Source organism: Lytechinus pictus, chromosome 11, assembly GCF_037042905.1.
Source record: "Lytechinus pictus isolate F3 Inbred chromosome 11, Lp3.0, whole genome shotgun sequence".
Taxonomy (NCBI): domain Eukaryota; kingdom Metazoa; phylum Echinodermata; class Echinoidea; order Temnopleuroida; family Toxopneustidae; genus Lytechinus; species Lytechinus pictus.
In genome coordinates this window covers 21,808,156-21,952,334 of record NC_087255.1, presented here as the reverse complement: position 1 = coordinate 21,952,334, position 144,179 = coordinate 21,808,156, and the positions used below count along the sequence as shown (strand labels likewise).

The window sequence follows — 144,179 nt, the reverse complement described above, 5'->3', positions numbered from 1 at the left end:
TTTTGAATAACGAAATGACGTTTGTCATTCTCGACTGAGTGTTGGAAACTGTACATATTAGGGAGCTTTCTACCAGTCATCTCGATGGGGACGGATTCTACAACATAGGAAATCTATTGTCAATAGCCCTTCATGACAAATCAGTCTTTGACGAAATTCGGTGAATCAAAACAGCAGTTTCATTTTCGCTGGACTTAAGAACACGGGAGGCGGACTTACGAAAAAACTCATCACATGTGATGATGATATTTTGAAGCTTTGAATTGTAATTGATGTCTATTGAAGAATATAATGTTGACCTATATGCCCACTTTGAAAGAAAAAGGTTATTTCCTTGCAAGCCAAATCCCATGATAACTCAAAGTTACTTATTTTTTTCCCATTCAACTTTCCTTTTTAATTTCCATTTGTGTTTTTTTCTTTCATTGTTATTTCTATTGCAATCTCTAATCATCTTTTTCTTTTTTTCATTTGCTTTTGTAATTATGTACATCTTATTTTATATACATTTTTGTATGTTTTTCTTTTATATATTATGTGTGCATCTTGACAATCTTCCTTTTCATGCTGACATGTTCTTTATGGCGCAAACAGTTAGATTTCACTTGAAATTGTATACTCAACATCCAAATGATTAGTATAGAAGAAGCCATTTGTAGCTCCTTAGAAAATAACTCAAGAATACTAGAGCTTAGTGATACTGATGATTTAGGACATGCTTCTGCAATTAACTGTCAATACTATTCAGAAAATCAGTTTATTAATAGTTTTCGAGACAATTTTGAAATTGCTACTGTCTTGCATTTAAATATGAGAAGTATGCCTAGCAGTGGCGTAACTACGGGGGGGGGGGGCATGGGGGGGGGGGCACGTGCCCCCCCCCCCCCCCAATCGGCTGGCCAAAAAAAAAACGGGGAAAAGGAGAAAAAGAGGGAGAAAGGGAAAGAAACGTAGTGGGGAAAGAATAAATTATTGTTAATTATAATGCTATATTATGTTATAATTATGTTATGTTATATTACATTATAAAACATTATAACTTTATGAAACATAATTTGCGCAGGGCCTATGTCTTCATTGTTCCTGGTGCTCGCATTGAATGTTTAACAAGATATATAATCCTGTTGTACTAAAACCTCCCGTTTTCAAGTCAATATACACCAAATATATTTCCTCGCACTTCGAATTATTATTGTTTATGTAGTGACATATGCTTCTATTTCATGACTACTTAAAGTGATTGCCCCATTTTAAGGTCTTAATATAAACCATTTCCTGTCCGTGCTTACGTTCGCATTCGTGGATTGGTGAGATATGTCTGTTCTTCATGAATTCCCAAAATCAGTCGTTAAAATGTCCCTTTTTCTGATCTGAATATCAAAAATTTTCAGCTTGGTTAGTGAGATGCGTATATGTTAATGACTACAAAAAGTGCTTCATGTGTCATTTACATGTAATTCTAACAAGATCAGCATGCGCTTGGCGCTCGCATATTTTTGTTAGTGAAATACGTATGATCTTCGTGAATTCCTACAAACAAGCCTTAAAATTTCCCTCTTCAGGTTTGAATTTCCTAAATTGTGAGCTCGCGCTTCGCGCTCGCAATATTTGATTAGTGAGATGCGTATGTTAACCATGATTACAATGATTACAAAAAGTGCTTCATGTGTTTAAATGTATATTATTCTAACAAAATCAGCAAGAGATTGGCACTCACAATAGATGACTATGGTGAGATATGTATACTCTTAATGGATTCCTAAAATATAGTCCTTAAAATGTCCCTGTTTGGGGTCAATATATACAAAAATTTCAGCTCGCGCTTCGCGCTCGCATGGTTTGTTTAGCGAGACAGGTATGTATTATGATTACAAAAATTTGCTTATAATGTCCTTTTTAGGTCTGAATTTCAAAAAATTTCAGCTCGCGCTTCGCGCTCGCATTATGTGATCAGTGAGATACATATCCGTTTATTGACACTGTCCTAAAAATGTCTCTATTATGTCAGTATACCTGGCAACTGAGCGCACTTCGCGCGCTCTTTAAGTGACTCAAACTTTTTGCTGGTGCCCCCCCCCCCCCATGCCGTGACCCAAGGTACGCCACTGATGCCTAGGAACTTTGATGCATTTAGTACACTAATTGAAAAATTTGAAGATAGTAAAACAGTGATTGGAGTCACTGAGACCTGGTTCTCGAGTGAGAATGACTTAAATCTTTATCATATTCCTGGTCATAATCTTGTGTCTAATCATAGATATGCTAAAAAAGGAGGTGGAGTTGCTTTATATATTCCAGATTCAGTGGACTTTCAATTAAGGGATGAGCTAAATATGATGGCTGAGCATATGGAATCAATATTCGCAGAGTGCTTCATTCCAGGAAAAAGAAATGTTTTATTTGGAGTTGTGTATAGACCCCCTCAGAGTAACTTAGAGAGTTTTGTGAACGAAATGCATAGTATTCTTTCAAACCCACTTTTCGTAACCAAAACAATTTTCATAATGGGTGATTATAACATAAACCTCCTTCGGTGTGATGAAAATTATCATTATGATGCGTTTCTTAATATGATGCTGTCTTTTTCCTTAATTTTCATTAATTATTAAACCAACAAGGGTAACTGAAGCTTCATCTACGCTCATAGATAACATTTTCTGTAATAGACAACCTTTTTCATCCTCAGGGATTATTGTATCAGATATTTCAGATCATTTCCCAATCTTCGCTCGTTTAAATTTGGATATAGTCTGTAAACAATAATCCAAATCAATTCGGAAAACACTTCCGCTAATATCGCAAAGCTGCGGACAGCCTTGATAGAAACTGACTGGAGTGAAGTTCTTAAAGAAAATGATGTGAACATATCGTTTAAAAGGTTCTTACAAAAATTCATGTCTCTGTATAATAAAAATGTACCAGTTGTAAAGCAAAGTAGAAGAAATCATAAAAATGTTCCTATTATGCCATGGGTTAGTGCTTCTTTGTTGAGATCCATTAACAAGAAAAACAAGCTGTATTATTCGTATAAAGTGCGTGGTACCGAATCTTCACGTAAACGTTATGTAAATTATAAAAATACGCTTACTTCAGTCCTTCGTACTGCAAAGAAATCATATTATCGCACCCAATTTCAAGCAACAAGAAACGATATCAAGGGAACTTGGAAAGTGATTAAGAAAGTATTCAAGTCAAAGGAAAAGATATCTCATGTTAAGAGTATTGAAATTAACGGTCATGTGGTGGAAGAGAGGAATATTATAGCAGACAACTTTCAACAATTACTTTTGCAGCATTGGTCCAAAACTTTCACGGGCAGTGCCACTTTCTCAGCAGACTTACAGAGATTTTATGAAAGAGCAAAATAGTAAAAGTTTATTTTTCTTACCAGTAGTTCGGGAAGAACTGCTTACCATTGTGAAATCTCTTAAAAACGGGAAAAGTCCTGGTTATGATGGGGTTACTAACAACTTAATTAAAGAAATTATCTTAGGAATTATTCAACCTCTACTTCATGTCTTCAATCTATCAATGTCATGTGGGAAAGTTCCTACTGACATGAAAATTGCGAAGGTCGTACCCATTTTTAAGAAAGGAGACCCTCAATGCCTGAATAATTACAGACCTATTTCTCTATTGACTGCATTCTCAAAGATTCTTGAGAAAGTGATCTATGTTAGAACTTTAAAATTTTTCAACAAGAGTAACATATTTTCTAAATTTCAGTTTGGCTTTCGCGAGAAACATACCACCACCCATGCCTTGCGTGTCTCAGGTCGCACAACCCTATTTACATAAGGAAGGCACAAGATATTCATTCGAGCCAACCCATTCCAAATTTTTGTTTTTATTTTATATAGCTGATTGACAAAAGTGTATGAATATGATTCGCCATCTAACACTGATTCCATGGAGGGCAACTACTGAACTTCCTTTGCCCAAATAGGGAAGACATAAGACTAAACTTTTGAACTATTTGACTGCCGGAAGAATTATTAAGGTCATTTTACTGTTTCTGGTGATGAATTTGATCCCATCAGGAGATGTCTTCATATGCTGATAAATTTTCAAAATAAGCTACCCCATGCGTCAGCGCAAGGGATTATTCTTGTGTTCATGGGGAGGGGACATCTATTGTTGCGCCCCCCCCCCCCAACACAAAAAAAACAATCCTTTGCGCTGACGCCCACGGGAATGTCAGATATATTATCTTATTTACTGGTAGTGTACAGTCGATCCTCTAATTTCATCCTTATTTTTTATGATTCATTGTAAAACACGAGTATATGGGAAATGTTTTACGCTAGAGGAAACCTCACCTGGCGCAGGTGGACAGTAGTGCGTACACTGCGTTGGCTAAAGTGGTGCGTAATCAGCTATGTCTATGAAGCACCACCAAGGATAGGAATTAAAGGGAAGTTCACCCTGACAAAAAGTTTATTGCAAAAAATAGAAAAAAATAATAATTAAACATATGGGTGAAGGTTTGATGGGAATCCATCAAAGAATAAAATAGTGATAAGAATGTTAAACTTTTATTTGTGTTGTCATCTGCGAGCAACTCTCCCACATTATCGAATGGTAAAAACTCAACGACGGGTGCCAAAATCACAGCAAAGAACTGAATGCTTTATTTCTTCATAGTTTCGGGACCCGGTTCGGGGCAGAAGGCCTCTGTACATATTATGAACAATATCTGATTGGCGACATGCATTGATAATTACATTCAATCAAGGTCATTTCAAGAAGAAAAGGCATTTCATGGATCATGGACATTCAAGTATTAATATTTTCTCTAGTGTCCCCGTCTCCCTCTGAAGATTTCCATTTGTGTTTAAACGAGGTGAATTGTGACACATCGATGATAAGGAACAATTAGAAATGGACCCCTATACTATGAAAAACAGCATTTGCTGATAGGGTGTTCCATCCCACGAGTGGTAAATAAATAAATTAAAAAAATAGAAAAAAAATGGATACTTTCAGTAAAACTCCCAAGTGCTGACGTCCTTACTGGAAAAGAAGCAGTCTACTAGGATTTGCTTTCATTATTTTCACCAGCAACATATATAGGTATAGTATACATGGTATGACATCTTCCCTTTCTCGTCATTATTGCAGTATGGCTAGTGACGGTCTTCCCAAAAATATGTTATGCATAATCATTAGAAGAAATCCGTTGTCCCTAGAATACCTTGAAAACAGTTCCCCTTAAGTACTAAGTATACATTTTTGAAAAAAGGATAATGTTCCTTGTAAAGCCAATAATGATCATGATATACAACAAATATTCTGGTTCCTCGAAGAGTATTTAGAAATTCTAAAAAGCACTTTCTTTATTAGAGTTTGAGGTTAAAAAGATTCTTTGAAATCTCCTGTTTGGGTTACATAACCATTCCAAAAAAAAAGGGGACAACACAGAGAAACTTGTCAACCGTTCTTGCACACAGTTAACACAGTCAAACGTATTTACGGGATTTTTTTATGACTAGCCAAACGTGTTTAGGGTATGTTTTTTCCCCAAGCTTTTTTCCGAGGACTTTTTCCTCCTCGTTTCTGAAAAGTGTATAGGTTTTTCCCCGATTGTACAAAACTTGTTTAGGGGTCATATTCTGACGACAACTTGTTTAGGGGCCAAATGTGTAAATGAAGCCCGCGAAAAACTTGTTTAGGGGGTTATTTTGCACACAGAGAAAAAAACTCGTTTAGGGGGGGGGGGGTGTTTGGAAATAATATGGTCACGCATGTGTACAGCAATACATTTGACTGCCCCCCCCCCCCCGGTGTACCCCCATCCCATAAACAAAGTATAATCCTCTAAGCTGATGCCCATGGTCAACGGTACAGCCAGGGAACTCCCTGGTACGGCTGAGGCGTGTAAGAACAGACTCGGTTCACTTAGTAACCTTGTATTTATGACGCCATAAGAAAACAACAGGTCCAACGAACTATTGATATGACTTGTGATTGTAATTTCCTTAGCCCCGTCCCATTATTACTCGAATGTTGAACGATTAGAGTTCTACATAATGTATATAATTCCATTGAGAGACACTCCTAAGTTTAAGTACATCCTCCGGAGTAACCAATTGAATATCTGTATCTACAGTGGCAGATCTAGTATCTTTAAATATAGGATCTCAGATTAACCTGGAAATTGCGATAGATGTATTAATCCATTTAGTACTCGGAATCCAAACGATTCTGTATAAGACTGGTACAAATTCACCACAACGTAAATTTTTCATGATGTGACCTTAAAACCCCAAAACAACCAATAAATCACACATTTTACTCTTACAATGAACTTTGTTAGAACGAATATAATAAGAGCTTTAAAAGCTCTATAACTTGCTTTGTGATTTCAGACCAGAAAGGCGAAAGAACGCACAGGTCTCTAAAGTGCTCCCAGCATTGATAGAGGTGCTAAGTTGAACATTTTTTATTCATTGAGTGTATCATATTTCAATATGACAACACCATTTTCACTGGGAAATGGTCAGTTAGGAAAGTTTTTTTTTAAAGCTAAGGTTGCATGAGTTCCTGCCTATAGGTTTAAGTCACCAGTCAATTCACTGCCGTTTATTTCGTCAGTGCTGGTGACTTCTTTCAACTCCTATTGACTTTGGACACAACGAGTGCACACACACCGACACACACGAGAACTGAGGTGACTAATTTCACTAATTTCACTAATTTCACGATAAGGCCAAATATCTTTAATACCATATTCGATCCTGATATTCAGATAAGGCTTTGTTACTATTCAGAAAAGGGTATACTAACAACTTTTTTTTTCAACTATGCTTCCCTGGTTTGTTCCTTTACACCAAACTCGCATTACGACTAATTGATTGTTTTTCTAATGGATGGTCATATGGATCTATTTATTTCCGCTCTTACCATATCCCTTGTGGAAGCTTGTTCAGTTCTTTCCTTTTTCCACACTAATATAATTGTAGTCTTTATACAATCTTAGATTGAATGCAATCCTATCTGAAATGATGACCAAAGAGTCTATTAATTTTGTTATTTCTTTCTTTATAGAATTTCTTTCTTTATAGAATTTACCGGGCATGATGGCTCAGTGGTAGAGCGTCCGCCTCATGAAAGGGAGGTCGTGGGTTCGATCCTCGGCAGAGTCATACCAGAGACTTATAAAAATGGGACCTTCTTGCTAGACACTCAGCAATTTAGATTGAAGAAGGGGTAGTAATATTTATATACTTATTTTATGCAGGGCCCGCTGGTAGAGTAGTTTCCTAGTTGAAGTGGCTACCCTGGATTAATAAAACTTTATTATTATTTAGATATAGCACCCATTCATTTTAATTGAAATCTATTAACACGATTAAGTGTTCTGATAAGGTATCAATGTGTAAATTATACTGTAGATCTTTTTAGAGAGTAGCAGGTATACGGAATTAGCGATGCTACATTAATTCGGTCATGGTAATATTTGCGCAGTTGTCGTTAATTCTGCTTGTTTTTCGCAATTACTAAACAGACGCATTCTATATCGCAGATAATCTTTTGTCACAAGTCCTTCATGACAAAACAGCCTTTGTCGAAAATCGATGAGTCCAAACAGCACCGTCATCATGGACAAACGACCAATTTGCAATTTTTCGCCCTGTCCGAATCTTCGGACGACCTGCTATCCTGGTCAACTATAACTTTCGACAAAAACCTCTCAGCTGTCCATTGTGATTTGACTTGCATTTTCAAAGGAATTACTGCGTTGTGATTGCGAATTTTGCCACAAACATTACGGGCTTCAGGCCTTATATACCCAAAAGAACCACAATTGGTTTGTGCACCTCTGCAACCATCACCCTTCTTCTTCTATATATAAAAGAATAATCCATTTCCTCATATTCCATTTTACACCGAAACTATATCTTCAGATTGATATCGAAACCTTGCGATAATTTTGTTCTATTTCTTGTTGATTTTAGGCTTGCATGTATTTCGACTCTTTTGAAAATTGTGTTTGTTCCAAAATCATATAGAACAGAAAATAATGACGATAATGATGAAAATAGTAATGATGAAGATGATAATGATATACTACTACTACTACTACTACTACTACTACTACTACTACTACTATACTACTACTAGTACTACTACTACGACTTCTACTATACGACTACTACTACTACTACTAGTAATGATAGTAATAATTAAAAAAAATCATTGGTTACTATAGATGGGTGTCCTAACAGTCCCTCAAGTTCTTAATAAACCTTTTTCAATTCGCATTCTTTTAAAATCATATACGTTGCAAAAAATAGCTTCTCCCTTACTTTATTTAGATCAGTGGTGAATCCAGGCGGGGACGCAAGGGATACATGCCAATCTCTATATTTTGAGAAGTGCCCATTGAACATACGTATTAATTATAGCTAAAACCAGAAAAAATGCCATTTGCGTCCCTTTCTATTTGCACATTTGCTATTTGTGCCCCCCTTTATACCTCTAGTCAGGACTCCGGAGTACATGTACATAATGAAACTAATTCTGAAAATTGTGATTGATTTTTAACCTTAGCCAATCAGTGCCCGGTTTTCGTCAGATTTTTTTTTAGTTTTCAATTGGCACGCAAAAATATTATCCAATGAGTGAGAGTTTATACTACCTCCTTACAAATTTGAGCACGTATACTTCTTTCGCAGGATGTTACCCTAACTTAACCCCGCAGAGAACTTCCTTACAATAGGATAAAATAATATAATCCCAACCCCCCCCCCCCCCCTCTCTCTCTTCCTCAGTCTCTCTGTCTCCTTTACTCTCTTTCTCTGTATCCCTCTTTTTTATTTTTTTTCTTACTTACCGACCTCGGGGGAACTACTGCTGTAAACGATAAGGAAATCTTTCACTGCTGAGTTAGAAAAGATTACGACAAGATGCATCTTCGAGAGAATTATGAAATATGCCCCCTTAGGAGATAATCGGAATAGAAAGGAAGGGGAGGCCGGGGTCAGAGGGGTACTTAATTAGATTTAGTTCTAAGGATGATATACCCCATTTCTAAGATATGTGGCGGCGGAGATAGAATTACATTTTTATTTGCACTTTAGAGACAGAATATCTAGCAGAAACTATATGATATTGACACATGTGACTTGTTTTCTTCTCTTAGTCCATACAATGAAATAAAACAGCTTATTCTCCCATTTTCTGTGTATTCTTGCAGAAGAGTCATATATATATGCAGTAGTACTAAATAGGTTCTTTATTGCGGACTGAAATAATCGCTAGAGGGTATTCATTTGTCTCGCAATCTACTATGGCCAACAAGGAAATTCGTGATCACTCTTCGTCACTTGATAAAGAGTTGCAGCGGCACTCGAAAGCTCGTGAACTTGTAAGCTAGTGAACACTTTTTGCGAGAGTGATCACGAATTTCCTAGAAAGCTAGTGAACACTTTTTGCAAGAGTGATCACGAATTTCCTAGAAAGCTAGTGAACATTTTTTGCGAGAGTGATCACGAATTTCCTTGTAGACCATAGTAGATTGCGAGACAAATAAATACCCTCTAGCGATTATATATGCAGTGATACGCACTTCCATATATTCCTCACTGGTACAATTTTAAGCACATACTGTTGGTCTTCTGACCCTATTGTTGAGAATATACCAAAGCGTGAAATTAAGCCATGCACGACTAGACCTAGATATATGAGTGTATCATTGATTATCAGAAATAACGAGTTAGACTTATAATATTCGTTGGAGAGCACCAGTATAATCTGTAATAGCTCTATGGTATAATGATACCTGCTTTAAGTGCACAAACACGCAAACTCATCCGTCCTGCCGGAGAGAACACATATAGTGCGTCAGTGTGTACACATAATGGGCAGTGCAGTGTTCACAGGGTGTTTACATAGTGGGCAATGTGTTCACATAGTGTGTTCACAGAGTGTTCACATAGTGGGCAGTGTGTTCACACAGTAGACAGTGTGAAGACATACATGTAATACACACTGATAAAGCAGGGAAGTGTGAGATTCTCACTTGCCATATAATTATTGTCCAATTAACACGACTAGCTTTTTTTGTGTGTAGGCTAGAAGTAATCTTTCTTTGTTGCTGCGAAATTTCAACAAAAAACTGCTGACAGAGGAAAGAAGGCGAGGAAAAATATGACCTTTGTAATTCAAAAAGTTATTTTGGGATATATTTTTACATAATATTTAAAAATATATATATATATTACCCTTTTCCTTTCCTTTTCTTCTTTTTGTCACTTTTTTCTTGGTCGTGAAAATTGTTTGGGGGTCCATGGCCCAAAATCAACCCCCACCTGTACGCTAGTGGTATCAATTATCTACAAAATAAAATAAGAGCGGAATAGAAATCATTTTAAGATGATTTTCAATCACACATATATAGCAATAGGTATATATAGCTAGCATCTATTTACATGTTGTTTTGTACAGATCGAGAGGGAAAGACATCACACAAAAACTACACAACGTAGACCTGAAATAAGTCACCTATATCATGTGTGTCAGTGTGTGCGCGCTCGTTGTGTACAAAGTCAATGGGAGATGAAAGAAGTCACCGCCGCTGACGAAATGAACGGCAGTGAATGGAGTGGTGACTTAAACCAGGATAATGCCCAATGAACATAGAAATACTGGACAGGAAATTAAAAAGAAAAAGCACATAATGGTATCAGAAACCATTACAAGAGAGGAAAGAAGATATTAGATTAAATTGAAACGAAATGGATAGGAGAAGGCGCAGATATATGTAAAGCACCAGCTATATACACTCCCGAACACATGCAGCTTTCCATAATTAAATGAAGTACGATATTTCAAGCAGACGATACTAATTCTTACCAGTGATAGCTTTGCTTTGGTTAAAGGCATCCAGGAAGGCAATGTACAATATTCCGAAAGCCCAGCTAGATCCTGTCGTGATGACAAAGACAAGAAAAAGACCGAGAGTTACCATCCAACCCCAGCCCCCATCTGGCTTACAATCTCGGACATAATGAGACCTCGATTTCGCAATCGAGCCCTCGTCGTTGACGTCGGGGCAGCGCGGGCCGACCACCTCGCAGGCATTCGCATTTCCCCCCGATGCCGCAATCATCTTCTCCGCGCCGTTACTGGTAACTGAATGCGAGATTGCGTGATGACAGTTCGCTACGCAAGCCCGCCCGCTTATTGTTTACTAATAATGTTATGTAATCTCTCACCTGATTTAGTCTGGGAACAAAAGCACCGTTGCATTGTTGAATGAACATGTACGTGGATTCATCTTGATATATTTCTTCGCTTTCGTACAAAGTTCACTTTTTTTGTTAAACACAAATTACTCATCAATATCCCCATGGCTTATTTGCTCAATGAGTTCAAACAAGTTTTACCGGTTAGAGTCAATTTTCTTTTTGAGTGATGTCACATTGACTTAGTCATGTCGACCTATTCACCTTTTCTTTAATTCTGTCACTTTGAGCAAGTTCTGCCAAAAAAAAATATTCTACACACATAAAAAACTACAACTGTATTTACACTAAATTCTGAAATTTGTAATTTCATTTAGCATCCTTTCTTTGACTTGCATCTAATGTCTACATCGTGATATTTATTATCTTGTTCGTATTCGAGTATTATGTAGAATTAATACCCCTCATCCTTCTATCACCCCCTTCTCTCTCTCTCTCTCTCTCTTCTACATTTTTCTACCTACCCCCCCCCTCCTCCCCCTCCCCTGCCCCAACCTCCTCATCTGTGCTATTTATCACTTTCTCTTCTTTTCCCCTTCTATTCGTCATCAGTCTCGGTTAAAAAGGTATCGTTTCAATTATTGTTTTAGGCTCTCCTATTCAAGGTGACTTTCCGACTGTCACCCTATAGGCCTTATATATGCCATTTGCTCGTGACCTTTGCGCTCCCATGTTGCATTTTTAATACAAGAATTATAAATATCAGGTCAATAAAAATGAATATAGAAGTGTCATCGTCCTGCAGATATTACCTATATAAATCCTGATGGTGATATGATATATAGGTCTTATCAAGATTTGAACTTGGTTGAATTTTCTTTTGCTATGATTACATAAATGACAACTCACAACTCAATGTGAAGGCAGTCTTTCAATTTATTGTTCTTCTCTGTATTCATGCATATTTTGCTTATTTCCCCTCTTTTGCTTTTTAATGTTTCCTTCTAAAATCTGGGCGTTGTGGCGTGCGCCTGTAATCCAAGCTGTGGGGAAGTTACAAATTGATGCAGAGGTTCGAGGTTCGAGCCCTGGTCACGTCTTTCGGATGGTGACGTTAAAGGTCGGTCCCAGACGTAAATAATCATATCTGATTGATACACGTCTGACAAAACTCAAATACACACACACACACAATCTAATGTAATCTACGACTTTTTACTCATATTGTGGCACTGTGAGCATACATGAATAAATAAATGAATATCTTATAAAACGCAGATCATAATTTGGTGAGTAATTATATTAGTTTGGCTGGATGAAAAAGACAGACCCATCCCCACACACACATTTTAACATCTAAAAAAAAAAAAATCAATTTTTCTATGAATATTGGGGGCATGATATATGGCTATTTCGGGAACATTTTCAAAATACAGTAGATATATATAGATTTGAATAAAACAGATAAATGGCCATTGGCCTATATACTGATTGTTTAGTGAAGGGCAATACGTAGAAGGAACTTGACTTCCATTGAAATATACTCTTTATACAAAAAAGTATTTGAATTGGTTTATGCATAAATTCCGTGTAGAGCATATAGTGTATCATCACATTTCTATAAAAATTATCGTATTTAAATTTGAATAGATGATTTATCAGACAGAGCCACTTTGAATTTAAATATTCTTATATTCTGTTTATGACAATAAACAATATTTTTGTCAAAAAACGTCAAGAATACTTTTATTTCTTTTTATTCATAATTCGTAATTTTGACAATATATAAATCCAGTATTTGTCCCTCTGATTCTATTCAAATTTTAGTAGATCGGGTTTCTTTTTTGTTTTGTTTTGGTAAAGTAGAGGTATATAGCAAGAACTCGAAAACAACTGCTTGTGATTAACAGCTTAAACTTTTATAAATATTGTCTTCAACAGCAGACTATCTGCTTTGATCAGCCCTTTCAACATGTGCAGGTAGGCGAAAAGGTTACAGCCCGATAGACCGCGGGTCCGATAGACCGCGGGTCCGATAGACCGCGGGTCCGATAGTCCGCGGGTCCGATAGACCGCGGGTCCGATAGACCGCGGGTCCGATAGTCCGCGGGTCCGATAGTCCGCGGGTCCGATAGTCCGCGGTGTGTGTAAAATTATGATCAGGATATAGTGAGATCCAATGTCATCAAGAGGTCAAAAGGCCAATGATACGAGTCCATGGGGTTCTATAACGATGACCCATTGGACGATCGCCCCCTGACATCTACTTCAAGGAAAATATTATCCCCATATTTGTATCGTCAGGGATTGTTACCCCCCCCCCCGGAAATTAACCCTCTAGACGCCATACGGAGCCTCTTAAATGCCATCGACTTGACGACATACTTTATCTTGCCTTGTCGACTAAATAAGCTTATTATGTCCGTATGGCGCGATACGTTATCCTGCCAAGTCAGTCCACTTATAAAAAGTTATATGTCAACATGGCGAGATATTTTATCTTGCCAAGTCGACTTAAATAAGTTACATGTCAACATGGCGATATATCGGGACTTGTATACTTCATATCTCGCCATGTGGACATATCGACTTGACAAGATAGAATATATCGCTATGTCGAAATAATAAGCGTATTAATTACTTAGGCGGTGGAAGCGGGGGGGGATCTTTCCCCCCTAAATTTGAGGTGGGGGACGGTCCCCCCTAGATTTTTAGTTGAGAACCTTTTTTTGGTTGTCAATTTGTTTTCTACGCCCCCCCCCCTAAATTGAGGTGGACCCCCACTAAAATCTTTTTGTCCCCCCCCCCCTAATTTTGGTTGATAACCTTTTTTTTCTTGTCAAAAAATTTTGGTGGTCCCTCCTATAAATTTTGGTTGATTTGCTTGTTAAATTTTTTACCTGTGTCCATCCCAAAATTTCAGGTGGACCCCCCTAAATTTTTTTTCTTCCGCCGATAATGATTAATTAAGACATGGCAAGATAAAGTACCACGCCATGTCTTCACGTTGATGGCATTTATAAGGCTCCGTACTAGGGGTAATTATCCGGGGTAATTGTCTGGAGGGTAAATTTCCGGGGGAGGGGGGTAACAGTCCCCGGCGGTAAAAATATGGGGATAATATTTTCCTTGAAGTAGTTGTCAGGGGGTGATTGCCCTAATTGGGTTATTGTTATAGAACCCAGGCGCGGATCCAGGATTTCGTGGGAGGGAGGGGGGGATTTGACCTGATTTTTGGCGCCCATGTGTACTTTTCGAAAAATGGCGCCCACTCCCTCCCGGCCAGGCTTACTTAAGTGCCTTAAATGGATTTTGAATTATCTTATAATCACATTAAAAAAAAAAAAAAGACCACTTTTTCATCTGTTCTTAAAAAAAAAAAAATCCATGAAATGTAATATAAATGGGAGCGCGAAGCACGAGCGATTTTTTTATTATTATTATTTTTTTTTTTTTTTGGGGGGGGTTCAATTTGGTTTAACTTCTAACCAGAGTAGGCCCTACTAGAATATTGTGTGAACGGGATCTGTTTCTGTACTGTTGTTTTAGAATACCCTTCAATAATATTAATGATAACCTCTTGGGAATAATGCAATCTCGAAGCAATCGACTAATTCTCCTAATCAGCGGCGTATTTATTCAGCATGGGTGCACGGGGGGGGGGGGGGGTGGCGACGGCACCAAGTTAAAAAAAAAATGAAGTGGGAGGGGGGTAGACGTTAAAGACAATCTGAGATTTCATTCTTAAAAACACATTGAGGTATCTCAAAAGGCCTAAATAAATAATGAGAACGCGAAGCGCGATCTGATTTTTTTTTAAATAGATTTTTCAAGTATTATATCCTGAAAGCCTAAGTCAGGGGCGGACCCAGCTTCCGCCAATAGGGGGAGGGGTCATTTTTTCACCCATATTTTCCCCGATCGGCCGCTCAAAGTTGATTTTTTGTTTGTTTCTTTGAAGGGGTTGTCCCAGTGCCGTAATGAGCCAACAATTTCGAGGGGGCTCGATATGGTGTATCGCATAAAATTGATAAGAAGTTGCCAGTGAGCGAAGCGAGCAAGCAAATATTATGACATTTTTATTACAAAAATACAAGGTTGTGATAGATTTTGACATAATATTTGGAAAATAATATTATATTTCATCCTAATCCCTTTCCTTTTCTCTCTATTTTTTCTTAGTCTTGATTCTCTCTTTTTTTTTTGGGGGGGGGGGCAAAACGCCCATGTCCTAACAGTCATTTCCTAGCTTTACTTTATAAGCAACATAAATGTGTAATAATCTCTTAAGCCCTATGTAATCTAAAAATGAAATTTCATGTATTTTGTCCTGAAAATTGAACATTTTGGGCAATGTTTGTGAACCTGAACAGGACGCGTATGTAACTAGATAATTACCACGAGCGCGAAGCGCGAGCAGAAATGTTAAATATTCGTTCTGACCTGGTCGAAAAGGGACCTGTTAAGGATGTTTTGCAGTTAGCCATTAAGATGATACATATTTCAACGATTAAATAATGCGAGCGCGAAGCGCGAGCTGAATATTTTTGATATTCCAACCTAAAAAGATGAGATTTCAAATCCCCCAATGGGACATTCGATTCATGTTTGTCAATCATGAAAAAGCATGGATAATTTTTGATATCTTCCTACAATAATAATGCGAGCGCAAAAAAAACATGCGTGCGCGTGTTTTAGAGTTAGACAGAATCCTGGCAATCTGAATACATTTCATTTTTCATCATAAAAATCAATAATGCGAGCGCAGAGCCCGAGCTGAAAATAATATTTGAAATTCCGATGTGAAAAGGGTCAATTTAAGCACTGTTTACAGCACTGTGTATATAGGGAAATTTGATAGCACTATATAAATAATGCGAGCGCGAAGCGCGAGCTGATATTTTATTATTATTTTGACCTAGGATCGAGACATTTTAGGCCTAAGGACATTTTGTCATCATATAAGAATGATGACTATCTTCTATTTCTTTTCCTAAAACTTGTAAATATTTATTTCTGAAAAAGGGACAATTTAGTTATTAGGAATTCATACAAATTTTATTTCATATTTATTAATCTGTTTAGCCTAATGAGTGTGTGAAATTTGTTGACAGTACATGAGGCCTGAAAACCTGATATTTTAAGTATTTTTGTAATCATGAATAGGATTCATTGGTTGATATATTTTTAGCAAATAATGCGAGCGCAAATCGCGATCCGGAATTTTTTAATGGGGGAATTTAAGAAGTTTAATTGTTAGAGAATTGATAAAAAGGTATACATAACTCACCAATCAAAATGCGAGCGCACAGCGCTAGCTCATAGGCCTTTATTATTTTTTTTACAATCGAGACACCTGAAAAAGTATATTTAGAGTATCTTATATGAAATAAAAAAAGACAATATGTAGGTCTACTTGGCAAATAGTGCGAGCGCACAAAATGTTGTAAATGTTGATTCAAACTTTAAAACGGACATTTTCCAGAGCACTTAAAAACATAAATTGGTAAATAAAACAATATAATGAAAGATCGATGTCCGAGCTGAATTATGTTTTGTATATTGATATCAAAACTTGATATTTTAAACTACATATCATCATATTGAGCAAGATATGTATCTCATCGAACAGGCAATGCGAGCGCGATGCGCGAGCGAAACTTCAATACAGTGACATTAAATATTTTCAAAAATTGTTTTCCAAGTCTTCTCCTGACCTTATTTTATTCACTCGTCTTCCTCCTTTTATGTTTCGTCTTCTTTTTTTCTCATTTCTTTCCCCCTTTTTTCTTTCCCCGTTTTTCCCAATTTATTTGCTCTGTCAATAGGGGGGAGGGGGGGGGTTGCCCTCGGGCCGCCTGGATCCGCATATGTTAGTAGTTGTTATGATGAACACGATGCATATCTATTAAGAAATGAATGCGACCGCGAAGCGCTAGCTGAAAACTTTTATAATGATGAAATGAAAAATACATTTTCAGTTGTCAGGTTAGAATATCAAATATTTTCAGCTTGTGCTTCTCGTTCGCATAAAAAAACTGTAAGGTCGGGATGCGTATATAACTTAACAATTTATTTTTGCCAGCGCGAAGCGCGAGCTCAATTTTTTTATATACTGACTTAAGAAGGACTAAGGTATAATTCCTATTCTAATTGCTTGTCCTTTTTCTCTTCTTTGTTTTCTGTTTCTTACCCCTTTTTTGCGCCACCATGGGGGGGGGGGGCAAAATCTTTGCCCCCTGGATCGGCCTATGTATGTTGACTTGAAAAACACTAACACTTACACTTACTAACACTGGGATTGATGCAGAGGATGTATACGTCATTAATCAAATATTGCGAGCGCGTAGCGCGAGCTGAATTTTATAATAACCCCTTTTTGTGACCCTCAACAGGGTATCTATCTCGCTAAACAGACTTAAAACTCGAAAACATTGTTTTTGTCTGTTATCGTAAAAACAGGATATATTTTAATTCAGTCGCATTTAATTTAAGTTTTTTGGGCAGGACATATATTTTACTATAAACAGGCAATACGAGCAATGTTGCGCCCCCGGTCGAAACTGAATTTGCATGAAGCCCCCTAAGTTCAAGGTCGATTTGGCGCCCTCGGTTGAACATAAACTTGGCGCCCCCATGTGAAATATAACTTTGCCCTCCCTCCCCCTCTCTGAAACATGTATTTGTCGCATTATGGTCAAAATTCAAATTAGCGCTCCCCTAGTTCGAACATCAATTTGGCGCCCCCCTCCCAGTTCAAACATCAGTTCGGCGCCCCATAGTTCGAACGTCATTTTGGCGCCATCAAATCGACGTCCAGGTCAACATCCCTCTTCCGTTTCCCATCTCCTTTTCTTTCTTTTTTTTCTTTCTCTTATCCGCATTCCCCTTCCTTCCTTTCTCTTTTTTTCTTTCTCTCTCTCTTTCTTTCCCCCTCTTCCTCTCCCCTTTTCTTCTTCTCTTTTTTTCCTGCTCTCTCTCTCTTTTTCTTCTCTTTATTTTCCCCTTTTCTTCTCTCATTTGTTGTCTTCCTTTCCCCCTTTTCTTCTCCTTTTCCCCCATCTTTTATTTCCCCCTTTTCTTCTCTTTTTTTGTCTTTTCTTCCCCTCTTTTCCTCTCTCTTTTTTCGTTTTTCTTCTCTTCCTCCCCCTTACTCTCTCCTTTTTTCTTCTCTTTTCCCATCTTCCTCTCTCTTTAAATATTATTCTCTTCCTTCCTCTTTTTTTCTTCTTCTTTTCCCCCTTTTCCTTACTCCGTTCTTTTCTTTTCTTTCTTTTCCCTCATCCACTTTTTTTTCTCTTCCCCCCTTTACTTCTCCCTTTTTCTTTTTCTTTCCTTTCCCCCTTTTTTTCTTTTAATCTTTTTTTCTTTTTCTCTCCCTCCCCCTTCCTCTCTCTCTCTCTTTCTTCTCTTCTTTTCCCCTCTTCCTCTCTCTCTCTTTTCTTATCTTTCTTCCCATCTTCCTCTATTTAAATATTCATCTCTTCCTTCCTCTTTTTTTTCTTCTTTTTCCTCCTTTTCCTTTCTCCTTTCTTTTCTTCTCTTCCTTTCTCCTTTCTTTTCTTCTCTTCCTTTTCCCTCCTCTCTTTTTTCTCTTCTTTCCCCTTTTCTTCTCCCATTTTCTTTGTCTTTCCTTTCCCCTTTTTCTTCTCTTTTTTTCTTCTCTTCCTTTCTCCTTCTTACTCTCTTTTCTATTCTCTTCTTTTCCCATCTTCCTCTTTCTTTTTTTATTATTTTCCTTTTCCCCTCTTCCCCCCTCTTTTTTTGAGCTGGGGGTTGGGGGTGAGGCAGTTCCCCCTCGCCCCCCCCCCCATGGATCCGCACCTGATATAACCCCATGGCCTTGTATCATTTGACCTTTGGACCTCTCGATGACATTTGATATATCTGATCATAATTTTACACACACTGCGGACTATCGGACCCGCGGTCTATCGGACCCGCGGACTATCGGACCCGCGGTCTATCGGACCCGCGGTCTAACGGACCCGCGGTCTATCGGACCCGCGGTCTATCGGGATGTCCCCGGCGAAAATAACCCACTAGATTACTTGCAACACTATCATACATCATAAAGTACACGGATTCAACTTTCCTCAGTGCCAATTTAAGAACATAAATAATATAAAAATTGCTATATAATTTTCTATTTTTCTGTATTTACTTTTGTATATTAACCCCAGTGAATCTATTCCTCTGATTTTGCTTTCTTTGATATTTTTGTCCACATGAAGGGGAGCCTCAATTTTCCAAACAAAGTGGATGTCATGTAGTGATTGTATAAATCGGTACATATATAATTTAGTCAAGACTTCATGATGTATATACCCCCCCCCCGATACCCCCTTCTCAGAACCATCCCTTTGAACCCCCTTCTAAGAACCCTTATTCATTAATTTAATCCAAAACCTTTATTGTTAATAGTTTCAAACAACCCCTTATCAGAGAACAAAGAACTGCCATCCCCTTCCCAATGATTAAACCACCCTTTTTGTCCTATACCCAAACCCTTTGATTATAATTTGTGTTGAAGCTTGATTATAATGGGTGAACGCCCAAGGGTGGAGAATAGAAAAGTGGAGATCATCACAGAATTAAGATCTACATCTACATTACAACGCTAGATGTGATACTGCTGGGGTTCGATTATTAATAAAGTTTCTTGATTAAATTGTACATGGAACATTCCTGCATGTGTCATTAATGCTCCCAATCTGAAATGAACGATCCCAACACAACATGTTGTTGTTATCTTGGGTTTAGAAGTGATCTTGTTATAATTTTATTATCTGCAATGATGATTTTTGTGCACCTTCTCCATGAGCCTTGTTAATGCACCACATAGAGACACATTGAGTGCTTATTTATTTCTTGTCAAAAATGTGAACTTATAAGGTCTATATTATTTGAATTTATTCTGGATGTGTATCATGCAAGCTTTGTTCACCGGCTTCACTCAGAGCTGTCGTGACAATTCTCTGTTTCGCATGAGTTTGCATTCTCGTGTTAAATCGAGCGATACAGAGAGAGAATTTTTTTTTTTCAATCTATTGTTAATACAATCAAGGTTATCTTTCACGACACGTGACGAGGAAGTATAATGACATCTTCTTTCTTCAATCAGTGCTTGAAAGATCAAGCTTTCTTTTCGAAAATAAAAACCGAGGCAAGCAAATCACGACGGTTTCAAACACTGTACGCATAATCAATACACGCTATAGCTGTATTATGTATATTCGAGTGCAGCGCAGTCCACATAAAATAAAAATCCATATGCAAAAACACAAATGGTATGGTTTTCATTTTCGAAATCATGTCATCTGCATGGCGCTGCTAACAGACCGTATAGGCCTATAGCATTTCGTCGTGACTGTTTGCTCAAGTCACTAACCTGTCAGCTTGTAATTATGTTTGAATTCTAAATGGCTTTTGCATATACAGCTGTTAGAAATAATAGGGGTTGTGGTGTGAGGGGGGGGGGGGGGCTTTGTGTATTGAATATGATGTGCAAGCATACTCTTCAATCAACTCAGTATAATACTTACAGTGGATTGGAATAAGTGGGCAAGATTGTGTTTTTTTTCTCTCTCTATAACAATGTGCTGGTTTTTCTTCTTGAAATGTTGTAGGCCTTAAACTGTATATTTCACTGGAAACGGTCCATCATTAATTGTGTGGATATAAGGGCATATTCAGGACATTTATACAGACACAAAATGCCACTGAATAACCGTTTGAGTTACAAAAAATGCATTTCGCTGCCATAGGCAAATTCATACCACAGCAGGTGCATAAGGAAACATATATAACTAAGACCGATTCAATACCAAAACACACAGGGATAAAATATTGAACGTGAGATGGAAATGTTTGCGAGAGAGACGGTGCACGTAAACGAACGAGCAACATTATACTGACTGTTCCATAACGATCCCTTATGATGTCGTGGGTAGAAGAATGCGTTCACCGACATCAAATGTCGATCATCGATTTATAATGCAGGGATCGCATCCACTGCATCTCGAGACGTGATCATGTAGATGTATTTTATAATCCTACCCCACCCCCATATCTTCTCTTCCACCCCCAACACTGAAATCTTATATTCACCCATCTTTTTATCACCCTTTTCCCCCTCTCTCTTGCTCTCTTATAAGTATAATTCTTGTAAAAACACATACAAAAGCAATCTCTTGCAAAGAGTATCTAGTGCAATATTGGATGCCATTGTCTCCGGGGAACAAGCATCTATCTCGTTCCGTTCGCGCTTTCCTCGTTGCTATGACAACTGGCTGACCGTTGCTACGGCAGCGCTCGTTTGGGTGTTAAATGCGCTTCACTGATGCATCTAGCATCTCTTATAAACCTCTAAGCATCTAGCATCTCTTATAAACCTCTATATCCCATATATAAACCTCTATAACTTACGAACGAACTTATGTAATAACAATTCTATATCTAAACATGTCTACTTGAAACTTTGAAATGAAATAATTATATCCATGTGTTTCCATGATTGCTAAACCACAAAGCACAATTTAAAATTGTACCTTTTACATATCAGTACTCTGTATTCTCATTTTGCAATATATTGTGTGATCTTTTACCTTCTTCTTCTTATTCTTCTTCTTCTTCTTTTGTTTTAATTACGGGTTTGTTTTACATTACTCTTTTATCGTAAAAACATGTATGGTTTAATACGCAGTAGTAGGTTATTTTTGTTTATTGCATTCAGTCTGTGATATATTATGTGTACTTTTTAATTATGTTAATAATTCCACTGTTTTGAGACTGTACATTTTTAAATATTGTATATCCAAGTGCAATTCAGTCTTTGTAACTGCGATGCATGATTTAATAAATACCATACCATCCCAAACGTCCTATTTCTTTCTATACAGTTATTATGCTTCCTTTATATATTATGTATCATGTATATTAATACGTGAAGTTTTTGTCATTCAATTCCCCTCCCCCTCTCTTTCGCTTTCTCTCTTCCCCCCTACTCTCTGACACACACGCGGTCGCTCCATTCTTTCCCGTTTTTCTTGCGAAATTCTTTCTTTCTTTTTTAAATTTAATTTCAAAGAAGAAATGCCTAAATAAGCCTTCAATGAATAATTTACACTTTTGAAAAACACTTTCAAAACGAAGTCCAAATCCAATTACCTTTACATCAAACTAATTGTATTATATTTAAAAGAAATTTGCTAAGAGTGGAAAAAAATTAAATATCATTCTAAAAAAAATCAATGGATATCTTGTTTTTACAATGCAATAAAATTCACGTGTTTAATCCATTATTCGGTATCAGAATCTATTATTCGATTAAAAAAAAGCGAGGACATGGATACAATTACAACTTGAGGCAAATGAGCTGATGTGGATGTTGATGAAAAAAAATATATATATAGAAACTGCCAGAAAAGGACTAAGAGGAGAGAGGGGGTGGGAGAGAGGAAAATAAAGAGGAGAAAATGTATGAGAAAAAGACGATCAAAATAGGTCAAATATTAGGGGCAGACAGATATAAAGAAGTATTATCTAAAATAAATCAATGTGTCTTTTTTTAACAAAAACCAAAATTGAACAAGCAAGACATTACAATCATTTCAAAATGGGATTACAAAAATAAACAAAGTCATGTAATTTTTGTGTTTTGCATTTATTTCAATAGACTAGTCATATACATGCATATCATTATGATACAATGAGTAAACCGAGAATACAACATCCCCAACTTCATGACCATTCTGTGTGTTTTGTTTCTGAAATCTTATTGAGTAGGCCTATTTTTTTTTTAACAAAACAAGTTTACAATTCTTGACAACCTTGTACATTTCATATGAGAAATATGTTTTGTTCTATATTATATTCTCAAAGCAGAAAATGTTGATACTTTGACACGATAATCTACAAAAGAAAAAGCGGTGATATTAAGAGTTTACTCAATCCATGTGTATGATAGGCATGTACAGCCGCTTCATCTAAATATGACAGAAATTAAAATGTCATAACTTCATTGTTTTCATCTGATTTCGATGACATTTTCTGTGTTGTGTTTGTTTGATTTTACTCTATTTCTTCATGTATATTCTTCATAATATTGTTCATATGTATTTCAACGATGTTTAACCTGTAAACATGTGAATATTGTTGGTAATTAAATCAAGTAATGCTTGTATGTCAGGCAGACACACCCTTATAAGGAGATACTTAAAAGGAAAAGAGGGGTAGAGATATATAGAACGGCCTTAGCATGATTAGTGGTGGAGTGAATAAAGTTCCCAATGCCATGTCCCCTGCACTGCAAAAACTCCGGTGTTTATTTAACATCAGCCCGGAATCTATATATGTCCACACCAGAGAAGTATTGAAACAACAACAACCATTTTGGAATCAAACCGATGCTGTTTTAAAACTAATTGGTGTTGTATGAACACCTATCTGGTGTTAGACTAATACCAACATCAGTGTTGTTTAACACTTCTCTGGTGTGGACATATATAGATTCCGGGCTGGTGTTAAATCAACACCGGAGATTTGCAGTGTGTTAATCGTTTCTGTTGTTTCCTATAATGTCCACAGTCCTCGAAGAGAAGCATTGAACCTGGCTGCAGTGATGTATTCCTAGTGATATTTATATTGTTATATATTTGATTATTATTGATATATATCTGTATTGTTATTTTACTCTGTCCCATTATTGATATTAACGTGATGCAAGACAGTGTAACATGACCGTTTGTACACTTAAAAATCATAAACTCTTGCACTTCAGTCTCCTATGCTCATGTTACAACTGGTGGCAGCGGTGGGATGTATTGTGGAGATGGAATGAAAGATGACATCATGACAATGTGGATTGTGAGGATGGAAAGAAGGATGAGATGAGTTGGAATGGAAATAAACAAGTTGAATGTAAACAATTAAGTATGGAAAGCCAAATGTAAGAGTACAGATTAAATAAATAAACCCAGCAAAATTTACTGTTACAACAGCATTGATATATAGTCCAGGATAGGCCCCATAGAAACTTGACCAAACCTTGTTTTTTTTTATATATACAATATTTTTTGATGGTTTCTTGTCAATTCGAGGGTGCTGATTACGAATCTGGATGATGCCACTCGTGTAACCTTGAGCATTTTCCGCAAATTGGCAAAATCCAATATGGCCGCCAAAATATGCAAATTACCCATGAAAATCATAAAATTGTCCGCACATTGGCTATGAAATGCATGAAATCGTGTGGCAGGAGTGAAATACTCTCTCAAAAAATGATTTTTGACAAAATATTTATTTTCCTGATATTCAAAATGGCCGCCATAGGCCATTGTATACTCTATTATGTACAATATGAATAGGAAAAACTAATTTTCACAAAAATGAGCACTAAACTGCAAAAAATCGCGATGTATGAACGAAGTAATATATGCAAATCATCATTACTAACGAGATATATCTTTTATTATGTCATATATGGGAACATTGCTGTATTTTGATATCTAAAATAGCCCACTGGCCCAAACAGTATTATGTACAATGGCAATGGCCGGGGCCAAAAAAATGACAATTAAGAGTGAGCACTAAAATGCATATTATTAAGATAAAGAGTGGAATACTGACTAAAAACATAATTGTTGATATGCCATTTATGTGATAAATGCTGCATTTTGAAATTCAAAATGGCCGCCATAGGCTCTTTATTTATCATGTACAATGCGAATGGAGAAACTAATTTTCACACGAGTAAGAAACATAAAATGCATGTAATTGTGATCTACGAGTAAAATATTGTCTGACAACATGTTTTATAGCAAGACATATCATTTCTTTTGTCATGCATGAGATAAATGCTGTATTATGAAATTCAAAATGGCCCCTATAGGCACTAACAGTATTATCTACAATGTGAATGGGGACATATAATTTTGTAAGAACTTGGATTTGCTTGACTATGACATCCATATAATCCTGTTTTATGAGTAAAATGTTATTTGAAAACATTTTTTAAAAATAAATTATAGCATTTCTTCTGCCATATAGGTGATAAATACTGTATTTTGACATTCAAAATAACCTCTACAAGCCCTAATTATATTATGTAACATGCGAATAGGGAAACTAATTTTCACAAGAGTGAGAATCATAAAATGCATATAACTGTGATGTACGAGTAAAAATATTGTCTTAAACATGGTTTCTAACTAAATACATCACATATTGGTCGTGGAGGTAATAAATGCTGTACTTTGACATCCAAAATGGCTGCCATAGGTCCTAAAAGTATTGTGTACATTGTAACATGGGACATAGACTTTTGACAGAATTTGGCTTTGCTTGACTCTAAATATTGCATATAATTGTGAATTGTGATCTAAGGGTGAAATATTGTCTAAAACCATGGTTTCTAACGAGATATATCATAATGTTGTGTAATTAAGGTGATAAATGCTGCATTTTTAAATTGAAAATGGCCACCATAGGCCCTTATCGTATAATATGCAATTTGAATGGAGACAAATAATGTTCACAAAAAGGGCATATGTCAGCCATTTTGAATGTTGAAATACAGTATTTATCACCTAAATTACATAAGATATGATACATTTTGTTATAAATCATGTTTTCAGACAATATTTCACTCATACATCACCATTTGGCCAAGCAAAGCCAAAATATGTTGAAATGATTTGTTCCCATTCACATTGTGCATAATACCTTAAGGGCCTGTAGCGGCCATTTTGACTTTCCAATAACAGTATTTATCACCTAACTGGCAGAATAAATGATATATCTTAATAGAAATTATGCTTTCAGACAATATTTTACTCATAGATCACTATTACGTGCATTTATGGTGCTCACTCCTGTGAATATTGGTTTCCCACTTTGCATTGTACATAATACAGTTAATGTCTATGGCGGCCATTTTGAAAGTCAAAATACAGTATTTAACACAAACTTGAAACCTGAATGATATATTTTGTTAGAAAATACGTTTTTAGACAGTATCCCATTAATTTATCACATATATATGCATTTTAGAGCTCACTTTTGTGATTTATTTGCTCCTCTTTCTCATTGTGCATAATACTTTTAGGGCCTTTGGCAGCCATTTTGAATATCAAAATACAACATTCATCACATACATGGCATATTAATAATATATTTCGTAAACAATTATCTTTTTAGTCAGTATTCCACTCATTTAATCTTAATAATATGCATTTTAGTGATCACTCTTGTGAATTGTTTGGCCCCCATTGCCATTATACGCAATACTGTTTGGGCCAGTGGCGGCTATTTTAGATATCAAAATACAGCAATGTTCCCATATATGACATAATAAATGATATATCTCGTTAGTAATGATGATTTGCATATATTACTTCGTTTATACATCGCGATTTTTTGCAGTTTAGTGCTCATTTTTGTGAAAATTAGTTTTCCCTATTCATATTGTACATAATAGAGTATACAGGGGCCTATGGCGGCCATTTTGAATATCAGGAAAATAAATATTTTGTCAAAAATCATTTTTTGACAGAGTATTTCACTCCTGCCACACAATTTTATGAATTTCATAGCCAATGTGCGGACAATTTTATGATTTTCATGGGTAATTTGCATATTTTGGCGGCCGTATTGGATTTTGCTAATTTGTGGAAAATGCTCAAGGTTACACGAGTGGCATCATTCAGATTCGTAATCAGCACCCTCGAATTGACAAGAAACCATCAAAAAATATTGTATATATAAAAAAAACAAGGTTATGCCTCTTCTATCCTGGACTAATACAGCTCAATGGCATTCTAGATTCTCCTCACCTGTCCCAAGCGACCGCAGATGGCGTTGCCCACGTTCGTCACATAGATCGTATTAAATCCAGAATTCTGGCGTGAATGATTTCGACGAGTGTAATTTCCGATCGATAATTTTATATCACTAAAACTTATGATCTGAGCTACTCAAGAAAATAATTCGTATCGGAGTTTTCTTTCTGTCTGTCTATTTAACAGTCATGGTACAATCAACACTGTCGTAGAGATGGGAAAGGGGGCTTTGGGATACGAGACCTCAACCCCCTCCCCCTTAAAAACAATTCAACGATCAAGAAGAGAAGGGAAGCGAAATAAATTAGTGAACTATTAATATGTTACTATATGTACTACTTACTGAATATTGGTGTCAAAAGCTATCACAAAATAAGATTTTCATTTTAGATTTAATTTTTAGACTTTTCAGGAATTATGCCCAATACGCCATTTCTGGCCCCTCATACATGTCATATGTTTTGGTCTCGCTGTACCGCTGGTAACCAACTCAGACCTGGGGAGCGTTTCATGAAAGACATTGTTGGACGTTTTATCCGACTGTCACCATGGTAACACTACTTCTCAGCCAATCGAAATGAAGGAAAGTTGTCAGATCTGACAACTTGTCAATGTTCATGAAACACTCCCCATAAAACCAAACTATAACTAAATGGCTCGATGTATGATGACTGAAATAGCGCCATCTTGTTTTAAGTTTATAATTCTCGATGTGACTCTTTCAGTTGTAGTTGTATTTATATTCTTTGAATCTTCTACGTTAATTGTTTTCCGAATAGATAGTAATAGAAAGTAATACATGAATAATACTGTTTTATGTAATGCGATGTCAACATCAATTTTCTTTTATTGAAGTAGTTAAACACTCATAATTCCATTGATAGAATTTCAATTTAAAGAATTAGAATATTTAGTTAAAATGCGTTGATTCTGGAATGAAATAAAAGTGTCTTCATAGCAAGAATTTTTCATTTTCTAAGAATATTCTTGATTTATTTAAATTGAGCTAAGGGTTTAAGGGTGTAGGCATAATGGAATAAACTGTATCGATAAGTTCTAAACAATATATCTCTCCCTTAAATTATTCATTTCTCTATTCGCGATTTAAATATCAATGTAGATTTTACCTTCAATCCATTATTCAAGATTGCAAAATGTCTGCTAGATTTAGTTAATCAAGCAAAGACACGTTAACTTAATGCTTTAATAAGATTGATTTCTATAATGATTTCTTGAGTGATAGACAGATTAACTAAAAACAAATGTTTTAAAAATACATAATAAAACGATAAGAACATAATAAAACTAAAAATAAATGGCGTTTTGAAGATAAATAATAAAGTTGCAATACTTTTTTACATTTTATTTGTCAGGATTCCTGTTGATATTGTTTAAGTGAATTGCCTGGCGTTCTTTGTCAACTTCTGAAGTCTATATATACCTTCAAATGATGAAGGCGTTATAAATCGAGATATCACATGTATTAATTGGATTTGTTATCAGTAAGGTGCGGTATAATATCTTCGTGCCCTTTGGTCCGAGGGTTAAGCTTTGAAGCTGAAATCTTGCTCATTACTAGCCCGAAACAGGCTAGTTTGCTATTAACTTTAGCGTGAATTGATATTACAATTCCCTATACACCGTGGCATTGCACGACAATGTCGTTATCTTAGTACTTGGACATAATTCATGTTGGTGTTTTAATGATTTGTTTTTGTTGGATCATGATTTACCATGGATGAATGTATTAAATTAATTTTCTTGGCTCTTTTCGGCACATTTGCTTTAACTCGTGGAGGTAAGTACGTAATTAATAGGGTTTGTATCAGTGTTGCGCTGCGGTATTTCGAATGTATGAGAACGATTTAATATTGTTGTTTTATTTACACGAGGTATTATCCATTTCTAAACATACAAAACACATAATAAGAATCATGTAAAACTTGTAAACAGATACATTGTTAAGTCGTGATTGAGTACGACTTTTGAAAGAAATATATTACAATGAAGTTAAGCTGATCAGGAATATGACATTCAAACAAATCAATTGAATTAAAAAAATTTTTTTCATTTTCACGCGGTGTCCATATTTGTTTTGACGATTTATTTTTCATTTCAAACGTTATGCGCTGCTATATAAAAAACAACTTTATGATGAACACATCTGGCTTAGAATCATGAGATATGGGAAAATACAATAAATTGTCTTTGTATCTTTTAGGTAGACCAAACAGGTTTACACAATTCTTCTAGTTTCTGCCTCATAATGATTGCGTATTACTTGACAGCAAACTTTGAATAATTCTGTTCAAAATACAACTCTCTTTCCTTTTACCTGTTTTTCTTCCAAACTTTTTTTTCTTTTCTTTAGCTGAAAATTATGAAATGACATAAATTCGTTATCAATCAATCAATCAAATATTTCTACGTACACGATGTAACAGTCACACAATAAAAAAAAACTATAAATGCTTATTTTCACATGTATTGTGTATACTTTTGACAGTAGGTTTTGCGGGGGGGGGTTACTAATTTGTTGTGAATTGTTATTGTGTTATTCAAATGAGAAATCTGAATCTTCACTTTTAATATGTTTTTTATTTCTTCTATTTTTTATTCCATTTTTATATTTTATATAATCTTAATTGTTGACTAATGACCATCCTAATCTCTTTTTTATTCAGATTGTCCTGATAATTACTTCGAAGGTCCAAACGGAAATTGTTATTCATACCAATACTCGCCATCGTCCTTCGGGTCTTACTGGGATAATGCTCGTTCGCTTTGTTCGCGCACAAATAATTCTGACCTTATCATTCTGGACGACGAGGCCGAGTACAATTGGTTTGTCAATCTAACATCCACCGTCGCTCCAAACTCATCATGGTGGTTAGGTACGTTTAAGAAATCTTAAGCAGAATCATGGACTTGTCGTAAGTGGTGATTCACAGGGGCGGATCCAGGATTTTCCAAAGGGGGAGGGGGCAAATTTTTCGGAGGAAAATTTTGACAACCCCCCCCCCAAAAAAAAAAAGGTTTTCAACCACAAATTAAGGATATTTCGTACCCGAAAAAATTTGACAAGTAAAAAAAAAAAAAAAAAAAAAAAAGAAGGTCTTCACCTCTGCTTTAATGGCATTTTTACATTACAAATTTTTAATTTTGCTTCTCAAAAGGGGGGGGGGCACGTGCCCCCCCCCCTGGATCCCCGCCTGGTTATTCACATTACTGACCCTTTTACCGTAACTTTATACATGCTTTATGAGTGTAATGACATACTATTAAACAGATCTGTAATTATTGTCATCGCCTCATGTCATGCATGTGTTACAGGCGTTTCCAATCACAAGTTGTGTTTTGATATGAACCGCTCCTACTGTAAACAGATCTGGGCACCGTTGCACAAAAAAAGTTACCATTATATTAACGTAGCCATCCTATGGTAACTGCCATGGTAACAGTGCTCAACATCCATTCAGAATCAAGGATTTTAGGGAAATTGCCATTGGATAGCAAAGTTACCATAACAGTAACTTTATGCAACGGGGCCCAAATATTTCTTTTTTTTTTATGACAAACTGATTTTTGTTTAATTCGTGTCGAAAAAAATGATAGTGCGTGGAGAATCAATGAATAAATGAATGATCATGGTCCTCATTTGTAACGATTGTTATCACATTTTATCACTACCATATATCATCATTGCATTTTTATTATGTGTTTCACTGTCCTATTATTGTCCTCATTGGAAGCGTCATCACCGTGCCATCGTCATCACAATTTTGTAAACATTTAATTGTAGTAGGTTTGTACTCTCTAAATTCCTTAGAGTGGAAAGTAAATATATAGATTGCGATCAGGGACCAATCCAAAGTTGGATTGGAGTTTTCAATCTAATCGATGTAGAATTCAGCCTTATTCGATTTGAAATTTCGATCCAATTTTTTATTCGTCCCTGACCACAGTCGATTAGATTATGCTTTCAATCTACGGAATTTGGAGAGTATCGATATTACCCACTGGCAACTGTAGACCATTGTTTTTTTGTTTTTGTTTTGTTTGTCATCGATTTGTTTTTTTCTGTAAAACTGAAATGTATGTTGAAATTGATAAAGAAATTAGTAAAATGAGACCAAACCAATATCATAATGATCGTCGTCATCGTCACCTTTGTCATTGTCGTCGCTCTTGTTCTCTTATCGTAAAATCGTATTTCCCACATTTTCTGACAGGATATCATGATAGCTCAGTCGAAGGGGATTGGAGATGGGTCGATTGTGGAGAAACTACTGACTGGCATCGCACCCTGTGGTCCCCTGGTTACCCTGGCAACGATAGAAACGATTGTGGAGTGCTCTTGCCTAGTGGAGAGATTGATGACGTCGTATGTGACGTCCCTGTCAACTATTTCTTATGCGAAATCAGCCCTAAAGGTCATAAATATTCAAATATTAATCGACTATGTTGTCATTAATCTATTGTGTTTTATTCATTAAAAAAAATCAAACATGGCTACTAGATTTTTGGGTGAATTATTACCTAGATTAGTTTAACATATTTAAGTTTACTTTCTTATAAAAATATACGAGGTACTCGAATTCTTTTCAAGTGAACATTAGCACAGGCGCGGCAAGACACGGGGGCAGTGGACTTCATCCCCCTTTTTAAGAAGACATAGGAAAACAAACAAGAGACGAGAAAAGGGGAAGAAAAGCAAGTAAAGGGGGGGGGGGAAGAAAAACGAAGAATAATTAATTTACATTCTCTTAAAATCAGTAAAAAAAATTACATGTCCAGTATAATATTATGTTATGGAGACAATTATTTTTCTACTTCCTTTCAAATTCAACCTACGGTATACTCAGAACAATTCAAATGATGCATGGCAGAATATTCTCCATCATCTATTTAGCTTGATTCAAAAGAAGTTTGTGTATGTTTAACCTTCCAGCTTAAATATCAAACCAAATATCTTCCTCCTTTAAATGTAGGTTAACATGGGCCTATATAAAACTTTCAATGGAATCAAAATCTCAGGAATAATCAAGCAGTCAACTTAAATATCAATACAAAAAGACGTCTCGTGGTCACACCATTGTCATCAAAGCCCAATAAAGTAATCTGTGCTTTTTCAAACAACATAGATAATAAGGCAATTCTAACTACATTCGCAAACATAATTCAATGTTCAAAGTATGATTACGGCTAGATTACAGTGGCTCAGTTTTTATTGCAAACCACTCATAATTTTGAAAATCGATGTGGTACCGGATTTAATGAGCTCAATCTTGTATCAATCATGGAGATGATGCTGACAATATAATGATGATAATAATAATAATAATAACAATAATTATAGTAATAATGATAATAGTAATAATAATACTGACAAAATTTGTAATAATGATAAAAGAATGATAGTAACAACAAAATAAGAAAAAAACATTATTCATGATCATCCTCATCATCACTACTATCAATTAATATCGAATTATATATTACGGTTTTACTGCACTTATCTATTTTGCTTCTTGTATAATATTGTATAAAGTTTTATAAACTAACACATGCAATAAATTCTTCTTTCAGGTTTTTCAGCAGACGAAGCTCGTCCAACCAATCTAACTGCCGAAACAACATCCACTCTCACTGTCTCCCTAAAATGGGATGTCTCCCCATTCAACTGTGATGTTTTTGGATATAGAGTAAAAATTACCGATGGACAGAGGGGGACTACTCAAGGTGAAAGTTGCTATATTTATGATATTTGTAGACTTTATTTCTTTTTACACAAGATAACTATTGTTGGTTAGTGCCATGGGCGGTTTTTTTTTCTGCGCGAGCTGGTAAATATATTATATTGTTATAAGTAGTATTGTTGTTGCTGCGTTTGTTTTTGCTTTTTTAATTATTATTATTATCGCCATTATTTTTTATTATTATTGTTATTATTATTATTACCATCATCCTTCTTCTTCTTCTTTTTTCTTCTTCTTCTTCTCCTTTTCCTCTTCCTCTTCCTCTTCCTTCTTCCAAACTGCATGCATCGCTGGTGTTGTTCTTGTTGCGGTTGGTGGTTGGTTCGGTTGCTACATGCTAGTGATAAAGATAATTCTCTTTAGTGGTGACAGTCATCATTACCGTAGCCATTTGACCACTACAACAGTGGACTTGAGTTGGCATCATAGCACTGGCGTAAATCCGTGTTGATGGGTGGGGGGATGACTGAAATATTTTGGCATTTTTTTGCAATCATGTTTTTAGATATGCAAGGAATTGTCATTGATATGTCCACAGTGGCGTACCGTGGGTCACGGCATTGGGGAGGGGGGCACCAGTAAAATATTTGAATCACTAAGTGAGTGCGCGAAGCGCGCTAAGTTGCCAGTTATACTGACCTAATAGAGAGATTTTAAGGACAATGTCATTAAACGGATATGTATCTCACTGATCAAATAATGCGAGCGCGAAGCGCGAGCTGAAATTTTTTATATTCACACCTAAAAAGGGACAATATAATCAAATTTGTGTAATCATGATAGGTACCTGTCTCGCTAAACAATGCGCGCGCGAAGCGCGAGCTGAAAACTTAGATAATTCAGACCTGAAGTGGGGCATTCTAAGGTTTCTTTGTAGGAATTAACTAGGACCATACGTATTTCATTAACCAAATGATGCGAGCGCGAAGCGCGAGCTGAAAATGTTTGATATTCAGATCAGAAGGGACATTTTAAGGACTGATTTTAGGAATTCATGAAAAGCAGACATATCTCACCAATCCACTAGTGCGAACGTAATTACGGACAGGAAATGTTTCATATATAAGAAGACCTTAACATGGGACAATCACTTTTGAGTCATGAAAAAGAAGCATATGTCACTACATAAAACAATGATAACTCAAGTGCTAGGAAATATATTTGGTTTATATTGACTTGAAAACGGGATGTTTTAGTACAACAGGATTATATATCTCGTTAAACAGACAATGCGAGCACCAGGAACAATAAAAAAAGACGTAGGCCCTGGGCAAATTATGTTTCATAAAGTTGTAATGTAACATAACATAATTATAATATAATATAACATTATAATGAATATTTTCTTCTTTCCCATTACGTTTCTCTTCCTTTCTCCCTTTTTTCTCCTTTCCCCCTTTCCCCGTTTTTTTTGTGTCAGCCGATGGGGGGGGGGGGAGGGGATGTGCCCCCCATGCCCCCCGTAGTTACGCCACTGTATGTCCATATGGCAAATACCCCTCCAATATTATTATCTTTTTTTAACCCATGATGGTTTAATGGTTTTATTAGAGATTACATTCAAAAATTTTTGACATTCCATCTTAATCCCTTCCCAAAGACCCCAACATTGATGAATTGGAAGAAACAGGGGTTTCTCTTCAATGTTATAATAAGGACATAAGTATTTCGTTTGGAAATGGTGAAATGGCTCTTTATTTGCATTTTATGATTCAATAATATTGTTTTATTTGTTAAGCGGTATTTTAGGAAGAATTTTCACCAATAAAACAATTATCTCTTTCGATTTTTTTTTCATTTCTTTCGTAAAAAAGTGGGGGGATGTTTGTACAGGCCATCCCCCCCTCCTCGAAAAGTGGGGGGGATATATCCCCCCCATCCCCCCGGGATTTACGCCAGTGCATCATAGAGTGGTTCTAATGGCTTGTAACGATTTGTGTGTGTGTTTGTGGAAGTAATGGTGTAGTGATGCAGTAGGCCTAATTAAAATAAGAATACGAATATCTGAAACAAGCCATTTCGAAAAGGACATGCACTTTTGATGGAAAATTAAATTATTTTTAACTACATGAATTCTGCACCTTTGCCTATGCCTGTATTGTCCAAGTTCTTTGGAGAGTTGTTATATCTAAATAGCAATTTTCCATCATATACGCCTTTGCAAAACCTTGCGGCGGATATATTATTCATGGTAATGAATGTGATGTTGTATGCATTTCGTCCTTTTAATGAAGACTGATTGAAAGTAAAATTAATTTTAAATCCATAGCTTAAATTAAACTTATTTGATGTTTTTTTAACATCGACCTTCGCGTTATTTACATTATGATTATGTTTTTGATTGATATTGGACTAAATCATAATGCATTATTTATTGGCACAGAGACGGTGTACGGAGGTAATACTGACGAGTTATTGATATCTTTGGACCGTGTCAAGACAGAGTATTCTTTTACTTTAACTACCTGGACTATTTTGAATGGTGAACTGGACATGATTGGCCCAGTAACTGCCTCAACAGGTAGGTAGCTGAGATAGGTAGTCACAGGGTGGCGCTACGGGGGCAGGAAGGTAACCGCCGGCCGCCGCCGGCCTTTCTTTCAAGTAGTGAGGGGGTGGAAGAAAAGGGAAGAAAGGGGGATCGAAGGGGAGATATAAGAAAAAAAATCAAAATAGAGGACTTAGAACTCCGTATTACCCCTGTAATTCCACTGAGAGAAAAATTAGATCGCCCTGCCCCCCCCCCTGCGGGCCCCCAATGCCGTTTGCCTTATTTCTATTATTCCATTTTATTGGAATAAAATTCGCTTTATTCGCTTTATTTTGATATTTTGTAGATGACTTGTTTCAAGCTCGTCTCCGTCCGTCTCCATTATTGTATATACATGTACTTTTGATCGGAAGCTAAATTTAGGGACTTGCCTTTATACAAGCTTTGTTAATTTATCTTCAATACTATTTTGTTAATAAACAATGTCATTGAACTGTCTGTATTATTTTGAATATACATGGTTACTTTGAATTATATTTTATTCTGTTGAACGAAAATAAATAAATCTAAATCTATTTTTTTTTTTATAAAATAGATTCAAATGTGATTTTATCCTTTATTACTTATCAATTTTTTTAAGATTGTATTTATTTATATAATTCCCTTTTCTTGGGGGTGATAAATCATTCATAACTGAATTTCGACAATTTTCAATTTTTGAAAATTAAAAATACGAAAAAAATTATGAAAACATGAAAATATATAGTATGCACGTGGCATTCCATAGACCGGCATGATTCACGAAATTCGGAAGTCGGACGATCGGCGTTGAAATGACCGGTGTGCCCTTTCTCGGTTTAAAGTCAACTCGGTTGATAATCCTTCATTATTTTATACAGTAGGCATACAGTATCTTAAATTCGATTCATTGTGTGCATGATACTAATATTTTCTTGTAAAATGCCGAGTATTGTATGATATTTAATTTAGATACTTTTAAAGGACGTAGAATTGAACGAGTGGGACCGAAATCAGTATTGTATGTATGGCAGGACAAGTTCACGACTGTGCATTGCGCATGTGCGTGAACTCGTTACCTGATTTGCTGAAAGTTTTTGGGAAGTACTAAAATTAAAGAGTCAAGGGCCTGGGCCGGGGGTCTGGGAACGATTTTTAAAGAGGAATGCTGGCTTGATATTTAAAAAGTTTCACAAGCCACCCCCCTCCAAAAAAAAATCACTTAGAAGAGTTAGTTGAATATCAAGACAAACAGAAAAATAGCCCCACTTCTTCCGCCAGTCAAAAATAGTTCCAAATCATTGATATATCTTCCCAATTTGGGCAAAGGAAGTTCAGTAGTTACCATTTCTAGAATCAGTGTTAGATTTTGAATCATATTCATACACTTTTTTTCAATCGGCAATATCAAATTGAAAAAATTCGAATGGGGTTGGGTCGAATGAATATCTTTAGCCCTCCTGGTGTAATTAGGCTCATGGCACCTCAATCAAGTTGAAACCAACGAACGTAGAGGGCAGCAACACACATCAGTGTTGCTATTAGGAAGGTCCACTCGGTACGCGCATACAATTGAAGTATGCGCACAATTTGGTAGGCATGCCAACGAAGCCACGAACTGACACAATACACTCGGGGATTACTAGCAAAATAAAGACAAACTAAACGATTCTGACAACACTAGATTCAATAATAGAAAAATAAAAATATTTCAACAGTTAAATAATGATATACCTTATTTAAAAAAAAAAATTTAAATTAAATTATTGTCTTAATCTTTTTTAATCTTCAGTAAATAGGATGAATTCTGTCATCAACTAAACCAATCTCCTAATTTCACCCCGATTTTGCCGAGCTCATTTTGTGACCGCTCTTAAGCTCTGCCCCTCACTCAGAGAACCATTATAGTAGATTGTAGAGTTGATTTTTTTTTTCATTTCCTCATTTTCAACATTTTTGTTATAAAAGTGTTTACATCAAATATCATGTATAAAAATATGAAACATTTATATCTGTATTTTTCCTAAAATATTAAGTGGTGATGACTATGATTTTATGACGTTGCATATCAAATATTAAAACAAAGATATGTGAGGTTGATACATTTTTCATCTAAATTTCGCTGCACCACATCAATGCACCTACACAATCCAGCGCCATGGTGGTTTGACCGAGCATGCATGCACGGCGCGGCTGGCGTCCCGGTAGGTTTGGCCGGTTTACCGGATGGTGGTATCTAAAATTCTGCATGCATGCTTTCATAAATTGGTGTAAAATTATAGCATGAAAATACTACCTGTGACGCAGACCTTCGCCCCTTGATAGTTCATAAGTCGATACCCTTCAGAATATAAATGGCTCGATACTAAACCGAATAGTTTCGGTCTAATGTTAGGTCTAACGATGGCCAGGTCTAGGGCTTGGTTTTGGCTTTGCTTGTGTAGTGGCCGTATTCGATCTCTGCCTGATGGATTGCAAAAAGCTGGGTCGGATTTGTGGATATTACATACTGTATACATATTTTTATGCTCTAATCTATACTATAAGTGAAAATTGAGATTCTAACCTTGAATATTTATCGTTGTTCAACTGCCTTAGTGCCACACCAGTGACAGACCAAGTCCATATCCTTCGAGTCCAAGTCAAGCTTGGTCGATTCGCGTCGAGTATGCGGCCAGCACTGTTGTTTGCGCAGTATACGCGCACATACCCATATGTGACTGGGAAAGTTTTGGCGCTGTCAGGACAGAAGATCAAGGTGTTGGCTCTGGTGTTGGCTGGTGTAGTTGTGGTAGGGGCAGCGAAATAAAGCAGAAGAACGGTAAATACAAGGTTATCAGACTATGCATTTTTATTGATATGCAAACTACAAAAATCATGATTACCTTTTGTCTTACTTTTTTAGAAAAAATACATTAAAATCATTAAAATAATATTTAACGTTCTTTATTGAAGTTCTCAAAATCCATGAAAAATATTAAAATTGAACAAACGAAAAAAAAATCAACTCTACAATCTGCCCCAATGGTTCTCTGAGTGAGGGGCGGAGCTTAGAGTGGTCACAAAATCTGAGCGGAGTGGACCTTCCTAAAAGCAATACTGCAAAGTGTTGCTGCCCTCTACGTTCGTTGGTTGAAACTAAGGCAGAACATGGCATGCTGCATGCAGAATGAAGGTGATTTATTTTTAGGTCAGAAAAAAAAACAAGCCAAGGCAGTTTTTTTTTAGGGGATCTAAAATGATATTCATTTCATTTGGTTGGAAATATCAAAGTTTACCAAACAAGTAGGTCTAATACTGCATTTGTCAATTCTTATATATCACACTTCACAGGTTCTTGCCCTGTTGATTTTGAGGAAAGCCCTGGTGGAAGATGTTATCAGTTCAGAGTTCTGACCTATGGAGAGTGGTGGATGGCAGGGAGGAGGTCATGTGATGACACAGAGGATGGTGACCTTGTCATCATCAATAACGAGGAAGAATGGAACTTCATCATGAACAGGACCTCTGAGATATATCCAGATGGAAAATGGTGGATTGGTAAAGTGCTTCGATATTCATGAAATGAAACAGAAGGTCACATTCAATATAATGGTATAGGTAACATTCCCAAGTAATATTAATATACATCTACTTCATTTAGATACATGAGCGGTCTATAGGCATACTTGTTGCCAATACCATAATATTGAATGTGAATTGACATAAATATAGTTGTTCTTGTTTTTTCTGCATTTGTTGATACATAAGGTTAGGCATTTTGTAGAATTACAACAGAAATACTCTCACTGCCCTTTTTTTTTGCAGAGTAACAAAACATTATAATTACATAAAAGCGTCACAATTCAAATTTTAATTAACTTCAAGATCTTTTATCAAAAGAAATTTTCAATTGTGAGTAGCTCAGAGCCTCATGCACTTCCTTACAACCAAAGGTTCCATTGAAACCTGTCACTTGCCAACTCCTCCACTTCACTGTTTGTTTTTTTACTTTTGTTTATTCAGGATTATCTGACCTAACCTCTGAAGGTGACTGGCGATGGGTGGATTGTACGGAGTCAAACAACTGGCAGGATAATCTATGGGCACCCGGCTATCCCTCTTCTGAAAATTTCCAAGATTGTGCCATCTTGCATCCGAATGGAACCATTCAAGATGGTGGTTGCGATCTACGCCTTAACACAATCTGTGAGATATCTCCAAAAGGTAATAGTGCGAAGTTCTTTGAATGTGTTACAGAATACTTCTAGTAAAGATTAGGGGCAGATCCATGATTTTCCAAAAAGGGGGAGGGGGGCATTTTATACAGGAAAAAAATTAACAAGCCCCCGAAACAAGGTCTTCACTCCCAATTAATGGTGATTTATGTCAGGAAAAAAAACCTTGCGAATGCATGACACATTCCCCTAAAAATAGTTTGTGTCTCTCAAGGGGGAGGGGCACGAGCCGAATGTGCCCCTACCTGGATCTGCCACTGGTTGAGGACATCCTTTACAACAGAACAATGTGGCTGCTAATGTTTGGTTGATGTTTAATTCTGAACTGTGCTAGGTCAAGTAAACGTAACACTTGGCATGTCATCAAAATGTCATTGGCTTTTCTACCCCGCCCTCATGCAAAGAAATCATGGTGACTTTGCCATATGATAAATACCATGGTAACAGGACATAGCAACTAATCGACATTTTGTTGTAATTACCATGATGGCAAAGTCACCATAATTGCAATTCTTTATGAAACAGGCCCCTGACTTATATTATCCTAATTGGTCAAGCCCCAGTTATATTTCTGAATTTTTACAAAGCAAAGTCCACACCCACACACCCACAATATCTGCTCAGTTCTAATGTACTTTTCCTCTTTAAACCCCACCATTGAACCAAAGAATACTTAGGAGATCAAGCAATGACCTGCGCAGCCCCCAAACCGTTAAATTACTTGTGAGTGAGAACTTCTCAATTGATAAGAAGATCACTAAAAATCAGACTAAAATACCAATCTTTTTAGTTAATTTCTTAAAAATCTATTTTTCCTTTCATTTTTATTTTGTTTTGCAAGCGTTTGCAGCACTTACAGTACAGAAGAAAACATGCACATAGTTTTGGGGCTATATAAATCAGTATATTATTATTGTTAATTATTATTATTATTAGAGTTTGATGAGGATACAGTGATGGTGGACGATCTGATGATCACTGGATCTTCGACTACCAGCCTCGAAGTCACATGGTCTCTTCCTCAGTATGGTTGCAGTGTAGTGGGATACCGTATCTATTATTCTATGGAAGACAGCATGGACGGAAGAAAATTTAGTGAGTCTTCTTTTAACCTTCAATATATGGAAATGAAATCTGCCAAACGATTTTTCAGGAAAATATAAAATTACAGAGTAATGAGCAATTGAAGATCAGAAAACTTACTAAGAATATGCCCATCCATATAATATAGTGTGGTCCCACATATTGTTTCCTTTGTAAGCTACACAGGAGAAGCATGTGGTAATGAAATGAATATAATTTCAAGCTAGCCTGAATTATTTTGATTAAACTTTGTTGTTTTAAATAAGCATTCAGGAATATGATAAACAGGGGTTGCTTAATTCCAACCATTTGCTATTGAAATTAGATTACTGTTTTGAACAGTGGACTCCTGAATGAAATAGTGAACTCAACCATGGCTACCGGCGTCAATTTGGCGCACTGTGACAAAAGCGTGCTTCAGCATTGGACATTTTTTGTTATACACAGCATTTAAGCATGTACAGGAAATCTGCATAAACCATGGGTTCAACCGATATTTTCAAAACCACCTTTGTGAATTCGGGCCTCCCTGTCTTTATCTCTGTATCCCTGCCTGTGTGTCTCTCTCCCATTCTTAATATTTTTCTTTCGTGGGCTATAGTGTATGTATCGGGAGGTGACATCACACATACCGTCATACAAGATCTACGAGCCAACACAACATACAACGTCACTGTAGCTGTCTACATCAATAAGGATTATGAACTTAGTGAATCTCCAGCTGTAGAGGGCTCAACAAGTAAGATTATTCTATTCCTTTTCTTATTCAAACCCATTTCTTTGAATATAAGCATGAAACTCATATTCACAGTAACCCTATTTTTATTAGGCTTTTCAGCCTTGAAATCCTTAAAATGCATGATCAGTGCAAAATTCTGAACTGATGTTACAACACATGTAAAAGGTTTCACTGAGTAGTGTGTTTTTCTTTTAGAAATTGTTTTGTATTGTATCATATTACATTATAGAAATGAGATGCATATATTTCTATTTGTATTACCTTTTTCATTTGAATTGGATATTCAGATGCCAAAACTTTTTTTAAAAACATGAAGGCTCTTATTTTCCAACCTTGTAATTTAAGAATAAAATATCAAAATTGAATTGTTTAATTTATGCTTATGTTTTAGAATTTTATTATGATCAATAGTTTCCATTATCTTTGTAAATGAATTCCTGGTTCTTTTCCTTTTAGATGACATTGTGCAATTACTAAATGAGTTGTGACTCAGTGACCCCTGGTCCAATTTTCATACACTTGGTATTGAAAATGCACATGACTTGAAGTAAACTAACTCGTCCTAAGTCATATTACAGCTTTAAAATCTTAGACCCGTACTATAAAGTCCAGTTTAACTTAGACCACAGTCTAACGTTTTGTTAAAATTTTGGGGAGCCAAGAAATCTAAAATTTTGTTTATTTATTATGTTTACTCTTTTGTTTCCTTTTGTTTTCATGATACAAAAAATATTTCAGTTAATATTCCCAGACAGTTATGAATGATTGAGTGTCAAATGAGCTAATAAATTGAACATGTAAGCATAAAGAGTTGTGCCACGATTGGCTATCCATAGTTAAATCACAACTTTAAACCTTAGTTCATATCAGAATACGAGCCTTACACATCTGTCTCTATGCATCCAGTGCCTTGCCCAGCAAACTACGAAGAGGGGCCCAATGGTCACTGCTACTGGTTTTCTGTGACCCCATATGGTTATATGTGGTATTGGGGTCGACAGGACTGTGCTGAAGAGACTGATTCGGACCTTGTCATTGTCAGCGACGAGGAGGAGCTCGACTTCCTTCGTAGTCGTGTAGCTGAGCTGTCTGGAGATGATAGGGACTGGTGGATTGGTGAGTGATAAATTTGAATTAATTATGTTTGATTTTATGTTATTTATGACATTTTTAGCCATAAAAAAACTTTTTACCTGGTTCCCATCTATTTTGCTAATAGGATAATGGATTGCATGGACTAAGGTGTTGAATTATTGTTTTAGTGGCCCAAACATAGAGTAGTGAAGGTGTGCCGTGTCAGATTGGTCTAAGGCGCCTGACTATGCGTGGAAAGTCCCAGCCGCGACACCTATGCCGTGAGCAAGGCATTATAATTGACAATGCTCTTTTATCCTGCATTCAAATAAATGGAAATGCTATACGCATTGTTGCTACCCGGGGGGGCCACTTGCATTGACGAGTGGATACCATGCGCGACCAAAAAAACACGTAAAAAGGATGTCTTTTTCAAGATAGGGCACGTTATGTACGTAACGTGATAAGGGTGTCAAAAACACAAAAATATTGAAAAAAGGGTATCTATTTTGCTCGGAAAAATATATGTGTTTAGGATCAAATATGCGGGGATGATAAAATAAATCAAAATGTTTTATTAAGGATGTCCTTTTTGCCCCAACACTACGTGTTTAGAGTCCGATTTGTGCGAGGTGTGGAAGGTGCGGGGCCGTACTAAACCATAATAGTGTGTAAAGGTAAACCGACGACCGACGGACCCGTGACAACAATGAAACATCGCTGTACTTGTTTAGGGGTTCATTTCAGGGAATACTTGCCAAGGGTATCATTTTGTTTCCAATACTTGTTAAGGGGTGCATTTTCAGAATATGGAAAATACATCGCTGTACTTGTTTAGTGGCTCAATTCTGGGAATACTTGCCAATAGTATTTGTTTCCAATACTTGTTAAGGGTATAGTTTCACACGCCAATACTTGTTAAGGGGTGCATTTTCAGAAAATGGAAAATACGTGTTTAGGGTGCTTTTCGAGACCCCATGGTCGCGCATGGTATCCACTCGTCAATGGAAGTGGCCCCCCCCCCCGGGTGTTGCTATTAACTCGGTGTGCACTTGTTTTTAAAAAAAAGGGGAAAAAAGTGTGTGTGTGTGTGTGCAGTGCTTTGTAACCAAAAGGAGAAGGCGATATACATCAAATGACTATTGGATTAGATTAATTGTATCTCCCTGAAACAAAGTAACTTCTTTTTACATAACATACAGGTCTGGAAAACATGCAATCAAGTCTAGCATCAAGTATACATATCATAGTATATACTGTGAACAAATTGAAATTAGATAACAACAAAACAACAGAAACCGGAGAAAAATAAAACAAAATTGAAGGCTAACAACAACACCTACAAACAGGTTACTTTGTTTTATCATCTGAAGTCTTATAAATTTCATTTTTTTTATATGCAAAGATGTTTCTGGTAGGTAAATTTGCTTTAATTCAGTGATAAGTAAGTCAATGGAAGGCAGAATGTTAGTATATATCAACATGGATATAAGGTTTCCTTTACTACAATAATGCAATCATTTAATAACACCTGTTGTTTTGTTTTGAATTTGGCTTTTTTGTTGTTGAAAACTTAGATTGATTTGATATGGTTCCGTGTTATTCATTACAATTGCTTTGATTTGATTCAGTTTAATGTTACTGATTTTATTTGATTTCTGACATGGAATCAATTATAGATTTGAATAATTTTGATTTTCATTTGATTTGATTTTGTTTTGATTCAAATTTTATCAGTTGATTCCATTAGTTTGTTTCCATTTTCTGAGTTGCTTTGTTTTTATTTGATTTAGGTTCATTTGATGTTTGTTTGGTAAAAGTGTATATTCATGATAAGTAATTGTCAAAGATTTGACCATGATGTGAATGGTTTTCTAAATCATAACCAAGTATTAAATTGCACAAAAGCCAACAAGTGGATGTGGTGAAATAGATGCCTTCGTGCCATTGCTTTGCCAATACAAAGGTATAAATGATTGTGAGTGGTTTTTCCATGATTGAGACATAAATAAAGGTGTATGTATTGTCAAAATACAGAAAGCTAAGTCTTTAAAGTATTTTTGTCACCTTTGGCCCACTTAAGAGTTACCACGGTGATGCAGACTTTTATTATTTTAAGGTAGCCAGAAGTTTATGATCACCGACTAAATAATGAATACTGCAGGTCAATGAGCTTATTATGATACATATACATGCACTAAACCAGCATGGGAAATAAGTTGTCCAGAGTCCAAAGATCGTCACCGATTTTCCATTTCATGTATTTGCACAATAGTAATTACTTGTCGAGTTACTTATTGAGTGGTTGATATATATGGATACCTGGCTTTGTCACTGACAGTCTATTGGTTTCAGATTAATTTTAATTCGATCCTAAGTAGCACTTCGTGATCATATTGTTCCTTCTAAAAAGGCAAGAAATCTTCACATCTCCAATATTGTTAAGTCTCCTAATTACAATTTCCGGAACATCCGTGCAATAAGAAATTACCTAACCCCCAAAACGACTGAAAAGCTAGTACATGCTTTGTAACCTCTTATCTAGATAATTGTAACTCCCTCCTTTTATGGCCTTCCAAATTATCAAATTAAAGTATCAGATCACAGAAAATTAAAGATATGGCTGCCCGACTTGTCACAAAATCTGTACGTTTGACCCGCTCTACCCAACTACTTAAAAACCTTCACTGGCTTCCCATAGAGCAATGCATTATATATAAGATCTTGCTTCTTAACTACCATTCACTTCATAACCTTGCCCCTTTTTTATTTCCTCTCTCATTCATCCCTCTTCTACTACATGTACTCGTACCGGTCTTCGCTCATCTAGTTCCATCAGACTAAAAGAACCCTGAACAAAGAGTACATGTGGTGATAGCGCATTCTTTGCTGCTGCACCTCGTCTCTGGAACTCACTTCCCCTCACAGCTCAAATCTCATCCCCACTTCAGTCATTCCAGACAAACTCGAAAACCTATCTTATGTCTTATGATGTCCATTAATACATGTACAATAATAAACCCCCTTTCCTTATGAATTAGAGTGCAATTTTTTTATTAATCAATGTATGTTTTAATATTTTTCTAATTTAATGTTTATTATGTTGAATTTATATTGAATTGTCATGCACCTTGAACATTCCTTGGAGTGGACACTATAAAATAGGTTATTATTATTATTATTATTATTATGACATATCTTGCATTAATGATACATCAGTGTCTTTTTCATTGTGCATTTCATTAATTTTGATTGTAGGCTATTGCTTATGTCAGGTAAAACAAGTTGATAAATTTGATAATAGATACTTGTAAAATATTGTACTGGTAATAACAGAAAATAATTATAAAAACTATGAATAAGTGATATCTGCCTAATGATTTTTTTCAGTGAAATGTATAATTATAGAGTAATATGCAAGTGAACATCAGAAAAATTACTGAAAATGCCTGTCCATTTATAATGTGGTCCCCCATGTTGTTTCCTGTGTTAGCTATACCAAGAAAAGCATATGAAATAAATTTAATTTCAAGCAAGACTGGATTATTTTAACTAAACTTTGTTGTTCAAAATAAGCATCCTGGCGTAAGATAAACACTTAAGGACCAACCATTTCCTATCAAAATTAGATGTCTATATCAGAACTCAAATGTGGCCCTAATCTTCATTATTAACACTTTGTCAGCACATGTTTATTTCAACAAATGTTTTAATTGGTCATAGGCAGTATTACCTCACCTTTGACAAGCATCTTTTGACCCTTACTACCTTGTAATAGGCCAACTTAAGACTTCCACCGATGATTCCTAATTGGTCTTGGACTTATAATTGTGAATTCAACCTGATATGAAACTCCTAACCTTCCTTCTGCTATTTACAGCTATAAATATTATAAGTATAACTCTGATTTACCCAGGATGTAGCCACTTTTGCTATAAGCTGGTCTTCCAGCTGCCATGCATAACAATATTTTGTCATCACCCTTCAGCATTCTAATACATTGAGGACCTGGCAAGAACAAAGAAATTTCCATTTGATATTGAAAAGTTTTGTATATGACTCGGTCATGGATTAAATCCTTACCCTCCCACTATTGTGGCAGATGCACTAAATATAGTCTACATACTCTGCAACCTTTACTCCAAATAATTGTTGTCTGAATACACAGCCGAAAATGTTGTTCTGGAAGCCCTTAAATTGGAACAGCAAGTTATGCTAGTCTTGTGAGAAGACCCAGTTGTTGATCAAAGTTTCACTCAAGGTCTGTGCCTGCATGCAGAGCAGTACCAATATGCCTTTTTCATGGTTAAGACAAATAGTATCCATCGTTTACCTAATTGAACAATATCTAAAGTTCTAAACTCCAAATATCTTATCCCCAAACTATCTTTCTTCAATATATAACAATAGGCAATTCCATTTTTTTACAAAATAAAAACAATTAAATCTTGGTTTCCTGCAGGCCTGTCTCAGTCACCCTTTTGGTCTTGGGTTGACTGTACAGAACCCAACCCTTGGCAGGATACCCTCTGGGCACCTGGTAATCCTCGACCTGACAGCTATGGCTGTGCCGTCCTCAACGCTTCTGGACAGATCATAGACACTGGTTGCGATATCAAGCATCATTTCATCTGTGAGATATATCCTAGAGGTAAAAATGCTTTATGTTCCTTATAGTTCTTGTGCATTTTAGCCTCAGTTATTGATTTCATAAAGCTTTGCTTTCTAAAAAAATACTTCCACTTAGATGTACAGTATATATCATTTTATGTTTCCTATGTTTAACCATTACTTTACAACCATATTTTGACGATATTGTATATTGTTTGGCAAAAGTTGTAAATAAACTGAACTGAACTGAACCTACATGTACTTGTGAAAATACCATTTATACCTCGGTCACATTTGGTCTACAGCGGCCATACGGCAAGTTGAAAACAGCAATTTTAACATTTTTGCACCAGCTACATATAGGCCGCCGTAGAGCAAATGTGACCGAGGTATAAGGTATACACTTTCAAACTGAATATTTCATATTTATAAGCAATTGGTCATGGGGTGAGATACATGTAGAAGACAGTAATGACTGTATCATGATACAGGTTTTTCAGGAGAGGATCAAAACATTCAGGATATCAAGGCCACTCCATTGATGTACGGCATGGAGGTTAGCTGGACTCTGGCTCCAATACACTGTGATGTTGAAGCTTACAAGGTCACTTACAGAGAAGATGTGGAAGGGTCGAGGGAATTCTTCGGTAAGGTTGTGTCCATTGGAGAGTCATATCAGTTTTCTTTCAGAAAGGAGGATGATTTAAGAGAGAAAAAATGTTGTTTGTGTTGTAAGGATTATTTTTATTGTAAGGATGGCTCCAATACACTGTGATGTTGAAGCTTACAAGGTCACTTACAGAGAAGATATGGAAGGGTCGAGGGAATTCTTTGGTAAGGTTGTGTCTATTGGAGAGGGATATCAGTTTTCTTTCAGAAAGGAGGATGATTATCAAAGAGGGAAAAAGTGTTGTTTGTGTTGTAAGGATTATTATTATTATTGGAAGGATTGATAAATGACTATTTAATACTATATTCATCCAAAATATAAAATACTCTAGATGTATAATATACAAAGCTAAAATATCCTTAAAAGATCTAGCAAATATGCTTTTTAATTCTATTCTATGATTGAATACTTCATTTGATTACCTATGTCTTTTTCAGGTTAAGATAACGAGGTTAAGCTATTCTGAGCAGGTTTAGGGAAAGAATATATGCTGCATTTTGATTTTTTTTTTACTTCAAAGATTCCTAAAAGCTGGGCAATATTAGTCTTCAAACAAAATGTATTCCTTAACACAGGACTGAGATTTAAATGTTGCTTTTGTTTACAACTTTACATTCCTTACATTATTAAAAAAAAAGACTTAATGTGACTCTAATCCCTTTGCAAATTGTGCACCCCTTTCTCTCTTTTATTTATTTCAATTAAAAGCTCTTCAGTATGGAGAAGACTCTACATCTACAACTGTTACTGGCTTGTACCCGAATAGAACATACAATGTCTCTGTAGCAGCTCTTCTCAACACAAATGTACTGTTGACTCCTGTAGGTCCAGAGCAAGTTACCACACGTAAGTTAAACACCTTGTCAAAAAGTCAGAGCTGCATCTTTCTAGGAATGTAGACAGTCAAACAAGGGAAATAACACCAACATCTTAGGTGGGAGGATTGTAAAAATCACATAAATGGCTTGTTGGAATCCTCACTTACATGTGAATAAAAAACTGGATTAAACTAAAAATACATTAAAGGGTAGATTTTGATTGCAATTTTCAAAATATCCAAATGCGTTAACTAAAGGATGGGAATAAAAAATACTCAAATTTTGATTAATTTTTGAAGGAGAGTAATACTCAGTGATGTTATTTTTTGTAAACAGCTCCTTGCCCTGATAACTACGAAGAGGGACCGAACGGTCACTGCTACCGTTTCAGGATCCTCGACAATGGAACACGATGGATGAGAGGCAGACAGACTTGTGACAATGTGGACGATTCTGACTACGTGATCATCAGCAATGAGGAGGAACTCAACTACCTTCTCAATCGAAGTGCTGAGGTGGACCCTGATATGACGTGGTGGATTGGTAATTATTCATGGGCATGGATGCCGATTTTAACCTGTTACATACTGAATCTTGTACTTCCCATAGGCTTTGTACAGGCACCCTTCCGCTTCAGTGTGCAATGGGTTAAGATGTGCACGTTTTACTTTTGTGTCCAGGACTTTGCAAGATTAATGGTACAAATCACATGATATATGTCTTGATATGGGTGATATACCCTGCATATGTCTGCTTTCCACAAGTTGTATAATTTCATTTTTCAGAGTGTTCAAAGCATCCATTATTTGCCTCTTTTAACTTGAATTTTGCCCGAGTAGAAGAGAGGTCTATCTGTGGTCTTAATAGAGATTCAAATTTGGCAGAATTACCAACTTTAGGGGCTTAGTACTGTTAAACTGACTAAAAGTTAATACATCCCTGAGTTATGACCTTAAACTTCTCAGACTAGAGAGTGAATCGATTGATTCGTGTTGGGGCTAGAATCATCAAAAGACTTTTGAAAGCAACGAGGCATGAGTACAAATGAATTGTGACTTCAGAGTGCTGTAACTTATGGCGGCTTTATGGGGGGGCTTATAAAGAATCACTTTCAATGGGTTATTTGGTTATGCAGTGAGCAAGCTGCATTATTATGCTAGTGCATGTATTATCTGTTGTTAGGCTTACTTGAAGCCTACTCCCCCTCCCCTCCCCTCCCCCCTTAGAATTTGCCCTAAAATCAGTACCCAAACCACATAGGTCTATTTCAATCTTCAGTTTAGGAACATTGGTGGGGGTTTTCCTGAATGTTGTCAGATAAGTCTATTTACGGTATATAATAATGATATATATATTTATGTATTATTGAAAATTATGTATTAATAATGTATATTTTTATTTTTCTTACCTTGTTCAAGGCCTGTCTGATCTATCATCACCTGGATCCTGGGAATGGGTAGATTGCAGCACCCCAACCTCTTGGCAGGCAGGACTTTGGGCACCTACCTACCCAACCGGTGCACAGTCCCGTTGTGCTGCCCTCCAGCCCGACGGCAGGGTGGTTGATTTCCCGTGTGAGACCAGGCTTAGCTACCTCTGTGAACTTCTTCCTAAGAGTAATAATCTCTCTTAATTTTCTATGAATTAACTTATGTAAAGTATGATGGAATGAAGCTGAACGGAACAGATAATTTTTAAAAAGGATTGTGCAACCTGTGTCCGTAATGCATGCAAACTGATAAAAATGAATGAAACAGCTTGTTAGTGAAAAAAGCTTGAATTATGGCCCAGTGATCTGTATTTTTGTTGTTGTCACAACATGACAAATATACATTATACATGTGTCAGTTTAAAGAATGATCGATATTGATATAACATCATAAGTCTCTTAACTCCTGTCTTTTATCTTAGACCGTCTTACATATACAGCAGTTAAATATAAATACCAGTTGTGTAAAGTGATACAGAATCCAATAAAATGACCAGTGACTGTTTGTATGAATAGAAATATGAGCGCCAAAGATTCTGTAAGAATTTATGTAATTACTGAGAAATTAGCAAAATAAGCATGGTATTCGAGCAAAATGTGTGGTCTTTTTTCAAACTATGATAAAACACTGTCCCACATGTGCTTATAATAAGCACATGTGGGATAGTGTTTTGTCATTGCTTATAACTTATTTTTGTAAGTGATTTAAAGTGTGGTGTCTTTTCAGCTTAGATTTCATTATTTCACAAAGTTCAGTTTATTTTAACTGTATCAGGTCTAGTTCCACGATGATATAGTGACAGCTGGACTTGGTCTTGACTTTCTTATGGAATCAGGGTTTACTGCAATGATGTTCATTAATCTATAACCATTTAATCAACATACTATTCAATGCAATTTAACTCACAGGTTTTGATGCTGATGCAACCATGGTTCAAAATGTAACAGCAGAAGAATACTCCAACTACATCAATGTCAGGTGGGTTCTTCCAGAGAACAATTGTGATGCTATCGGCTATGTGATCTACTCTCAATTATCTGATGGTACCGGTGAACGGAAATCAGGTAAATATATGTTTTTAAAGATATCAATATTTTACAAAAATTGCTTTGATTTGTTTGTATGACTTATAACTAGCCTAGAGCAGACATCCTTTAAAATAAGCCCATATCCATGATACATTCCTAAGCTAATTATAAGTTAATATATACATAGAGTAGGGCTTTATGCAATTTAAAATTGCATAAACACACTGCTCATAATAGAATTGAGTTGTAGTGAGAATATGGATATAATGTATACCAAATTTGATGTCTGAATAGGTTATACTCTTTGTCACAGCATTTTGAAAATGTTTACTGCTGAGATGTATTTTTGTTAAATGATCATTTTGACCATCCTGAAAAGGAAAACATAATTCATCATTGATTTGCTCTTTTTTCAATTAGATTGTGGAATAAATTATGATGTTCTATGAAATTGACATTTCTTGATCATACAAGATTATACAAAGTCGTGATCATGTCTTTGTTTCTGTAGTATATGTCAATGGTGGAGAATCTACCAGTGGTGCAGTTAAAGCTTTACCACTTGGCACCTCATACACCTTGACCGTGGCAGTGAGAACAAGTAAAGAGATGGAACTCCAGGAAACACCACCCATCAATGCTTCTACAGGTGAATCTAAATGCAACATGATGATGATGATGCTGATGATGATGATGGTGATGATGACAATAATGATGATGATGATGATTTTGATGATGATGATGATGATGGTGATGATGGTGATGATTGTGATAATGATGAGGATGATGATGATGATGATGGTAAATGATGATGGTAAATGATGGTAATGTTGATGGTAAATAATGATGATTATAATGCTGATGTTGATGATGATGATGATGATGATAATGATAATGATAATTATTATGTTGATTATTAGTGCCAATGACGACAACAGATAAGATGAAGGTGATTTTGATGATGATGGTGACATGGACAATAATTAGCATCCTACTTTTGTATTGCCTTTTCAATTGTTTTTTCACACAAGGCATCTCAGTTTCCAAATTGCAATACTTCATATCACTTTTCATACCTCAATTAGCTTCATCTTGCCCCACTAACTATGAAGAGGGCCCTAACAGGGGATGCTATCGATTCATCGTTGCTGACGTCGGTACCTGGTGGCATTACAGTAGACAGGATTGCATTTTTGATGTAGACTACTCTGATCTCCTGGTCATCAACGACCAGGAAGAGCTTGACTTTGTCATGAACAGGACGGCGGAGATGAGTGCTAATGCCAGCTGGTGGATCGGTGAGATATCAAAAGATTGTCTTTTCAACTCTTGGAATACATGTATGAAATAGTGAAGTTATTTATAACGTCAGGAATCATCCAATCATTGAGTTAACATACCGGCTACCTCACTTCAATCATTTCTTTCCATTGAAGTAAAATTCCCTTGAAATGCTACAAATTAATTGTCATTAAAACCGTCAAGTACTAGTCCTTCACATTTTTTAATGCTACAGACCTACTTTAGTTACCAACCTTAAAATAAGGTCATATTATATGTTTCTCTTTGATTTGATGCTTCTTTGGAGGATGTAAAAATAACCTGTTCAATATGACCACCAGTTTGTCATTGTTTCGTCCAGTCGGGTTGCTCTGTTTTTCGTACAAAGATACAGGGCATACATCCCTGGGGAGCGTTTCATGAAAGGACTTGTCGAACGTTATATCTGACAAGTCCTATTTTATCCGACAGATACCATAGTAACAGTTTCTCAGCCAAGATCATATTCAAGGAAAGTTGTCAGATCTGACATCTTGTCAGACGAAAATGTGGATAAAATGCTCCCCTGAATTAAGAATTATAACATTGATGGCTTTCCATAGATTGGATTGTAAGACAGAACCATAGAGATGTATACTAACTACGCTAGAGTGCGGAGTCGCCATAGGCGCGCGTACTTAACGTCTGTGATTATGTGGAGCGTGGCGGCCATTGCTCGATAGGTATAGATTCGCAAAAGTACCCGGATGTACCCATAGTTCGTGCGTGTGAAAAGGGGTGCCGTCTCCGGCCTTTATCTTGAAGAAAAGAACACAACCTCATAAAAATCGAAAATATGAATGACAAATTGCATCTCAATACACTATTAGAGTGATTACATGGGGATTATGCTATTAATTTGGCATTTTAAAAACCTGATTTCTCGGGATGAAATTCTAAATAATTTGCATTTACCTGTCCGTTTATAGGCCTGTAATAGATAATGTTGATATACTATCATATAAACAATCATATAAAAATAAAAACATACAGCGGACATTAATAGAAAGATTGACAATTAATTCAAAAGACTGCAGTGAATTAGCCCTTCTCTGGATTTCCCTACCTTTAACTGCATCGTCCTCCTTCCATCCTTCCCACATTTACGTCCTTTGATTGTATGTTTATGTTGGATATAATTTTGTAATTTCTATATAGGCCTACATGATATGTAACTTGCTTTAATTTGTATGAAATATAGGCCTATCATTTTTATATATTAAGTTGTACAATAATTTGTATAAGTTAGTGTTTTGATCTATATGCGCTATTAAAGGGCATCTCATTATTGTTCTTGGTGAGCCTCCCGTTACACCATCAATGTTGAAATTTGTGTTATTTGGTGAACGTGCTGATTTTGTTCTTATAGGAACATAATAAATTCCCCAAAATCTGCAGGCCTATATGGCCCGAAAATAAAATATTGATTTAAAATGTCGAGAATATAGCCTAATTTGTTCAAACTTTTAAAAAATGACAGTTTTAATTCCTTTCACTTTAAGTTAGATTTTTTTTAATTCGCTTTTTAGGGGCCGTGTGTGAAATTAAAATAACAAACACACCTAAGCAAATTCGCTTTAACATACTGATCAAAATAAAATACAGGGGGCGCGACCGGACCCCTCCCTGAAATGAAAATGAACATTACACATAATAAATGATTGTGATTTTATGCACCCCATCACTTTCAAAATCATTCCGCGACGCCGTAACATGATATAATAATTTTGTTCATCCATGGAAATCTTATTTAAAAAAAAACTGATCGAATAATCAAACTCAGGTCTATAGGCCAGCAAATGACATTAAAGGAAGAAAACTAGAAAATCAAATTCAGTTATACTTTTAAAATGAAAAACAAAACTGGATATTCAAAACGCGTGTTTATCTGTTTCAATATGTTAGGCCGGTGCAAGTGCTTACAAATATTTGCCATAAAGTTCATTTATTCAAGCGACACAGACACAGTTAATTAACACAATTTCAAGGCAGGTATCAAATTTGAGATTAAATTAGGATTTTTAATATCTTATTCCAAGTATTGTCACTTTTGCAATATTATTGTTTCATAATTATGTTTGGTTTTAGTACTCACTATTTTGCAACCGTTTTCATAATTATGATAAGTTTGCATTGATGTCTTTCATGATATTAGTTTTATACACTCTTGCAGTAGTAATAATATTCTTTATAGTATAATACAAATTATATATCCTAATCCCGCCCCTTTTCTTCTCTCCTTCTCCCCCTTCTTCCTCTCCTTATTATTCTATCCTTGATTTTTTCACATGATATTGGCCCAATCATTATAGGATCAGAAACAACGGCGATAAACAAAATATTTCAGCCAGTTTGCCGATCAGCATATTTTCAGCCGGGGAGAATCAAGTATACTTTCCAGAAAATCAAAGTAAAATTGTTTTGCGCATTGTGATTTGTTTACTCTCCGAAGTTTTAAAATGTTTGCAAGGCAATAACACTGTACATAAACATCCAACCCCCCCCCCCATTAGGCCTCCTGTACATTGCAAAATTGTACGACTGCATGCGCGCATTTGATATGCAAATTTTGCTGTCAACAAACTTTTCTATACATTGATCGCAAGTAAGAAAGTATACTTTTATATACATATTTATAAATATGATGGGATGGTTGCCAGCAAAGGAAATCTAAATCATCAATTTTTAACTAAATCAATGCGTAAATCATTTCCAAATATCAATAAAAAGTCATTTTATGATTCGCGAGTTTTTGTGATGTTGGTTTACATCAGCGTGTAAGACATGGGGAAAAGGGATCGAGTTATTATAGGCCCTATTGTGTAGATATAAATGGAAAATGAATTATAACAATTATCTAAAGTGAAGAAATAAATTATCAGCAATCAGCATAATAGTAATTAGGAAACTATGAACTATAAAAATACAATCGTGGTTTTTTTTTCGATACAGCGTCTCAGATGCATCAGACACTGTGATATGGCCTATGAATTTTCTTATGTTAACGTACATCAAATCATATTAAAACACATTAAATTTATTTATCAGGACCTAGGCCTAAATGTTATTTTTGATATTCAGCTCTTCCAAATCATTAGAAAATAGAAGTCATATTAATGTATCGAAATTTTACCTATGCAAAAACAATTGGGACTTTAAATCGTTTGCCTGTATTATAGCTGTATCGGCCTATATAGATAGGCCTTTTGACCTCAGTTTTGCTAGATTTTTGTTGTATTTGAACTTTAATCCAGTGCAATATTTACAATTTTGCTTTTCCATATGCTTTCGTGCTCATATGTCATCAATTTGTCATGTTCTGTGCTCATCCGTGTACATGCCCCATAGGTACTGTACGCGCATGGCAGGCTGTGAATACCTATCGAGCAATGGCGGACGGTCTCCACGTAATCACAGCGATTTGACGAAGTACGCCCTCTAGCGTTACTAGTATACATCTCTATGGACAGAACCTAGACATGGAAAATGTCATAGTCTTTAACTTCTGCCCTCGTCAAAGGATTTCCATCAATGCTTTTCAGATGACTTAAACCCATGTTGCATCTAGAAAATCGCCTAACCTTGGGTGGCCCTGGAGAGCATTTCACGAAAGAACTTGTCAGGGATGTTATCGGAAAAGTTTCATTTTCTCTGAGAGTTACCATAGTAACAGTGCTTTTCAGCCAATCAGAATCAAGGGAAGATATCAGATCTGTCAACTTGTCAGACTAAAATTTTGATGAAACGCTCCACAGGGCCTATCTCAGGTCGGGAAGAAATTAGATGTAAACATGTCAAACCTATAGATTTAGCAGGGGTTGTCCAAAATGGGTTTGAGTCCTACCCTGGGTAGGCAAAATAGATGTAACACAGGTCTTTGACAATGCTAAGTCCATCTTTGTCTTGATTTCATCACCAGGTTACTCTGATCAGTCGGTAGAGGGAACATGGCAATGGCTTGATACCTGCCAGGAGTCAACTTCTTTTCAGGATTCCCTCTGGGCTCCTGAATACCCTAGTATCAAGACCCATGACTGCGCTGCTCTCCAGCCGTCTGGTCACGTCGTTGACCTAGTCTGCGACGCTCTCGTTCGTGGTTATGTATGCGAGATAGCAGCAAGAGGTGAGAGTTGAAAATTTCTGATCATCTGCGAAAACATTTCTAATCATCTGCGTCAAGGGTGACAGAGGCATTATGTTTTTAGTGCATATAATTAACTTAGATTAATTCTGTCCAGTTTATTTCATTTATATTCAGTTCAGTTCATTTTATTAATTTCAATTCAATCCACTAGTTCAGTACAGTGCAATTCATTATAGTTAGTTCAGTTCAGTTAAATTGAGTTGAATTGAACTGATTTTATTTCAGTTCAATTTCATTCAATTTAATTAATTACAATTCAATTCTTTTGAAATTTGTTCAATTCATCTTAATTCAGTTTAATTGAATTCAGTTCAGTTTAATCAAGTTTCATTCAGTTTAATTGAGTTCAGTTCAGGGTTCCATTTCATAAAGACTTGTTGGGATAACAAGTGCACAATTTCTGAAACAAGTTTACTATCAGCAGCAGAATTTCAGTAGCTTTAAACTGTTATTGAAATTTGTTATTAAAACAAGTTTTATGAAACCGGCCCCAGTTCATCCAGTCTAGTTCATCAAGTACAGGGCAGTCTTCAACAACCCTTAAAAATTCAAAGCTTTTTCCATATCCTATCCAATAATCGATAGCTGTTTCTCTTTCAGAGTTCGACTGGTCTGATGCAAACGTTGAGGATCTAACAGCCACAGGGATTATGTATGGTCTTGAGGTGACTTGGACAGTGTCTTCAACAAGTTGTGATGTGATAGGTTACAGGATTACCTACCAGCTTGATGAACCCGGCTCAGATTCAGAATTCAGTAAGTCTGATATTATAATACTAATTTATGAGTGTGTTATGGCAATGCAGCGCACTCGAGGGTATCTGCAATATGCGACAAGCATGAGGCATGTGCACTGAGTACTTTTGCATGTTAATGCGATTACCCGAGTTGCCTGCATCGTCCATAACATCACAAATATAAAAATGTGCATTATTTGTTTTATAAAATGGGTTGACAGTATGAATTTTACAGTGGAAATATTGTTTGAATCCCTCTAAATCTTCAAGGATCGCGCGATGGAGAGATCACAACTGCTGTCTATCATGACATCACAGGCATATCTAGTTTGCAAGCCTAAGTGAGCGCATCAAAATTCTTGCCATATCCCTTTCTTTGAAAGAATCATATTTCAGATGGCATCTCATGCACAGTGCTGTATAAAAATTGCATGACTGAGAGGTTGTGTAGACTTAAAGCATGGACACGTGACTTGCATACACAGTCACTGTTTGTTACATCCTTGAACCCGTTTTATAAAACGGAATAATCGATGTCTTCTGGACCTTCTTGTATTTTGGGTTGTTTAGTCCACCATTATCTATTGGAACAAACCTCGCTCATTGACAGAATTCCACTAGTACAATAATTATGGAGCACTGTGGCCCAGTGGATTAGTCTCTTGAATTTAGAAGGGTTGTGAGTTCGAATCCCAGCCAAGCATTGGCGGCGGAGCAGAGGATTATCTTTTGTGTTTGGGGGGGACGCCTATTGTTGCCTCCCCCCCAAACACAAAAGATAATCCTCTGCTCCGCCGCCAATGCAGCCAAGGCATAGTTTCCTTCCACAAGAATTTGACCCACATTGTGCTGCACTCAACCCAGGTAAGGTAAATGGGTACCGGCAGGAAGTAATTCCTCAAAAAGCAGCTAGCACCAGAATAGGTAGACTGGCTTACCCAGGGTAATATAGGAGCTCCTTGAGCACCTATTCAGGTGGATATGTGGGCTAAAAGCACAACCTGCACAGTGAAGACCCCTGTTTATAATTAAATTTTATTAATTATGATAAAATATGAAAATAAAATGAATTAATAAATGCATAAAATAAATAAATATATATATTTTTTTAAATCTTCTACCACAGTGATCGTATACGGTGGAGACGCTGATAGTGCTACTATATCTGATCTGCTTCCTGAAAAGAGATATTCCGTAGGTGTTGGACTCATCCTCAGCTTGGATGCAGAGCTCTCACCTGTCACTACCGTTGGAACCACACGTAAGTATAGTCCTTAATTGGCAATCGTCTTTGTCTCCCATGAGTATCAGTCACTCATAATCATCAGGGGAAAAAACAATGATTCAGGACAAATACAGAAATAAATACTCAGATATGACACAAGGAGTAAAATAATTACGTACCCTGATGCTAAAGCACTTTGGCATGAATGACATAATGGTATATAGCTAAATCTTCAAAATCATGAGAATTATTCATCTAAAGTATTGTTTGAATATGTGTATTACTTGTTTGATTATTACTTGATGTCTGCATCTACTTTGTTTTCATTTTAAATTGTGATAATTTTTTCTCTATCTGATTGTTGGCGATACTTTTTTTCCTGATTGCTGAGAAAGCGTGTATGCTTGTAAGCATGCAACCAAAGGACCAAAGGCTTGAGGAACTTTCCGTCGGATCTTGTAATGGGGACAAATGCCTTACCAAAGGGCAATACATGTAGTGTACCAAGTGACGATCACAACCAGGTGACATAAATCCGAAACTTTTACTGTACTGACTCGAGCTATCATGTCTCCTTCTCTCTCTCACTCTCTCTCTCGTTGTTTTATTCTGTCTTATATTCAGTGACATGCCCAAATAATTACGAGGAAGGCCCCAATGGTCACTGTTACCGATTCAGGATACTCGACAGTGGTTCTCATTGGCCGACTGGTCGAAGGACATGTGACAATGTAGAGGACTCTGATCTAGCGGTCATCAACGATCCTGAGGAACTTGCTTTTCTTGTCAACAGAAGTGCAGAGATAAACCCAAATATGACATGGTGGATTGGTAATTGTGGCTTGATTGCTGCTGATAATTTTGTATACCTTGAGTTTTAAATATTTTTTCAAGCTCATACAGTTAATTGAAGAAAAGTGTCCATATTAATGTCTTAACTATTGAATATTTTAGACTATGTACAGTTGCAAACTGCTTGCAGTAGCCAAAGAGCTTATTTTACACCTCTATCAACCTTAAGATCATTAACATGCTGTTAATATGCAAACATATCCCAACCGCCACCTGTTCTCTTTAGGTCTGTCTGACTTGTATGTTGCTGGAGAATGGAGATGGGTGGACTGTACTACCACAACCAGCTACCAAGATACCCTATGGGCTCCAGATTACCCCTCAGATGTTGATCTTACTTGTGCTGCTCTTCAGCCAAGTGGTGACATCATCAACCTTCCTTGTGATAGAAGATTCAGCTATCTGTGTGAACTGTATCCTAAAGGTACAGTGTACTTAAATACTTTTGTGTAAAGATAATATTATGACTCAGATGAAGAGATACAGGAAGAGTAAGGAAAAGAAGAGGAGGAGGAGGAAGGGGGATTGAGTAGGGAGGATTACGATGCAGTGGCGGTGGAGGAGAATGAGGAAGAAGTAAAGTAGAGGAGGAGGAAGAGGAGGTGGCGGAACAGGAAGAGGGAGATGAGGAGGAGAAGGAGGTGGAGGAGAATGAGGAGGCTTTGGAGGAAGAGAAGGAGTTGGAAAAGTAAGAGATTGATGAGGTGAGGAGGAGGAGAAAAAGAAGGTTGTAAGGTGGAGGAGGGGAAGGGTGAGGAAGAGGAAGAAGAGAAGTAAACGGAGGAGGAGGTGTAGGGGTATGGAAAGAGGAGGAATGTGAGATGGTTGTTGTGATAATGTTAGAGGAGGGGAGTGAGGATTTAGAATACAGAGTTGAAATGATTGAGGCAGAGGGGATTAAGAACTGAAGGAAGAGAGGGGCAGATTGATGATGAGGAGGTAAGAGGAGGAGGAGGAGAAAAATGAGGCACTGGAGAAAGAGGAGGATGTGCAGGAGAAGCAAGAGAAGAAAAGAACGGGAAAGAGCAGAAGGAGTAAAGAGATTTAGAAGCAGAAGAAAAAGTTAGAATTTGAAGAAGAAATAGCAATAATAAGTGAAAGAGGACACAGAGAAAAATAAGGAGGAAGAAGAAGATGGAAGACAAAGAATTGGTAATGATGAGAGGGTAGAATGACACACTGCTACTTGGCCATCATCAAGATCGATTCCTCTGAAGTGGTACATCAATTTTGAAAAGTTTTCATCCGATCCATCAACCATCATTCCTACAATATTATATAAAAGGACATTGAAATGTTTAGCATTCATTTGATTTTCAGGTTTTGATCTTAATTCTCAAGTTGTTGAGAATGTAAGAGGAACAGGAGGGATGTATACCATCGACGTCACATGGGACCTACCAGAGAATGGATGTAATGCTGTAGGATACAAGATCTACTATGAAATAACAGGAGAAGACAGTGATGTGTTTAGATCAGGTTGGTATTTCATAAAGCTGTCTTTAAAGCCCGTCTCACACTGTGCGATCCAGTGCGACACAATTTTTCAAGAAATTGCATTTTGCATTAAATGTGAAAGTTCCAAGAAGTAAAATTATTTTATTTTAAGTTTGGCATATTGTTAGGAAAACTAAAATCATATTTTTACTTTGCGGCAAGCCCTATGGTCGGAATAAAGTCCAAATCGGCCTCAAGTTGCAGCCGATGATGACGTCATTACGATTTGGAACTGAATTTGTTTTTATTCATTCAGGGAGGCTCTAACTGGACTGAATTTCGATTTCAGTAGTCCTACCACTATTCTGAACTCTGATCCGTAATATTTTATTAGTTGGAATATCCATATCAATGTTAGCACAATTGATTTGAAATTGGGATCGCAACGAATTGCATAGTGTGAGACGGGCTTAAGTTACAAAAGACTTTATGACTGTTGATCCTTTCTTATGTTAAATGATTCTGACTTGGCATCTAAAGTACATGTTTCAGCCATCCGCAAAGTTGTGCATATAAAGTATAAAAACACACATGGGCCTGTAACACAAAGCTTTGAGATGAAAAGCAAATATGAAAGAACACTTCTAATTGGTTCCTGGTCGGTATTTCGAGCCAAATGCACGTGTAACAATGATCTTGATTGGTCGGTTCATTAAGCTATTGATCGCTAATCTTTGTGTTTCTGTCCCCAGGTTTGCATTCTACTTTAATCTTATGCAAGTTGTGATTGTTAGGTTATATAGTCATGTTATATAGTTGTATTTGATTCAATAGTGTTCGTAGAATACTGTATATCAGGCATGGGTATGATTTGCCTTGTCTTTATAACTGTTTATTATTGTGCAATGTTTCTCAGATTTATGGTTGTTATGAAGATGCATGCTAAGGTGTGTATGTTTGCATGAGGGAGCCAGCATAGGCCAATGGCCTTTCTAAGGCTGGGCTCCCGAGACCATAATATAATCATAATAATCATAGAAGAGAGAGAGAGAGAAAGTACTGTAAACATAATTATATGGGTGGATGATAAGGCAATACAACTTGTTTTCAAATTTATTTATAGGCATCAATAAGGAATTTTTTATATCTGTTTTTGAAAGAGGCAAGAGATGGGCATCTTTTTATTTCTTTAGGTATTTTGTTCCATAAAATAACTCCAGCATATTTTACAGAATTTCTAGAAGATTCATAATTCAACAAAGGTAAATATAAATCACTGGATTGTCTTGTTGAATATGAATGGACATTTGAAGTCAATTTAAAGTATTTTGTGAATATGGGAAGAAGCAACTGGTGCTCAAACACATGCATAAAAGATGCTATTTGTAAATTGTAAATATCAAAAATTTCAAGAACTTTAAACTTATAGAATAAAGGTCCAGATGGTGTTCTAGGGTTGGAGATATTAATTGCTCGTAATGCTCTCTTCTGTAAGACAAAGACTCTATTTAAATGTATTTGAGCACAGCTACCCCAAGTCATTGTGCAGTAAGATAAATGTGGTAAAATTGTTGCATTATAAATGTATAATAGAATTTGACGTGGTATGAAATGTCTTATTCTAAATATAACGCCAATAGCACAAGATATTTTTTGTAAAATTACATTTACATGAGAAGACCATGACAGGTTTTCATCAAGAGTGATTCCAAGAAAATTAATTGTAGAAACTTGTAATATGTTTTTATCATTCAAGTAGATATCACTAAGATTGTCAAAAAGTTTCTTATTTTTTGTTTTGAATATCATATTACAACATGGAGCTTTGCCCCGTAACATAAAAGTTTGCGATTTGCAAATGTGAATGAATCTCTCTAATTGGTACTTTTTATTTATTATTTATTTATTTATTACGTCTTATTTTACCAGGGTGACTCTGTCAGTGGTTCAAACACTGTTATACTTAGAGGCCCTGGAATACAATAACAAAAAATACATTAGAAAACAATTACAGAACATGCACATAAAACTTATTGTCATCTACATATAGTTCAGTGGAGTGGAATCAGCAACCACATGGTGTCAGGCACGTGAAATTGTTTATTGGTATACTAAAATTGGTGAGAAATATAGATATGTAAGATATTATTTACTGTATTAGGTGAGTTAGTCATTTACTAAAGGAATTTCATGAGGGGTGTTACCTAGTTTTGGGTCACTTTCCAGAATCTTGCAGTAAATGTGTGTTTAGAAGGTGCCTGCCTTACATCATGCGGTAAACGATTCCACTCCACTGCACCAACATGGGAAAAAGCTTGTTTTCCAGAATTTGTCCTTGCTTTTGGTATCAAAAGTCCATCAGTTATTGCAGCTCTGGTTCTGTAACCATGAATAGAATTTGCTTTGTCAAATAAATTGGTCAGGTATTTTGGTGCCTGTCCATTTATAGCTTTGTATACCAGCTTACATCTTTGCATTTTCCACCGATTTTAAATTGATATCCAGTTCAACTGACTCAAAACATAATCTGTGGAAGTACGTGTACCAACTCCAAGGACAATTCGTGCCATTCTTTTTAATATGTTGTTTCACAAGCGACTCTTTGGTCGCAATTGCACAATTTTACCAAGCAGTGCTGGAGTAGTCGAACAATGGCAATACCAGAGCATTTGCTAGCATCTTGATACTATCTAGTGGTAAAAATTGTTTCAATCTTCTCAATAGAGCTAATCTAGGTCCAATTTTTTTACCAACATGTTGTAAGTGATCCTTCCAATTTAGGGCAGGATCTAAGATTACACCTAAGTATTTGTAGCTGTCTACTTGCAGTACTACATAATTGTCCAAATGTAGTGAAAGGGGTCTGTTTGTACTTGCTAATTTCTGGGGTGTTCCAAAAATCATAAATTGTGTCTTAGTGGGGGTTAACCTTAGTCCATTATTATTAACCCAGTTACTGATGTGTTTCAAATCTTCATTAAGTACAGTTTCGAGATCTTCAATTTTCTTTGCACTGTAAAAGATAATAGTATCTTCAGCGTACATCATCACACTACTTTTTGAGGTAACCTTAGGAAGGTCGTTCACCATAATCGAGAATAGGAGGGGTCCGAGTATTGATCCATGCGGTACCCCAGTTATTATAGTACCCCATGTGGACTCGGCATCCCTTACAATTGTTCTCTGTTTGCGATTGGCTAGGTAGTTAGTAAACCAGGTAAGTTCAGTGCCTCGTATTCCGTATTTAGATAATTTTTGCATTAGAAGTTCATGGTCTACGGAATCCCTGTCAGCAGACCCTGATCCATTTTTTTGTATACAAAATCACTTAGGTAAGCAGAACAGTATCCGTACTATGATCTTCCCGAAATCCTGATTGTTGAGGTGCAAACATAGAATGGGCATTAAGGTAGTCTGTCAATTGACTATTTATTGATCGTTCAAATATCTTCATTGCTATAGGGATGACCGAAATGGGTCTAAAGTTATTTGTACTATTGGTGTCACCCCCTTTATGAATAGGAGTGACATTTGCCTTCTTCCATTAATCTGGTATTTGTCCGGTTTGAAGGGATAAATTGAATAAGTGAGTTAGATGAGATGAAATAATAGGTGCTGCTGTTTTTAATAGTTTAGGGGGTAATCCGTCAGGTCCAGAGGACTTTGAGGTTTGTATTTTGTTCAATTCAGCAAGCACAAATGCTTCAGTGATTTCCTCAAAGTGAAACTCAGTATCATTTGTCTCAAGTCTAACATTCCTACATGAGGTAGGATTGTCGGGTTTCGGACCAGATCCAGAAGAAAGGAAGAAGCTATTAAATGCCTGGGCTATTTTATTTGTATCTAATTCCATTGTACCATTGATACATAATCCAATTGCTTGTTTTTTCGATTTCTTATTAGGAGTCAGTGTTTTGATCAAAGTGCACATGCATCAATGATCTTGATTGGTAATTGGCATTTAGCAATTGATTGCAAACCTTTATGTTAGGGAGCACAGATATACATGTATCTGTTCAAATTTCAAATAAAAGGTACATGTACTCAGGTAAAGACAAAAATGAATTACAATACCTCGTAGCTCTGCCTTTTTTCTTAATTCTTTTCCTTAAACTTCTGCCCTCTACAATTTCCTCTCTCCTATTCTGTTCGCTTACATGATGTATTTGTATGTATTCTTATGTATCTATGCACTGTATATATGTTTCACATGTTATCTATGTCTTTAAGCTGTGCTTATTCATAAGTAATGATAATAATAATGGTCTTTATTGATACATCAAAAAAGCATTCGTTGCAGCCAAAGGCTGAATTGCAAATGCTAATACAAGGTAAAATAAAATGACATATAAATTGACCAAAAACGCAAATATACAAACAAGGTATATATTATATATGGATAAAAAATACATATCAACAGCCAGTCAATACACAATAAAGAGTGACCTCCATTTGACCTTGCAAAGATAACAAGAAACATAACCTCAGTTCTACATTTTAATTATTGCTAATTAATTGTTACTTCATTGATGACATGTACAATGTTTTGTAGAATTGAAAATAAACTTGAAACTTGCCCATAGATGATGAGGCTGCCAACAATGAAAAAAAAAAACAATACAGGAACGTATCTAAGATTGTATGTTCTTATTCTAGGATGCAGAATCCCTGCTTTAAGTTAATCAAAATCATGAGAATAGCTACAATTTTTTTCCTTTTTTTATTACTTAGATGAAACTCGTTTTTTTTATCTCACCTTTTCATGTGCCAGCTAATCTGAAGCTCTGTATGGCTTATGTGTATCATTTTATGCCAGTTGATGGAAGTGGCATGTAAAGAGGTAAAATTAACTCTCTCATTTCTCCGCAGTATATGTCAATGGTGGTGACTCTGTCAACGGGACCGTCTCTGACCTCCGTGCAAATACTTCCTATAACATCACAGTTGCTATTGTGACAAGCAAAGATATTGAGCTTGCTAGAACTGAACCAGTCATTCTCTCTACAGGTATGCCCATTCACCATTTTCTTTTATATCCATTAACCCTTACTTGGGAAGGGTGGGGGTTGCTATGCCGCTCGCTGACTTTTTACTTTTAAGTCTTTTGAGACTAAATTTGTGATGCATTTGGTACGCAGTTCCGAAATTACAGAACATTCTGTAAACGCATGTCAGACCCAAAATTTCTCCAAAATGTGATTCCGTGTACCAAGTCAATGCAAATTGTGTTTTTCAACCAAAAATCAGAAATGTACTTGTATGATTATTTCTACTTTTGTCGGTTTAAATGGATTTACTTTATGCTATTTGTGATCACAAAGGGTCGCGACGAAGTGAATTGAAAAAACGATAAAAACAAAGATTTGAAAAAACAAAGAAATACATGTACATAAGAATTAAATAAACAATGAAATACTTAGGAAATTATTTATGTTTTGCAATTTTTGGTAGATATATGTTAGAAATATATAAATTGATATTTTCACAAAAAATTTGCATTCTACTAGCTATATTAAGTGAGTTAAAGGCAGAAACATGAACAAAAACAACAAATTTAGGGCAAATTTCATACTCTTATTTGCATTATTAATTAATGAAATAATTAAAACAATAAATTTTTTGAAAATTTTACTGTATACTCTTGTTTACATGTTCTCTATGCGCCTGCAAATTTTTGCGGCGATCAAGCAATCAGCGGCTGGGATCTGAAGGGGGTTCAAATTGACCACTCCCTCCATTTATCTTGGTCTGAAATAGCCCAGTTAAATTAGGGTTAAGGCTATACCCATGTCATCTACAGTATATACACTTGGTCTGATATCACTTATTCTATATGGTTCGATGAATAGAAATTGGACCATCTGGGTATTAGACCAATTGTTGTGGACCAAATTGTAGGTGGCCAAATGGGTTTAACCTACATGTATGTGGTATTAGACACTTTAATTTTGAGAAGTAGAACAATTGTTTGTACATGTATAGCAGGTAAATGTAAAAACAATTATAAGCATGTTCATATCTTGTGTAGATAATACTTGATTTGTTAAGACTAAATATCAAAATTTGAGTAAAAGGGGTATTCAAAGCTTTAACAAAGTTCCTTGATGCACTGGAAATTGTCGGTGAAAGGTACCATGGAAGTCACATTGCCAAGCAATGTCAACTTTGGTAAGACTTCAGCATAATATCAGTTGTGCCTCACCTCATAACGCCATTATGGTCACAGGCTTGTTAGATCATCGTGCTTAACTTGCCAAATACATGTAGCGGTTTTACCATTTTTTTTTCAGCTTGGGTATTATCTTTATTGTTATGTAGCTTGGTATTTTTTTGATATTCACATCATACTCTAAGTCATAGTTTCATTTCTAGGTAAGCTATGATCAAGCTTTAAATAATTTGCCATTTTGATGAAAAGGATTATAAAATATTGGTGTTATCATTCCAAGAATTCAATTTTGATTAATAATTTGAAAAAAAAGTAACCTTTGGAAATTTAATTTGAGCTAGCCTCAACATATTCCTCATTTTCATCAACATAATTTTCATGTAACAGATTTCATGTTTGCCTTTGATTAGATCCTCCAGTAACCATGACATGCATGTTTGTTTCCATTCCACAGATGAATGTCCAGACAATTACGAGGAAGGCCCCAATGGTCACTGTTACCGATTCAGGATACTAGACTATGGTTCTACTTGGCCGACTGGTCGAAGGACATGTGACAATGTAGAAGACTCTGATCTAGCTGTCATCAACGATCCTGAGGAACTTGCTTTTCTTGTCAACAGAAGTGTGGAGATAAACCCAAATATGACATGGTGGATTGGTAAGTGAAATCTCAAATTTGATCCATGCTGAGTATTGCATAAAACCGACCGGCTTATATAGAAAAATACTATATCCATTACTAAATATTTTTTGCTATTGGATTGGTCGAGAGCCCTTCATGTGACTTATAATAATTTTACCAGAAAAATTAAATTCATTGGAGATCAAAATAGTTTGTGATGTCAGAATAGAATAGTATTTTTTTTTCTATTTTGCGTCCGACTGGAAACAATGCAATCAGAAACAGCACACAACGGGCTGTGTCCACCGGGTAAGTATAGTGATGCGTTGGCTCAGACGCTTCATCAGGTTCCGTTGAGTGCAGCGCAATAGCTGAATCATAAATTTCAAATGTCAATGTGAAATTGCGTCTTGCTTGTTTATAATGAATCTGCATGCTGAAATAAAATTTATGATGGCCATCATTTGATCATCAAAAGATTTGGGTTGCTCAAGTTTAGTTCTGCAGGAATCGTTCAAAACCTTCACAACCGGTAAGTGAAATTGTATAAGCGCTCACAGCTGCCACTCAACACCACACCACCATGAGTGAGCTGGGTTGGGCTGGTAGCAGCCACGCACAGTCTATCCAGGAACTGGCCAGCTTAGATGATAAGCCAATTTTGCATAAATTAGAGCTTAGCCAATCTAGATTTTTTCCAGATCATGGAGATGGGTCAATCAGGAATAGATAACAAATATTTTATCATTCAAACTTATATAGAAGGGATATAAAACAAATATACCAGACGTTTCTTTCGAAAGCATAGTGGGAATTGGCCAGCTTAGATGATAAGCCAATTTTGCATATACCCTGTATTAGAGCTTAGCCAATCTAGGTTTCTTTCCAGATCATGAAGATGGGTTAATTAGGACTAGATAACAATGATTTTTCGTTCAAACTTTGATACGGAAGGGATATAAAACAAATGTACCGGCCGTTTCTTTCAAAAGCATAGTGGGAAGTATTCATCCTCGGTTGGTCTGGTAATGTAACAAATTTCTCTCGGGGGCTTTGCCCCTGGGAAAGAAAGTAATTGCTAAACCTACCTCTGATTAAATAATTCCATTTTACTTTCTCACACCCGGTATAGTTGTAAATTGTGTTTGATACGATTGAATTTATGAAAAGTGTTCGGTAATGCGATCCACTGTATCTGGCTTTTTAATCAGAGGAGCATCAGTTTGAATCCAACTCCAAGCGTTAATTTCCTTCAGCAAGAAATATATCCACATTGGCTGCACTCGACCCAAGAGAGGAGTTTGATTCTTCATGAACCACAGAATTGGAAGATTATTGGCATTTAGGTGATCCTAGAAAATGGAGATGGTTGGATTGTTCTACCATTACAAATTATCAGGATAGCTGATGGGCTCCAGAATACATCGCTTGGTCTAAAGCTCTTACTTGTTCTTCTAGGTTTATCTGACCTTCATGTTGCTGGAGAATGGAGATGGGTGGACTGTACTACCACTACCGGCTACCAGGATACTCTCTGGGCTCCAGATTACCCCTCTGATGGTGATCTTACCTGTGCTGCTCTTCAGCCAAGCGGTGACATCATCAATCTTTCCTGTGATGGAAAATTCAGCTATCTGTGTGAACTGTATCCTACAGGTGCAAAGCTGCTCTATTTTATGATGATAATTAGTGATGATGAGGATAATGAGGGGGAGGATAATGATGAAGATGATGAGGAGGGGGAGGGTGATGATGAGGATGATGAGGAGGGGGAGGGGGATGATGAGGTTGTTGTTGATGATGATGATAATGGATGATGGTAATGATGATAAGGATGATGATGATGATGATGATGATGATGATGGTGATGGTGATGGTGATGGTGATGGTGATGGTGATGGTGATGGTGATGGTGATGGTGATGGTGATGGTGATGGTGATGGTGATGGTGATGGTGATGGTGATGGTGATGGTGATGGTGATGATGATGATGATGATGATGATGGATGATGATAATGATGATGATGATGATGATGATGATGATGGTGATGATGATGATGATGATGATGAAAGTGATTATGAGCAGGATGAGGAGGAGGGGGATGATAGGAGTGATAATATGATGATGACAATGATGATGATGATGATGGTGACAATGATAGCGTTGATGATGATGATGAAGATTACGAAGATAATGACGATGATGATGATGATGTTGCTGATGGTGACAGTGATGATGATGATGATGATGGTGAAACTGATAACATTTTAAAATCATATTTTCAGATTTTGATCTTAATTCTCAAGTTGTTGAGAATGTAAGAGGAACAGGAGGGATGTATACCATCGACGTCACATGGGACCTACCAGAGAATGGATGCAATGCTGTAGGATACAAGATCTACTATGAAATAACAGGAGAAGACAGTGATGTGATTACATCAGGTTTGCTCCATTGTTTAAGATCTCTGTATTTCGTGTACTTTGGATTGAATCTCTTTTCAGAAAACATCAATAAGCTTTAAATTTCAGGATTTTTTTTTTTAGTGGGGATCACACTTTCTACTTTTACAACTTTCAATCCCCCAACTTCTGATCTAGACAAAACAACAGGAATCAGGAAATATATTGTGGATTCCTGCATGATGGTTATAATGATAATAGTTTTTATGATTACGATCATAATGGTCATAATGTTCCTGCATGTGGCCAAGATTTTAATTTTGACCTTTGTTTACACTTAATGCTTGTGATCTCGATGATTCCAATCAGGGCTTAAAGATAAATACTAGTTGTGGTAAAGATCTCAAAATGAGTTTGAAGATAATCCAATCAAATTACCACCAAAGTGTTTGTATGTATTAATAAAAAAATATGTGCCAAATAACTCTGGAAGAAAATGGGTAATCACTGAGAATTGAGCGAAATAAGCACCGAATTCCATCAAATGTCAGGTATTTTTCAAAGCAATATTGATACATTGTCCCACATATGCTTTTCTATGCTAGATATCAGAATTATCGATTTTGAGCTAAGATTTCATGATTTTACAAAGATAAGTTTACATTAATGTACCAGATCTAGATGTATGATAATATTTTTACGATTAACCATGATTTAAAAGACTTTCTCATGAAATAATTGTTTGCTGCAACTTTTGTCTTTTACCTTTAAATTAATCATATTCTATGAGGGTGGATACCCTATTGATTGGAATTGATGCCCCTTTTATTTTTATTTTACCCATTTGTGCTGTAATATAGAAATACATCCTATTAAAAAGGAGCCTTGCCCTAGAAATGTCAAAATATCAAGCCTTGTCAATTAGTGATTACACATTATGAAGTGCATACAGATTTATGTGCATGTACACACAAATGTCCCCAGTAGAACTGTACTTAACTACTAATAGGGCTACTCTAATTCAGAAATTGAATAAATGAATACATGTAAATATGTTATTATCTATCAACTGTAATGCCGTTATCTTAATTGTAAATCCATAGTAGCATGAAACCAGTGTATATATGAGTTTCTGCATCTGAAAGTTTGGTCTGTGTTTTAAAATTTAAATGTCTAATTTAATACATGATTGATGAATATCAAGAGTCTTATTGATGATGACCTAATCATCTTAATGGGTGATTTCAAGTACGGTGTTGACCTTCTGGTGTTGGTGTTAGGTCATTTTTTACAAGAGTATAACACCAAACATAAAATGAAGATGGTCCTGAAAAGTAACTCACTAGTTGTTGAGGTGTTAATAATGTGACCTGGATCAGTTTTACAAAGTATGAATAAGTTTTGGAGCCAGGGGAAGCAATCCAAATTTCAACACCAACACCAAGGCCAACACCAGACTTGAAATCACCCATTGTTTCTCTTTTTGTAATCATCCACAGTGTATGTGAATGGTGGTGAATCTATGAGCGGCGCTGTCACTGGTCTCCATGCCAACACATCCTATGACATCACAGTTACTATTATGACGAGCAAAGATATTGAGCTTGGTAGAACAGAACCAATCACTTTATCTACAGGTTAGTGTTATCTTCACAAGATCTGAACTTGTTCATTTTTTTTATTCAGTCCCCCCCCCCCCCCACCCACCCCTCAACATTTTTTGCAATAAGTCTGTAACGCGAAAAGCTGGCGCCATGCCATCTCATATCTTTATATTCAAGTTTTGTACAACTTCTAAAACCAAATCTGCAACCCCAGGGTACCTCTTTCTCAAATTACACATTTTGTAAATGCATGTCATGACACCAAATTGCTCCAAAACATGAATATGTGTACAAAGACAGTCCAAATTGTGTTTTAAGTTAGAATTCATATATATATATATATATATATCATTATTTCTATTTTTACTGATTGAACTCAATCAGTTTCAGCTTGTTTATGATCAGAATAAAGTTGCTGACGGTTTCCATCGAAAAAATGATGTAAAACCAAAAATATGAAAACACAGAAATCCAGATAAAATTTAAAAGCAAACAAAAAATTTGTAAGATTTTTTTTCAGTACATTAAATCAGAATCCTACAAAGAGTCTGTCAATAAAATAATTAGCAGAGAATGAATCAGAGCGAACCTTTGATTTTTTGCATAAATTAAGTAATGAGATTTTTCAAAGAATTTGATCATAAACATTTGTTGTGTATGCCGTGGGTCGCTTTACAGAATTAATTTTTGCAATTTTACATGAAAACTTATTTTAATCAGGTGCTCGATGGATATAAAATATCTGTGTGGGTAATTCTTTTTGATAAATTCATAACCTGCTCCAGACCATGAAATTGGTTGAAAATGCAGGATATAATCTTTATAGTTTTCTGATAACCAATCACTTCATTTGTAAGATAAGTGCTCAAAGAACCTTCTTAAAGAAAGATATAAACATATTTGAGAGAGGGCGCTAGTAATTCAAGATTTGAATATTGAAATTTCACAGAGAATAGGCAGTTGAAAATAAGTGGTCCGACACTTCAAAGATTTTCATGTTAGTTGATACTCTAGTGTAATTCACATTTTTTACCTGTACCAAAGCTTTAGCCAGGATTTAAAGACTTCCTTAGTGCATCAACCAAGTTTGCCAATGATTAATCTGTTTTCCTTGCTTACAACTGTCCAGTTCCATGCCCTCAAAACTACGAGGAGGGGCCCAATGGCCACTGCTATCGATTCAGAATCCTGGAATATGGTTCCTGGTGGCCCACGGGACGAAGGACCTGCGACAACGAGCCCGACTCTGACCTGGTCATCATCGATGATCCGATGGAGCTGGATTTCTTGATTAATAGAACAGCTGAGATTGATCCGAACATCATGTGGTGGATAGGTAATGAGCATTACCCCCTTCAAGATCCTTACGTACCTCCACTTCCGGTTCTCTTGTCACCCCCAGAGTTTCCGAAACCTGGAGGGGAAAGATCATTTGTGCACTCATCTTCTAAGTTATGGAACAGTTTTCCTGATTTTCAGGGAAAAGGTTACACAGTGTCTGGGGGCAATGTAGTCCCCAAAATGCTCAAAAGAGCCCAGGAAATCCCCATTAATTGCAATGTTAAAGCTTGTCCAATGTTGCAGATTTGGGCAGTAAGTTGTGAAAAATAGCCCCTGGAAAGAAAAATTTGTTTTGCCTGCTGATGTCATTGAAAGAAATTTAATTTCTGAAACTTAAAAAAATAACACCGAAAAAACTTCTTTTAAATGCTTCGTAATTTCCTTCATAATTATTAAATAGCATCTTGAGATCGCTACAGAGTAGATTTGGTGCTTTATAAGCGCAATATGTAATTATTAATGATATTATTATTAGTAGTAGCATTATTATCGTTATTATCATTAATATTATCATTATTATAATTATTTTTATTGTTATTATTAATATTATTTGTATTATTGTTATTATAAATATTATTTGTATTATTGTTATTATTATTATTATCAGTAAAGGAAATAATCTGTTGTCTCACGATGCGGCAAACTGAAATTGCGACGTTTCGACTGCAATTGCTATTCTTCGTCAGGCAATGAAGTGGACACTCGCTGCGTGCGCCTTTTATACCGTAAGCTGCATCGTGAGACAAGAGATTATTTCCTTTACCGATTCTATACTTACACAATGAACAACGATGATCAACATCTTCCGTACTATTATTATTATTTATCTATTTATTTATTTCAATTTTTATTTCAACTGTCTAATAGTTGTTTTTTTTACTTGATTCATCTCAGATGATTTTTGAAGGTTTGCATGGGGATATGAACAATTGCAGAAGTGGTTTACAGTACACCATAGAAAGGACTGAGATCATGGTGAAATGGAGAGGCGAGAAAGTGGAAGTTAGGAAGTAGAGTATGTCGTAATCGAGTGTAGTCCTTAGGACTGTAAACCAGAAGGAGTGGAAAGCTTGAGTAATACATGTAGCAGGCAGGATGAGAGGCTTGAGTAGAAGGCTGGTTGAGCTGGAGAGGTGAGAGAGGCTCGAGTCGATTAGAAAAGGCTGGCATGAGTCGGCGAATGGAGCTGTAGAGCAGGAGCGGGAGAGAAGACCAGACATTTTGGGCAGACTGATTGTCCGTCTTCATGAGTGATTCACCTCATCAACCGTCTTGAGTCTTACGATATTTCTAACCATTTTTCAGGTTATTCCGACCAGTCTGTTGAAGGCGATTGGCGATGGATCGACTGCAGTGAATCGTCTCGTTGGCAGGATGCATTATGGGTACCTGGTCACCCTGGTAACGGTCGTCTAGACTGTGCAGCATTGCAGCCTGACGGTCAGATTGTTGATCTGGTCTGTGATACTCCTCTGAGTTATCTGTGTGAGATTGCACCAAAAGGTATGGACTTATTATGTCTTGGATTTGTATAAGTATATAAGTAAGTTTAAGTATTTATTTCTAGAAGTGGAAATTCATCTTGAACATAAAAACAACAAATGGTTCTTGAACATAAAAACAACAAATAAAAAAATTATATATATGACTATACAATCTGCATGGTGACATGACATTTGCTCCCGCGACATTTGCTCCGGTCTTAATATCTCTGACGGTATAGGGTTAGGATTGCAATAGAGTTTTTGGTTCAGAATAATGTGAGGCTGAGGATTAGGGTTTATTTAGTCTTGGGGGTTAGGTTTTATGTTTGGCTTAATGTGTCGATTTTCCATCGGAGCAAGTCTTTACGGAGCAATTGTCATGGAACCATCTGCATTTGGAACATGACATTAAAGATGATATTACTTACATATACAATCATAGCAGTGTTTTGAAATAATAAAGGCATTTGGTGAGTTTATTTCAATTATCTGATAGTTGCAAAGTATTAAGGAAAGACATTATTAGTTTGATTTAATTGTTGTGAAAATAATGATAATGATAAAAAAATTCAATGAGTTCCTATCACATAGGGTTTAGATTATAATTACTTTTGATGTGCTCTGAAAGATAAGTAACAAAAAGATTTCATTTTAAGTAATCTTAAATGAGGAAAGCCAACAATTGATTGTTGATCTGGTTTTTGATACCCCTCTCAATTATCTGTGTGAGATAGCACCTAAATGTTAAATGCCTAATCTGATGACGAATATTTTCCTTGAGAAGGTTTAACAATTGATCATTTGATGAGAGAGCTTATTATATATATGTATATATTTTTTTGCTTTATTATTCATTCTTCATCATCATTTTTTTATGTCAGACTTTACCTTAGTGTAACTTCAAACATTTTTTTACTTTGTCTTCTTTGGTGAAACATTAAACTGCAAATTAAATTTGTCACTATATTTTCAATTCTTACGACCTTTAGGATTCAGGGATGAAGATGCTAATCCTCATGACCTTAATGCCACGGCAACAACCTATGGCCTAGAGGTCACATGGACTGTATCTATGACAAGCTGTGATGTGATTGGCTATCGTATTTACTATTACTTGACTGGAGATATCTCTACCAGGGCTTCAAGTAAGATGAAATGTGCTACAAGAATTATGTATGATGTTTATTTGATTATTAATGTTGTAGTATTTTTCTCTAAATTTGTTGTAATAGTAACAAAATGCAACATTTATATCACATGTAATACATGTACAATGTTTTTAAGTGCTTCAAGCAAACAAGAATTAATACAAATGCAAACAAATGTCCTTTTATCAACACAAAAGGTTGATGAAATGAAATCAAAAAAGTTGTTGCAATAAAATTCTGGGATGACAAGCTTTCTAGTCATCAAGTTATCCCTCTACTTCTGCAAAATATCTATTTATATCTATTTATAAGCTACAGTTCATGTTTCTAGACCTTGAATAACTCTATACATGTAATTATTACTGCACTGATCTTGAATATTGTTTTCCTTCTTTCCTTTATTTAGGCCAGTTACAATCAGATTAGATTTATATTTAGAGTTTATTCATTTTTGTGTAACAAAATAAAACAAAGTACAATCAAAGTAACAGGACGTTTTCAAAATATCACAAATAGTTCAGTATAGTACATGAAAATATAAGAAAAGGTAAACATAAATTAGGTGAACTGCAATGACTGGTAAACTGCCGATTCGTCTACTGCCAACTCATCCAATCATCATATGGTCTACCTTCATTTAGTCTTATGCCAGTCCGTCCATCAATATTTCGTCTAACAGCCATTTGGTCCAATAAATATTTGGTCTAATAATCACTTCGTCTAATCACCAGTTCGTCTATGACCATTTCGTCCCAAACCAGTTGGTCTAATACCCATTTCATTTTCATTTGTTTCACCCAATTATCACTTGATCTAATTAGACCAAATGGTATTTGGACTAAATGGCTATTGGACCAACTGGCTATTAGACAAAATGGTGAGTGGACCAAATGGCAATTAGACCATGTGGATAGTGGACGAACTGATGGTAGACCAAATGATAGTATAAGTATGCGAAATAGGACAAATTTAAATTCCTTATCTCCATTTTCATTTGTACCGTCTGTCTTTTTTTCTTTTTTTTAAAGGGGGGAGGGTGTTAAATATCCACGTGTAATCTGCAAAGTTCTTTTCGTTTTTGTAATAATCTTCTTCATGCCATATTACGTCAGTTTTGCCTTTTTTATAGAATTAATTTAACTTCTTTTTTGTTGTTGTTGCAATTATCAGTTTTTGTCTACGGTGGGGATACCTCTAGTGCAGTGGTCAGAGGCATGCTACCAAACACGACGTATGATGTCACAATAGCTGCACATACTAGCAAAGATATAGAGCTTAGTCCAGTAGGCCCTATTACAGCGACAACAGGTATTGCTGAAAATTTTACTGTTATTTGAAAATAAAATAATAATAATAATAGCTGGATTTAATTTGGCTGAGGATACAAAGCGCAACTATGATTATCCCGGCTTTGGCCGTGCTGCCATATAGGCGCTGATGCATTCAAGGAATTTCTTCCTACCGGGTACCCATTCACCTCACCTGGGTTGAGTGCAGCACAATGTGGGCAAATTTCTTGCTGAAGGAAAGCATGCCATGGCTGGGAATTGAACCCACATCCCTCAGAATGAAAGACAAGAGTCATAACCACCAGACCATAAAGATGGGATATATATTGATTTTCTATGATTTTATTAATGTGGAAATGACCTCATTTGATTAAAAAGCATTGATACTGAATATGGACCCCATTGTGTAAAAGTTACCATACACCTTATGCATTGACATCACTGCGCCACCATCTTAGAGGCTGAAGCCATTGCCTTGCATACGCTGGTGAGCTGCTGCTGGCTCATCTCTGACAACTCCATTTACACCTATTCCTATATCCTCTGAGGGAGGGCGCTATGAGATTAGGATGTCACATGCATAAGGTCTATTATGATAACTTTGCCATCAATAAGTTGTGACTTCAAGAAATCCTTGAAATTGATTGGCTGTGAGGCATTATTACCATGGAAGTTACAATTGGATGGCAAAGATTCATTAACAATATTAATATTTATGCCACAGGGCTATTGAGGTTATATGAAGACGAGTCTCGTGGATAATCATCCCTCATTGTTCAATATATGATTCAATTAAATTTCAACTGACGGGATTTAGTTTGATTTAATGTATTTTATGTGATTCTTAGATATGTCCTAGCTGTTTTGATAAGTTGTCAATTCATTTCATTTTATACATCAAATATGTTTGTTGTATTTCTATGAGATTCAAGTCACTATCGATACCAAATATATTTAATCTCGGAAGAGGTTTACGGTACACTATGTGTAAAGTCCTGGAAGGACTGAGATAAGAAAAGTGGATAGAATAGGGGGTGAATTGGAAAGGCAAGAAAGTGGAGATTAGAAAGTAGAGTATTCTTTTCGAAATGAGTGTAGTCCTTAGGACTGTAAACCAGGAGTGGAAAGCTGAGTAGTAGGCAGGCTTGGGTAGAAGGCTTGAGTAGGTGAGAGAAGGATGGCTTGAGTCGGCGAATACAGTAATAGCAGGAGCAGGAGAGTAGACTCGATGTTCCGACTGTCTGTCTTCTTATCTCAGGACTTTACACATGTTGTACCGTAAACCTCTTCCGCGATTGCTCATACCACCATGCAAACCTTCAAACATCATCCAATCATAGTTATTATGCTATTATTACAATATCAACAATTTCATCATCTTAAAGAGCCCAACTGACAAATTATGGGGAAATTGAGTCAATCAGTCAGTCCGCAAGCCCTGAAAAACTAGCTTCTTTTATCCAAGTGATATTCATGACTAGAGGGTTTTTGCATAGTTAATGAGCTTGGTGCGAACCAAAACACCTCTTTTTATTCGGCCATTGCTGCTCTAAATATTGACCAAATTTCATGTTTTTGGTATCTTTGTAAAGAAGAAGAATCATTCTTTCTTTACATTCATATAATACGAGACATTCAAATGACTATCACTTACCCAAAAGTAGAACAGTATTTTCTAGCAAAACTGTATTTTTCACAGGACCAAAACTCTGGAATTCTCTGGACAGAGTAATAAAAGAGGCAGCTAATCTAAACCGATTTAAATTACTCATCAAAAAATTTATTCTGAATTCTTATTGATTCAATCAAATGTTTTGTGAACCTCATACTTACCCACGGTAGTATTGATTATTTTAAAGTCAATATTTAATTTTGTATATAGTGTAAATACATTTGTGTTACAGTGTTTATATATAATTTCATAGAATTTTGCTGATTATTTTACTCTACTTATATCATATTACCCTTGTATAAAATTTTGATAGGGGGTCTACATTTTACAAGCTTTGCTTTTTAGTAGGCCCCTCCACTTTTTTCATTTCATTGCTACGTTTCAATCCTGTGTGTTATGCATTTTTTTCAAATGTTAAAATGATTTATTATAAATGTACTTTGATGATTGTGGAATATGAATATATCAATAAATAAAATAAATAAATGTGTTTGGATTTTTAAAAGAATGTTGTAATATAGGAAAAACTTTTGATCTAAAACATGAAACAAAATATTTTTTTCATGCAACAAAAGTTGTTGTTTTCACACTTAATTTCTGTTTGGGCACAAATGATTTTTAGATCATGATAAAGCTGAAGATCTAAGCTTTAATATGATATAATTTTTATAAGAAGATGTATTTTAGATGGGTCAGCAGCCAGCTTTTCATAGGCCAAGTACATTTTGCAGCTCAAAAACAAGAATACTGCACTCTGATTGGTCATAGAGACCACACACCCACGCAAATTCCAATGTTCCCCACACTGGGCCTCTGCAAGGTCACACTCACCATGTGGTAATCTCTTCAAATTACCCGCGCCTGTTTGTTTTGAAAACAGTATTCAGCCAATCAGAACTCTGGATTTTATGTTACTCAGAAATTTCAGAAATCTCGTCTTGCATCTTGATGGAAAAAGCTGGCTGCTGACCCATCTAAAAGATGCCACATATCAAGAGTGACATTGTAAGAAAGTATAGAGTTTGAGCTTTCTGATGATATAAATAATGTTGGTGCCTAAAACACAAAATGTTGCACAATTTGCAAGTGAAAACAGAGGAAGAAAATTCTGTTTGATGCATCTTTTCAGGTAAAAAATTCACTTATTTATCAAAATATTTCATTCAAAAGAAATGACCAATATGAAAGAGTAACATTTACTCTTGCCCATGGTACAAAAATAATCAATATTACTCAAGGAGAAAGTGGTTAAATTCTTTGAGAAAGAAGTCTCACAATTCACGAGATTTTGCAGGGACATGAATTCAGCCACGAGAAGACTTGGATAAATTTTGCTCATTTGCTCATTAACACAGGGGCTTGCGGACTGACTGCAATGCGAAAATTGCAAAAGGCTAATTGACTTGCATAATATAATCCGTCCATCATGAGCGCCCTTCGGACTAATGCGATAAAAGTTCGGACAGCACAAATTTGACCGAACTTGTGATGGTTATTTACTTCGGATCATCGCAGTTCCAGTTTCCAACAATCCAAATTCCTAGACTTGTAGCAGGTCTCTTGATTGCTTAACCAAAATCAATAACCTCTGTGAAGTTACATGTTTCAAATTGAAAACACGCAGTTTACTTCTGGTTGGTTAGTCTACTAACTATTGCTCTCCTATAGACCTCCCAGACATGCCGGCGTCTATTACATAACACCCCCAGGCATGCAGCCGAGTGAAAGACTTGAATTCCTTCTCTGTTCTGAGATTAGCCTTGATTTCCCCATGATTTGTCAATGAAAGGTCGCTTTAAATCATGTGTACTTTCACAGAACCTTGCCCGGATGGCTACAGCCTTGCTCCCAATGGAAGATGCTACCGCTTTGTTGAGGGCAGCCCATCTTTCTGGCACTACACACGTGAAACCTGTTGGATGCGTAAGGACTCTGATCTCGCGATCATTAACGATCAAGAGGAGCTGGACTATATCATGCAACAGATAAACGCTACTGGGGATACAAATAACTGGTGGATAGGTACAGTATTAAAAAAGCCTCTATGTGACCTACCACCCCAAATTTAACAATAAGTCGCCAGGGAGGGTTCTCTGTAAATAACCAAAATAGTAATTTGGTCTTCAAAATGCAAAAACATAAAATTAGCTCATGTGAAAGAATGATTTTTCTTCATGCTTTCAAAATTTCAATTTGTAAAGATAAATAAAACTTCAAACCTAACATAAAACCCTATTGCAACCCTAATCCTTTGATCTTAGACAAAATAAAGCTCGGAGCAACTGTCGCAGGAGAAAATGTTGTGTCACCACTTATGGACGTGTAAACAAGCAAAGCAATCTTATATGTACAGTGGTGCTAATAAGTTAGTGAACCCCATCAGAAAATGAAAATATTTAAAGTGTTCAAGTTCTGCCATGTTTTAGATATTCAATTGTGAAGTCAGGTGATAAAATATTGCATTCAATAAAGTTTATGTCTCTTGGCTCACCAAACATTGTAGTGTTGTTGTCTCCATTAAACACTCAGCATGGAGCAGTACATTTTCTGGTAGTGTTCACTAACTTTTTACCACCACTGCTCTTTTGGACCGGTAACCAGGGAAGCTCTTTGAACCATTCCTTATTTCTATAAAAGGTTATCATGATACTTCTGTGGAGGGTGAATGGAGATGGGTGGACTGCACCGAGTCGGACAATTGGCAGATGAACCTGTGGGCTCCCGGTTCCCCTAGCAACGAGATGGCAGACTGTGGATCTCTGACATCTTCTGGAGAGATCGAGGCTCAAGTCTGCGACGTCAGGTTTAATTTCGTCTGTGAGGTATCTCCTAAAGGTAATGGTACATATTCTTTTCCTTTTTGATAATCAATTTGATACATTCCAACCTCTCTTATCCTTCCTCCCTTTTTATCGAGATCTCTATTTTCCAAATGCCCTTTTTTTCTCCTTACTTTTTCTTACAATTATGGGGGAAAAGGGGGGATTCCCAACTAAATAGGGACTCCTACACAAAGTGATCTGAATGACATATTACTCCGAATATACATGTGCATGAACATCCAATTTTCTATTCACTAACTAACATTCTGACATTTACACACCCCAAATCATCACGAGAACATGGACAGATATATGTGCGCTACTCTCATTCACATTGCCACATATAGGTCACATACACAGCCGTAGATATGACAAGACTCGCATTAAGTCATTCACAGATTCAGATATTTTTATTGTCCATAATGCAATCAAGTACAAATGGAAATTTAATTTGTTTGCACAAATCAATTCAGAATTTCTTATGATACACACAAAGATTACATGATACATAAACAGTATACAAATCAACAAACAAAGATAAGTGAAATTAAGATAAAGGCTGGGGGGGGGGGGGTAATACCATTTTAGGTATAGCTATCAAATGTACAAATTGAAGCAGGACAAAAAGAAATTTACGAAGCGTGAGGTTCTGCCGGGAGGTGATCTCAGTGGATGTGGGCGATCAACAAAAGGCCAGTGACCTGTTGTTTCTGATCCATTTTTTGTTTTCTTTTTCAAATCATATTAATTTCAAAATAGCTTTCGACCATATAAAACATAACATAAACATAAAATACTTAATTATATAAATGATACAACGATGTATGATTTGAATATACAGCATAATCGAAATAATGCATCTACAGCAAAATTATATTTCTGAATGTTTTTATCATTGCAGGTTTTGATCCTACTGAACTGAAGGTAGAGAATTTGGAGACAAGTGGTGCTTCATACGGTGTGGAGATATCATGGACTGTGCCAGAGAATGCATGTGATGTCTATGGCTATAAGATATATTATCAAGAGATGGAGAATGACAGGGAAGAATCCAGTAAGCATTGAATGTAAGGTACCTTGCAAAGAGTCAGAGCCGCCTCTGTTTCGCAGGGATTCCGCAAGCGGCCTTTCATTACTTGTAAAGAGATTCATCTGATTGGTAGAACTCAAATAAAACACATTTTTTCATCTTTCCACAATCAATGAGCTTTCGTCTGCTTGTTCTGCAGGCTTCTTCAGACTAATGCTGACTCAATGTAGATGGGGTAGAAGCGGCAGTCGGTAAGAATGGGAATGTACGTAGTAGAAAGTTTGTATTGTCCAGCGTCTCGATTCATCGTACATTCCGTGAGCCGAGACACTGGAAAATACAGACTTTCTACTACGTACATTCACATTCTCTTGGACTGCCGTGCTGCCGATGTTACTCCATCTACGGCGAGTGAGCGCTAGTCTGAAGAAGCCTGCAGAAATGAGTAGGTGAAAGCTCACAAGCTCTGGAAAGATGATAATGTGTTTATTTTCTTTCATTACCAATTGTCGCGGAAGCGCCATGGTGTAGCTGTTCTGACTCTCGCCTTGTAATCAGAGGGTTGTGTGTTCGAATCCCACCATAGCCTAGCGTCCTTTGGCAAGGCGTCAATCCACAATTTGCCACTCTCCACCCACTTGTTGATTGGGTACGCGGTAGGATGCAAAATCCTATGTAGTATGCCTAGCAATTGAATCTTGGAATTCTTGTTGTAACGCTCCCCAGGGAGTGGAGAAGGTGCATACATTGTATGTGGTCATGCAAGGCCGATCCGATGACCAGGATAATAATGTATCTGTAAAGCGCTTAGAGATGTCGCTCGATGTGCTAAGCGCTATAAAAATGCGGAATATTATTATTATTACTTCATCATAGACAAAACAATGGGGAATTCAGAAAAGCAGCTACAAGAAGTTGCAGAGTGCCTTTATAGTGGAATCCACCTGAAGACACTGACTTTTTGCAAGGTATCCGACCTAAAACGAAATTTAACTTTGTTTATTTTCAGTAAGTTTTATTTATTTTTATTTTGCCTCTCTTTGATTTTGAAAATCAGCATTTACGAAGAAATTATGTTATGTTCATTTAAGTCCTTTTTTCGACCTGGCACTACAAAACAACATTTTCTGTACGTAGTCTTTCAGATATGAGACGTTAAGAAGACTGGTGACCAGTCAACTTCCTTAACAACATTAGCACAAAATAGACACATTATGTATTTAACTTGAATCATCACATCATTATGGAATTGTCATGTTTCATGAGATTTGTTACCATACCTTTGACCATAGTCTTGAGATTTAAGGATGTGTGTATTTAAGCAAAAGTGAAGCATTTTATATTGCCATGTGTGAACAGAATTAAAAAAAAAGAAAAATGTTGCTGAGCCTTGTCGCACCAAATCTTAACATGGCTTTACTGTGTGATTTCCAAGGTACGCCCTTCTCTCTATTCAAACATGGCTTTTGGTTACAATATTTCCTGTTAATTTCTTGAATGCCTTGCCTAACATTGCACACAATGGTCCAGCTGGTAATGGTATTGATAAAATAGAATAAATCATATCGTTCTTTATCATTTTAATATCTATCTGCATTCAAACCAGAAAATAATTATGTTCTTCAGTTATAGATCAATACAATTTTATGAGGTCTGCCATTGTCCCATTCAAAACATGTAAAAAAAAACAAGATTTTGTGCACTGACTTAGACTGACTTATAAATGGAATTAGTTTTGGCACAATAAGAATCCAATTAGCAATGGAACACAATTATTTAATTGTTGGAAATTATTTGATATCACTATAACACTCTTTTTCCGTAGAATTCAACACAAGATATCTTATACTTTAGTGTCCATTAGGTTGAAGTATAAAAGCTTATTATTGGCAAAATAGTAATTCTATTGACTTTTTATGTTTTCATTATTTGATATTCAGAAATCATCTACGGTGGAGATTCTTCTGGAGCACGTATTCAAGGCCTATTACCAAACACCACTGTGAATATCAGTGTAGCTGTCCTCATCTCTGCTGGTGAACTGGACAGAGTTGGACCAGTCATGGGCCAATCAGGTAAGTCTGAGATCTACATCCAGGGATGTGTTTCATTGCCACTTTTCTACCCTGGAATCATGATTTGAAGACGTTTTTAAAATGGTAAATGGTAGTGATTTTTTTTCTGATTGCTAAGAAAGCATGAATTAGATTAGATTTTTTAGATTAGATGATCGAGGTAGCTCGAGCTAAAGCCGGGGTAATAATAGCAGCGCTTTGTATCCTCTGGCAAAAAGCGCTTTATAAATCCAACTATTATTATTATTGACGGCTTAAGGTCCTCTCCGAGGGACCTGCATGGTGATGAGAATTTAAATGCCTTACCAAAGGGCACTAGCGCACCAATTGGGAATCGAACTCGGGTTACTGGAAAACAAAACCCCGCTCTACCACCTGAGCTCCCTTTGTAAAGAAGGCGTAAAAGAAGTTTCTGAAGAATTTTTTCTTTTTATCATTCATTCAAATACATTGTATTTCTTTGAGTGCTTGTTTCCTTATATGCTGTCCTACTTGAAAACTTGTCAGGTTCATGTTATTATATACATTTATTGATCTTGCTGTGCCCTATCCAGACCCATGTCCAACTGGCTATGAGGAAGCAGCAAATGGGCGGTGCTACTGGTTCCAAGACTTTGGTCGCTATGGTAACGACTGGGACAATACAAGGTGTGTGCTACGAGTTCTAATAAGCATCAATTCCTTGTGATATACTTTTACTTTAGTTTTTCTCTTTCGGCCACTTATTGCCATAAAAAAATGATGAAAATGGCCCATACAGTATTTACCAAATTATAAACCATGACTGAAATAAATACGAAGTTTTTAAATCAAAATGATTTAATACGACCGAACACAATTCTTAAATCTGTCCATGTTGGGAGCTTAAGGTAATGTGATGGCAGGAAGTGAGTTCCAAGGCCAAGCCGTCCTTGGTATGTACGAAGATTGATTGAGAGAAGTGTTTGACTTACATGTGGGGACAGTGACTCTGTAAGGGTGGGCGGCTGCAGTAGAGCTTGTCAATCAGACATTGGCGGCCAAGGGAGGGGGAGAATTCCAGACAGCTCAAAGGGATGGTTTCAGGAAGAAGGGATGGAAGAAAGTATAGAGAGATGCAACATTTCAGTGGATAAATTTTAACTTTAGTAAGGTCTGTCAATTCTTTGGAGGCAGATGGCTTTCTCTGTAGCCTATCTGGAAGGTTCCATGACATTTGCTCCAGTGACAGTTGCTCTGATGGAAAATCTGCATATTAAGCCAGACATAAAACCTAACATCCCACACTAAATAAACCCTAATCCTCATCTTTACATTTTTCTGAACCATATCCTCTATTACAATCCCTATGCCCTTTGAGATATTAAGACCGGAGCAACAGTCGCAAGAGCAAATGTGTCACAATTCATTGTCTTTGAACCCTGGCAATGCAGTAAATTCTGTGTCCTGTCAAACAGAGAGTTTTGATTAATCCAATCAACCGCAACTGTAGAAAGCCAGCAGCCCCAACATCGAAAATGAATATGTCTGTTTAAAACATTTTTTAATATGACTTTAATATATTCATGTGCGCATCATTATCTTGGCTATCCAGTGTGCTTCTCTTTGTACAAAAAAAGGACTTTGTACAAATTTTCTGTTCAATAGTTATGGTATTGATGCATTCACATAGTTGAGGATGATCGGATAAATCAGAACTTAAGGGAACAAGGGACTTCACACAATTTACTAAACTGGGCAGATATTTCAAGGAAGTTGTCAGTGCAGACTAAATTATCAGCTCTTACAATTTGACTGAAATCCTTAGACAGTTTTGATTTTCAGAGATGCGTTGGTGTCTGAATTTTATTATGTTATTACCATGAATGCCAACTCGACCGGGGGGTGGGGTGATTTCAAGGAAGTTGTCAGCACTGACTAAATTATCATCTCTGACTATGTGACTGAAATCCTAGTTGATTTTCATGGGCTGAGGAAGTACTGTTCTCTGTACGAATGCCAACTCACCAATGCTGACAAGCTTCATGTCAGATCTGTAATTTTATTTAGGCAAGAGACCTTGTGGTATTCACTTTTCACGTTCGGCTATGCTGACCAGCACAGTGCCGGATATGTCGCCCTCTCTCTTTCTGTTTGAGGCAGAAAGGATGTGAGAGCAGTGTTCCCCGTGAGTAAATTTATTATTCACTCTTCCACAGATTCTACTGCTCTGAAGCAGGAGACAACTTTGAACATGACCTGATGATCATTGATGATGAATGGGAGTTGGAATATATCACTAATAGGACTAAAGAGTTCAATGATAGCAGAGATTGGAGAATAGGTGAGTTTAAACACAAAAAAATATGTTTAATCTGCTGCCATCAGGAACCAAGTTTGGAATAGGATACAGAGAATTTGGTGGTCAATGGATTAATGTCCATGTAAACTGGAAAAAAAATATAATTTTCAGATCGACCCCTATGTAGAGGGTCGTCAGTAGTTTATGAAAATTCTATTACAGATTATCAATTTTCTTTGAAGATATAAGTGCTTGTAGGGTACCTATCTTTCACTTTCAAACACAAATATTTAGTTTTTTTTTATATATATATTCAGGGTCAGCATTTATTGATAAAACGCTGTCTACCCTGCTGACCCTCATTCTCATTAAATTTCTTGCTCTTGAATATATTTTCCTACCTCTTATTTGCTCTCTGTTTCTTATGCGATTTTTGTATTTTACATTTTGTATGATGAATGAAATAAAATCTAATGGAATTGTAATACATTTGATTTTTATTGAAGGCTACTTTTCTTCTAATACTTAAAAAAAAAATTAAAAGGCTACTCTGATCCATTGAGAAGGTTTTCAATTGCATCACATGCGCATCAATGTGATCTCTTCATATTTAAGTCTCAATTAAACTCTAACTTTTAAAAAATGATCTCTAAGGATATTCTGATCTCTCGGTTGAGGGAGATTGGAGGTGGATCACATGTGCGTCATCCAACGATTGGCAGAAAAGTCTCTGGGCAGAAGGTTACCCTCAGAATGGTCTGGACGACTGTGGAGTGTTCGACCCAGACACCATGACCGTCTACGATCAGGTCTGTGATACGATGAACATTAACTACATCTGTGAAGTCACTCCTAAAGGTGAGATACATTTATGGGGCATTGCAAGATACTCGCAATCAATCACAAGTCTGTTTTCAGTCCCTAAATTGATCATAAGTCTTGAAATCAATTGTGAATTTGGTATTTATCGCTACTCTGCTTCTGTAGACAAGGGAGTGTAATCTGATTTGCTACAGTCAAAATTGATATAACACATATTATATTAATCTCCTCAGGAGATTTATTAAATGATGATTTTTCAGTTACAGATATCTTGAAAGTGTTTCCGCTACTTTGAGTCCTAGGTGTTTTGTTTTTTTCATTCATATGAACAATAGTAAATACAACATGACTCAAAGTTCAATATGTTTTGAAATTAAACCTGGGCCGTTTCATAAAGCTGTCCGTAGGTTAAGAGCGACTTTAAGAACGACTGGTGAACCTTTCTTACGCGCTAAACCATCCCCAATAAATACACCATTTGCCACTAGAAAGGATTACCAGTCGTTCTTAAAGTCGCTCTTAACTTACCAAAGCTTTATGAAACACCCACCAGTAATGTAAGCCTATGTCTTTGATAGTTCTTCATTTCTTGTTTCTGCTTTTACCCAGACTTCAATATAGGGGATGAGAATGTGTTCAACGTCAATGCCACGGCCATTGCATGGGACACTGTACGAGTCACATGGAATGTATCTGAATACAATTGTGATGTCGTCCTATACAACATCTACTATCTCGATACGTTCCTTGGAGGAAAGCCAGAGTGGGGTATGTCTTTTCATTTTTCATCTATCATTGTCTGAATCGTGACAATATGTAAAGCATCATTATTCAACATTTTGTATATTCATTTGATGTTGTGCACTTGGGTTCAAAATTCTGATATCTGCCGTTTTTTCTGTCCAAATATTTTCTGTTTTGAATGATATAATGAAAAATTTAGTTTGCTTATCTACTCAAGATATAGATTTGCTCGAATCTTGTAGTAGTAATGGTGGTGGTGGTGGTAGTAGTAGTAGTAGTAGTAGTAGTAGTAGTAGTAGTAGTAGTAGTAGTAGTAGTAGTTATGTAGTAGTAGTAGTAGTAGTAGTAGTAGTAGTAGTAGTAGTAGCAGTAGTATTGTAGTATGATAAATTAGTAGTGGTATTAGAAGGAATGAGTAGTAATAGTAGTAGTAGCAGCAGCATTCGTAGTAGTAGTAGGAGGAGGAGGAGCAACAGCAATATTATCATCATCATCACCATCATTACTTCTATCGTTATATATTTTATCTTTCCTATCTTTATTTACAAAAACAAAATGTAGATTGAATTCGTAATTTTTTACCGAATGAATTTGGCTGGTCTTCCATTCAAGTCAACACCTATTTTCCTATTCCACTTTAATTCCAACTTATACATATTCTATAGTGTTTTGTTTCAATCGATCTAGCTTTGGTGTATGGCGGAGGCGTTGACAGCTATGACCTGACCATGTTACAACCAAGCACCCGTTACAGCATCACTGTGGCTGGTGAGAGGATTGATGCAGAGCTTCCTCAGGTCGGACCGGTCTACGTCACCACACCTGAAGGTGATCTTCACATTTTATTGAAGACTACAGAACTAACCCTTTGTCTACCGAAGCTTGTAGTTCCCATAGGCTTTGTACAGGGATCATGTAGTCGCAGTAGGCAATGGGTTAAGTTCCTCTGGCAAAGGTCTGCATCTTTTCCCTTTCAATCCTCCAGTTTCTGCTTGAACAAAGCAGTGGGAGGTTGGGGAATGAGCAGTGAAGTTTTGCATGTGTTGAAGCCAATGGGTACACATTTCGTAACTGTATCTAATTAAGGCAAATGAAAGGAAAACATAACAATTGGCTTTGAAAAATTATTGATGACACAGTGTTCCTTCTATTACAGTGATCATTTTCCCTCAAAGCTGTATTTGAATTTTCTTGGTACAGGTACCGTACGGGTCACAGAAATTCATATTCTTGAGTGTCATTGAAAACTTTAAGTACTGACTGAAATTTTTGATATCTACATGACTTTGTTTGTGTTACTCTAGTGATTATTGTGGATAGCACTAAGCCACCAACTTCAAGGTTAAACCCAGATGAAAAGAATGCATAAACAAATTTGAATCAATAAAAATAATTTCATACCCATGTTAACAAGAGTAAAAGAAAGAGCAAGAATTAAGTTGCTACATCGGGGGGGGGGGGGGGGGTGTTTCACAAAGAATTAAGTGTAAATTAGACTCAAGAACTTAGAATTTCAAGGAAATATTAAGAATATCTGGCCATTTCATGTATGTAAAACATGAAATTTTAGCAAATTTGGGCGAGGTTTTTTTTCCCTTGATCTAATATATGGCTGTCAAAATGGCTAAACTTTTATTCATTTAACGGTCGTTGAACAGCATTAAAACGTTTTGACTCAGCCCTAATAAAGAGTAGTCAATTTTTTCCTCCTTCCCTTCTCCCCTTCTAGGGCCTTGTCCTGCTTACTATGAATCTGGTCCTAATGGCGGTTGTTACCGGTTCGTCACTAGCGAGTATGGATCTATCTGGTCCAGCGGCAGGAGTGGTTGTGCAGTCGTCGAAGACTCAGACTTGGTGATCATCGATGACCAGGCAGAGTTTGAGTTCATCGTCAATCGCACCGAGTATTTCTATCCCATCAAGGATTGGTGGATAGGTGAGTGTACTAGGATTTATTATTTAGACCAGTTGGAGACTGGCTAGATGTGCTTCATCACTCTTTTTCCAAAGACTACAGCGTTCATACATATACATGTAGGTTCGGTATCCAATGGGTGAATCTTAAACAATTGGGTCCTGTTTCATAAAGTATTATTATAATAACAAATGCACAATTTCTGTAACAAATTTACCATCAGCCAATCAGATAGAAGGATTTAAGTAGCTTTTAACTGTTATTGCAAGTTTGTTATTGCAACAAGTTTTATGAAATGGACTCCTGACCCTGCACTTACTGATGCATATCTATGGAGGAATATACTTTTTTTCTCCTGTATTGGTGCCTCTATCTTGGGCATATTAGATTCTGTGAGAGAATCTTAAATATTTTGTTAGTAATCTACATTAGATGTGGACATGTCAACTAACAGATAAGAGGTAAATTCTGTTGAAAGACGGATGTGTGTATCTGTAAATATATTTTTCTCTCTCTTGTATTGGTGCCTATATCTTGGGCATATCAGATTCTGTGAGAGAATCTTAAATATTTTGTTTAGTAATCTACATTAGATGTGGACATGTCATACTAACAGATAAGAGGTAAATTCTGTTGAAAGAAGGATGTGTGTATCTGTAAATATATATTTTTTATCTCTCTTATATTGGTGCCTGTGTCTTGGGCATATCAGATTCTGTGAGAGAATCTTAAATATTTTGTTTAGTAATCTACATTAGATGTGGACATGTCAACTAACAGATAAGAGGTAAATTCTGTTGAAAGACGGATGTGTGTATCTGTAAATATATATTTTTTTCTCTCTCTTATATTGGTGCCTGTGTCTTGGGCATATCAGATTCTGTGAGAGAATCTTAAATATTTTGTAAAGTAATCTACATTAGATGTGGACATGTCAACTAACAGATAAGATGTAAATTGTGTTAAAAGAAGTATTTGTGTATCTGTAAGGAAATTGTTTCTCTTATGTTGGTGCCTTTTTGCTATGCATGTCAGAAATGTGAGGGAGTATAAATCCACAAGTGTCAATATATCTGGAAGATTTGCTCCTGTAACCGATAAAGAGGAAAATAAACAATCATACATAAATTATGATACTCATACTGAAACCACTAATAACGAGTTAATATTCAATGTTGTAAATATATTACTTTGATAAATGAGATATATTTTTTCCTTTTCTGGTAGGTTTTTCTGATTTCTCGGTTGAGTCTGACTGGCGCTGGGTGACCTGTGATGCCCCTACTGATTGGCAAAATACCATCTGGGAGACGGGTTACCCTAGAAACGGTCTCCATGACTGCGGTGCTCTCAGTTCAACTAGCGGACAGGTCATTGATGATATCTGCGACAAACCAAACTATTATATCTGTGAGATTACACCTAAAGGCAAGTTTATTTATTAATAATATTATTGTTATTGTTAATATTTGTTTGGCTTCACCTGTGCCTGGGAGGCGAAATGCAAACTGAATCACTATGACCTGCAGGTCTCTCCTCTAGATATAACTGATTGGGGGTGATTTGGGGGTGCAGGTGGACCCAGAATTTAAAGTTGCATTGTTACTTTAGAATTTTCTTATCTCTCCAGAAACCTTACATTGTAAAACCTCCAGGTTGATAGTGGATGTTATTTGACCCAGATATCATCCTTTTTCACCAAAATAAAAATGGAAGGACACCATATTGATCTGATAATCAGAATATTATATTTCAATGAGAAATATTTCATAATTGGTTGAACAATATTCCTTTTCCTGCATGTCATTTATGAAACAGTCAAGCAATCATGCATGATCCAATAGTTCATGATCATAATTTTGAATTAAAATACACTGTATCTTAAAATCTTGATAGGTTAATATGTATACATAACAGTGTGGATTTCCATTATGATTTGATAAAAAAAAATCAGCATTCCTAGCCTTGTATTCCATTATCATTTCCAGACAGTAATGAATTAATTGGACACCAAATGTACCTCTACTGCTGGAGATTAGTGTCACATTTGGCTTTCCATAGTTAACCCTATCTTAACTGGGCTTTTTCAGACCAGGATATACTGGGGGGGTCAATTTGACCCCCCCCCCTCAGATCTCGGCCGCTGATTGCGCGATGGCCACAAAAATTTGCACATGCGTAGAGTAGAGCCAGATGTAAACTACAAGACTTTAAAAAATTAATTGTTTATACTTTTTTATTAATTTATGCAAATAAGCGTATTGAAATTTGCCCTAAATTTGGGTTTTTGTGTATGTTTTTGCCTTTAACTCAATTAATATAGCTAGAAGAATGCTAATTTTTGGTGAGAGTGTCAATATTTACATTTCGGACAAATATCCATAAAAAATTGCAAATATATAATTAATTTCTTATGTATTTTATTGTTTTTTTAACCTGTGTTTTTTCCAATGAACTTTGTCGGGGACCCTTTTGCGATCATGAATAGCATAAAATAATTCCATTTAAACCAACAAAAGTAAAAATAATCATACATTATGATATTTGGTTTGTAAAACACAATTTGCATTGACTTTGTACGTGGAATCACGTGTTTTAAAGCAAATTTGGGTCTGACATGCACTTACAAATGTTGCCTAATTTCGGAACCACTTACCTGGGCGTCGCAAATTTGGTCTCAAAAGATGCGCAAGATGTGAAAATGAAAATTCAGTGAGCGGCGCAGTAAAGAATATTAGTGCAACGGCGTAGTGACAAAATTTGTCTAGGGGGGTCAAATTGACCGCCCCCCCCCCCCCCCAGTTTAATAAGGGTTTAACCACAAATTTGGATCAGAGATTAGATTTAACCAGAATACAGACCAATGTGGATATCCTGTTACTTGATGTTACAGACTTCACCTCTGCCGATATGAATGTCCGTGATGTGATGGCATCCCCTCTATCAAACACAGAGATACATGTTTCTTGGGTTCTATCTAATATCACATGTGATGTCTATGGATATAAGATCTACTATGGACTGCAAGGAGAACCATTGGATAGTAAGAATTATTGCACAATAGTCTTGTAGATTTCTATACATTTTATTTGTTTAACTTTTTTTTTTTCCAGAGAAACTTTTAGTTTTGTCTTTAAGGGTTTTCATAAATTTGTTTTGTTGAATGTAGGAGTTTTTGTATTAAAGAAAAACCAATTTGTCATTTCAAATTTAATACTTGAGCTTTAAATATGTATTACTATCATTTATGTTTCCCAGTCTTTGCAGTGTGCCTAACTTTTTCCAAAACAGGACGATATTGAATTATTTATTTGGTTCTGTTTTTTCAGGAAAATTCCAGGAATCTGGAAGCAGAGTGTGCCTAGGAAACTTTGTGTTTTATTTTTTATCATTTTTGTCTCGCCTGCATAGCAGAGCGAGACTATAGGCGCCGCTTTTCCGACGGCGGCGGCGGCGTCAACATCAAATCTTAACCTAAGGTTAAGTTTTTTAAATGACATCATAACTTAGAAAGTATATGGACCTAGTTCATGAAACTTGGACATAAGGTTAATCAAGTATTACTGAACATCCTGCCTGAGTTTCAGGTCACATGACCAAGGTCAAAGGTCATTTAGGGTCAATGAACTTAGACCATGTTGGGAAAATTATTTTCAAAATCTTAACCGAAGGTTAAGTTTTTGAAATGACATCATAACTTAGAAAGTATATGGACCTAGTTCATGAAACTTGGGCATAAGGTTAATCAAGTATTAGTGAACATCCTGCTTGAGTTTCAGGTCACGTGACTAAGGTCAAAGGTCATTTAGGGTCAATGAACTTTGGCCGTGTTGGGTATTTGTTGAATTACCATCCTAACTCTGAAAGTTTATGGATCTAGTTCATAAAACTTGGACATAAGAGTAATCAAGTATCACTGAACATCCTGTACGAGTTTCAGGTCACATGACTATGGTCAATGGTCATTTGAGGTCAATGAACTTTGGCCGTGTTGGGGGTATTTGTTAAATTACCATCCTAATTCTGAAAGTTTATGGATCTAGTTCATAAAACTTGGACATAAGAGTAATCAAGTATGACTGAACATCCTGTACGAGTTTCAGGTCACATGACCATGGTCAAAGGTCATTAAAGGTCAATGAACTTTGGCCGTGTTGGGGGTATTTGTTGAATTACCATCCTAACTCTGAAAGTTTATGGATCTAGTTCATAAAACTTGGGATATAAGAGTAATCAAGCATCACTGAACATCCCCTGTGAGTTTCAGGTCACAGAACCAAGTCAAAGGTCAGTTAAGGTCAATAAACTTAGGCCATGTTGGGGTAATTGTTTAAGTGCCATCATAACTTTGAAAGTTTATGGATAGAGTGAATGAAATGTGGACATGGGTGTAGTTGACAGTCTTAAGTCTCTGTTCAAATGTCATTTATGGTCAATGAACGTAGTATTATGTCATTATATGAATGATGTTTTTGTGAATGATTATTTTATAGTAGTTTTCAAAGTTAGCACTGCTGCGATATTAAATTGCGTAATGCAGGCGAGACTGCCAGAGGTGTTCCACTTGTTTTATAATGTTTTTCACTTTACTTTGGGCCCTCTAGCCTTGTCAGTTTATTATAACCTTCATGGAAAGCCATGCATTAAATTTAGTATGATGCTCAATTTTGCTGTTACTGGTTTTTTTTTCTCCATATTTCATGAAATAAAATGAATCAAAGATAAATGTGAGCTGTGGTGATGATTTCATCATGAGTTCATACAGAATCCAATAAAGTGACCACGGAGGTGTCTGTATGTAAAAATATGTGCCAAATCAATCTGGAAGAAATTGTGTAATTGCTGAGAAATTAGCGAAATATCCTGGCAAATCGTTGGATCTTCTTCCAAGCAATGAAAATTTAATGCCCCACATGTGCATATCTGAGTTGGCGATCTTCAGTGTGAATGTCCTTTAGCTAAGATTTTTTTTTATTTTACAAAGTTCAGTATATGTAAATGTGCCACACCTACATGTAGATGTAGGATGATAGAGTGACAATTAAACTTGGTTTAACAGACTTTCTCATGATATCAGTGTTAACTGCAACTACTTTCATTTATCTTAGAATCGATGTAAATTTATCTAGCTATTGTGTCTTTTTCTCTCTTTCATGTGTGATCTATATTGCATCTTAATTACATATCTTTCAGTTACACAGTTCCATGTAGTCTACGGTGGTAACTTATCATCTCTGACTGTGCCTAATCTATCTCCATCGATGACCTATGAGTTCCATGTTGCTGCTTTGATCCCAGATCGACTGGAACTGCCAAGAATTGGACCAGCTAATGCAACCACATTTTCAGGTAAATACATCCACATAAAACTATGTGGTAAAAATGCCCTTGGGGGTGATACTGTACTTATTTTTCACCAGTGATTTTTTTTTAATGATGATGTTAAAATTAGGTTATGGGTCCAGATCAAAATGACTTGGAATTAATTAAGTTATTTTGGTTTCATGGTATAAAGTTCTTCTGAATCCATTGAATATTATATTTTCTAAAAATTAAATGAGAATGAATTAAAAATGCTATCCCGTCTTTGGCCTGTATTACCCTGTTGTCTACAGTATTCCGTAATTCTCATTGATTTTGTATATAGACCACCCAGTTCCCATAGCCAACAGGTAAATTTGTTGTTGCAGTCCTGAAACATGTATGTAATGTATTTGAATTCATTCCTTTATTATGCAACATATGCATGATGGGATCATTAAAAAATAGATGTTATATCCCTGACTGATTGAGATTGTTAGCCATGGAAGTTCTGTGGGAAAATCTGTTTTCTCTCTCCTTCATCATGAACTGTGTGATTCCCTTGTGAAAGTTGGTCTCAAACTTTTAAAAACAATGATGCATATTCTTTGTGGGGGCATTGTGGTCTAGTGGTTATGACTCTCGTCTTTCAATCTGAAGGACGGGGGTGCGATTCCAAGCCATGGCGTGTTTTCCATCAGCAAGAAAGTTACCCACATTGTGCTGCACGCAACCCAGGTGAGGTGAATGGGTACCTGATAGGAATTTATTCCTTAAACGCAGCGCTTGTAACAGCTGCTCTGCTAAAGCCAGGGTAATTATGCTGCATTACTGTAGAGGGCTTAGAGACTTCTGATAAGGTAGGTGTAAAGCAATATAAACAAACAAATATATCGCTGCCCGGAAAGCAGTAGATGACAGGTTCGAATCCCACTGGTTCCAATTTTTTCTGACTTATGATTTTCATTACAGATTGAGCTTACTGATCTTAAACAAAATAGGAGTAATGCCGAAAATTTGTAAACAAATTATAATTTCCTCCTATTAAAGCCTCTTCATTTACTAAACAAATCTAATTATCATTTATTATCTTATATTATTCTTCAGAGTGTGGACGTATCATAGTTGACGGGGATGGGATGATTATGAGTGCTGACTATCCTAATGGATATTATGGACCCGAAACGTGTGAATGGCTCATCAGTGCTCCCGTCAACCAGTTTGTATTATTACAGGTAAATCATCCTCCCTTTATTATTTATTTATTAATAAAACCATCTTTCAACAGGATAAAACATTAATCAGCGCGCAGGCTGTTTCACATAGCCATGGTCCTGCATAAAGAGAGAAATACACATATTAAAAGGGAAGATTACAAATAATTAGGAATACGTGTAATTATATACAGCAAAACTGAAATACAAATAATGCTAAAAGTGAAACATCAGAAAGAAAAAAGAACAAATAATAAGATTTATATCATAGTAAGATAAAGGAGTGAAGGAAAAAGAAAGAGGTTTTGTACATCGATATGAAATCATGTTAAAACAGGAATAGGCCTCAATTTAAAGAATTGTTTCAATATTAATACTAATAGGGAATCATAATAATCGATAATAATAACCATGTTACATAAACAGTTGAAATCAATACTTGCTACATTTTGTTCATGGCTTGCCATAGATTTACAGCAATGTCCAATTGTAGAATTGATTATGTTATTATTGTAACAAGGCCCTTGATTGTTTAATGTAGTGCTTATGTGGAAAAGTGCATGTATTCAAGTGTATTTCAGTTGTTAGCTAGATTGATTTTTAAGATGAAGATGTGTTAGGATGGAGAGACAGAGAGGGAGGGAGGGAGAGAAATACAATGTATATAGAGACAGAAATACAGAGAGAGAGAGGAGGAAAGAGACAAGTAAAGAGATAAATGTTGAGGTTTCAACCATGTATTAGATTAATGCATACATTTTTATATGTGGGCATTATTCCATAAAGTATTTTCTCCATACATTGACATTCATTCTTCAAAATAACATGTTTTTAGAGTGTCAAGGAATATTTGTTGCTAGATGAACAACATGAAACTGGTCTGAAAGAATTTAGGGTATTAATAAATATTTGTTGACTCTTCTTATCTTGTTATTATTTGTGATGTCTAGATCCTGAATTTTGACACCCGCGCTGGAGTTGACTTTGTGGTGATCGGTAGCGGTGTTGACTTCTCTTCAGAGAGCACCCTCTATGTTCTGTCAGGGTCCAGGGACAACGCTGGAACCACACCCATCCCTGACAAGATCCTCAGTCCTGGTCAACACATGTGGATATCCTTCAAGACTTCAGAAGCAACCCTTGATTACGCAGGGTTCTTGATGAATGTTACAATGGTCACTCAAGGTGAGGTCATAGAGATCGTTTATTTCCAATTGGCCTAATGCCAACTCGTCCAATTACCAACTCGTCTACTATCATTTGGTCAACTATCAGTTCGTCTACTATCCACTTGGTCTAATTGCCATTTCGTCCCCTCAGCATTTCTTCTAATAACCAGTCGGTCCAATAGCCATTTAATCCATATTCCACTTGGTCTAATTGGATTAAATGTTAATTAGGCAAAATGAATAAAAATAAAATGGATATTAGACCAACTGGTGATTAGACAAAGTGATGATTGGACCAAATGGTTATTGGACCAAATGGTTATTAGACGAAATGTTGATGGACGTAATGGCATTAATAATAAAATGTGACTAGTGGACGAGTTGATAATAGATGAATTAACAATTTACCTTAGTTTTATCTGGAGAATTTCATGAAGCAGTTAGTCTGTGATTTTCACTGACTTATTTGCTCTAAGCCAATCAGATGCAGTGATTTGGTATAGCTCATAGCAATAGTTGGTGAAAATCACTGAATGCTTGTCTCATGAAATGCTCCCCAGCTTCCAGTTAGGACTAGTCATCATCAATTACAATGATGTTGAAAATCAGTATACCGCAGCCCCTTTGAAAAGCACCAGGTGGGTGTTTCATAAAGCTGTTCGTAAGTTATGAGCAACTTTACAAAGACTGGTGATCCTTTCTTGCGGTAAATGATACACACAAGATTTTAAGTGGTGTTGATATATCTCCTAAGAAAGGATAACCAGTCGTTTGCAAACTTCCGAATAGCAATATGAAACACTCGCCAGCTAATTACCCAAAGTACAAAATTGGTTCCTTACCCAGGGTGCAACAGCTATTACCTACATGTGTGTATTTTAATTACCTTAAAGGGCAATTGTGACTTCATCTTTGGAGATTGTCAGATCAAACTTTAATTATGCACTCTCCAATTACTCACCTGTATAAACCATCAGATATCAATTTTCACCCAAAATCTTGTATCATATGGCATTAATCCACACTTTGCCACTTTCCACCCAGGTGTTAAATGAGTACCCAGTGTGACGTGAAAGTCGTTGTAGCTTTTCCAGCATTGTGTATGCCTCATTGGTGACTGGCTGGAACACTCCCTAGGGAGTGGAATAGGGCATACACTGTGTGCAGGACTGAGTGATTCTGTTAGGGCTTTATGCGCATGATTATTATTAGACTGTCATTGAAATGAAAATCCATATATGTCTTTGGCATTGTGTCTTAAGGTCCTGGAGAACCAACAAGAGAATATGATGAGATAACAGAAGAAGGTACATTGACGTCACCAGGGTGGCCAGATAACCATCCAAACTTTGTGGTAAGGGATCCAAGCTTTTAATTTAACCGCTAATTTTAGGGCATGCAGCATTTCACAATGTATTCAAGGAAAATGTAAGAGTTCACAGGAACTGAATTTGCAATGACTTAAACATATTTCAGCTCAATAAGCAGGGGTGTCTGTGCTCGATGGACACATAAAATGTCTTCTTATAGGTATTGATCCTAAATACCACATCCCTTGGAGATGATGAAGAACCGTCAGTCCTCTGGTTTCTTCCTCTTTTCTTACTCTTGCTTTCTTAACAGTCAGATAAAAATCCAACTCTTCCCTACTGTGGTCAACTACCAACACAACTGCTAGCTTCTGTTGACTGTAGTTGAAACCCCTCATAGAGCAATAAGAAGTAGTGCCTTTCAATTGTATTGATCGTAAAAGCGCCCTTATCATTCACTGTAAACTTTTAACACTCTTAGATTCATTGCCCATATTCATATTGCCCATGAGAAAATTGTTTTCATTTGATTTTCAAAATAAATCACTTTCATCTTATGGTTGACTACACTACCTTTGAACATAACTCAGGATCCTCAGGTTATATAACACACAGGACAAAAATTTAACCAACCAATCTTCCTTCTAAAAAACCAGGACATGACGTGGACCCTGATTGGCCCAAAGACTGGTCGTGTCCGAATGAACTCCATTGAAGGCGTCCTCGAGAGTGGTTATGACACGCTGACCGTTGGTTACGGAAACCCTGACTCTTCGGTTATTGCTACCTACACTGGGGATTTTAAATCCGATGAAGAAATATCGTCACCAACCTATAATTTCTGGGTACGCTTCAAAGCAGATGAGACCGTAGCTAATAAGGGTTTCACCCTCTATTGGGAATCTTTTGATGATCAAGGTATTGTACTCTTTCTTTATTTTATGAACCACATGTATTCTATTTTGCTCTTTATTTACCTCATTAACAATGTATAGCAAGAAGATATCGCCTTTATCATTAAAGCAGGTCCATTATTTCATTTTTGAAAACAACTTCAACTTATGATCAGCTAAGGGCTCATACCCCATTTGATAAGAGCTTTCAGGTCACACTGCAATACCTTTTGCCATCATAACAGTGCTTTGAAGCAAATCAGAACCAGATATATTACTCGAATTGTCTTAGATTCAAAAGTTGTTGATAACCAACATGAAAAGAAAATAAGCCTGTAATGATAAGAACAGTATCTATGTGAGTCACTGGAGATGTCTGGTATATTTTATTGTGATGCACCTATGATTTAGTGTACTTGCATGCTTTTAAAGTTTGGAATCCCTTATTTATCAAAAACTTAATTTTGCTGAGATTGCAGAAATATGTTTGTGGGATTACAAACAGATGTTCGGCCAGATAATTTCTGCAGCATTTTGTTTCAAATTTCATGTGAGGACATCTAAAGCGCAATCCGTTGGAGTGGACAATTTTATTCATTTTATTAAAAATAAGATGAGAAGCATCTGAAAGATCACTGCTCCCACAACTTGAGCATGTGCGATAGCTCAGTCGGGAGAGCGGGGGATTCGTATTCCGGTGACCCGGGTTCAATTCCCACTTGGTGCGCTAGTGCCCTTTGGTAAGGCATTAGTCCTCAGTAACAGGTCCTTCGGAGAGGACCTTAAGCCGTCGGTCCTCTGGTTGCTTGCTTACAAGCATTCATGCTTTCTTAGCAATCAGGTAAAAAATCACCACCAACCAACTTGAGTTTCCATTTAACCATGGGTAAATTGGTCTAGTACAAGGCAACTGAAATGAATGTGCAATGGTTAACTCATAATGAACACTATTTTTGTTGTACTTGTAGCTTCCTGTGGGAGCCAGGAATTGCTTGAAGGTTCAGGGTCGGTGATGTCCCCCAACTATCCTCAACCGTACCCTGACAACCAAGAGTGTACCTGGTTCATCAGACTACCCAGTATGAATAATCTTGTCAGGGTTGAGTTCAATGCATTCTCTCTGGAAGAAAAGTAAGTTCATGGCTTAATCTCATGATCTATGGAAAGCCATCAGTGTCATTATTCAAAATCTTATCCATTTGTAAACAAAAGAGCACACTGGTGATCAAAAACGACACCTTGTCTTTTAAAGTTCAAGGCTTTTAGTAATTGATGTGTATAAAGAAATAGATCCTTGAACAATTGTCATATTTATATATTGATTATGTATTGTATATTTTGTATACCAATAGCCAGAACATGACTTTATGCCATTGTTGATTTATTTTTATTTTGTGGATGATAATAAATATTGAATATCTGATATTTAGATTTTGAAATTTAAAAAAATGAAGTCAGATCTCTTTTCACAGATTAGTTACATGTATAATGTTCTGCACTGAATTTGTGTCTGAAATGAATTTCATTTGAGAAATAATGCAAGCCATATCTTGCATATTTTAAGTTGCTGATGCCTATTCTATTTTCCACTCAGTTTTTGCATACAATTTTTTTCCCTCCACAATAAAACAGCCATGATTTCTTAGTGCTCGGTACTGGCAAGACGATCAATGAGGAAGTAATCGTCATACTAACCGGAGACACTCTACCGGCCCCTGTGCAGAGTGCAAGCTATAGAATGTGGCTGCAGTTCAAATCTGACGAATCCTTCTCATCTACAGGATTTTCACTGGAGTATAGTAGCATAGACAATCCAGGTAACATTGTCATTGTAAATTTGTTCATTCTTGTAATTCAAAGAGTAAGGACTAAGGGGGCCAAATCAGGAGACACCTGGTTGCAGTAGCCATCGGTTTAATTCTAAACATTGTCAACTATGGAAACCACAAAAGTTGTCAAATTTATGACTTGTGGCAAAGTATATATCAACTCTGGGAACTCTGCACTCATACATGCATGTTCTAGATTCTGTATAATGGTGTCACTACACTGTAGCTTTCCATAGTTGGGGCTGATTCAATCATCCAAAGGTCCAAGGGTGATATTGTTCCATCAACAGAAACAAAATGGTTTCATATTTACATACATTTCCTTGTATCGCATGTATGTGTCTCCATTATTGTAATGATCCTAACATGCTTGTTAATGTTGTTCTCTCCAATGCAATGTATAGTTTTGGTAATGGTTTATTGAAGAATACATTTACAGCTAAAGGCTGAATTGCAGGATGTTTTATAAGACGAGTACATCAATACAAACATGATGATAATTTCCATAATTACACAATACTTGAATAATAAAATATTGGTCAAATTGGCAACGAATTTGTCATCTTTTTGTAGCTCTACACTCATGCATGATCTATATTACAAATTATGATTTTACTGGCTTGCCATTGTTGAGATTGATTGAGTCACATATTGTTTAGTGAATACGATTGAATCCAGAAATATGTTATACCACAATACACATTATGGCTTCATATTAACATACACAGGTAGTAAGTAGTGCTACATTCAATGCAATTATCCCATGTATGTGTCTCCATTGACACAAGGATCCTCACATGTCACTTCTTTCCAATAAAATATACCTGTCAAATTACAAGGTTGCAGAGTATATGCCATCAATTTGAGATCTACACTCACCTCATAGATGCATGTTCTAGATTAAAAATTATGGTGTTACTAGCTTGTGGTAGTTTACATTGATTGAGTCATTCACAGTGTGTTTAAGGTGGGACCCAGAGGTATGTTTAGATCACAATAAACCTGATGGCTTCATATTAGCATGCACATGTAGTGGTATTTCATTCAATGCAATAAGCCAGTTCGTAGTTTCTTTCTGCGCATGATCAAAAGATTCTACGCATGATCAGAGGAAGGTCATTTGTAATAAAGTGACATGGTGGTTTAAAATCTAATGAGATAAGCACCAACTTTGATGTCTTGATTATTCATATATTCTTTTGAATTGTGGTTTTCCATTTACATCCACAAAAAACAAAAACGCGTCCATGAACGTCTGGTTTTCACAGTTTGCCAAGTACATTGTGCAACATGCTATGATATGCATTCAAAGTAGGAATGCAACGGATACCTTCATAAAGTGTTCATTGTTGTGCTATTCTAGTCACCTGGTCTATTTAATTTCTTCATCCTGCTATGTAAGGCAAGCTTACGTAATATTTTGCTTTGAAATCTGCCTATCATAATGAAAGAAATGAAAGGTCATTTGACCAAAATTGTCCATGAGTAACTACGAACTGGTCTATTATCCCATGTATGTGTCTCCATTGACACAAGGATCCTAACATCTTAAAGGTAAATTCTAGTTTTGGTAACGATATCAAAATGAGTTCGTACAGAATCCAATGAAATGACCACCAAAGTGTCTGTTTGTATAAATAAAACGCATGTGCCAAAGGATTCTGGAAGAAATTGTGTAATTGCTGAGAAATCAGCAAATAAGCACAGGATTCGGGTAGAGCGTCGGGCCCGACGCTCAAAGCAATAATTATACACTGTCCCACGTGCGCTTATCTGTGTTGGGGAAGTTCAGTCTGAACATTTTTCAGCGTAGATTTCAAGATTTCACAAAGTTCAGTTCATGTAACTGTACCAGATCTAGATCCTCGATGATATACTGACAATTAAGCCTGGTTTTACAGACTTTCTCATGAAATCAGTGTTTACTGCAACTACTGGAATTTCTCTTTAAAGTCACTTCTTTCCAATATAATATACCTGTCAAGTTACAAGGTTGCAGAGTATATGTCATCAATTTCAAGATCTACACTCTTACATGCATGTTCTAGATTACAAATTGTGATGTTACTGGCTTACCATAGTTGAGATTAATTGAGTCATTCACATTTTATTTGTAAGATTGGACCCTGAAATATGTTATATCACTAAACACATTATGGCTTCATATCAACATGCATTAGTGCTACATTCAATGCAATTATCTCATGTACTGTATGTATCTCCATTGACAAAAGGATCCTAACACGCTAATGTCGTTCTTTCAATACACCTGTCAGATTGCAAAGATGCAGAGTATATGCCATCAATTCAGCTTAACACTCAAACATGCATGCATGTTCTAGATTACAAATTATGGTGTTACTGGCTTGTCATAGTTTACATTGATTGAGTCATTCACAGTGTGTATAAGGTGGGACCCAGAGGTATGTTAAGATCACACAAAACTTGATCACTTCATATTAACATCCTAGCGTTACACATGTTCTACTGTAGTACTTAGATCAATGCAATTATTCCATGTATGTGCCTCCATTGATGCAAGGATCCTAACACACACATGTCATTCCGTCCAATACAGAACCACCTACACCTTACAATGAGATAGCTGATTCTGTAATCTTCATCGTTCAGAATGAACCTATTGGATGGGTGAGTCATTGACCGTTCTGCCTTTCATCATGAATAGTCCCAATTGAAAGCATTATGTTGGGGATTATCAAAGAATATATCATTTGTTTCTGATATAGTCATTAATGCATTTAACTTGCCATTATATTATGATAAAGAAGAGAAATTTATGAATCATGCAGTATGTATTTCTTCTTTTTTATGTTGACATTATATTTCTTAAAGTATTGAGGCCTTTACTGAGAACATTGTTGGAGTTTGGGGGATTTTTTGTCTCATTGCTTTCATCAACCTTTCATCAATTTCCTACATGAACAGGGTACAGAATCTTTTGTTTGATGTAATAATATATCTGTAAAGCATATTTAGCTCAGTGCTGCTCTAAAATAAAAATAATATTTGTTATGATATTCATGGCAGTATTTCGAGTTGAAAAATTTCAAACCAGTGTTTATGTTCTTAAACAAATGTCATGACCTTCCGCTCCATTGCAGGATTCTGAGTGGCTTACCCAATCCAAAACTCTTTTGTAGACTGGATGTTTAAAAGCAAAGGCACTTGGAGGGATTTCTGCTAAAAGAAGCAATACTGGCTCAGAATTTTGTTGAGTTTCCTTATTTTACTGTTTTATATAAAGTACATAATTTTTTTTTCTTTTGTAGTTCACTCATGATCGTCAGGAAGACCTTGCCACTGGTATAGCTACATCGATGACTGATTACTGCAGGGATAAATCCGATACCTGTGAAGCGCTGCAACGAAGAAGAAGAGATGCAAGTATTCTGGAGCTAACCTTCAGGTACATTGTATGTCATGAAATTATTTTGGTTGGAACTTTGTGATAAATCTACAATAATATATTTACTAATATCTGTTAAGTTTTATTAATTGATTATATTTATTGATCAATTTTATTTCATTTTCCGGTATGATACAACAGATAAAAGTATAACATAAATCATCAAAAATACCATTACAGGATAGTTCATGAAAGCTGACATGGCTTATTTCCAATGATGTATTTATGTGTTTATATTGCATAGTTGTGGGGTATATCATGCATTGCTCAATAGCTATGCTCTGAAAAGTCAATGGATAGGATTTGTTGTGTTTTTGTATGAATTTGAGGATATTGCATTGATAATAGATTGTATATTTAAAGCATATTTAACAAAGGTCTCAATACAAAATAGAGTAAACTGTGTACCACCTAATGGCTATTGTACTGAAAAATAAAGAGAAAGATTTGTTTAATGTGTGTATGAATAAGCAAATTTTGCATATCCAAACAGAAGATACAGTCTTTATTTCTTTTAATCTTAGTGCCAGCGATGTTGAATTCCTTGACACTGTTGCCGTTGAGAACGACCTCCATATCACCACCTGGGTAGGCAACCCCAGCATGGCTGACGAGGACATCATCATGGGCATCGAACCCGAGATTGTACAAACCTCTCTCATGGAGGAGACTTCGCAGACCACGATCAAGGACATCATGGGGGAGGGGTTTGAGTACACCGTCACCCCCAGTGCACAACCTACGACCGATGGACCAAGGACCGATCCCCCTACACAGGGGCTTGAACCTTGGGCCATCTCATTGATAGTGGTTGGGAGCTTCGCTTTAGTCGTATCAACAGTGGTGGGAATAGAGGTCAGGTATGTGGAATAGTGTAAACCTGTTGACTTCTGATTTCCCATGAGCTTTGTGCAGTAGGTATCTGGGGTTGTTTCGCAGAAATTTTCACAGAGCCTTAAGCCACACGTAAACTCGTAGTTGTTTGCTGTATAAAACGTATCACATCATTGGTGAAATCATGCTTAGGGGACTCGCGTTAAATCAATGGGATTTAAAAATCATGTGAGCATCGGCCTTAAACCCTAACTAGGCCGGGCTTTTTTGGCTGTTCTGTGGCCGGTGGGTTGATTCAACCCCCCCCCCTGAGATCTCGGCCGCCGATTGCGCGAGCGCCGCAAAAATTTGCACGCTGGTAGTGTGCAATGTAATCTAAAAGGCTGTATGGTAAAATTTTCCAAAATAATGAGATTTTATTTTATATGAATTAATTATGCTAATTTATGCATAAATCATACTTTTTGCTCTTATTCACTAAATAAAGCTCCTAGAATGCTTCTTTTTGGTAAAAATATTCTTTGTAGCATTCTTAACAATCGCAATTGAAAAAAACTTCAGTTTGGAAATCAATTTCTTATGTATTTTATTGTTTTATGAATTTCTTATGTATTTCTTTGTTTTTTTCACCAGATTTATTGCACAACCTTTTTGAAGCATAATTATGCTAAAATCAATTGATTTCAGCTGTTTAAAGTAAAAAATATTCATATCTTTATGAATAAGATGAGAAAACTCAATTTGCTTTGACTTTGTACACAAAATCACCGTTTGGAACAATTTTTGGTCTGACTTGCACTTACAAAATGTTGTGTAATTTCGGAACCGCGTACCCGGGTGTCGTAAATTTGGTCTCAAAAGATGCGCGAGACTTAAAAGTGCAAACTCTGCGAGTGGCGCGGTCAAAAAATCTCGCGCGGCGGAATGATCACAGAAAATGTTGAGGGGGGGTTGATTCAACCCCCCCGGCCTGTTTAGGGTTAAGCATGGCTTTAAGTCACACCCCCAGGGTACTGTGGCTGGAATATGTGATTTATTTTCTGATTTATTTAGAAGAAGGGAAAATAAAGGTATACTTGTATCAAAATATGTCTGGATTTGAGAAAAAAAACACTGATTTGTGTGGTGTAAACTTTGTTTCTTTGTACGTAAATTTAAAATGATATTCCTTTGGCAATTTGTGTTTCTACGGCAATTGGCAGAAATGATGCTACTTCTGCTGCTACAGCTAATTTGTTTTCTTTTGTTGTAAATTTGTAATATCACTTTTATTGTTTTACTTCCTTTCTCCAGACATCGACGGAAGAAAGGAAAAATGCAGACTGGTGATGGTCTCATGAACTCGCAGGATTTGCAAACATACAGTGAGAACTAATAATTGAGTTTCAGTTCATGTTCAGTTTTAGTTAGGTACCATATCAAAAGTCTCAGTATGTTTTTTAGCAGGATCCCACTATAAAGGCACGATGTGTCTTTTCATTGCAGCTTTCCTGCAATCCCCATTGTTTTGTTGGTAAATTGCCAATTCGTGTATGCCGACTCATCCACTCACCACATGGTCTACTTTCATTTAGTCTAATGCCATTCTGTCCATCAACATTTCGTCTAACAACCATTTGATCCATTAGCCATTTGGTCCAATTATCACTACGTCTAATCACCATTTGGTCTATGACCATTTCGTCTAATAACCAATTGGTCTAATATCCATTTCATTTTCATTCATTTTGCACAATTTAACATTTGGTCTAATTATGGACTAAATGGCTATTGGACCAACTGGTTATTAGACGGAATGGCATTAGACTAAATGAAAGTAGACCATGTGGTGAGTGGACGAATTGGCATTAGACGAATCGGAAATAAACCGTTTTGTCTATTTTTACTGTGATGATTTGTAATGAAAAGCTGCTTGCAGGAGTCCTGTGGGAAAGAAGAGGATCTGACTTTTGAGAAAGGTCATTGAATTATCAAGAGCAAAGCAGTTGCATACCCATCTCAGACTCTTCTCAGTCTTACGTTATCTCAGATTTAATTCTTGTCTCATGTGTACTGTATCTCTTATCACTGTCAAAAATTACTCTTGGACTTCCTGTATATCTTCCTTACTTCACACACTTCTCATACTTACAGTATTGCAAACTTATCTCACACTCATCTTAGACCCATCTCAGTCATAATTTTTAATCTCTTAATCATCTCTCATATGTACTGTATCTCTTACCAATGTCAAAAATTATTCTTGGACTTTCTGTATATCTTCGTTACTTCACAATTACTTCACACACTTCTCATACTTACAGTATTGCAAACTTATCTCACACTCATCTTAGACCCATCTCAGTCATAATTTTTAATCTCTGAATCATCTCTCATATGTACTGTATCTCTTATCAATGTCAAAAATTATTCTCGGACTTCCTGTATATCTTCCGTACTTCGCACTTACTTCACACACTTCTCATACTTATAGTATTGCAAACTTATCTCACACTCGTCTTTGACCCATCTCAGTCATAATTTTTAATCTCTGAATCATCTCTCATATGTACTGTATCTCTTATCAATGTCAAAAATTATTCTCGGACTTCCTGTATATCTTCCGTACTTCGCACTTACTTCACACACTTCTCATACTTATAGTATTGCAAACTTATCTCACACTCGTCTTTGACCCATCTCAGTCATGTTTTTTTAATCTCTGAATCATTTCACATTAGTCTAAACCTTATATCAGATGTACTCTCTATCGTACCCATTTCACAAACTATTATCAGTCGTACAAGATCGCAAACTCATCTCACACTTAAAGGGGAAGTTTGCCCTAGCAAAAAGTTTATTGCAAAAATAGTAGAAAAATTAAAAAAATATATTGCCGAAGGTTTGAGAAAAATCCATCAAAGAATAAAAAAGTTATTACAATTTTAATTATTTGATTTGTGACGTCATATGCAAGCAGCTTTCTTATCTAATGCATGGTGAAAAATTAATGAAAAGTCATTTTCTTAGAAAATCGAAAATGGTTTTTACTGTACTTTCAGTATATCAATAGACAAATCATTTCACATCCGTTCATAAAATAAAACAAAATTAAGTCCTCATGTACAATTCAAAAAATTGAAATTTATGCATTATGGGGTAGCTTGTTTATGATGCCATAAATCCCAGATTTAAAATTCTAATAACTTTCTTAATCTTTAATGAATTTTTTTCAAATCTTCACCAATATTATTTTTATGCTATTTTTACAACAAACTTTTCTTCAGGCTGATTTTCCCCTTTAGCATGTCTCGGACTTATCTGATGCAAATCAACATTTGTCTTACGGTAGCTAAGATTCATCTCAATCTCATCTCAGACGTAGTGTTTTTATGAACCCTTTCACACCAAGCCCACACTCTTCTCAGATTGGCAGTATCGCAAACTCAACTCAGACTCATTTTAAATTCAGGTCACAGTCATCTTGTACCCTTCTGATCATAGTATTTCACTAAATTCATGCTAATCTCACATGTTTTAGAAAAAAAATGGAAATCAAACTGTGTTGATAATAATTATACCATCATGACCACCATCATCTCCATGGCCTTCATAATCATCATCATCATCATCATCATCAACATCATCATATCACCGTCACCCTAAGCTTTATCATCTTCATCTTCATACTATAATATTGCATGAATTCATGTTTTGTATTTGAAAATGTATGCCCATTCTGCTTTATAAATGTATTAATTAATTCAATTAGTATAAGTTTGGGATTGTCATTTTTTTCAAGCAATCTGCTTATGATGACAATCCTTCTCCTGCAAATTGTGAATATCATATAGTTAATCATTTTTGTCTGAAATTATCTTTTTAATACTCTTTATTTATGATTCATGCCAAAAATGCTAGCATATTATGTTTATTATGTTATAAAAAATGTATTATACGAATGTTATGGATGCAGAAGAAAACAATAAATCAAATCAAAAAATCAAAATGCTTATATAGCGCATATCACTGCCAAATGCGTCCCTACATGTATGCGCTTGATTGGATATTATTTCCCTGGCTTTAGTCCCCGCAGTCTTTTACAGCGCGGTGGCATTTCAAGGAATAAATTCCTGCCAGGTACCCATTTACCTCACCTGGGTCGAGTGCAGCATAATGTGGATAAATTTCTTGCCGAAGGAAATTACGCCATGGCTGGGATTCTAACCCACGACACTCTGTTTCAGAGTCCGAAGACTAATCCACTGGGCCACAATGCTCCACACCATAAGATGGTGATTTGATGTTCCATACACTTCTGTTTTGTCTACTGTAATTTGGAAGCTTTTACCAACCTTAAATTTTGCGGACTCATATCAACCGCTTTTGTGAACTTTTCTAAAGCCCAGTGATTAGGCACATGTTTTCCTCAGTGCTGATCAGACTCGTAAGGGCCCCAAGCTTTCTGCTTATATATTTGTGGGGATCATTTTGGGTAAAGGTGTCAGAGTTGTCTAGTCCACTTGCTCCTTGAAGTACATCAACTGATGACCTATTTGTAAGATGTTGGGAGGGGGGGTACATTTGTTCGACACCACTGACTTCATTCTAGTTTATTCAGTAAGAAACAAACTTAACTCTCAATACTTATGCACAACACGCTTCTCAATATTTTCATCTTTTGAATTTCAGAATATGAAGAAGAATCGGACTACGCAGTGCCATTAAAGCAATCTGAGAGGCCGTCAACATCAACTTTTACCAATGCAACTTATTCTGATGCAACTTATTCTGATGCTGCTACTCCTGGCGAAGAGTAAGATATCTTTCATTCGCGGAAGTGGTTTACGCTATACCATGTGTAAAGTCCAGGATCTTACACATGGTGTACTGTAAACCGCTTCAGCAATTTTTTTTTATTCCACCATGCGAACCGTCAAACAAGATATGTTTCATTGTCATTTGTGTAATCTGTGGCTTCCAGTTCTGAGATGGTGGTTGTTTTGTGGGGGGGTGCAAAAAGATAGTGAATAAGGGGAAGAAGGAGAGTGGAGAGGAAAGAGGAGGCAGAGATGGAGAAGAAGGAGGAGGTGGTGGAGGAGGAGGAGGCAGAGATGGAGGAGGTGGTGGAGGAGGAGGAGGCAGAGGATGAGGAGTTGGTGGAGGAGGCAGAGGATGAGGAGCTGGAGGAGGAGGCAGAAGGAGGAGGGAGGAGAAGGGAGAACAATGGTAAGTAAGGAGGAGGAAAGGGGAAGGAAGAAAGATGGAGAGGGAGGGAAGGGAAGAAGAAGAAAGGAAAAGGATGAAAAGAAGAGTAGTGAGAAAGGAGAAGACAGAGGAAGAAAAATAACAAGTAAGAAGGTGGATTGATGGACAGAAGGAGAAGACTCAGTGAAAGAAGAATTAGAGGAGGAGGAGTTCAACCAAATGTATACTAGCATTTGTTTCATTCTTCAATTAAATTACTCATCTATTTTCTCCCTCTCTTTATTTTCTATTCACAGTAATGAAGGCTTTGACAACGGAGAAAACACTAAATTTTGATACTGCTCCTTATGACAGTTTCTTGTCTGGAACTTCCATTATTTGTTTATAAAATTCTTGTTATTGCTTACCCTATATATTATCTGTATATGTTTGTTCTTGTATAAGGTGTATGTTTTAGTGTAACAAGTTACATATAACATGTTAGCAATAATATTTAGAAAACAAAAAACTAGTACCAGTATTGGCCTATACTATACATGTATCTGTATGGAATTAATTTTTTGTTTATTTGGGGGTTTTTAAAGGACAAGTCCACCCCAACAAAAACTTGATTTGAATAAAAAGAGAAAAATTCAACAAGCATAACACTGAAAATTTCATCAAAATCGGATGTAAAATAAGAAAGTTATGGCATTTTAAAGTTTCGCTTCATTTCACAAAACAGTTATATCATGGACCTATTACGAATGGACATTCAACGAATCCCCTCCTTTGACACAGAGACCGTCGCCGCTAATCCTTTTATAAACAGAGCGCTGGCAGCTGACACCCATCAAGCCGGTCGTAAAACATGCTCTCACTGATTGACAGCGGAAATCAATTGTACGCTGCTCCTACCCATTGCGATGTTGTTCGTTCACTTTATCAAAAGCAACGCACAGCAGCGAACGTTAGCGCTATGAAAATGATAGCAGAAACAAGAAAACAGGCGTGCATAAACGTATTTTTTACGTACATCGCTAACAACCGGAAATGAAATGCATTGACATCACCTTGCAGATCCGTATATCTACGGCAAAAAAGCAGTTGAAATTCGACGAAAAAATCTGCGGAAAAACGTTAAAATCTCAGCTTTTTCGGACAGTATCGATGTCGATAGTAGCGCTTACCTTCGGTCAGAAGTTGATTTTCATTTGGGCATAAAATTCCACAGGATTGATGAAATTTAACGGGATTTTTTTTGATGGACAGACGACAATCGCACATTATAGAGAGCCTAAAATAATGTACTGAAAAACCGGATATGAATAGCGCATTGCATTCTAGGTAATGTAAGGACTTTCCCTATTGGCAATCGGGGCTACAACATGACCGTCTTTGGTCGAAAGAGGGCCAGTGATCGATCGGTGACGATCATCGGGCGAAAGGAGCTTGTGTAAACAATCACACCGGGCGGTCATTGTAAAAACCGCGTAAAGAGAAAGTTAAGGGTTAGACAGCAATTTTGACAGCTGGAAACAGGTGGTGGTCATAAAATGCTCTCGTTGAATGTCCATTCGTAATAGGTCCATGGTTATATGCACATCTCGGTCGGTATGCAAATGAGGAACTGATGACATCACTCACTCACTATTTCTTTTGTATTTTATCATATGAAATATGAAATATTTTTATTTTCTCGTCATTGTCATGTGAAATGAAGTTTCATTCCTCCCTGAACACGTGGAATTCCATTATTTTAACATTTTGTGCTTCAGGCAAGGAGGTCCCAATCGTCAAATTCGTAAAAATTGAAATTGAGTGAGTGACATCATCGACTCTCTCATTTGGATGTAACTGGCTCGTTCATATAACTATTTTGTTAAAAATAAGCGAAACTGAGAAATGTCATAACTTTCTTATTTTACATCCGATTTTGATGAAATTTTCAGCATTGTGCTTGTCTGATTTTTCTCTATTGATTCAAATCAACATTTTTCTGAGGTGGACTTGACCTTTAACTTTCATTCAATGCATGTAAGGAATGTACACCTGTATGTTAGTGTTAGTATTGGTAAAAGGTGATCTCTTCAATAAATTAAATAAACTTTTAAGAAAGTGTATTCCTACTTTTTTTTAAAGAAAAAAATGCAAGTATATGCAAGAAATGCAATTTCAAAAGTGTAGTACTATATTTCTTAAAGGTTATGTTACTAGAAATGTCATATTCTGAACATTTGTTCTTTGTTCAATTGTCCATGAACTAACAAGGCATTAAAAATCTTCATCTTATCATTTTCCTATATATTTTGAGTCTTATTTGGTTCTGCTTTTTCTGTCCCTTATGCTTTGCTCTTCCTCTTATTCTTTTCCTCATCTTTCCCTTCTTAATATTTGCTCTTTCGATTTTATACATGTTTATCTGGTTCTGTTTTGTCTTTATCTTTTCTTTTTAGATATAGACAAATATTACATGTACATCTATATTCGTTGTTTACAAAATGAAAAATTCAATTGCAAAGTGAATTAACAAGCAAAAAAAATATGTTTAAATTTTACCTATTTTTGTAGCATTCTTTTCCTCCCAGTATTGTAAGCCTTGACATTTAGAAAGATGGACTTTTATGTTCTTTATTTTGATAACATTTTAGATTTCTCTTTTCTACATTGAAATAAAATGTATACAATATTATCAATTTTTCAGTATTTTTCCTTCAAATCACAATTGTTTTCACTTGCACCCTAGCTCTCTACAGAATGATTTGGTCCCGTATAAGTTATGTGTAGTTATTTTTTTCCTCTCTTAAGTGATTAATGAGTCAGTTGGCTATTCCAATTTCTCATTTGTGTATTTTTTTTTGGGGGGGAAGATAGTGAAGCAGGTTAATTTGTTTTACTTGTACAATCCATATATTAATTTTTTTTAATTGATAGAGACACAAAGAGTTGTGTGCCATGAACTATTGAATAAAGTTAATTGCATAAACTCAATCTCATGTACTATGTGTTCTTTCTTTCTTCCCATCCTCATAATTTTCTTTTTCAATTATAAAAATGATAATAAAACGTTCAACATTTGAACGAAATGGTGCCATTTGCAATGAATTTTATATGAAACTATATTTGATTATAGATAGTGACTATTAAAAGAGAGCTTGAAAGAGTCTTTCCTTGTATGCATTTACATTAAACATCACCACCTGGGCCACCATAACTCTGGATCAACCATAACTATGGAAAGCCAGCAACATCAACACCTAAATTCATGTTTGCACATATTTTCTAGAAATGGTGTAAATTCATACATTCATTGAAAATCCAGAGTGCTTCTCTTTGCTTACAAAGGACATTGTGCAAGTTTACAGTTGAGGTTGATCGGATCAATCCTAAACCTTTGTAAGACGGGCCCCGGAGATTTTTTTTTGTAGAGAAAGTTTCATTTTCTGAGATCTTGCTTTACTTCCGAGAATGCATGTTTCCCATTGAATATTTGGGCCAAAATGTTTGAAAATTCCCTATTGTCTATTGAGATAGTTATTTGTCAACTCCCGCAAAATCAAAGTATCATTGGGAAGTCTGTGACCTTTTCAAAAGCATCCTCCTTATCAATGCTTGATCCTGTCGGCATTTACTAGCTGTTGACATGCTATTCACGGCTCGTTGAAGTGCCATTCAATTTCCCGGTTCATTTTTCACCCCATTATTTGTTGGTCAGCAGAAATTCTCCTTCGATTGTCATTTCATCCAATTGTAGTATTTGAAAAGCAAAAATCCCCCACTTTGAAAAGCTTAAACAGTTTCTTTTTTGGAGTGTCATAAAGGTTTTTTCTAAATAATGCCTCTTCAGTCTATTTGACTTATACTCTGTCTGTCAAAGAGACAATTATGCCCGAATGAGGTTGTGAGATCAGGGCAAAAAGGGGTTTGGAAATATCAAGTCGAAACCATTCATTAAACTAGTTTGATAAATGGTTTGAGATGTTTTGAACTAACACATCTCATCTGAAATTCCTAATTCAAGGTCTTAAAAAAGTATAACCCAATTCAGTCTGTTTTGGTAAGTACTCCATTTGTCAGATTGGACAATATTTCGCTTCACTAGATTGGAGGACTCGAGCTGTAAAATTCAAACTGTCGATCAAATAATATCCCTTTTCTAGCACAGACAAAATTGTTCAGCTTGGAAGTCGATAGTGGTTCGAAAATGAAGTCTATGGGTTACCAATTATCATAAAATACTGAAATGCCATTAACGAAAGTGAATTCTGTGTTACCATTGAATTCACGCACTAACCAACACAATCTTGCAATATAATTCTAGCAATTTCGATAAAAAATGAATCACTAACAGAAATGAAATGCAAGGGAAAAAATGTCAGATATAGCCATGCGATTGACAGTATTTCACTTAAACGTTTTTAACGAAAAGGGAAACAAAACATAAGTGACATGTTTCGGCAACGTAAATTAATTGTTGCTCTTCATGTCATCTACCAATATGATTTTTTTTTTTTTGGGGGGGGGGAGGGGTAGATAGGTCATTAGATAATCGGACAATCCAAAATCTGTCTGCATGATGATTAAAGGGATGTTCCAGGTTTTTTTTTATATCTCAAAAAAATAAAGTAAAATCCACAAAGCAAAATGCTGAAAATTTGATCAAAATCGGATGACGAATAACGAAGTTATTAAATTTTAAAGATTTGCATTACTCCGGTGAAACCATTCTAGGCATGTCTTTATTAATATACATTAGGTGGGCTGATGATGTCATATCCCCACTTGTTCTTTTGTATTGTATTATATGAAATTAGGTTTATTCAAATATTTTCTACCAAGAACTAAAACAATTGGATTGACAACTGATTAAGTGCATTAGTTATTTACTGCCGCAACTTATTTCATCATAATGGAGACACATCATTTACACATGTATAAAAAAATGAAACATTTATGATTTTAATGTAATAACATACGAAAAAGGAAAGTGGGGATGTGACATCATCAGCCCACCTAATGAATATTAATGACGATGTGAATATAACTGTCTTCACAAAATATTGATAAACTTTAAAATTCAATAGCTTCGTTATTTGTTATCCGATTTTGATGAAATTTTCAGCATTTTGCTCCGTGAATTTTACTCTTTTTATTTAGATTTGAATATTTTTAGCCCGGAGTACCCCTTTAAACTCTTTAACTCTGCAAACAAATCCATACGTAGGAATTCTCTATACTCAACTTTATTACAAAGACCTGTAATATGATGTGATTACTCAAATTGGTGACCTGTGTTTTTCTCTGTCTTGTGGTTACGATTTCAATTAGTCCCCAAAGTATAAAGTCATATTTATCCCCCATTCTTTCGCACCAAGGCCTATGCTTACCCATCAATTATAAATGTTTTCCTTGGAGTAGCCCGAACAGAGAACGAACAAAAGAGAGCGCACTCCATCCTTCTTTTTAAACAGTCGTGGTTCTGATGAAAGAAGGGATGTAGGTTTAACATCAAAAGAAGCCTCGAAATGAGAGGGGGGGTTAAAGAAAGAGGAAGGGGCCGTGACAATAACGTCTTCAAGCGGCGTGTCATTAGATCAACATTATTCAAATCCGCGTGTCAATATGATTTTTGTCTAGCACTTTTCGTGTCTCATGAGCTTGTGTGATGCCGAAATACCTGTCACCGTTGACAGTCGACAGAGATGCGTTGAGATTAAATTAAATCAAAATGACCTGGTAAGGAATGCATTTAGGGCATAGCGAGAGATGTATCCTTGCGAGGTAATTATTTCATCTCTGATGAAGTGTATACATCATTTTAATGATATGCCTCTCTGTCTCTTTATTCTTCGGCCTACACTCAACCTCTGCCCCTCCTCTTCTGTGTTACTTTTAATTTGCCTTAATTTTACATTTCATTATAACTAAGTAATCCCATTCTCTCTCTCTATCTTTCTAAGCTATCTATCTATTTATTTATCTATCTATCTTTCTATCTATCTATCTATCTATCAATTTATCTATCTATCTATCAATTTATCTATCTATCTATCTATTAATTTATCTTTCTGTCTATCTATCAATCTATCTATCTATCAATTTATCTATCTATCTATCTATCTATCTATTAATTTATCTTTCTGTCTGTCTATCTATATATCTATCTATCTATTTATCTCTCTCTCTCTCACTCACTCTTTTTTGCTCATAATCTGCCACATCCCAATGTAAAAAAAAAACCCGGAAAATAGAGTAAGATTTTTGCGACCGATTTAACTCAAGCTTAGATTGTAGAACTTTCCTTTCCATATGGTATCAACGAAATAGTGCACAAACATTCCAATAAACATAATAGGCCCTACATGATTATTTTGCAAAAACACACTCAGTACACGAATGTTTCAATAAACATCTTTTCACAGCTCAAACCTATAGCTGAAATATCTAAATATACATCTTTTTTATTAAAACAATCCACCGAGAGCGCGAATGCTAAAATAAATAATAAACATTCAAGTTGGGCTGTTCGCACCTACAAATACATGCTGGCCTATTTGGCCGATATACAAAAGTGTAAAGCTCCCACTTAGGAAAGTGTGCTAGAAATTTGAGAATTTGTCATCAAGATGGACGGTTTGTAATAATAGTATTATATGATTATTTATAGAGAGAAAAGGGTTTAATTTCCCTTCCAAATGAAAATATATAATGAACTGCAGAGAACCTTTATGGCTTAAAAAAAAACAGATCCAAGTTTCAATCCAAGCTTCAAAGATCAAAATAAATTACCTCCCAATCAATCACGATGTTTCTTATTCATCGAATATTCATCGCACCCGCCAAGCCTTCTTCAACCACTCACCACCCCCTCCTCGATCCGCCACCATCACCACCGCCACCATCTCGGCAGCTAGTGAGACGGTATCTGGCAGCAGGACACATATTGCTCCTCAAAAAACAATTTGCCATGGAACTCTTTGCCATCATAGCGATCGAGTAAGCGCCTTCTTTGCGCGCTGTTTCATGTCTTGGTTGGGCGATCAACTCTCATTCAAGAGCCAACAACTTGATTCAAGTCAGACGGGATCCTTCCAAAACAAACAGTTATTGTCAGGGCGCCGGGGAAGGAACTCTACCCCTCCAACGGGACGGATAATTCAATCTCACATGAAGAAAAGGTAGGCTATACATGAATATTTATAATAATTAGTTTTGACCTTCAAATAAGTTTTATCGTGATTTGACCTTTATTGGTGTGTGCTACATTGACTACACATATTTGCATCATTTTGTCGAGTTTTATGGTATCATGTAAGGAATAATCTTGGTATACAATCTTAATTCTCACGCTTTTTTAAGTCGTGTAAAGTGACGAATCTGTTATGAAAAAAAATTGGCACTGTTTTGAATATATTTATTACTGTATCACTAGAGAAGGATATAAAATCCAACGATCTTTATCTCTCTACTTAATGAGTAAACATTATTCGTAGCATAATGATGCAATATGCGTTTATGAAAGGGGCAGGTCATGACGTGTAGATGGATATCAATCTAATAAAGTTTATTGGACTGAATCGTTTAGTGCTTGAAATACATGCACCCTGACTGAAATATATTACAAGTGAAAACCAAACTTTGCAAATTAATTATTTCCAAACTTCTTATGACCATCCCATTTTCCTCTTATTTTTAATATCACCATTCGTCTGCTGTATCGAGCAGACGAATTTGGACAAGATTGCCAAATTTATACAAATGACGTTTCCCTCCAAATCTCAAAGTTCACGTATGTTGATCATACTTGCTTTTCAATGAGTCAGTGTGTGTATTTACATTTATATCTAGTGATGCATCAGCCAATTTATACACATAATACCGATACCAAACTGAACGATCGTTCATATCAGTAATAAAGTACTTAGTTTATGCTTTATGACGTAAGTTTATCCACTTAATAATATATGATGACTTCATTTACACTAACCGATTTACTGACTAATTAATTGCAGTCATTAGTAATTTCACATAGTTTTTTTTCACTTCTTATTTTACAAGCAGGCCTAACTGATTGGTTGTGCGATTAAACGTTTATACCATGGAATTATTTCCTTTTCACTCTATTCACCTTATTTCTATTTAAAAAATATGTTATCCGGGATGGATTAAGTAGTTGACATAAACATGATAAAGCTGTTTCACTTAGCTTTGGTCATACTGATAAAAAGTGATCGAACAAGCCCCCAAGTAAAACGACTTTATCAACAAATCCAGTAGGCTAATGCAAAATGTAATGGAAATGGAATGAATAGGTTGAAAGAGAAATACATTTATGGGGTAAACATGAAATCATTGTCATTGATCGATGAATCATGGATATGAACAATATATCAGATACTCTATTGAATTGATACAACTGTATAGGAATTAAATTCATGCTATAACAGCGAATTGATAAACTGGTGAATTAATCAATCGAAACAGATATCATGAATATCTTTTCCATGGTCAAACCATGGAGTTATATAGCTTCATGGTCAAACAAACTCAATTATATCTTCAATTCGGCGCCAAAACTACAATCGGCGGAGGTTACGTAATGTTTTTAGTTTTGTTCCATTGTTGGCTCGAGCTATATAGCTGGAGTCTACTTTCCTTGGGGTGACTCATACCCTGACTGACACAGCCACAACGATATCAAATCGATCATTCTTTGCCATTCGAGATGATGATATCAAATATTGAATTCTGCTCGATGTGACTTGGGTATTATCAATGACACAGATCTAAATGTAGTATTAAAACCACTCGCAATCATTGCAGGCCAAATGTTTATACTCCTGCTGTGAGCAAAGGACATATTTAGCATTTCCCTTGACCAGAGTTTCTTTTCAACTGTATTGAAAACACTCTGCAAACTTTCTTTTTTGTTGTAATGACGGTGGATTCAGGATTGGTTTCTTCGACTTTGTTTTGCCTTTGTGTGTTTTGGGTTGTATCTTTTGGCTATTGGGGGTGGTTGGGGGTAGTCTTCAATAAACGTATGCAAAACGTCAAAATTATATTGGCACTGGTCAGCCAAGACTTTTATAATCGTTTCACGGTCTCTGTAGAAAGTGCTTAACTGTAACTTTGTAATAAGAAGTAATCAAATGATACTGAGAGTGCATATTTTTATCTTTATGCATACTGTCCCCCATATTTCTTTGAAAAAAAAATTATACAACCTAAAATACCTCAATCATATTTCCCCTTCGGCGGCCGTACGGCGAGTCGAAAACAGCCGTTTTATTCATTTTGATTCAAACCACCTACAACTGGTTATGTTAAAACGTTTTTTTTTCGACTCGCCGTACGGCCGCCGTAGGGAAATGTGACTGAGGTATATAACCAAGGAGATATCACATCTAGAGGTGATATCTCCTTGGTTTAACCACTACTTATTAGCTAATGCGAAATACCTTATCAAGAGTTTTTCTTTTCTTTTCTCCTCCATTTCCCTATCCCAAATACACTGACATTCACAAAGAAAATCGCTTGTAATAATGGTATTTCTGATTCCGATCGCCTATGATTGATGAAATAGTTCCACAAAGCTACGTAATCGTATTCCCAAATTGAAATTTGATTAATGGTATAGTTCTGAATGCACGCGACCTTGTTAGGCTTAAACATGCACACATACACACCCAGAGAGCGAATTCGTGCATTTCCATTATTCAAATATGAAAACGGTTATTAGGGCAAACAGAATAATTATTTGAGTTTTTCAGCATGTTTCCCACGAACAAAGTCCAACAATGTTCTGAGGATATAATTCAAATTATCGGGGGCATAATGGCATGCACTGCAACACTTAACGTCTCAAGAGTTGTAGGCCCTAAGTTTTTTTTTAGAAAATCAATGAGGAAGAATGGGGGTTTGTGTTAAAAGGGAAACCAGACAAAATATGCGTTGCTAAGTAAATAAACAAAATGACCTAAGATATTTGTTGCTTTTAACTCACACTTCTTTAACCAGACAACATAAGAGAAGAGGTTATCCCTATGACCCAATGGCCTCTTCCCCCGCCCCTTACAAAGAACAATCAAAATGCTATATCGTTTTTTTTTATTAATAAAGAGTGTTGATGATAGAGGTAAATGCTATCCCGTATTCTGAAGTCAGGTTTAACTTAGACCACGGTCTAACTCTGTGCTAAAATTATGGGGAGCCACAAATAAAAAAAATTATGTTTATGTTGTTTATTTCTTATGTTTACTATTTTGTTTCATTTTGCTTTCATAACGAAAAAAATACTTCAGTTACCATTCCCAGACGAACAAATTGGGTGTCAAATGAGTTAATAAATTGAATGTGTATTGTAAGGGATCTGTGCTCCAATTGGCTCTCCATAGTTAAACCACAACTTTAAACCAGGGTTTAATTTAAACCCGAGTTCAGAATACGGGCCAATGTCTCCAGTGCAAATGAATACTGATCAAACGTCAAGAATTAATGATATTCTGACCTTTAATACCAAAGGCTTACTCTCTGAAAAAAATAAAGAGTAGATTTTCACTCTCGCCATCATGCAATTCATGTCAGCAATTGCTGCTTTTTCCTCTCAAAGAAAAATACAATTTTCAAATAATGTACATGTATGTAGATATCGATGGAAAATTAAAAGTCCAAATTCATTCTTACTCAAAATGAAATGAATGAAGTATATAGAATAAAAATATTCCTTCTTTTTGGAGTGAATTTAGGATATATACTAATTGGCTTTACGTTTATTTTCACTCAGTTATGGAGTAAGGACAGTGGTCAATGAAAGAAAAGAGTCATGAATGAAGAATGGAGGAAACGGGATGAAATCTTAATTAACTCTAAATTCGTTCCTAACTTTCTTTCTATCCAAATTCACTCCCTCAAGAATGAAAAAAATATTCACTCTTTTTAATTGTATCAGTGATCGAATTTCGAGTAGTATAAGAGAAATGCAGTAAAATTTTAATAATACACAATAATTGACACTTGCCTTCCATAGATCTAAACACAAACTAATTGAACCCATGTATTATAAACGGGAGCAGAACCTTCTCCAGTCCTTAGATCACTCCCGTCTGACTTTTGACTGCATATAGCGACATGTGGCGGATCCAGGATTTTCCAAGGGGGGGGGCAAATTTTAACAAGCAAAAAAAAACCGGCATATTCACATTACCAATTTTAATTGTGCCTCTCAAAAAGGGGGCACGGGCCGGCTGTGCCCCCCCCCCCCCTCTTGATCCGCCAGTGCCTATCGATATAGCTAATTTGTAATTCATATGTGGTTATATTCATGTGTCAGGGCAATCCACTCGTACATTAAATCACGAAGGTCTGTGATCATCATCATGATGATTGCATATATAGGCTTACTGCAGCTTATCACAATATAGTGATGATTTACTTTCATAATACTTAACGAACGTCGTGACATAGCTTTTTTTTTCCTCATCATATTCTTTAAGATAATTTACTTTGCGGTTTCAAAGTATTATGTTGGTCTGAATAAATCCAGCCATTCATCAAATCCAGACAGCAGTTATACTTCCAATCTTATAGTGCATTGACCTTGGCATTGATTTCATACAACGTCGTTTCTTTTTCTTTTCTTTTATTTTCCTTTTTTCCTTTTGTTCCCTTTTATTTTCATTTCTTTCCTTCCCTTTCCTTTCCTTTGATCCTTTCCATTCCGTTCCTTTCCGTTACTTTACTTTACTTTACTGTACTTTACTTTACTTTACTTTTCTTTGCTTTGCTTTGCTTTGCTTTACTTTACTTTACTTTACTTTACTTTACTTTACTTTTCTTTCCTTTCCTTTCCTTTCCTTTCCCTTCTTTTTATGTAATCTAATTTTATTTCATTTCATTTTATTTCATTTTATTTTGTTTTGTTTTATATTATATTATTTTATTTTACTTTATTTTACTTCATTTTATTTTATATCATTCTATTTCATTCTATTTTAAGTTTGTTTTTTTTCCTTATCTTTTCTTTTCTTTTTTCTTCTTTTGTGGTGCGTCCATGTGAGCATTTTTCAATTATATTTGGCGATGGCAAAAATCATTTTTGAAACTTGTCATTCTTATTGTCCAGAGGATTTATTGTATGGATTTGAAATAGATTGGCATGATAAATCACCTTATCAAGACTATAGTTATTATATTTATTTTTTTGCTCCAAGGAATGAAATTATGATTTGTTTGACTCGTGGAAGTCTGAAATCATGATCATTATCATAGCTTTAATCCAAAAAGGAGATTTTTTATTAAAAATGAATATTAGAAATTTCATACCATAAAGCACAAGAAGGAATGTATGGTTATGGCACGTTTTCTCACTAATTGTGGATAAAACTTACCATCTTTAAATTTAAAATTAAAGCTGCCTAAATGTTTAAAGGGAAAGTTCACCCTGAAGAAGAGTTTGTTGTAAAAATAGAACAAAAAAAATGATAAAAAATATTGGTGAACGTTTGAGGAAAATCCATTAAAGATTAAGAAAGTTATTAGAATTTAAAGTTTTGGATTTGTGACGTCATAAACGAGCAGCTGCCCCATATGTTATGTAATATAAAATGCATAAATTTCAAATCTTTAATGGTTCTTGATTACTTGTATTTTGTTTTCTTTTTAGAATCGGGTGTAAAATAATTTGTCTATTGATATACTGAAGGCACAGTAAAAAAATATTTTCAATTTTCTGAGAAAATGACATTTCATTGATTTTGTTACCATGTAGGAAAGCATATGACGTCACAAATTGAATAATTGAAATGCTAATAACTGTTTTATTCTTTGATGGATTTTTCTCAAAACTTCGGCAATATTTTTTATTATTTTTTTCTGCTATTTTTACAATAAACTTTTTGTCAATGTGAACTTCCCCTTTAACCCCCCCCCCCCCGCTCTCTCTCTCTCTCTCTCCCTCTCCTTCCTCTTTTGATCTGATGCCCTACTTTTCCTTTCTCACTGCCGCCAATCGACCAACATTCAAAGTTATTGACAGTTCCCTTTGCTCCATCCAAAAGCCGGGCATTTTGTTCTACAATCCTTAAAACCACCGCTGCATTGTACTCCAAACCTGCACTGGTTAAGGACAGCGGGTGCCCAATATTTCCCCTATCAATTTTCATTATTTTCCCCATCTTTTCTTGTGCCACCAGGAGAGGAAACCTGAGACTCATTTTTGCTTAACAAATAGGAAACACGTGTAGGGAAAGGAAAGCAGACAAACACATGCTGCATGGCATCCTGCCGTTTGATTAGTCTGTGTTCTATAAAGATTTCTTCAAGTAGGTGAATTAAAAATATTACCAAGAGAAAAAAAATCAAGATATATTTTTTTTAATCAAGTCTAAATTTACGGTTATTAGACTGTATGATATTCCTAATTGAAATTATGAACACTGTAACGCTGTTTAAATAATCTACATGGTCCGCTGTTTTCCTTATTTAGTTTACAGGTGAAATCACATCGGGTTGTGTTACAGCAAAGAAACTACCGTTCGCGCCATCATAATTTTCATTTTTTTTTTTAAATATATACTCCTGCCTTATACTGCTCACCAATATAAAACATCTCTCACTTGAAATTTGCCAAATCATTTTAACTAAAGAAATGTCTACATTAAAAAAACGGCCGTTTTAGAAATGATGCCGAATGTGGGCGGGATTGGGTGGGGGTGGGGGACTCACGATATGGCGAGACGAAATCAATACTAACGTTGGTAAAAATCTACTCCTGCTACAAATCTAACTTAATGTCTTGGATCAGACGAGTAAAGCATGTTTTCAAGTTCAACTTTGTCCCGCGTATAATGTTCAGGTCGAAAGTCATGATCGTTCCTGGTAATTTGTGAAATCAGAAAAATGAAACGGTTGATTTCACACTAGTCTATACATCATTATGTCTACGAATAATTCACTTTTTTATTTTGACTCTTTGGGCTACTTTTTTGTGTTTCCCCTCGGGTTGCTTACAAAAAACCAAACTGAATTGGGTTTTCTTTTAATTTGATTTCTACAATATCAAAATATATTAGGTTGGTTGACATATGAACCTGAAAACTGCTGGTTAAAAGAAAATGGTATGTCAAACGAATGAAGATTTTTATTAACCAACAGTTGGTAAGTTCATGTTAATCAACCCGGTAGGTTGGTTAAAACATTTCTGAGAGTGCAATATTAAGAAAAGGCACCTGTTTTCATAAGAAACTTTCATATACTGTACTTCCGCCTAACAATATATACCTTCTGCATCAATATGGCAGAATTGTTCGAACGATTAAGGACCATAAATTTATATATCTTATTTTATTTATTCCAGGTTTACTTCCACACGGTAGTCTCTTCAGTAAGTTGACAAACTGATATCACTGAGGGCCCTGTACAATAAAAAATATATGTATATTTCAAAAGCCGACAATTTTTTTTCAAATATGAATAAAGAAGAATAAAACAAAAATTGGAAAGTGCATCGTGTTTTCATCATGCTTGGATTTGTGTGAAGACGTACTTTCTTTTGAAATAAAATCTGGAATACATCATAGTTGAATGTGTTTATGATCAAACAGTCACCTTTGACATGGATTGACAATTAGGGAAGACATTTGTGCAAAAAAGAGTGAACTTCCTGAATTTTAACAGAAAGATATGCTTTGTGAAATTGCTTGTTTTAGAACATTAATGGATGTATCAAAGCGGCAACTTCCTATATTCCTGTTTTGTCTGCTCCGATATTCATGTTGTATTCAAAGTTTATTTTGTCAAATGGCGTACCCATGACAACGTATATCTTGTAAAGTTGGGTTTACATTGGACGCGAGAACAGTCTGCGAAAGATACAATTTTAGACAAAAATAGCAAAAATTCTGAGTTTTTTTTTCTGCGAATACATTGCGACAATTGAGTCCCAAAACAATTCTTGCGCAGTTAATGCGAAGTCATCACGGTAGTTATGAGACAGTGATATGCCAAAGTCAGAAGTAAACAAGAATAAAGCACGAATAAAATGCGAATAGCGTCGGTTCAAAGAATCGCAAGCTATGTGCGCCAACTCAGAAGCTTACGCGAAACATTTGTGATTGAGTATTTGGATTTACGAAAGGTTTGTAAAGAGGTTTGCAAACATTGCGTAGTTTTGCGATGGTCCTGCGCATATCACGACACCTTTTAGGCATGTTTGCGGATAAAAAGCGTCCTAACATGCGATAAATGTTCGCAAGTAGTTTAAATTTTCATGTCATGTGTGCAGAACAACAAAAAAATCCCGCGAACAATCGGTGAGGTTTCCCGAATAAAAGCGCACATTTAGAGGTCATTTGTTGCCTAAAATAAGAATTGAACTGTTGTACTTCTAAGTCTTTGACATTCGCGTCCTTCGCAAAAACGTCCGCGAGCCCCGGCCGACTCTTTACGTGTATGAAATTATTGAAAATATCGTTTACTCTGTGTTTCAATATAGGACCTACTTTCTCCAAATCATGTAAACGTTCGACGTTCAGTGCAATTATATTGGAAAGAAACAACCGCTTCAGGGGCGGATCCAGCTTTTTATAAAGGGGGGGGTTGGGGTGGTATGCGAGGGAGCGTAGCGACCGAGTCCAAGCGAGCGGAGCGAGCGAGGGGGGAGGGTGTGGGAGGGGGGTGTCCCCCCTCCCACAGTAGGGAAAATTTTTGAAAATCTGTGTGTGAAAATGGCGTTTTCTAAAATTACAAGTTTAAAAAAAAAGATAAGATTAAAAAAAATGGTCCCCGGATTTTTTTTTTTTGGGGGGGGGGGTTGCAACCCCCCCAACCCCCCCTCTAGATCCGCTTCTGCGCTTACTTGAACGGAGCTGAACATTCGTTTCGATATTTTGTTATTAGATACATTTGTGTAGGTTAATGGGTTTTCGTTATCGCAGAGACTGTTTATAAATTGGGTATTCATGTGTCCATCTACGGGGGCGTTGTAATGTAAGGGGATTCTCCGGTCGAGCAAGGAACAGATCCAAGAGCTTTAACAGTTGCCATGGTAACCATGTCGTTTTATACTCCCTTCCCATGATACTATGTCTTCTTTACGTATTCCTCTTTTTTCATTTTATGTTCCCGTCTATTTCTCATGTTCCTTCTCGACATCTTTTAATCCTCTGCATTCCTCTTTTTCACCCTCACCCCCCCCCCCTTCTCCTCATCCTTGTCGCTTATCTCACTATAATGTTTACTTTTTTAATCGTTTTTTCTTGTCTTCACGTGTCGTGTGATCGTTACATTTATATATCGTACAATGCAAATTACTACCAATAATAATAATAATGATAATAATAATACTTGTGTTTAGGCCTATGATGCTCGTCGATATACGAGCTACTTTTTATTGAAGTTTGATGCCTATTAAGTCTGCATTATCTCTTTCTTAAAAAAAAAATCAAACTTGTTTTTTCACATTTTTTCAGGGTCTGAGATTACAGCGAGGAAATCTCTCAATCTTGTCATGTTCACTTACTTCCTTTGTTATCGTGGTAATTGCGTGTCTGGAATACATTATACAAAATCCAGCGTTATCTTATCAACAATATACGAAAATCATTGGAACTGAAGAGTAACATGATAAAATAGGACCCCTCCCCAAAGTGGTTTTTTTTTATTGAGTGGAATATGAATTTCATTATCATCATAATAATTATTATAACAATTCTCTTAATATAAAAAGCAAACATGGTCCAAAATACGCTCCTCTTGGAGTGATATGATCTCAATCAATTTGCATCGTTTGAGAGCTGATTTTACCCGTTTTAATCATAGTGAAGATGTCTAAAAAGATGGACAGTTCAAGATTACTATATGGAGCTAGCAACATTCCGTGGATATAACACCCCGGTATAACACATGAATGCCATTTCTTAGAAGGTGCATTTGAGGCCGACTCGTGTTTGATTAGATACACACCGTCTATTCAGCCCCACCCCCCCCCCCGGCCCCCCCCCCTCCTTTCCTCCGTCCTTGTTCCATCCATCCGATCAAAAAATTGCATCAAAATTTGCTCTAGATGCCCGGGTCATTCGCAGCACGATTTATTCCTCAACTTATTCCAGCTGTGTACAAACGTCATAATAGGTTTATTGGGCCAAGACGGGAAGGAGTGTCGTGAAAAAATCTCGGCCAATGTGTGTTGAGGCAGAATGGATGCCTTCATTCTACATCCTTTCATTTTATATAGTGAAGTTTAATAGGGAACGATGTGACAGTTTGGAAGACATGTCATATATCATGGGCGATATAAGAAGAGGGGTTGCAATTTCTTAATATAGGCCTGTAGACTTTCCCAGAATAGTCAAAATGCCGAGAGCCATTTACAAGACAGAGGCCGCGGAACCGGGGGGGGGGGGGGGGTTCAGCCCCCACCTTTTTCACAACCATGTGTACAAAAATGTAAAAATTACCAGCTGATTGTGATTTTGCACGGCGTCAGCCCCCACACACACACATTTTCAAAACCGTTCCGAGACCCCTGCAGTAGAGATTGGTCACTTTAGTTTCAACTTGTTATACCCATGTTGATGAATATGAAAGTCTTAAGATCTGCCGTTTCAAAGTTGATAGATACATTACCCTCTTACCAGACTTTACTGGACGCATCAGCAAAAGGTATGATGCACAACCTAAAACTAAAGCATAATTTGTAATCAAGATGCACTGAGTCAGAACAGGAATGACGCCACCCTCCCATTCCGACAATAATATTCAATAAAGTGTTGTACCCTCGTTCATACTCTCTGGTGGGTTCGTCAAGTACCTGTATTATTTTGATTGAATCGAATAATGATTGTTCGATGACAGAAATTAAAGGTCCCTTGTGTCGGTAAATGTACCATTGACTGCACCTTTCTGTTGTGGGGTGCGCTTTGAAAGAATTTGTCGTCTTTAATTGTCTTCCTTTCTTAAGTTGACACCGCTTTAATCTCATCATTAAACGTATGATTAGATTTTAGTTATAATATGAATTTTATTTTCAAAATTCACAGACCCGCCGTCACTCTTCCTGTTTTTATCACGGAGCGCCCTTTCGGCGACATGGCGAGCCCATAATGGCATAAATTTGGCTCCGTATATTATTCCATTCATACGTGACCGAGTCCCATTATGGCGGGCTTCCTTTGCACAGTTAATGTTGTGCCAAGGTGATGACAGGGTGCACATTCCTATGTGATCGATAGCCATTCACAGCCTATCGTTTGATGTGAGCAGACGACAGCCTTCACGCAGAGTTGTCGTCCCGCTAAAAGTTCAGTCGGAGTCAACTATTTATCCACTCCAGAGGAAGTTTTTAGGAGCTTATATTGTAAGAGTTTCGGAGTTGCATGCATTTACCTGTATACTTTCAGAATCAAGAGTTTGTTTCCAATCGGATGACGGAAAAAAATAGTATAGTCCTTTTCTCTTAGGAACGTTATAACAACGTCTGGAACCGCCTAATATCTATTGGAACATCACGACTATCCAATAACATTGATGTTGATTTTTTTAATGACTCAGTTTATGCGTGTCAACAAGAGTAATGTTGACGATAATTGATCATACCTCGTCACCGAGAAATTTGCTCTCGGCCAATCATTATGCAAGGATCTCCGTAGTTCATAAAATTGTCAGCGAAATGCATCAAAACGCGTCCCTGGTGATGTAGTTTAATACGAGACGAAGATGTTACGAGGGTGTGGCTCTATTCCTGAGCCACACCCTTTTAAGTGCAATTTGCTGGGCACCTCCACAAGCCTACAAACCAAGACAATAGGGAGATTTAATATAACGATATACCACGTAAACGGAGATTAAACATGGTGTTGACGAAATTATCACTAACGGTGATTTTCCCCCTTCATTTTAATGTCTTTAGATTGTTAAAAATAATGTACATATGTTTTACGATTTATCTAAGCAAATCCCAATACATGAATACCAGCGAGATTTCGCATCCACAACGCAGACGCTTTCAGGAACGTTGAGAATCTATTGTCAAAAGTCCTTCATGACAAAAAAGCTTTTGTCGAAAATCGGTGAATTAAAACATCAATGTCGTCCTGGACTCTGGACAAACGACACATTTGCAATTGTTTGTCAGCTCCGAATCTTAGGACGATCAGCTGTCCCGGTTCGTAAATGTTTCGACAATGACATCTGAGCTGTTCATTTTGATTTGAAGGGCATTTCCAATAGCTTCCCAACGTTCCAGAAAGCGTAAGCGAATTGGTTGCGAAAGCTCGCTAGTATTCGTGTATTGGGATTTGCTTATAAATAAATCGTAGAACCTACGTACATTATTTTTAACAATCTAAAAGACATTAAAATCGAAGGTAAAAAAATCACCTGTTAGTAATCATTTCTTCAATACCATGTTTAATCTCTGTTTACCTGATACAGTATATCGTTATATCAAAACGACCCCTTTTACTCATTCTCCTGCTCTAAAATTATAATGATTTGGTCCCGTTTACCTTCGTCACTATACGTTATTCCTGTTCTCCTGCATTAGGTGACACAAATCGACGCGCTCCTGAGAAACGAGATGGGCTGCCTGCGGAAGATCAGATGAGGAACGAAACAGTTGCCATGGCAACACACCAAGGGGACCCTGTGTTCGGAAATAGAATCTTTGTAGCTTATTTCTGGATTAAATCATAGAGCAATCGACATGCTTCTCATCAATCAGTAATTCGGGACCACCGGACCGAGAGTGAACAAATGTGAGTTCGTGATTTTATTCCACTTTCTAGATCTCCCAGAGCCCCCCCCCCCCTTGCTCTCACTATTTCTTCATATTCCAACTCGCTCTTATCCGTCTCTTTTCGTGCTTTAAAATTTTATTGGCGCTCATGTTGCATGGCAATTTTCTCTTGAGAAATCGATTGATTTATGCCATTAGCTGATCACTTCAGTAACCTTGTTTTTTGGTTTTCTTACAAGTTCAAGGAGCATAAAAGTCACGTTGCGTTTGCAGCTGTTGGGAAAATAATATCTTTCCAATTTTGTTCTTTTCAACTACCATATTATTGGTATCAGGGGACACGTTATGTGAACGGTTTAAAGCTCATTGCTTAACCATACTTAATCATAAACGGACTGGGCTATTTAAGATGTATTGAAGACTGGGGGGTATCATCCCCCCCCCTTCTGATCTCGGCCGCCGTTCGCGCGATTACGCCGAAATTTGGCACGCACATTCTTTACCACATAAACTTCAAGCCAGTATAAAAGGACATTTCTGAAAATAATTATTTTTTATTTATTATGAATAAAGTATCCAAATTTATTCGTGAAATAAATTATTTGCATATTCAACACCCAATTTCACTTCAAAATTTCTTTTTTTTTTCTAGATGTCATTTTTGTAATATAATTTAAAGGTTTCCACAAAGGAAAATTGCGAAAGCCAATTTTTTCCTTATGTATTTCTTTTTTTTCTTATGTATTTCTTAGTTTTTCGCCCTTTTTTAAAATTGTTTTTAAAGGAAATTATTACAGACGATTCAACAACTAAATTAAACCCTAAATTAATTAAACAGACCAATTAGAATGAAAAATTCCTTTTATAAATTTCTTCTCCCTTAGACTTTGTACACAAAGTATTAAAAAATGAGCCATTTTCGTCATGACATTGTCTCGTAAAAAGTCATGTGGAGTCGCGATGCTATACCCGTATGTCGCGAATGTGGTTTCAAAAGTTGCGCGAAAAAAAAGTCAGAAAATTTTGCGGCGCTATGTTTTTCTGTTTCGGAAATATTGCACGAAGCGTTGAGGGGGCATCACGCCCCCCAGTCCTTTTAGGATTAACCATACTCGGGAAACTGTTAAGAAGTAAAATTCCATAAACGATTTGTGTGGTGTTTCGCTGTATGAGTCCCTGAAATTGTTAATAAGATAATTATTAGCATTGTGAATAGTGGAAGAAAGAAGGATAGAATCTGTCAACTGTTCGTCTTTTTTTTAATTTAAGGTGATGACAAAGACCTATCAATTCTTTGGAATAAGTTGTACGATGAAGCCCGTATTCTTTACTTTTGTGGTTCAGTGATTGAAGTAGTAGTATTTGAAGCTCAATTCAAACTGGGATCTTCGATCGTTGATCGATTTTTAAAAACAGTTACCGACATTATTTTCTTTGAACGATATTAAATGCTTTTTTAAATGTCATTGGTGAGATTATATATAGATTGTTTGGACTATATTGTTTATTGATTTTTATCTGAATGTAAATATTATTGCGAATCAGTCTCATGACCGTGAGAATAAACATGTTTTATTAAAATGTTTCAATCAGTAGAACCAATTCAACCATTTTATTTCCTGCAAAGTTACACATTGATAAAATGTTTTGTATTTGGCTTCTTAAACCTTACTTATATGCTTTACTTGATTGTCATTTTACTTTTTTCATTCCATTTTCAAAATATACAGAAGATGATGCGCCACGTGCTTCGATTCCTGGGCCTTCATCAATGCCCATGGCGCCGATGTACCACAGTCCTCAGCATCCTCCTCGTCGTCAACACTGCCTTCCATTGGACCCTGGTCGATGATGTCCACTCCCGATCACGTCAACCGGGTCAACGGAGCTCGATCTCGATGTCGAATGACGGCGGCGGGTTGCCGTTTCGAGAGCGAGTGATCAGCATCAATAAATGGTACGACGAAATGAAGGGTGGAAAGGCAGACGGCAGAGGCATCGACTTCGATGACGTCGAGACCAAATATGGTGGAAAGAAAGAAGAAAATCATGAGGACAACCTAATAACGTACATAACGAGGAAACCTTCAAACAGACGTCCTCTGGGGGAGTTGCATTTATCTACAAACCGGAATGTTGCCGAGTCTCATCTAACTCGGACAAAATTACAAAGGGTTGAAGAAGATGCACAGGAAAACCATCGGCTGGTTTCGGATTCGCTCGGAAGTCCTCGGAATGGGAGTGATATTGTTAGAAAAGTGGAAATAAGTCGAAAGGAAATTGAAAGCATAAGGGAAAGGGTTCAGACACGACGGAGGGAGATTAGAAATAAGAGCATGGCGGAAAATGTTGAAAACAAGCTCGCGTTTTTGCGAAAATCTGCGGTAAGACCCCGGTCGACGTCAGCAAAAAATAGCAATCAAACTAAAGATCAGGTTGTGAAACTGATAGAGATGATTAAGGCTGCAACGGATTGCAATGTTGTAGAAGTTTATTCCAACGAAAAGATTCGCTTCTACAGCCAACCAAGGTGGCTCCACGCAAGTGACATAGATGATATGAACTTTTTGGCGGGCTCTTGGGTATTAAGCAGACGATTTCATCGACAGCTCGAGACACCGCTATCGGTTAATCGTCTTGTACTCGCCTCGAATGACGAAATCGAACGTCTGGTGGGTAATTACGAACGAAAAGAAGAGAAATTTGACACCGAAATGGAATGCCATCAATCGCAGCGTACATTGGTTTGTCAAGCAGCGTGGTGTTCGATTGATTTAAGCCTGGTGGTGGCATTTCATTTGGACCGGGTAATTGGTTTGAACGTTACTCCCCCGACAGTTGGCCGGGAGCTGCCGCTTGGGACACGGCCCCCTCCCGCGTTGCAACATGTCAAGCAATCGAACACGACGCAGGGCTCCAACTTTGTACTCGACGTTGACCTTCCTGTCCGGGTTGTCGCACTCATTGTGACGTCATCGAGGAAGTTACATTCGGGACCTGCTGCTGAGCGAGGGGCCGCCGAACATGACCGCTTTTTGACGAGGAAGGCGACTGAACGCAAATTGGAAGTTTCACCCGATCTGTCTGAAAAGCTGTTTATCTTCTGTTACATTTTAAAGGTATGTGCCAGATTGATGGGAAGAAAAGTGGAGCCAGAATTGAAATAAAAGTCACATAGTAATGAAGCCAATTGAAGTAAAATACTTTCCAATTTATAAGATTGAGGCATATTCGATTGCCAAACTCTCGTCCAACTAATCCTGTCTGCCCGCTCCACAAATAAATGGGCAAAACGTTGCACCATTGTCAAGAGAGTTTTCTACCCTAATACTCGCAGTGATTGTTCTGATCTAATATTTTTCCTTCTATTCAGAAAGTGTAATTTTCATGGAAACAAAAATCATCCCCTCTCTTTCCCTCATTCACTCTCGGATTTGTGCTATCTTTTCAGTTTATTGGATATTCTGTTTACTTGTTATTGATATTCTTGTTCTTTTGACTCAGATATGTCCTTGGTGTTCTTTCTTCTGTGTTTGTATTTATTCATTTGTTTTGAACGGGAATATTAAATAAAGTGATGAATTACTACTGATATCGCTATCAACAAATCATCAGTAAAGAATAAATGGCGATAACCAACCGTACGACGAATTTAGGTTAACTCAAATTACAACTCATTTTTAACAAAACAAAATGATCATTAATTATCGATAGTTTCTTCATTTGACCTCTTCTCGTTTTCCTTTTCTTTTGTTTTAACATGTCGTTTTAGATATCAAATTGCAGCACGGAAATCTGGACAACCTATCTCAACTCGCTGCGTCCCTCATACCCATCAATCTTCAACGAATCGATCAACGGCTATTGCGATACCAATATATCATCACCAGTCAGCGTGTTTCATTTATCAATGATTCCAGATCGAAAAGACAATATTCTGCTAAAGAGATTCAAAAGGTAAAACAATCGTCTTTTATCGATACTTTTTCTTGACTCGGACACACGATAATAAAATAACGAATTGCTGAATCGGTCCTGCCATTTTGCACTTGCTTCCGTAACGTTATAGCGTAGCGAGGCATGACACCATGGATACATTTTAGCCAAAATCATACACAGTCAAATATTTTGAACAATTTTTAAAAATATAAACAACACTGTTTAAGCTCGTCACAATTCCAACTATAGTCTAAACGAATAAATAATCGATGTTAGTTGTGTGTTTTACATTTTGGGCAATACTGTTTGTAAGACATCGCACAGTTTCCTAACTTCACGACATCAGTAGTGTGAAATGTTCTTTAAAACAATATAATTTGCGATATATGGGTTTCTTTCTCAACACGGCGTGGCCTGCTTTATTGTGGAAGCGTAGCGTTTACAATTTAAACAACATGTAAAAATTGAAAAGAAAGTACATTATGTGTCAGTGAATTTGACAGAAGAAATCCAACAGAACGGGCAAATTTGATGTGATTTGTTTTTTTTATTTCCACATTCCAATAACAAAAGTATATACAAGTGTAATCATTTTTCTTAACATAACAATAAGCAAATGACATAATGAATAACATATGCATATATACATTCTAACAATCTAATTGAAATATATTTATACCTGATAATTTTTTTTTTATTATTATAACAAATAGCAGAAAATTATATATATATACATGTATATACATATATCGACATAATACATTTTGAAATATGGGAGACCTTCATCTTAAGCTTAGAGCTTGAAATTGATAAAGGCCTCAAAAGGAAAGGGGAAGGGAAACCAGACAAATAGTGCAATAAGACAAACAGTGCAAATGTAGAACTGTCTACCATATCGTAACAGAGGGACTGGCACCAATAAAATTGGAGGCAGGAGTTCATGAGCTCAATCACCCGCGTGCCCGCCCCCCACCCCCTTCAAAGTATAAATCCTGTCTGTATAAATTCAAATAAAATCAATTATATGGACTCACTAGGCCATATTATATCAAGACAAGGAAGCTAAAAGGCTCATGAACATGGTGCGACAAATTAGCAAACGTTCAGTGTATGTGGTATTAAAACTAAGTGCTTACAAGAAAGATTCAACCTGTTATAGTAAAGATATCATGTATATTGTTAATGTAAATGACCGGCTTTTATGCTCAAACGTTATCCCACTATTATGTATTAGTTCTGGGGCCTGTTGAAGGAAGATTTTATTTTAAACGCAAGCTGTGATTTTAAATAAACGCAACTCCAAAATCAAACACATCTCAGATTTTCATCCAATGAAAAGTATGCATTTTGAAGTTGCCATTGACGGATCTTTGCTAAGAGGGGCCGTATTTGACCGGTTGGTTGGATGCATGAATGATGAAGTTGCGACGTACTGCATCCTAACCCCCCCCCCCCCCTCTCTCTCTACAGATCTGCCATTCTGCTTGCACGACCCTCGTCACTCGTCAGCAGGGAACAGGGGTGTTAGAGTTTGATTCCCCTCTTTTTTTTAACTCCCCTCCCTCCCCCCCCCCGATCATTATGTTTCATGTTGTTGTTGTTTGGTTCTTTTAGTGGTTTTACTTGACTTGAACATCAGAGAATAGTAAACCTGGACCTTGTCGTACAAAGAGTTACGATTGATCCGATCAATCTCAAGTATATGGAAATCCATCAATGTCATAATTTTCGTTTAAATTTTGCTTTATGTCTTATGAAAACAAAAAGAAGAATAATGAATCGTCAAGAAACAGTGAACGTGTGAATATACATCATTTCTAGAAAATATTTTGAACAAACAAAGTCATGTAATTTTAGATGTTGACGTTGCTGGCTTTCCATACTTGCGATTGATCGGATCAATCGCAACTCTTTGTAAGACGGGGCCCAGAAGATTTCTTACAGGTTTAATAGGAATAATGTTTAAGCATGGGTGCGCCCTCTAAATGAATATGCATTATAGTTTATAAGTTAAAACAGGATACTGTAACACGGCAGGGCCCCGTCTTACAAAGATTTACGGTTGATCCAAATAACCTCAACTATATGGAACTTCCATCAATGTCATATTTTTTTTACAGGAAATTGCACAATGTCCTGACCTTTGTTAAAGAGAAGCACACTGAACTTTCAGGAAAACGATGAATGTACGAGTAAACATCATATCTAGAAAAAGAATTTAACAAAGAGCAGTTTATTAGATGTTGACATTGATGGCTTTCCATAGTAGTGGTTGATCGGATCAATCGCAACTCTTTGTAAGACGGGCCCTGATCCACCAATCATGCCAATGATCGGGTTTAATTTTTTTTTTCAGTTGCGTTTAACTTTTTGGCAACGGACTCCAGAAATAAATACAATTCTTGATTATAGCCTGACGAATTGTTTTTCATTCGCTTTTTTTTTCTTCATTTGTGATCTCTCTCTCTGTCCTTATATTAGAATATCACCAGAAAACATGGAGCTCCTCCAAGCTGGTCGACTACGACAGCGACTCCTTCAGTCTTTATTCCTCGATCGCGTCTTCTGGTCCGAGGCCGGTGGTCGTCACGGCATCGAGATCATTCTTGACATCATCGACGGACGCGTCAAGGAACTCTTCGAATGGCTTTCACGGTTTTCAAACGCGAGAAAGAAGAAACGGAAAATATGATTCTGTGCGATGACTAGTCTTTTCTGAAATTGCCAAAGTTTTTTCTTACTTCCATTTCTTTACTTTGCGTTGTGAAGTAATGTTACATTTTCATTTATTTATTAATTTCTATACAGAGTGCTGTGTTGATAAAAGTTTTTTACAAAGTTATTTTAAAACTAGTTTGGCTGAAGAAATTTCATAACGCTGCAATAACAATGCTGTCTTTGATGTATTATTTATTGGCTTTAATAATGTGTATTTATATCAAAGGATGGTATTTATCTGGTCGTACACAGTATAAACGACATGTTTAAGTTCTTATACTACCTGTTTTAGTATAAAAATATAATTATATGAGTGCTCGTGAAGTGTCCTAAGAAAATTAAAACAAAATGTTAACAAATTCGAACAGCAATGTCTAATTTTTTAAAGTAATGAATACCCGATATTTAACTATTGTTGTCTTAGTTTCAAAACTTTTTTTTAAGTTTAAATAATATTTGATCTTCCCATATAGTAAGCCATCAGTTTTATAATGTATTTTTCTATGTAAATTACATTTGTGACATTGGTGGGAAATGTAATGTCCACTTGATATAATAATCTTGCTCTTTGTTACTTTTTTAAATATCCGTCACGTGTTTAAACCGTTCTTGTGCTGAAAATAGGGAGTTTTTGCAACACTATGCAGACGCTTTCTGGAACGCAGAGAATCTATTGTCAAAAGTCCTTCGATCGTGACAAAGTAGCCTTTGTCGAACTCGGTTAATCAAAATAGCAGTGTCGTCCCTGACTATGGACAAACGACATATTTGCAATTTTTCGTCAGCTCCGAATCTTAGGACGATCTGCTGTCCCGGTTCACCAATTTTCGACAAAGTCCTCTCAGCTGTTCATTGTGATTTGATGGGCATTTTTAATAGATTTACTATGTTGTAGATTCTGTCCCCCGTTACAGTTGCGAAAAATTGCTAATAAAGCGATTGACAGACATCTTTACAGTCCTGAAATGTTGAAATGAAACTCGACAAACAGGAACATCATAAAGTTTTGTAAGCATTAATTCTTGTAAATTATACATGTAATAATAATATTCTAGATTCAATTCAATTATAATAAAATATAAATAAATTGAGTAAAAACGCTGGTGAAAATGTTGTTACCATCATGGTTTGCAGAATGCCCGGTAAAATGCAAATATAAATTCATTTGTCCTTGATAAAAGTTATGAAATTTAAAAAAAAAAAGTTGAAAACTTTTTGACTTGCTAGTATACGGGTATAACCGGGTTATGTGCAATGTATCCGGTCAAATAATCCGACTTTAAAGAGGCCCACTTCTTTAGACATCATTTATATGAAGATACGGACAGCAAAATTATTGTACGTGTGATGTAATTGCATAAGTTCCTTCCTATCGAATTTAAGTTCTGTATCAACTTTCCCCATTTTCCATTTGCTTTTAATTATTTTGTATTTTAAAACTTCATAAATTCTACGATTTTGCATCTTGGATTATTTTTATTCATTTTTCAGTGTTTGTGATAAGAATCATTTGAATACGTTAAACGCGAAATAACTATACACCGTGCACTCAATCATTTGTGAATGTCAATAAATGAATGCCTATAGTACTTTTGTTTTAGAATAATTATTGGATCATATCACTCGCTTTGCCTATGCGACATAGTTTTTTATTTGATAAAATAAACAAAATAAACATATGCTTGATTTTAGAAGTCTTATAGTCAGTAAGTTTACTCTGATTCTAGTAAATTATGATAAGAATATTTTATCGACATATGAATTCTGAAAATGAAGACGTATGATTTTTCAACTGTACTTAATAATCCGACAGCGCAAAAACTAGCTCTCTTATTAGATCCGCGCAAACAATCTTAAAAAAAATGAAACAAACTGTTTAAGCCCGTCACTCTAAAAGCTATTGTTCAAAATAAAAAAAAAGTCTTATCTTTTGAACAAGGTGTTCAAAAAGTTTTTTAAATGGTTTTTAGAGTGACGGGCTTAAACAGCGTACTTAAATTTTCAAACAACGTTTTTACAGTGTAGAATGGTTTACCATTGCAGGAACAAGACAAATTTCGCATTATTATTAATTCATTAATGACGCATATTCTTTCTTTGTAAATTCTTTTACATTGGATTTTTTATAGTGTTATTTGCAGAGTTTGAAAAATATTTTGAAGATTATTGCTATAAAATATGTCATTAATTAAAATGTGACTATCAGCATAGCCTAACCTTTTCAGAAGTGTATTGTTTTATTGTTTACTTAAACGTGAGAATAGTTACTAGGCCTATTTTGGTTTACCTCGAGAAAATGAGTACAAATTTATTGGCTTACACGGGCCTACCTTTTTCTTCCTTTTATTTTTACTTTGATAAGTAAGATAAGTTATTTAATCGTGTTCTATAAGCAAATAACAAGGTTTTTTTTTCGTCATTACTTTATATGCCTACTGGAAAACAACTACATGTAAGTATAGAGTGGTTCATCCTCAATTAAAATCATTATGAAAATCAAATTCTTTTTATTTCAGATCATCTTACAGGGGCTGCGTAATCGTTTTGAAAGTAGGGGCTGAAAGAAAAGTGGGGAGGGGTTGACCATACAAATAATCACAATCAGATTTTTGTACATGGTTTTGGGAAAAAAAGGTGGGGCTGAAGCCCCACCAGCCCCCCCCCCCCCCCCCCCCCGGTTCCGCGGCCTTGTCTTATGAGGTCCACCGCCAAGGAATTGAGAGAGTCTGATTCTGTAATCAGAAGACAAATCATGAAGAATTGATTCGCAGATATCAGAAGTTGTTGTTCCTTGTATTTCATCTTTGCAAACATGTAGATATTGAAATGTGATTTTTAGACACAACTTTTCATTATCTTCTCACAATCTTCTTATAGTTAAAACGTATTAAGACCATGGATTTCTAATAGTGAATGTTGTATACGAAACCGTGTGAATATCGGTAATATTTTTCACATTATTTACCAAAATCATCTGGTTTGTTGATTTTGCTGGCCTCCATTGACAAAACAGTTTAATTCAAAGATACCATCTTATACCTCAGTCAGATTTGCTTTAAAGCGGCCGTACGTCGAGTCGAAAACAGCCGCTTTAACATTTGTTTGTAATAGACCAGTTCGTAGTTACTTCATGGACAATTTTGGTCAAATGACCTTTCATTTATTTCACTATGATAGGCAGATTTCAAAGCAAGATATTACGTAAGCATGCCTTACATAGCAGGATGAAGAAATTGAATAGACCAGGTGATTAGAATAGCACATCAATGAACATCCTATGAAGGTATTTGTTGCATTTCTACTTTGAATGCATATCATAGCATGTTGTACAATGTACTTGGAAAACTGAAATACCCGTCGTTCGTGGACGCATTGTTGTATTTTTTAGGGATGTAAATGAAAAACACATTTCAAAAGAATATATAATAATCGAGACATGTAAATTGGTGCTTATCTCATTAAATTTTAAACCACCATGCCACTTTAGTACAAATGACCTTCCTCTGATCATGCGCAGAGTGGAACTACGAACTGGCTTGAATAAAAATGAATAAAACGGCTGTTTTTGACTCGCCGTACGGCCGCCGTAGAGCAAAATAATGAGACTGAGGTAACACAGTACACCATCTAAAGAAATGCAGCCGGGAAGAACTGTTCCTTTGTCAGAAAATTGAATATGTGGTCATTATGTTTAAAGCAGCTGAATGTTCTCGTTGAGATTCACTTAATCAGTAGGTAGCGGATCTCATGGCTACATTATGAGTGGTTCGAATAAAATTAAATAAAACTGCTGTTTTCGACTCGCCGTACGTAGGGGACATGTGACTGCAGCCTAACTCACTGGAAGGAATGTCGAATGTCCATTTTTAAAAGGTCTACAAATAGCCTAAATCATGTAAATGGTGTTACTGTGACTTTTCGACAACAAGTGCCTAGCTCCAAGATTTTGGTTCTCGTGTCGACAAAGTAATAATAATGATAACCGGATGGCGCCTTTTCTCGAGAATGTGAACTGCATCTATTATCACCCCGGATTTAACACGAGCTGCGGTTTTAAAATCAGGTAGGAAATTTTTTATTCTCCTTGTTATGCGTAAATAGCAGATTCATTGAACTATTAATTATCAAAGCATTATTTTACAGAAGCCTCGAATTGATATATTCATTCATTCATTTTTTAGTTTGTTTATGGTCTTAAGACTGCGCTTGCAGAATTTATTAGTCACTCTGCCAAATTGTAATTTAATTCACAACGGAGATGGCGCCCTGCAATGCGTCATAGATATCTTGATTGATGTTTTTAACATCAAATTATTGCTCGAGGTCTGGACCATCGTAATCCATGTACGAGTCTATGATCCGGCTTTAGAGTAGATGTAGTGTAGCTTATGACGGTAATAACTGGGGGCTAAAAAAAAACTCTTTAAATTGGAAATGCAATGAACCAGGTACAGTGTTATTTCAGTGCATTAATGATCTTTTGATAGGCATATTTGAATCCCCCGAGCTAGAAATTACCATTTAAAAAAAGTCACTGGCATAGCAACGCACCTGGCTTATTGTATAACCCAATGAAAGAGTTTTTGTTCGTCTTTGGAAGCTCGTAGATATGGCCAACGATAAGTTACAAAGGGTAACATTCCCTTGCCATTTCTATAGATAAAATAGCACGCAATCGTTCTCAATACGTTATGCCCCCCCCCCCCTTCTATCTGATCTCTTATATCCCGCTTTCAGAGCACGAGCATGACAGTTCTCGTATCTTAAGTCGTATTGGTATAAGGCGTTTTGGATGTAGGACGTATTGTCGTACTCCGACGTGTATGGATATTTTCCGTCTGAATGTATACGACGTGGTGGGTTGCATGTCGTAATATTGCTGTACGTTCACTTTGATATCTTATTACTAAAGTTTTATGGTCGTATGGCGTACGATATAAATAAAATTTATTTGTAGGTCGGTGCGTCTCATAGTCGGGCAATCTGCCTGTATTTTCTGAACTATAGTTGAAATACTTCTTAACTTACTTACGACTTACTAACTTACTTACGTATACGTACTTACCTACTTATTCATTAAGTTACTGACTTACTTGCTTACTTACTTACTTACCTACTTACTTACATACTTATTATTAACCTACTTACTTATGCAAACCCCTCGTTGATTTTCTGTAGTTGAATGCACTTCCATGTTTCCATGTGCATGTATTGAATTCAAGAAAACAATTGCATGGGCATTACACCAGACCACTGTCTCGTTTCGATTTGAGTTGCATCCCAAATATTGATACTAAACGGGTACAGATTCATGCTCAGTCGCATACAACTTCACCTCCCTCAAACAAATTTACATTCAAAGTTCTGTAAACTCCGCAGTTCGGCTGGTTGGCGCCAAAAGGTCATTAATTCTGTTTTTAAAAAAAACAGGCCTACAAGGTTAACGCTCTTCTGGCTTTCAACATATTGTCCATTGAGTGTCCAGGGTATATGCGGGCATTTTAGCAATTACTTCGCAGATGCTTTCTATAACGCAGAGAAGCTATTGTCAAAAGCCCTTCATAACAAAGGAGACTTTGTCGAAAATCGGTGAATCAAAACAGCAGAGTCGTCCTGGACTCTGGGCAAACGACATATATTTGCAATTTTTTGTCCGGTCCGAGTCTTAAAACGATGTGCTGTCCCGATCCACCAACTTTCGACAATGACCTCTAATCCGTCCATTGTGAATTGGCGGGCATTTTTAATAGATTCTGAACGTTGCAGAAAGCGTCTGCGAAGTCGATGCCAAAATATGCGAATGTCGTTCTTGTCCGGGAATTATCCCAGGGTATCGTGCATGATTATAGAAGTTTGTAGGTCAACTTTTCAGAAGTTTCTGGTTCAAAGTTGTTCTACGAATTCGTAGATAACAGTGTTATTTCATGCAAGGTTAGCGCCCTAATTGCTTCCATCATAGCACACTGACTTAGTCATCTGTCCAAGGTATACCCTTGTCCGTCTGATAAAATAAAAACTCTGTAGGTCAATCCATCATCATGATCAGTAGTCGAGTTTTTATAACAAAGATGGCCTGGCAAAAGAAATCGTAAATAGATTGTTGTCTTTGTTTTTTAATACTATTTAGTGTCATTCAATTGAAGGAAACCACCCTTGTGGGCTTAAACAACTTACCCCTAGATGTCCAGGGTAGACCATTAACTGAAAATTCGAGGCGCGCGTTAAGTTGGTCGTCTTTCAGAAATCGTTCGTTTATGGAAAAATTACCCACAACGTATCGCTAATCTAAGCTTACCGTTTAAGGTATGGTGCTCAAATATTTAAAGTGTAATTATTTTGGAGATTAAACATTTGAGGGATGGGAATTTTTTTAAGAATAAAATTACTACTCAGACTTCTTTATGCATGCCAATGGGCTATCTGTCGAATTATTTAAACTGCGGGTTGATTAATCATCAAGCAGCATTAAATTGTCTACAGTTTGTGCAAGAATATTATTG

At 36.2% G+C, this 144,179-nt stretch overlaps 2 protein-coding genes across 3 annotated transcripts; both read left to right on the top strand.

Annotated features, from left to right (window-relative positions):
• Positions 1-28,667: 28,667 nt before the first annotated feature.
• Positions 28,668-114,278, top strand: LOC129271967 (uncharacterized). Its single transcript, XM_064107017.1, has 59 exons — positions 28,668-28,826; positions 29,713-29,922; positions 31,261-31,461; positions 32,618-32,770; positions 35,171-35,308; positions 38,630-38,836; positions 39,302-39,502; positions 40,450-40,608; positions 41,198-41,335; positions 42,242-42,451; positions 46,872-47,060; positions 47,512-47,667; positions 48,399-48,536; positions 48,845-49,051; positions 49,927-50,124; positions 50,907-51,062; positions 51,538-51,675; positions 52,112-52,324; positions 56,266-56,469; positions 57,091-57,246; positions 58,354-58,488; positions 59,077-59,283; positions 59,531-59,728; positions 60,625-60,783; positions 65,611-65,748; positions 67,365-67,571; positions 68,994-69,191; positions 69,822-69,980; positions 71,438-71,575; positions 72,672-72,878; positions 74,189-74,386; positions 75,357-75,512; positions 76,686-76,823; positions 80,295-80,498; positions 81,114-81,311; positions 82,200-82,352; positions 84,269-84,403; positions 84,958-85,051; positions 86,581-86,705; positions 87,318-87,521; positions 88,095-88,253; positions 88,917-89,057; positions 89,959-90,165; positions 91,372-91,572; positions 93,038-93,187; positions 95,338-95,493; positions 96,553-96,680; positions 97,610-97,844; positions 99,091-99,182; positions 99,795-100,056; positions 101,000-101,162; positions 101,664-101,848; positions 104,439-104,509; positions 105,151-105,287; positions 105,812-106,147; positions 107,415-107,485; positions 110,793-110,916; positions 111,605-111,882; positions 113,292-114,278. The coding sequence occupies exons 1-58, from the start codon at positions 28,763-28,765 to the stop codon at positions 111,642-111,644; spliced, it is 9,645 nt and encodes a 3,214-aa protein (XP_063963087.1). The 5' UTR covers positions 28,668-28,762; the 3' UTR covers positions 111,645-111,882; positions 113,292-114,278.
• A 4,062-nt stretch (positions 114,279-118,340) lies between these two features.
• Positions 118,341-139,524, top strand: LOC129270993 (Golgi-associated kinase 1B-like). 2 transcript variants are annotated; one of them, XM_064107016.1, is made up of 6 exons: positions 118,341-118,465; positions 124,481-124,609; positions 130,831-131,041; positions 132,753-134,141; positions 134,795-134,979; positions 137,443-139,524. In XM_064107016.1, exons 4-6 carry the CDS (start codon positions 132,756-132,758, stop codon positions 137,651-137,653), a joined length of 1,782 nt encoding a protein of 593 aa, XP_063963086.1. In that variant the 5' UTR covers positions 118,341-118,465; positions 124,481-124,609; positions 130,831-131,041; positions 132,753-132,755; the 3' UTR covers positions 137,654-139,524. The 2 variants fall into 2 exon arrangements, with proteins under 2 accessions (XP_063963086.1, XP_054764314.2); XM_054908339.2 differs by lacking the exons at positions 118,341-118,465; positions 124,481-124,609 and adding an exon at positions 129,520-129,642.
• The last annotated feature ends 4,655 nt before the right edge of the window (positions 139,525-144,179 follow it).

Excerpts from the sequence above, each read along its gene's own strand:
- LOC129270993 (XM_064107016.1), top strand. The coding sequence starts at position 132,756 with ATGATGCGCCACGTGCTTCGATTCCTGGGCCTTCATCAATGCCCATGG. Across the intron at positions 134,142-134,794 it reads TCTTCTGTTACATTTTAAAG|ATATCAAATTGCAGCACGGA; the intron begins GTATGTGCCAGA and ends ATGTCGTTTTAG. Across the intron at positions 134,980-137,442 it reads CTGCTAAAGAGATTCAAAAG|AATATCACCAGAAAACATGG; the intron begins GTAAAACAATCG and ends TCCTTATATTAG.
- LOC129271967 (XM_064107017.1), top strand. The coding sequence starts at position 28,763 with ATGGATGAATGTATTAAATTAATTTTCTTGGCTCTTTTCGGCACATTT. Across the intron at positions 28,827-29,712 it reads ATTTGCTTTAACTCGTGGAG|ATTGTCCTGATAATTACTTC; the intron begins GTAAGTACGTAA and ends TTTTTTATTCAG. Across the intron at positions 59,729-60,624 it reads GTGTGAACTGTATCCTAAAG|GTTTTGATCTTAATTCTCAA; the intron begins GTACAGTGTACT and ends TTTGATTTTCAG.